At 34.5% G+C, this 144,179-nt stretch overlaps 10 protein-coding genes and 1 long non-coding RNA gene across 17 annotated transcripts; 1 reads left to right on the top strand and 10 right to left on the bottom strand.

Moving 5' to 3' along the window:
- Positions 1-29,629: 29,629 nt before the first annotated feature.
- Positions 29,630-30,547, bottom strand: LOC141692363 (blue copper protein-like). Its single transcript, XM_074497172.1, has 2 exons — positions 30,337-30,547; positions 29,630-30,254 (listed from the first exon to the last, which is right to left on the bottom strand). Exons 1-2 carry the CDS (start codon positions 30,500-30,502, stop codon positions 29,851-29,853), a joined length of 570 nt encoding a protein of 189 aa, XP_074353273.1. The 5' UTR covers positions 30,503-30,547; the 3' UTR covers positions 29,630-29,850.
- A 1,960-nt stretch (positions 30,548-32,507) lies between these two features.
- On the bottom strand, positions 32,508-35,241 carry LOC141693541 (uncharacterized). Its single transcript, XM_074498680.1, has 5 exons — positions 35,105-35,241; positions 33,540-33,860; positions 33,356-33,438; positions 33,152-33,233; positions 32,508-32,891 (listed from the first exon to the last, which is right to left on the bottom strand). Exons 1-5 carry the CDS (start codon positions 35,138-35,140, stop codon positions 32,838-32,840), a joined length of 576 nt encoding a protein of 191 aa, XP_074354781.1. The 5' UTR covers positions 35,141-35,241; the 3' UTR covers positions 32,508-32,837.
- A 4,106-nt stretch (positions 35,242-39,347) lies between these two features.
- On the bottom strand, positions 39,348-42,176 carry LOC141693693 (uncharacterized). Its single transcript, XM_074498847.1, has 4 exons — positions 41,799-42,176; positions 41,444-41,610; positions 40,420-40,619; positions 39,348-39,626 (listed from the first exon to the last, which is right to left on the bottom strand). The coding sequence occupies exons 1-4, from the start codon at positions 41,987-41,989 to the stop codon at positions 39,531-39,533; spliced, it is 654 nt and encodes a 217-aa protein (XP_074354948.1). The 5' UTR covers positions 41,990-42,176; the 3' UTR covers positions 39,348-39,530.
- Positions 42,177-43,270: 1,094 nt separating this feature from the next.
- LOC141693127 (purine permease 1-like) lies at positions 43,271-46,406 on the bottom strand. 2 transcript variants are annotated; one of them, XM_074498133.1, is made up of 3 exons: positions 45,888-46,406; positions 45,242-45,495; positions 43,271-44,197 (listed from the first exon to the last, which is right to left on the bottom strand). In XM_074498133.1, the coding sequence occupies exons 1-3, from the start codon at positions 46,297-46,299 to the stop codon at positions 43,847-43,849; spliced, it is 1,017 nt and encodes a 338-aa protein (XP_074354234.1). In that variant the 5' UTR covers positions 46,300-46,406; the 3' UTR covers positions 43,271-43,846. The 2 variants fall into 2 exon arrangements, with proteins under 2 accessions (XP_074354234.1, XP_074354233.1); XM_074498132.1 differs by having other exon boundaries at positions 43,272-44,197; positions 45,242-45,567.
- Positions 46,407-47,264: 858 nt separating this feature from the next.
- Positions 47,265-48,889, bottom strand: LOC141693557 (purine permease 3-like). 2 transcript variants are annotated; one of them, XM_074498698.1, is made up of 3 exons: positions 48,435-48,889; positions 47,998-48,323; positions 47,265-47,810 (listed from the first exon to the last, which is right to left on the bottom strand). In XM_074498698.1, exons 1-3 carry the CDS (start codon positions 48,838-48,840, stop codon positions 47,796-47,798), a joined length of 747 nt encoding a protein of 248 aa, XP_074354799.1. In that variant the 5' UTR covers positions 48,841-48,889; the 3' UTR covers positions 47,265-47,795. The 2 variants fall into 2 exon arrangements, with proteins under 2 accessions (XP_074354799.1, XP_074354798.1); XM_074498697.1 differs by lacking the exon at positions 47,265-47,810 and having other exon boundaries at positions 47,850-48,323.
- Positions 48,890-65,777: 16,888 nt separating this feature from the next.
- Positions 65,778-67,683, bottom strand: LOC141693588 (purine permease 1-like). Its single transcript, XM_074498731.1, has 3 exons — positions 67,278-67,683; positions 66,785-67,110; positions 65,778-66,324 (listed from the first exon to the last, which is right to left on the bottom strand). The coding sequence occupies exons 1-3, from the start codon at positions 67,681-67,683 to the stop codon at positions 65,968-65,970; spliced, it is 1,089 nt and encodes a 362-aa protein (XP_074354832.1). The 3' UTR covers positions 65,778-65,967.
- LOC141693589 (purine permease 1-like) lies at positions 67,536-71,158 on the bottom strand. 2 transcript variants are annotated; one of them, XM_074498733.1, is made up of 4 exons: positions 70,528-71,158; positions 69,823-70,148; positions 68,930-69,293; positions 67,536-67,673 (listed from the first exon to the last, which is right to left on the bottom strand). In XM_074498733.1, exons 1-3 carry the CDS (start codon positions 70,916-70,918, stop codon positions 68,946-68,948), a joined length of 1,065 nt encoding a protein of 354 aa, XP_074354834.1. In that variant the 5' UTR covers positions 70,919-71,158; the 3' UTR covers positions 67,536-67,673; positions 68,930-68,945. The 2 variants fall into 2 exon arrangements, with proteins under 2 accessions (XP_074354834.1, XP_074354833.1); XM_074498732.1 differs by lacking the exon at positions 67,536-67,673 and having other exon boundaries at positions 68,786-69,293.
- A 1,796-nt stretch (positions 71,159-72,954) lies between these two features.
- LOC141690151 (purine permease 1-like) lies at positions 72,955-77,334 on the bottom strand. The gene is made up of 3 exons (XM_074494812.1): positions 76,411-77,334; positions 75,073-75,398; positions 72,955-73,490 (listed from the first exon to the last, which is right to left on the bottom strand). Exons 1-3 carry the CDS (start codon positions 76,832-76,834, stop codon positions 73,140-73,142), a joined length of 1,101 nt encoding a protein of 366 aa, XP_074350913.1. The 5' UTR covers positions 76,835-77,334; the 3' UTR covers positions 72,955-73,139.
- A 116-nt stretch (positions 77,335-77,450) lies between these two features.
- On the bottom strand, positions 77,451-92,151 carry LOC141690150 (protein CHROMATIN REMODELING 24). Of its 2 annotated transcripts, none has more exons than XM_074494810.1 (29): positions 91,838-92,151; positions 91,392-91,505; positions 90,809-90,937; positions 90,201-90,260; positions 89,979-90,095; positions 89,111-89,170; positions 88,860-88,982; positions 88,631-88,687; positions 88,307-88,420; positions 86,843-87,744; positions 86,600-86,730; positions 86,421-86,475; positions 85,854-85,973; positions 85,371-85,478; positions 84,941-84,996; positions 84,750-84,840; positions 84,108-84,245; positions 83,944-84,021; positions 82,813-83,022; positions 82,484-82,555; positions 81,913-81,993; positions 81,725-81,840; positions 80,870-80,981; positions 80,448-80,516; positions 80,163-80,257; positions 79,269-79,394; positions 78,776-78,841; positions 78,537-78,669; positions 77,451-77,889 (listed from the first exon to the last, which is right to left on the bottom strand). In XM_074494810.1, the coding sequence occupies exons 1-29, from the start codon at positions 91,950-91,952 to the stop codon at positions 77,764-77,766; spliced, it is 3,774 nt and encodes a 1,257-aa protein (XP_074350911.1). In that variant the 5' UTR covers positions 91,953-92,151; the 3' UTR covers positions 77,451-77,763. The 2 variants fall into 2 exon arrangements, with proteins under 2 accessions (XP_074350911.1, XP_074350912.1); XM_074494811.1 differs by having other exon boundaries at positions 88,860-88,970.
- Positions 92,152-95,865: 3,714 nt separating this feature from the next.
- Positions 95,866-97,067, bottom strand: LOC141689424 (uncharacterized). The gene is made up of 5 exons (XM_074493704.1): positions 96,858-97,067; positions 96,626-96,694; positions 96,334-96,397; positions 96,178-96,253; positions 95,866-96,084 (listed from the first exon to the last, which is right to left on the bottom strand). The coding sequence occupies exons 1-5, from the start codon at positions 97,016-97,018 to the stop codon at positions 96,065-96,067; spliced, it is 390 nt and encodes a 129-aa protein (XP_074349805.1). The 5' UTR covers positions 97,019-97,067; the 3' UTR covers positions 95,866-96,064.
- Positions 97,068-102,837: 5,770 nt separating this feature from the next.
- LOC141693614 (uncharacterized) lies at positions 102,838-121,436 on the top strand. 3 transcript variants are annotated; one of them, XR_012563157.1, is made up of 5 exons: positions 102,838-103,246; positions 119,185-119,259; positions 119,930-119,998; positions 120,237-120,382; positions 121,144-121,436. It is a non-coding gene; the product is annotated as an uncharacterized LOC141693614 (long non-coding RNA). The 3 variants fall into 3 exon arrangements; XR_012563158.1 differs by lacking the exon at positions 119,930-119,998 and having other exon boundaries at positions 102,838-103,034; positions 103,141-103,246; positions 121,144-121,425; XR_012563156.1 differs by lacking the exon at positions 119,930-119,998 and having other exon boundaries at positions 121,144-121,422.
- The last annotated feature ends 22,743 nt before the right edge of the window (positions 121,437-144,179 follow it).

Below are 144,179 nucleotides of genomic sequence, written 5' to 3'. Positions count from 1 at the left end.
TATGTATGTCAGAATCAGGAGTGTACTCCATGAATCATGAATGGTGATTATGTTATCTCCTTAGAAGGATTTGATACGACATGTATGGACTCCGTATGGTTAGCTATTAAGACTTCATGGAAAATGAATGACTACAGTAGGTCAGTGATGGACCATAGTAAGGCAGCAATGATTCTGCGAGTATGGAGCTGATCACAACCGTGAGAGTTATATTGGAATGGGTGTTGAGATTGAGTACCACTAATCGGGTCGTGGTAGTGTATAAGTTATCATTGATAGACTAATTAAGTAGAGTATCTACCTAGTGAATAATTATTCTTTCTTATCAATAGAGAGTCGTATTATTATACGAGGAAGGTTGCGGTGCAAGCATAGAATTCTAGTAATGATGATGTCTAGAATGAGATCCCAGATTCGATTTTCGATGTCGAGGGAGTTTCAAAGGTGATTGTGTATAAGCTCGAGGAAGAGTGTGGGTCCATAGAATGATGGACGGGATAGCGAAAATATTTAGGCATGGGAAATACGAGGCTATAATGCTTAATGTTGATTTATATACGTATATGATTTGTTCTCCTATGACAAACCTCTATAGTTCAGAGGTAGGTTCCAAGCCAGATATTTTATGGCAGTATATTTTTTTCATATATACAATTCTCTTCAATTCGTTCTTTTCTCTTCTTTTCATTTCATGTAAGCTGAGAAGAACAACCCTTCCAGAAAGGGGAGGTATTGCCGAATGACTATCTATCTGTGTGATAGAAGCCTAGTAGGATACCAGCTATTGTTTAATTGCTTGTCAAGTACTAAAGGTTGGCCACCTTCTGTACTAACAATGCGATATAACAAGTGTTCATAATCATAGTGATCTCTCAATAAATTCTTTTACTTCTATATGAAGGATCAAGCTTTCGAAAATAGAAACAGCTGAAAAAGGAGTAATAAAGTTGTGGTAGTATTCGAAATGGAAACACATTCGTGATACTAAGGTTGGCATGGTTATTAAAAGGTTATAGAACGCTAACGAGCAAAAGTATAACCAGTATAATATTAGGAACGGAAGGTAGTAGTGATTACGAACTGGAAAAGAATGGGTATTGAGAAGCAAAAGCTCTAATGTTAAAGCTATAATGAGAGTCTGTGCAATAGACTTGAAAGAATTTGGAATGATCACTTAACACGGATTGAGTTTTCTTACGACAATAGATCGTATGTCAGGTATCGAGATGTCGTCTTATGAGATCCTTGAGGGAAGATAACGTCGATCTCCCTTATGTTAGAATGAAGTTGTAGAGCGCAAGATGCTCAGACCAGCAGTGGTCCAAAGGACCAAGGATTTAATAGATTTAATCAGAGGACGGCTGGTAGTAGCCCAAGATGGACATAAGAAGTATGTTGATTTGACACGTAAGGACAAAGAATAGGAAGTAGGGGACCTAGTGTTGTTATAGGTATTCCCTTGGAAAGGAAGGATGAGGTTCGGAAAGAAAGGGAAGCTAAGTCCACGAATTCTTGGACCCTTGGATATATTAAGACATATTGGGAAGATAGCATATGAGCTAGCCCTACCCCCGAATATGTAGCAAGTTCATAACGTGTTCCACGTATCAATGTTAAGAAAATGTAATTCGGATGCCAGATAAATAGGGGCATATGAGTGCATAGACATGCAACCAGACGTAACCTATATGGAGCAACCAGTAAGGGTTATAGATCGAAAAGGGACAAGTGCTTAGGAGAAGGGTTATCAAATTAGTCAGAGTTTGGTGGTAGAACCACAATGTGGGAAAATTTACTCGAGAGTTAGAAAGTGCAATGCTAAGAGAGTATCCCTATTCATTTTCTATTTGATTCCGGGACGGAATCCTTTTAAGGAGGGGAGACTGTAATAACCCCAATTTTTGGAAATTTTTGAAACCCTTATGAATAGTGTTTTTGCTGAATGAGAAAACTTTTCATGCCACACTATGTAGGGGTTCTGTTATGGATATTCTAAGATCGTATTAGTATTCCATAAAGTAAATAAGTGTATGTAAAGATCGTCAGAATCCAATTCCGAACACTTTGATTTTTCTCGAAAATCCACCAGATACCGAAAGAATTGAGTATAAGGTAACATGATTAAAGGGATTTAAATTCAAGGATTATAAGAGAGGATTATAAAAAGGAATATAATGTATTGAGAAAGGTTAAGGGAACCCAGGTAATAAGATCCCGGGTACGATTCCTCAAACGATCAACGAGAAAGAGAGTTAAGCGAACCGTAAAACAAATAAACGTCCAAGGGGCAAGCACATGCAAGTAACATGAGAAGGAAGCTTCTAATATAAGCTAAAACATGTGGTTAGAAGCAAGGTGACATCATCACACCACAAGAATGAGACATGTGGCAAAGTAGTGATGCAAGCAATGACATAAGCAAGTGAAAACAAGATATTTAGCCAATAATTAACCACAACCATGCATTCTTTGCACAAATATCAAGGCAAGAAAAGCAAGCAAAATCTCTCCCCCATTTTTTTCTTCTTCCATTCGGCCTTTTCAAGAAATAAAGAAATAGATTTTCAAAACTCAAGTTCTAGGCCATGGAAAATTACAAGGTTTGTTTCCTTGGATCCTATATTTCATAACTTAGTTATACCATGAGTTTAAGATCAAGATTCCATGGTTTGCATAGCTAATCCACTCATCAAAGATGATGATGAATAGTAGTGAATAGTAACTTACTTTGATTTTCTTGATTTTCATGAAAGCTTAAGGTTGATTAAGCATAGATCAAGGTTCCTAGAGGCTTGTTAGTGACTACCCACTCTCCAAGGAAGGTATAAACTCTTGAACCCTTAGTTTTAAGTTTGGTTTGTTTGGATGATAATAGTGCTTAGATGAATGGGTTTAGTTTGATGTTGATGGATGTTGGATTGTTGTTGAATTGGTGATGATTTGGTGTAGTTTAAACTTTGGAAATCGTTAGGTTATAGCCGTCGTAATGCCCGATTTTCTATAAACTGTTTTGTGATTAACTGTTGGACCCGAACACCCACTTCTATAAACTAACCACTTCCATGCTTAGATAGGTTATGTTTCAAGCTTCGTTTTGATATGTGGTTTGCTTGAATCCGATGTACGGTTTAGGAGAAACGACCATTTTACGTAACGGTGTTTCGCGAACGAACCTTTACCCCTCGCCTTACTTTGAAACCTTGGTTAAGGCCCTTAAATGACTAATTGGAGCATGAAACATTTATGTAGAGTGTGTTAGGCAGTTGATAAGACACTCGCGAAAGAATCGCCTTAAAACTCGTAATGGGTAAATTATTAAAAATGGTGGAGCCGAGGGTACTCGAGCGACTTAAGTAAATTGTTAAGCGCAAAACGAGCGTTAGAGTCTGAGTCGGTTAGAGTATAGATTTACAAGTGACTTTGGTTTAATTCCAACTTACTTGTTGCTTATAGGTTACCAGACTCGTCCCGAGCCATTCGTAACCCCCAGTCGCTCAGGCAAGTTTTCTACCCGTTATACTGTTGTTGTGATGTAAATATATGTATATGCATTATCTTGTGATATTGCATGATTGTTATTAGCAAATTTTGCGATATATTGGAGCATGCTAATATGGTATATATGCATGTCTGTTTCGTAATCTGGTTATCTATCTGTTGATTTCAATGCTTATAGTTGCATAATACCTATGCTAGAAATAAGCAAGTAGTTGCGTATACCCTTAGTATAGGGGATAAAAGGTGAACATATTTCTAAACCGGGAGTCGATGTTCCCGAGTATATTATATATATATATTTATATATTTATATATATGGATATAGTTTTTAAAACTATGGATCGAATAAGGTTTATTCGATACCTTTATTTTATTATTTGAATATTATTTGAATATTCATTCGAGGGCTTATGACTCAGTTTATTTTATTATTTGAATATTATTTTGAATATTCATTCGGGGACTTATGACTCCTTTTATTTATTTATCTGAATATTATTTGAATATTCATTTGAGGGCTTATGACTCCTTTTATTTATTTATCTGAATATTATTTGAATATTCATTCGAGGGCTTATGACTCTTTTATATTATTTATTGAATATTATTTGAATATTCATTTGAAGGCTTATGACTCAGTTTATATTATTTAATGAATATTCATTTGAATATTCATTTGAGGATCTATGACTCCGATTATTTGCTGAGGTATATTCTTTATTTTATTAAAGAATAAGGTGTTAATAATCAAACTTATTTTCGACTATTCAAATAAAGATAATACTTTCATATAAGTATATCTTTGGTTATTTAATACTCGTTTCAAGTATAAGTTTTAATACTTCTACTTCAATTATTTTTATAAAGATTATTCTTTATGGGAATATTATTAAATAATAATATTTAGTCATTTTCTAAATATTCTGGGGACTGATTTACTTCATTAAATCAGCCTTACTCCAAACACTCTTTAAAGTGTTTTCGAGTCTTCAAAATGATTTTTAAAGTCAGAGCGGATCCCAAAACTCATTTTTATATTTAAGATCTTCCTTTTTAAGGGGATTTAAATACTCGCTCAAAACCTGGGGAATCCGGCTCTGTGGTGTATTTTATATTCGCAACGAGGTTGCAGTTTTGGTAAATGAATTGATTACTTGCCCAACGTTCGGGAAGTAAGCCCCTCTCATTGAGTCGGCATAAGCGACAGGCCGGGGTACGGTCTATTATTGTGTAAGTGGCTGGGTGGCAGTCCATCAACGCGTGAGGGGCTGGGGTACGGTCTAGCGCGAGGTCCTAATGCGGCCAGGGTGATGACCGGTGAGGAATTCATCCATCTACAGTAGAAAAGGTTACTTATTGGTATCTTTGCCTGATCAGCGAGATATCGGGTTTATGCCAAAATTCTTTTCCTTTCCAAAATTCATTGGATGTTTCAAACTCTGTTCATACTTTGTATAACAGAGATTCCAGGAAATGTTTAAAGGGATATATATATGTGGAAATATATATATCGGGACTAAATAAAGTATCTCATAACTTTTTCATTCAATAATATTTCAAAGATTGAATCTATTCAAGTCTTATCTTGTGGTCTCATCAGTGGGATGAACTTTTGAAATTGATTATAACTTGAACGGTGGTAGTTCAAGTAGTATTTGGGAATGATATAAGTGTAGCGAAGTATTTGGTAACTTCATCTTTTAAACTTATATCTAATTAATAATTGTCTTATGAATGACAAAGATTTTCAGAAAAACGTTGAGACAAGGTTAGATATATGAGATCACCTTGCAACGATATTTTTTTATACAGTTATACAATGGGACTTTGTGTATATTATGCATGGAAGAGGACTTCCATTATTTTGAAAAGTATATATGTATATATACTGAATATTTTGCGACTTCATCGCATTAAGATATCAAACTTGGTTCATTTCTTTTGACCAAGATTTTCATGAGTATTATGAGTAGACTCATATACTATTAATCATTATACATATTATTTTGGTGGGCTTGCTGCTCACCCTTGCTTTCTTCTTTCATCACACAACAACAGATAGAAAAGATGAACAGAACCAAGCTCCCGATTCGCAAGCGATTAGGAGACGTTCCGCAGTTTTCTAGAAGCATTGATGCCGCCGTAGCTGAGGTAGGAACTACCAATAGGCTAGGCTTTCAACTTTTGATGGACCAGATTTATTTATATTTATGAATTATAATAATGGCAAAGAAATGTAAATTTATTCAGAAAACCTTTTAAGGTGTATTGGCAGATAATTATGGAATAAAATGACTTGTGGTTATTTTTGGATGTTCATCTCTGAGACTATAACGTGTGGTGTGTGTGTTTATTGTGGGGTCACAGTACAGAGTAGTTGAGTAATTATTAAGATTGGGTGTTATTAAGGGAAATGGAACTCGTGACGACCCGGATCCCCGACCCCGGATCTGGGGGTGTTACATCTATCATCCTGGTTATGGCTTCCCTGGTCCTCAGATCCAGGGTTCGCCCTAGTTCCAATCTTTCTTGGCGGCATGATTCTGATAATAAAAAAAATTATTGGGAAAATTCAACGTTAGGTCACAATCATATACAACATTGTGCCCTGCACGGCTCTTATAATGGGGAGAACGTATATCGCAATTCTATTATTTTAAGAAAGTTCTAATATGAAGTGCAGTAATAATAGTGATAAAAACAGTGATCCCGTCACTAATGAACTGAACCAAAGGAAACAAATATATACATAATGCGAGAAATACATAGTTTGATCTGGTCAAAAGTACAACAGTGCTATAGTCATCTGTCCCAAAAGTGATACACAAGAGTCTATCTGTCTAGTCAGAAAAAGGGATGCTATATACAAGTCAACTATCCCGGAAAATTGGCTCTTACTAAGACCTCGGCTAACTAGACAACTAGACTATTCCATCATCAATCCTGAATCACACACCGGAGTGGGTCAGCTCCCATACCCTTTCCATCGCACGACGGAAGATATAGTCGGCCTGCCGCCTGGAGATCCTATCATGCCTGTCCCCCTGGAGCGATCTGAGCCTCGCTCGGGATGTGAGCTCTATCCCCGTAAGCTCCCTCCTCAAGGATTGGGGTATAGAAATCCTAGTCTCATAAGCTCGGGTACGCCTACCCGCCCTCTCTGCATCCAACTCCCTCCTGGCCTCATCCAGTCGGGCCTCAGCAACAGCCACTCGGGTCCTCAGAACATCCTGAACATATCCATGAGCTAACGAAGACTGCCTGTGGGCAGGGTCAAGAGGTGGTGAATCCGGAGCCGCTGAGGGTGCCTCCTCGGTCTGCCTAGGCTCGGAAGTATGGGTCTCTGAGCTGTCATCCTCGGGAATCCAAGATAGTGGTGGAGGGGTAGGGGCTCTGACCACCGGAAGTGTGGGTAATGGGGTACCAGCATACACTACCATAGGTCCAACATGCTCCTCAGCTACTGGGACCTCATCCGGGTCCTCCTCATCTCGAATAGCAATAACCTCTGTCTCTGACTCCTCTGAGGGGTCCTCCTCATCTGAAATAGCAATGACCTCCGTCTCTGACTCCTCTGAGGGGTCCTCCTCATCCTCCTCCATCTCAGGCTCCTCCTGATCCTCAACATCTAGCAATGCCTCATCATGCTCACGCTCGAACATCTCAGGGTCCTCTATCTCAGGCGCCTACACATTAAACGAGCTAAGTTACTATCATGATACTTATAAGGGTTCCCGTAAGGGTTTTAACTGTCAGCACTACTTTAAGTAGTCCGACCATGAACTTGGCAAGAGTTCTTATTATCTTTGTGAGTTTGTTATTATATCGACGCATCATCTCTGAGGTTTATAACGCTTAGCTCTGATACCACTTCTGTAACACCCCCAGATCCGGGGTCGGGGATCCGGGTCGTCACGGTCTTTCTTTCCACCATATCACTTCACTTAATTAATAATAATAACCTTATGCTGTGACCCCACACTAACACACACCACAACCCGTTATAGTCTCAGAGATGAAATTAAAATAAGTACAAGTCTTTGAATCCACAATTTAAAAGTTATTACAACCCAAAATGATTACTTGATAAATTTACAGTTAATTGCCATTATCTGCCACAAGTTATAATTATACATAATTGATTCTCAAAAGTAGATGGTCTGATCTACAATAGATCTACCTCTGCAGCTATAGCAGCTACAACATCATCGGGAAGACGCGGGACGCTTCCCACGCCCTTGCGCTGGGTCTGCTGGAGTCTGGCCATCTTTCCTAACTGTTGTTGTGTGATGAAGAAATAAAGCAAGAGTGAGCCTTACAGCTTGCAAGATAATACATAGTGATAACAATAATATAAGTATCTAAATAGATACTTACTAGAATCTTTTATCATGCATAAGATAATTACTTACTAGATATAAGTAAAAACAAGGGATGAAGTTACCAAATACTTCACTATACTTATATCATTTAAAAAAAAGCTGCTTGAACTACCAATGTTCAAAGTATAATGAGCTTTCAACAGTTCATCAGATAGATGAGACTACAAGACAAGATTTGAATAGATTAAATCTTTGAAATTTTATTAAAGGAAATGAAGTCATGATATACTTCATTAAGTTCTGATATATATATATATATATATCCACATATACATCTTCTTTATACAATTTCCTGAAAACCTCTGTCATGTAAATTATGAACAGAATTGCAATATCCAATAAATTTGGAAAGGAAAAGAATTTGGCATAAACCAGATATCTTGCTGATCAGGCAAAGATACCCATAAGTAACCTTTTCTACTAGTAGATGGACGAATTCCCCACTGGTCATCACCCTGGTCGTAATAGGACCTTATGCTGGACTGCCACTCAGCCACTTATGCATTTGATGGACTCCCACTGAGCCACTTACACTATTATGGACGCCCACTGAGCCCATGTTGCTTATGCCGACTCAATAGATGGACTTACTTCCCGAACGTTGGGTAAGTAATCAATTCATTTACCAAAACTACAACCGTGTTGCGAATATAAAATACACCACAGAGCCGGATCCCTCAGGTTTTGAGCGAGTATTTAAATCCCCTTAAAAAGGAAAATCTTAAATATAAAAATGAGTTTTAGGATCCGCTCTAACTTTTAAAAATCATTTTGAAGACTCGAAAACACTTTATAGAGTGTTTGGAGTAAAGCTGATTTAATGAAGTAAATCAGTCCCCAGAATATTTAGAAAATGACTGAATATTATTATTTAAATAATATTCCCATAAAGAATAATCTTTATAAAAATAATTGAAGTAGAAGTATTAAAACTTATACTTGAAACGAGTATTAAATAACCAAAGATATACTTATATGAAAGTACTATCTTTATTTGAATAATCGAAAATAAGTTTGATTATTTACACCTTATTCTTTAATAAAATAAAGAACAAATCTCAGCCAATAATCGGAGTCATAGATCCTCAAATGAATATTCAAAAATATTCATTAAATAATATAAACTGAGTCATAAGCCCTCGAATGAATATTCAAATAATATTCAGATAATAAAATAAAAGGAGTCATAAGTCCTCGGAGGAATATTCAAGTAATATTCATTAAATAAAATAAAGTGAGTCATACATCCTCAATTAAATATTCAAATAATATTCATTTAATATAAAGGAGTCATACGCCTTCGAATAATATTCGAAATAATATTCAATAATAAAATAAAGTTAAAGTTATCGAATAAACCTTATTCGATTAATAGTTTTGAAAACTATGACCATATATATATATAAGTATATATATATATATATATTTATATCCATATATACAAAATCTACTCGGGATCCTCGACTCCTGGTTTTAGAAAATATTTTCACCTATGGGTCCCTGTACTAAGGGTATATGCAAATTACCGCTATCCTCTAGCATAGGTATTATCAACTGAATCAACAGATATATATGGAAAGAATACGAAACAGGCATGCATATATATATACCATAGCAGCATGCTTCAATATATTGCAACATTTGCTAATTAACCAACATGCATATATCGCAAGATAATGCAAATACATATATACATCACAACAACAGTTATAACTGGTAGAAAACTTGCCTGAGCGACTTGGGGTGATAAAAGGCTCGGGACGAGTCTGGTAACCTATAAACAACAAGTAAGTTGGAATTAAACCAAAGTCACTTGTAAATCTATACTTTAACTAACTTAGACTCTAACGCTTATTTTGCGCTCGCTTAAGTCACTCGGGTACCCTCGGCTCCACCATTTTTAATAATTTAACCTTTACGAGTTTTAAGGCGATTCCTTTGCGAGTGTCTTACCAACTGCCTAACACACTTACCATAAATGTTTCATGCATTAATTAACCCTTTTTGGTCTTTAACCTTTGTTTCAAAGTAAGGCGAGGGGAAAAGTTTCGTTCGCGAAACGCCGTTACATGAAATGGTCGTTTCTCCTAAACCGTGCATCGGAATCGAACGAACTACATATCAAAACGAAGCTCGTAACATGAGCTATCTAAACATGGCAATGGTCATAATCTAGCAGGGGGTTCTCGGGTCCTAATGTTATGCACAAAAATAGTCTAAAGAAAATCGGACGTTACGACGGCTATGTTTACGCGATTTCCCAATTTTAAACCATTCAAAACCAACTCAATTCAACCTCAAATCCAACATACAACCAACATCCATCCTTATCACATCATAACAACCCCAACCAATTCAAGTTTAACATTCATACTTATGCCTAAGCTTAACTTTAACCATACTTAAGTTCTTTTAATCAAAACAACAACATTTACCATTCCATTTCAATACCAATTCAATCCCAAACTCTAAATTACCAACATTAAGCTACAATATCACCCTACTAATCAAAATCATCTTATAATACATAGGAATCTAGGGTTTGGAGATGATATACCTTCCTTGAAGTGGTGGGAGGAGCTAGGAAGCCTTAAGAAGCTTTGAGAAGTCTTAGGAATGCTTGGATCTTCAAGGAAAACAAGAAAAATTTCAAGTTAAAAACTTGAAAACACTATTCATAGTCTTCTTCTTTGATTAAATGAAGAAGATGGAGAAGGAATTGATGGCTTAAACTCATGATATAGCCCTAACTAAGGATGAAGATGATTAGGGAATTAACTCACCAATTTAGGAAGCTTGGATCTTTGATTTTTGAATTTCCTTGCCTTTTGAATAGTAAAAAGCCGAGAGCTCTCAAGAACAAAGCCTTGGTTCTTTTTGATTTTGATGAAAAATGATTTTGCTTGGCTTGGTTGATTTGTTTTTGTGTTTGATTAAGTTAATTACCTTGTTGCCCTTGAATTTGTGTGGTTCTCATTCAACCACACCTCCTTCCTTCCCATGTCATGCTTGTGTCATCCTCATGATGTCATCCTCCCCTCCTTGTCCCCTTCTCATTGGTTGGGTGACATCATCCTCTCTAATCCCTTTGATTAACTTCCTAATTGTTTGCCTAATGACCGCTGATCTGTTATACGGTTCGCTTAACTTTCATTTTCGTTTATCATTTGAAGGATCATACCCGGGATCTTATTACTTAGGTTCCCTTAACCTTTCTCAATACATTATATTTCTTTTTATGATCCTCTATCATAATCCTTTAATTTAAATCCTTTTTATCCTGTTACCTTATACTCAATTCTTTCCGTATTTAGTGGATTTCCGGGAAAAATCAAAGTGTTCGGAATTGGATTCTGACGATCTTTACATACACTTATATACTACATAGAGTACTAATAATATCCCAAAATATCCATAACAGAACCCCTACATAGTGTGGCGTGAAAAGTTTTCTTATTCAGCTAAAACACTATTCATAAGGGTTACAAAAAGTTGAAAATTTTGGGGGTTATTACAACATGGATCTTCAAAACTCACTTAATTTTATATTAAAATTAAGACTGTTTTCTACAAAATTTATAGGCTCTTTATTGATAAAGAGCTTAGCTTCTTCTTGAGAGTGTTATAAGAAATTTGATCTGAATTGTTACAACTAACTTAAGGACCAGTGTTAAATTTATAATTCAGTTAACTGCTGGTTTACACAGTGTACAATAAGACATGCTATTAGCTTTTCTAAACTGTCACTTGTCATTTCTATTTACTAGAAAAGTAGATCTTCCAATTCTGGCTTAGCATATCTTTAGCATCCTGTGATAATTTTAATCTCCCTCTGTCAGTTAATCTTCACCATTGATCTTGCACATTCTTCAAGCTGCTTTTTGTAGACTTGTCAATCCAGCTGTTTGGATTATTTGTTGATTGTTAATCTTGAATATTGAACTGGTCTGTGATTTTGTACTTTGAGAGTTTTACTCGAGATCTTCAATAAGGCATGTAGAGATCTTGACATCTCGATAAGTATAATGACTTATTGAGATCTCTAATGTTCTAGTGAATTTGACTTATAGAGGTCTCTGAGTTCTCGAATGAACCTTTAGCTTGTCGAGATCTCTCAGCATCATGTCTTCACTTTATCTTATCGACAACTTAGAGTTCTCTAGTGAATTTTGACTTATCGATATCTCTGAGTTCTCTAGTAGACTTAGACTTATCGATAACTCAGATTTCTCTACTGAATGAAGACTTGTCGATAACTCTGAGTTCTCTAGTGAAGAAATGACTTATCGATATCTCCAATCTTCATGTCTTCTTGACTTATCGATATCTCACTGATTTCTCTAGTAGCTTTTCTGACTTCTCGATAAGTCATTTGGAGTTCTCGAATGACTTCTCTATAACATTAAATCTGTGACTTGTAGAGATCTTGACTTAGAGTATTTTTCCTAAAACAACTTTATTCAACTCCAAGCTTCTTCATAATTCTTCTGAGGCATGATCTTCTTGATCTTCTTCCAGATAGAATTCTTAAGCTTGATACTATCTACAGAAAAAGGCTTCAGTCTGCTCCTTTGGAATTTTTATGGACTTTAAATGTTACAAGTACAAAATACAAATTAAGATAATAATACAACTTACTTAGGGTTGACAAAATATCTTAGTCTTGTTTAGATACAGGTATGTCTTGCACAGCAATCTCTCCTAATTGGTGAGAAGATTGCTTAACACATATTCATGCCTGTTAACAAGGCTAACCCCAAGCTTAACAGATTATGAAAAGTCACAGTTCATTATTCTCCCTAGATCATATGTCCATTTGGCTATGCTTCACACTTTGACCAGGGCCACTAATGATATTGTTATCTTCAGTAATCTTTAACATCATCACCTAAATAATACAATCTCCCCCAACTTGTTCATTATGAAATTATGCACAAGTTCAGATTGATGATGTCAAAACTCTAGCTAAATGCAGAAGTCAATCTTCCCAGTGCATTTAGATTTACTCTTCTCTCCTCCTATCAAGAAGAGAGTATTATTGTCTGGCAACATCCAACAGCTGATTTTTTATTTAGATATATTCTCCCCCTTTTGAAATTATCTCGAGGTGGAAATAATCAGCTAGATGCACGTTGTTCAAGCTTTTGTCATTGTCCATTTAGAACAATATCTGTAGCTTCAAGCGTCAGTGATTTCAACAGGTAGAGTATGATACTTTACTTAGACCTGCGGAGAAAATTTTTCTGTAACAAAAGTCCTAAACTCTATGTTCTTTTAATAAGTAGTCTCACTACTTCTCACTGCAGTAGTCTCATGACTGTTAAGAGTCAGAGTTTCCTCACAAGGATTACTAAATCCAGACACTCATATACCTTTCCTTTTTCCAGGAAGGATCCTGCCTCTCTTATTTTCTGTTTTTCTCTCAATCTTTTCTCTCATCCTCACATGAAGGATCAAATGTTGTTTGACCTACAGAAATAAGCGGTGGCTTAGAAGAGTTGTCTGTGATCATATGATTAGGGGTGATCCATATAGGTTTAATCATACTCATGTCATCAGAAGAGTAGGTATGTATTTTATACCTTGTGAGATTCTGAGGAAGTAGCTGATTAATTTAACTTTAGTATGTAGCTGCATCTTTCATCAGTTTCAACTGTTCTCATAGTGTTCTCAGTGATTCTGCCTTGATCACCATTTTGAGGTAATGGTTCTTGTATGGCTGGAGATTCAAGAGTTGTTGTATGACTTTGACATCCAGGTTCTTGTGTACTCTACCCCACTGTCTGAATTCTGAGCTTCTGTTAACACTATTTATTGTGCAGTTCTGTCATATTTTTCAAGGGATTCTTCCTTGTCTTCTATACTATATGAAGTATAGGTTCTTGTGGAACATGGATCAGGGAATGATGTTGTTGCTATACCCCATTAAGACATAGGTTCTTGTGTGCATGATCCAGGAAGTGGAAATCCTTTGATAGTCTCATCTACATGTCCAAAAGTAATCTCCTTTACTCTCTTTTGACTTCGCCGTTGTAGGAACTTCTGAAAATTTTCCTTAGCAATTATTCCTTAAGTTTGACATAATAGAGTTGATGAGCTTCTTAGAAGACCAGTATTAGATGAAGTTCTGGTACTTTCGTTGGAGATGAATCAGAATATCTTGAGACAGTTCTGATTTAGTAAGCACAAGTATCCCCTTCATGAATTCTGAAATTTTTATATAAGCATGAGGATCTTGGCTTATTGCATCCTTCTTTTCTCAAACAACAAAACAAATGAGAGACATTTTGTGAGGTTTCTGTCCTTTTATAAAACAGGTTCCTTTTGAGAGTAACCTGAGTGGGATTATGTTTGAGTTTATGTTTAGGTTCCTGAGCCTGGGTGAACTGCAGTTTGGTTGTGAAAGGTGTATTAACTGCAGTTTAGCACAAATGCCTATTGAGTAATCCATAGATCTCAATAATCTTGTAAATAACAAGTTTCTTGCAATTATAGGCAAATTCAGAGAATTTTAGGCAAATTCAGAGAATTTTGAAAAAATATGATTTTCAAAGATGTCGACATTCAAAAGTTAGGAGATTTAAAAAAATAAATTAAGAGTGATTTTGTGTAATATTCCACTTTACTTATCCATTGATATGTCTGATGCATCAGTTCAAACCAAATGTGGTATCTCTGCTTCAAGTGATTTGTCTGAGTTTCCTGTTGTTGTCTTGAAGAGATTGTGTTTACCCTGTACTGCATTGAACATATATAACTTTATGATGTTTAGTTAGACATATACAGAGAGATTTTCGGTTGCATGCAGTATTACATAAAATATGATACTCAGATATATTGTAAATACATAGCAAACAAGACACAAACAGCTTTAAAATAGAGAAGGTGAAATATTTTCATTAATATAGAAATAGAGTACAGAAAGATTTAGATTTCAACAATTTAAACCCTAATCCTAACTACTCTAGTTTCTGCTTCAATCCTCCTTGCCCTGCATTGGTACGCTCTGGACATAGAGTGTGCAAGAATAATGATTCTCTCTTGCAGCTCCAGAGCAGCAAGGCGTTCCTGCCCAGCCACCAAAGCACGTCTCTCTTGCTCGAGAGAGACTTCTCCCTCGAAAAATAGAAATTTTATCTGATCATCCCAAGAGAGTTCGTCAAAAATTTCAAGGGGAACATCAAAAAGGCTTTAAATGATCCCTCTGATACGGACCCGAAGCCCAAAAGGGTCATAGTAGACCTGGTTATCAGCTAAATGAAGGGCAGGTAGATAACCGCCATTGTTAAGCTTGTAGAAAACAGGAGCAGCCATTGGAGAGATTTGAACAAGATGAGGGTTTGGAGTAAGAATGTTTGTTGAGAAAAAGAAATAGTGATGAATAATGAGGAAAGAAGGATTTGAATTTATAGAGAAAGGAAAGAAACTGAATAGACACTTGAGTTGCCCGGTGAATAAGTGTTTTAACCACACACACACTACGCGTATCTAGGCAGTTAAAAAAAGTGACTTAACTTTCTAGTTTAACTATTCCCCATGCAAGTACTCAAGAACACTTACACAAAAGGTTTAATTATTCCCCATGCAAGTACTCAAGAATACTTACACAAAAGGTAACCCTTCCTAGCAGCAAAAGTTATTCCACTAGCTCACTAATCAAATCAAATACTTCGTACTGAGAAAGATTTATTTTGAATAAATTCAAAAATGCATAATTAGCACACAGTCAAATAAATTCAACTATTATCAGTATTCTCAAAACATCACATATAATATACTAGTCTACTTACATTAGACTAACATATTCCATATTTGATCAAAAATTTGCACATAAGCACGTAAATGTGTCAATAAGTCTGAGTAATTACATACAAAGTATGTCAAAAGTATTTTGCTTAACATAATTTATGAATTAAATTATTCCAGTTTTCCATAATTTTTACTTCTTTTGATCTGTTATTTATTAACTTCATATATTTAATATATGAATTAATAAATATACAGTTTACTTAGAATTTTGAAAAATTCCAAGTTAAAATATGTATCGAGAAGACTGGGTATTTAAAAGAAAATAAATGACTCGTTGAGAACTCAAAAATAGATATTTGGAGTTTGTCTATCGAGAAGTCATTTTAAGAAATGAAGTACATATCGAGAAGTCATTTTAAATTATTCTTTTAGAGAACTCAAAATTGACTTATCGAGATGTCAAATAAATACCCATTTTGTCCAAAAAGTGGACTGAATTAATTCCAACTTTTATTCTAATAAATTCAAAATAAAAAAAAATTAGAATAAATTTTCCAAGAGTATATTACCAAAATAATTTAATAATTTAAATTATCTCAGTTCCGAGTTATTGATAAGCCAACAATTGTACTTGTAGAGAACTCTGCGAACTATTAGTACTAGAGAACTCTTCAAGGACTTATCGATAGGTCATTGTTAAGTCTATCGAGAAGTCACTCAAGAAGTCAGTAAATTGACTTATCGAGGACTCACTCGAGAAGTCCTAAAATGACAGTTCTCTATATACTTTTGGTTTTTGTAATTCTGCCTTGTGTTAATTTTACATATTAAGAATGTAAATTAATCAACTGAGCAGTTTACTTAGAATTTGAAAAATTCCAAGTTGTATTTGAATTTGAAAAACAAATATGCAAAGATTTCTGGAATATTTATAATTCATGTTTCAGTTAATTTCCAATTAAATCGAATTATTATTGATTTACTGGAGATTAATCTACTGCAAAACATTAGCTGAGTTCTTACCTTAGGATGAAGGATTAAGCATTCCAATTTCACCTACAAGTCTAGTGAAAATTGCTTCATCCAAAGGTTTAGTAAAAATGTCAGCCAATTATTTTTCTGTTAGTACAAAAATGAGCTCAATGGTACCATTTATAGCATGTTCTCTGATGAAATGATACCTCACATCAATGTGCTTTGTCCTAGAATGATTAATTGTATTAGCTACTATAGATATAGCACTAGTATTGTCACACATAATAGGGATTTTGTGTAACACTCGGCCATAATCCATGAACTGATTTCTAATCCAAAGCACTTGAGCACAACAACTTCCTGCAGCTATGTATTCAGCTTCAGCTGTAGAAGTTGATACATATTATTGTTTCTTATTATACCAAGATACAAATCTTTGTCCAAGAAATTGACAGATTCCACTAGTACTCTTTCTGTCAACCCTGCATCCAGCAAGATTTGCATCTGTGTAACCAACAACTTCAAAACCAGTTCCCTTAGGATACCATAATCCCAAGTTTGGAGCTCCCTTCAAGTATCTGAAAATGCTCTTTACAGCCATCAAATATGATTCTTTTGGATTATCTTGAAATCTTGCACATAGACATGTTGCAAACATGATGTCTGGTCTACTTGATGTTAAATAAAGCAATGATCCAATCATCCCTCTATAGCTTGAGATATCTATACTCTTGCCATTTTTATCTTCATCCAACTTTATTGTAGTAGACATAGGTGTAGACACAGGTGAACAATCAATCATTCCAAACTTTTTCAATAGATCCTTGACATATTTAGTTTGGCTGATAAAGATACCATCACTTCTTTGACTGACTTGAAGTCCAAGAAAGTAACTCAGTTCCCCCATCATACTCATTTCATATTCACTTTACATAAGCTTGGAGAATCTTTGGAAAAGCTTCTCATTAGTAGAACCAAATATGATATCATCCACATAAATCTGAACTAGGATCATATCTTCACCATATTTCTTGTAGAAGAGAGTCTTGTCTATGGTACCTCTAGTAAAACCATGCTTTAGTAGGAAATCTGATAGTGTGTCATACCAAGCTCTAGGTGCATGTTTTAGTTCATATAGAGCCTTGAGTAACTTGTATACAAAGTTTGGAAATTCTGGATCTTCAAAGCCAGATGGGTGTTGCACATAAACTTCTTCTTCTAGCTCACCATTTAGAAAGGCACTCTTGACGTCCATTTGATACACTTTAAAATTTGAATGTGCAGCAAATGCTAGAAAGATTCTTATTGCTTCAAGTCTTGCAACTGGAGCAAAAGTTTCATCATAATCAATTCCTTCTTCTTGTGAGTAGCCTTTTGCAACCATCCTTGCTTTGTTTCTGGTAACTATACCATTTTCATCCATTTTGTTCCTGAACACTCATTTTATTCCAATAATGCTTCTATTCTTTGGTACAGGAACTAACTTCCAGACTTTGCTTCTTTTAAACTGATTCAGCTCTTCCGGCATGGAAGATATCCAGTCAGGATCCAGTAGAGCTTCATCAATTTTCTTAGGTTTTACTTGAGATAGAAAACATGCATGTAGGCACTCATTAGCAATTGCACTTCTAGTCCTCACACCAGCAGTAGGATCACCAATAATTGCTTCTTTAATGTGACTTCTATCCCACTTCCTTGTATGAGTTTGTTGACTTGTGCCTTCATTATTTTCTTCATTATTGGTATGACTACTGGATCCTTCTTCTCTTTCTCCCCCTGATTTTCTACTCTCAAATTCAGGTATTTGAGATGAGTTTCCATTTTTATGATTTTCTTATTGAGTAGTCTCTTCATTTAATATCTGTTGTGCATCAACTTCATCTTCCCCATCAGAATCACTATCAATGTTGAGGTTTTCAAATGCCAGGGCTTCAGCTTCATTATCATCAAGGCATTTCAAGCCTGGATAGTTGTCATCATCAAAGGTCACATCTGTGCTCTCCATAATCTTCTTTTGATCAATCACATAAACTTTGTAGGCTGTTCTTTCCAGTGAATATCCCAGAAAAATTGCTTCAAAAACCTTTGAGTCAAATTTTCCCACATATTCAGAGTTGTCTTTCAAAATGTAACACTTGCTTCCAAACACATGAAGATGTTTTACAGTAGGCTTTCTTTTAGACATGATTGAGTAAGGTGACTTGCCATTTGCCTTGTTAATGAGATATTTGTTTTGAGTATAGCATGTAGTGTTAACAGCCTCTTCCCAGAAACTTGTTGGTAACTTGGCATCTTGCAGCATTGTCCTGGAAGCTTCAACCAATGTTCTGTTCTTTCTCTCAACTACTCCATTTTATTGAGGTGTTCTGTAAGCTGAGAATTCTTGAACAATGCCTTTGCCTTTGCAAAAATCACTCAGTGTAGCATTTTTGAATTATGTTCCATTGTCACTTCTCAATCTTTTCACATAATTATAATCTTCAGCCTGTTTTTCTATCTTCTTGATGTGCTCAACTATGATGTGTGCAGTTTCATATTTAGAGTACATGAACTCTACCCAAGTGTATCTTGAGAAATCATCCACCATCACAAGTGCATATTTGTTCCTTAAAATTGATAGGACATTCACTGGCCCAAATAAGTCCATGTAAATAAGTTGCAATGGTGCACTTATAGAATTCATAGTTTTTGACTTGTGACTAGATCTTTTCATTTTTCCTTTCCGACAAGCTTCACAAATTTCAACTTGAGAAAATTCCAGTTTGGGCATGTCTCTTACTAACTCCTTTTTGACTAAAGTGTTAATTTCCTTGAAATTCAGGTGAGACGACTTCTTATGCCATAGCTTGCTTTGTTCCTCTGATGCCTTGGTGTAGAAGCAGCAAATACCATCCTTATTTGTTGAGTCTAAGTCTGTAACAAATAAGCTTCATTTCCTTGCTCCTTTCAGAGTAACTTTACCAGTTCTCTTGCTGATAAAAGTGCATTCTTCTTTGTTGAATAAAACTTCGAAGCCTCTGTCTGCAAATTGGCTAACACTGAGAAGATTCACCTCAAGACCAGCTACTAGTGCTACATCATCAATGACAACATTTTCAGAAATAATCTTGCCATATCCCATTGTGAATCCTTTGTTATTGTCTCCAAAGGTCACCAATGGGTCAGCTTTCTCCTCAAACTATGATAGCAGGGCCTTATCACCTGTCTTATGTCTGGAACATCCATTGTCAATGATCCATATGACTTTCTTCACTTTGCCCTGCACACAATGAGATTCAGGTATGTTTAGTGACTCAAGCAGTGTTGGGTACTTTCTTCTTGTTAACTGATTTAGCAGAAGCAGAGTGAGTTATTTCAGATAAAATAGAGTTCAATGATTGTTGTGCATTTTCCCTTTCTGATGTAGACTCAATTTTTGTTTCTTTAAGGTCTACTCTCAGTTTGTGATAACTCTTCATCACTTTCAAGTTGCAAGGGATGCAGTCAAACTTATCACAGAATGAGTACGGGTCATTTAAATATGCTTCATTATATTTCTAAGCTCCTTTAGTTGGCTTGCTAACAACCTTTTTACAAAGGTGAGTTAGATGATTTACAGAGCCACATTTTTCACACTTCTTTCTAGGAGCATCTGCAACATAAGCAAGATTATTTCTTTTGTTTATCCCTATTTTCCCATTTCTATATTTCTTCTTCTTTCTTGCATCTTCAATCTTTATTTCTTTAACAGGAGTCTTGGTGTTTTGATTGTCCATGAGATTTTCTTCAGCCTTAGAGGATTGAGTTGAGTTTGCATTTTTCTTTTCATTATCCTCATCTGCAATTTCTTGCTTGATAATCAATTCTTCTTCACTGAAGTTTACTTCACAAGCCTTGAACACAGGTGACCCAACATTTTTCAGCATTGCTGGAACATTTTCATTCTCTGTTGTTTTTCCTTTGTCACTTATGTTTTTCTTTTTGTTGTTCAAGGCATCATAATCAAGACCAATAGCAATATTTGCACATGGTTTATTTTTCTCATGATATTGACCAACTAATTCAGATACATTCCTGAAGGAATTCAACTTTACTTCATTTTTCTCCAATTTTTCCCTTAGCACAGCCTCAATCTCATTTGCACACTTGAGCTTGTTCTTCAGATAGCCATTTTTTTGTTTTAAGGCTTCAAGCTCCACTATTAACAATTTAGTTCCTTGTTTTTCATTCTCAAGCTTCTCATTCATTTTTGTCAGTCTGCTCACTTCTTCATTTGCAGCCACCATGCTTGTATGAATGTGGAACATTTCTGTGCTCATCTTTTCAACAGTTTCCTTATATTGATTCACATTTAAATCAGTGGTGGTAAGAGTTGGTACCTATGATTTAGATGAGGATGATTTTCCTTGCTCTAAGGCCATAAGTGCATTATTTCCAAGTTCTTCATCTTCATCATTTTCAAAATCATCCCAACTTTTACCTTCTACAATATAAGCTTTATTTTGCTATTTCTTCAGAAGAGCTTCATACTTCGCTTCAAATTCAAGATAAGCTTTATCTTTCTTTGCCTTCTTAGATTTCCTGCATTCTGTAGGAAAGTGGCCCAATTCATCACAATTGAAATACCTTATATTAGATATGTCAATAGATCCAGTTTTGTAGCCATTCTTACTATCAGAATTGTACTTCCCTTTTTCTTTCCAGCTGTTGTCTTTATTAAAAGACTGTCCTTTACTCCTGAAGTATCTTGGCTTCTTTACTCTAATATTAGAGAATTTTCTAGCCAAATAGGCCATTAACTGATCTAGCTCATCCAGCTCTTCAAGTGTGTAGAACTCATCTTTTTCTAATTCCAGAATGACTTGTTCCTGTGAATCATTTGTTCTTTGCTCACTTATTGAGGCAACTGGAATTTGAGATCTTGACTCATCAGTCGATGTTTGGCTTTCATTGACAATTAAAGCACTTGAGCCATATACAACATGTCCTTGGCCAGATCTCAATGATTTTCTCTGAATTATTTCAAGTTCATATGTTTTCAGAATTCCATATAGAACTTCCAGTGTTATCCTACTTAAGTCTCTTCCTTCCCTGATTGCTGAGATTTTATGTTCCAAATGATCAGGAAGAGTAAGCAAGAACTTTAGGTTCACTTCTTCAGCTTCATAGTATTTGTCATGAAGTTGCAAGTAATTTATCAGTTTATTGAATCTTTCAAACACACCAGTAATGCTTTCATTTGGCTTTGGCATAAAACCTTCATACTGTGAAATTAGTATTCTTCTTTGGTTTGACATAACTTCCTCAGTTCCCTCACAGAGTATCTCAATATTTTCCCATATTTGCTTGGCAGAGTCACAGTTGACAATGTTGTTGTACATCACATTATCAAGTGACTCAATCAATATTAATTCCAAGCTGTTATCCAGGGAAACTTTCTCTTTTTCAGGGTCACTATACTCAGAGGGATCTTTTGGAGCATAATGAGCTGGGATAACCATGTCTCCATCTGTAGATTCCTCAACTCTAACCATAGGAATGAAGGGTCCATTCTTGAGGATCTGAATGTAGAGTGGATTGGCCATCCTGATAAACAACATCATTTTCTTTTTCCAAAGAGTGTAGTTAGCTTTGTCAAAGGTAGGGATTTGATGCTACTGATTTTCTGTATATTCATTCTTCCAAGATCTTGAATCTGTTTACTTTCATATTTAGCTCTGACACCACTTGTTAGGAAATAAATAACACACAAAGGGGGGGAATGTATTTTACTATTTTTGTGCTTTTCTTGAATGTTTATGGTTGATCAAAATAAATTAAATCTTGTAATGAAATGTGTTCATGCAGAAATTAAACTTGCATAAAATAAAGAACACGGATCTTCAAAATTCACTTAATTTTATATTAAAATTAAGACTATTTTGCTACAAATTTCTAGGCTCTTTATTGATAAAGAGCTTAGCTTCTTCTTGAGAGTGTTACAAGAAATTTGATCTGAATTGTTATAACTAACTTAAGGACCAGTGTTAACTTTATAATTCAGTTAACTGTTGATTTATACAATGTATAATAAGACATGCTATTAGCTTTTCTAAATTGTCACTTGTCATTTCTATTTATAAAAAAGTAGATCTTCCATTTCTGGATTAGCATATCTTTAGCATCTTGTGATAATTTTAATCTTCCTCTGTCAGTTAATCTTCACCATTGATCTTGCACATTCTTCAAGCTGCTTTTTGTAGACTTGTCAATCCAGCTGTTTGGATTGTTTGTTGATTGTTAATCTTGAATATTGAATTGGTCTGTGATTTTGTACTTTGAGAGTTTTACTCGAGATCTTCAATAAGGCATGTAGAGATCTTGACATCTCGATAAGTATAATGACTTATCGAGATCTCTAATGTTCTAGTGAATTTGACTTATAGAGGTCTTTGAGTTCTCGAATGAACCTTTAGCTTGTCGAGATCTCTCAGCATCATGTCTTCACTTTATCTTGTCGACAACTTAGAGTTCTCTAGTGAATTTTGACTTATCGATATCTCTGAGTACTCTAGCAGACTTAGACTTATCGATAACTCAGAGTTCTCTAATGAATGTAGACTTGTCGATAACTCTGAGTTCTCTGGTGAAGAAATGACTTGTCGATATCTCCAATCTTCATGTCTTCTTGACTTGTCGATATCTCACTGAGTTGTCTAGTAGCTTTTCTGACTTCTCGATAAGTCATTTGGAGTTCTCGAATGACTTCTCTATAACATTAAATCTGTGACTTGTAGAGATCTTCTTGACTTAGAGTATTTTTCCTAAAACAACTTTATTCAACTCCAAACTTCTTTATAATTCTTCTGAGGCGTGATCTTCTTGATCTTCTTCCAGATAGAATTCTTAGGCTTGATACTGTTTACAGAAAAAGGCTCAAGTCTGCTCCTTTGACATTTTTACAGACTTTAAATATTACAAGTACAAAATATAAATTAAGATAAAAATACAACTTACTTAGGATTGACAAAATATCTTAGTCTTGTTTATATACAGGTATGTCTTGCACAACAATCTCTCCCAATTGGTGAGAAAATTGTTTAACACACATTCATGCCTGTTAACAAGGCTAATCCCAAGATTAACAGATTATGAAAAGTAACAGTTTATTATTCTCCCTAGATCAGATATCCATTTGGCTATGCTTCACACTTTGACCAGGGCCACTAATGATATTGTTATCTTCGGTAATCTTTGACATCGTCACTTAAATAATACACATACTCAATAGAGGAAAAGTTTGTAATTTTGTAGATATCTTACACTCCCTCAAAATATATTATAATTGCAAAAATAACTACATTTCTTTTACAATTGTTTGTAGTTGAATGATCAATTATAATAATATTTTCTATAAATATTAGGATAAAATGTTGTTGGTCGAAATCATACAAAAACTATACAAAAATACCATCATTGATGAATTTTTGATGAATTTTCTATAAGAAGGATACACAAGATTAAGTCACTAAAGCCTAGATAGAAAATAAAATATATGTAGGTTGCATATTATAGAATGGTGAAAATAAAATATATTTGTAGGTTTTTCGGAAATTATAATATAAAAATATCAAATTTGGATTAAAAACAATTTTTAAAATGTGTTAACTTTATTGATTTATGATCTACCTTGGTTAGTTGTCCAAAAATAAAGTGAACTATAGATGAGAGCGGGGTTGTTCAAAAAATTCGAAATCTGAGACCAAGCCGGATCGGATCCGAAAAAGTACGGGTCGGCTCATCCCGAGATAGGGACCTTCAAAGAGTCTTTTATTTTATTTGAAAGTCCGACCCAACCTGAAACCTAAAAATTCATGTAAAAGTCCAGTTTTGAAAAAAAATGGATAGTAGGCCACATAAAAAGAAGCACTGTTCGGCCCCCATAAAAGTGTGAGCTTTTCGATAAAATTCTTTTTCTGCGTAAAATATTTGATAAATTTTCAAATATATATTGTATTATTAGAATTTAGAAGTTGAATACGAGATATTTTACTAGTTGTCAATTTGATACCCTGAATACTAATCGATATTTTTTAGTTGTCAATTTGATACTCTAAATATTAGAATTTAAGGTTAATAAATGAGATATTTAAATGTAATATTAAAAACATTATTTGTTTTAGTATCAAATTATTTCTCATAGTCTAAAATATTAGTTCTTTGACAAAAAATAGTAATTCATGATCACTAAAACACTCACTTTAACTTTACTTTAACAACTTAAACTTTCGGAAGAGCTGGTTACTTGACAATGTATCAGATCCCGGTCGGACTCGGATTCAAATTCTTGCTTTTAAGTGAGAGGGTGTTATATTAATATTATAAGATCCAGTAGAAATAATATCTTAAAATTTTAGATGATCTGGTTACTTAAACATGCATAATATTGTAACATTTATGTATTATTTGATCTATCTTTCATTTCCGAGTTTCACTGTTCAAGCAGCATATATTAGCATATATCACTACAGAAACAGGCTCAAAAGAGGGAAAATGTGCAATTTTGCAGTTATCTTCCGTCCCTCGAAATATAATACAATAGCAAAAATAATTATTACTGTCCCTTTTTGATTATATATATTTGAATGATAACTTTAATAATATTTTCAACAAATATGAGAATAAAAGGTTGTTCTTGAGTCTTACAGAAACTTTACATAAATACCATCAAAGAAGAATCTTTGATGATTTTTTTATAAGAAGGTTAAAAAAGATTAATGACTAAAAAAAATTCTTCTCTAGAATCAAGGTAAAATTTACAAAAATCTTACCCTCTTTTGGGTCTAATTTATGAGCGGGATACATTAACTAAAATTATTTTTTTATTGTTTTTAATTTAAGTTCGATCATTTGTATATATAGAAAAAAAAAATTGAATATACTTATGAAAACTTATACATGAAATAACTTGAAATAATTTACATTTTAATTCATATAAAATTTTACTAGAAAATCCATCAAAATCCACATGTTTTACAAATGAAAAAAAAAATTATGGACTTTTAAATACAGAATTTTTAAAATCCAAATTAAATACCCTAAAATTTTGATAGATTTTTTAAATCTGGATTGAATACACTCAGATTTTAATGAATTTTTTACAATCCAAATTGAATAACTCCATATTTTGAATGATTTTTCAAAATCTAAATTAAATACCCATATATATTAAAAATCCTTAAAATCTTATTTGAATACACCCCTCTAAAATGTCTAATCCTTAAAATGTCTAAACTCTTGGATTAGACATTTGAGTGGTTGGGAATGGTTGAGAGTGGTGTTCTTCGTTGTTAATTATAGCAGGATTAGAGTAGCCCATTGAATTTGGGATAGGAAGAGCAGGATAAGAGTAATTCATAGAATTTGAGAAAGAAAACGAATACTCATGATTCTTCTTTCGAAGGTTAAGCAATGATATAAAATATTGGGTGAAATATGATTAGAGTTGTGGGTTATAGTCCTTTTAATAATTGATTTTGACATCTCTCAAGAAATACAAAGATGCCATACAGTTGGAAAAAAATATTATTATTCTTTTTCAGGAATTTGAATTGATCCTTATCATATTTCTTAAAATCGTGTGGCCAAAAAGTGGTAAATATATCATTATCATATTTCTTAAAATCGTGAGGCCAAAAAGGGGTAAATATTCAATTCGTCTCGTAAAAGAGTTATACCAATATACGATTACAAATGAATATTTAAAACTAGAATCGAAACGTTAAACACAAATACAACGTCCATTTACCAATAGATATCAACGACAAAAATATTACGCGCGGATTTTAAATATTAAATTATTTTTATTGTAAAATCGGAAACATATTTAAACATTATGGTCTATAAAATTTAATTATTAATTTACTATTTCTCTTCATTGTTTTGCGTGCTTATATCATTATTTTTTGGTGCATTATTAGAGTAATATTATGAGATTTAGTTGGGAACTTCTTCTATCACCTTAAACTTTGAGATGAACTGTTTACTTAATAATCTATCACAGTTTAGGCGGACTCAAGTTCGACTCCTTACTTTTGAGTTAGGGGAATGTTAAAATAATATTATAAGATTCAGTTGGGGTATTTCATTAATATTCTTCAGATTTTAGGTGAGCAGATATCTAACAATATTCTAATGTTTGTGTGTTATTTGATCTGTCTTTTATTAATGTTTTCAATTGTTTTTAAATGACAACTGCTACAGAAACATACTCTATAGAGGAAAGGTTTGTAATTTTATAGATATCTTGCACCCTCGAAATATAATATAATTGTAAAAATAAGTACATTTCTTTTACAATTGTTTGTAGTTAATTGATCAGTTCTAATAATATTTTCTATAAATGTGAGGATAAAAGGTTGTTGATCGAAGTCATACGAAAACTATACAAAAATACCATCATCGATAAATTTTTTGTAAAAGGGATACAAAAGATTAATCTAAAAATTATATTTTAACCCGAGAACCAATGTAAAATTTACATAGATCTTACACTATCTTAGGTGTACTTTATAACCAGGATACATTAAGTAAATTTGTTTTTGTTTAAATTTTTCAAGTTAAGTGAGATAATTTGTTCATATATAAAAAAATACTTCGAATACGCTTATGGAAACCTGTATATAGAATAATTTGTAATAATTCATATTATAATTGATATTATCTTATAAATAGATAGCAGGACGTATTCAAGCAAAATCGCATCATGGCGTCATTATATTTCAAAATGAATTTCTCCGGGTATCTTAAATTTATGAACATTGTTTGTTTATACTCGGTAGAATATGGTCGATTTTATATTGTATAATATTTTATTTAAAAAGGCATGAGTTAAAAGAAATCCGACAAATTTTGCATGAGAGACTTGGACCATAAAAATAATGTGCATCTTCACGACATGTGATTTAGGATAAACGAGTTTATAATATTTTAAATACTGCAGGTAAATTAAATTAGGCAACTCTTAGAAAGTTGTTTCATATAATAGTTTCTTTTAAAACATATATGCTATAGTTTACAATTTAGCTTCTAGTTTAGATAGTTGTTTTCATTATTTGATTTACACATTTCTGAAATCGGTACTGAATTTTTAGTTATCGTGATTTTGCCCGTGCCTTCCAATAAGAAGGAAGATACTGCTAAGTACTTCTATTTTAAAGGCAAAATAACTAAGTCACTAGATAGAAAATATACTAATTAGTTTATACCTTTTTTATTTTTTATTGTCCTTGAATATGCACATTATATATAGCAAGTGAATTATAGATTCTGTTATAGTTGTATAATATAAATGGAGAATAATTAGTTGTAATCAAGTAAAATATAATAAAAAAATTAAAATGAGAATAAATTACAATGTTGCATGCTAAAAAGAAATATATTATCAATTTTATTACAATATCAAGTAATCGCTAAACTTTAAGTCTGAGCGACGTCAGTAGTATTTGTTTTTCATAATTCAATAATGACCGAGAATTAAACCCAACCGGAACAGGTGTTGCAGATTACCATTAAATTATTCCATCTTGCTCATATACACTAGTATCAAATTTTTATAAAAATTGTAGTACTAATAATCGAGAAATATCAAGAACAAGTTAAGTGTTTCATGGTCATGTATATTGTATGTATCATAGAGGATTCATGAATTTAAATATTATAATGCAAAATATCATAAAATTATGTGATATATATCAAATGTGATAACATATAAGCGATCAACAGAAAAGGGAATATGAAGCAATAAGCCAATTGAAAAGGGAAAATTGAAGTAAACGACATATAGTTACATACATATTCAAATCATAGAAATTGATTTATATAATTGACGAGTATTTTTAATTTGAAGGGAGCTAATTGATTTAGTTCTCCTCTCAATTAAAGATATTAAAGGCATGTTTGGCAGGTGTTATAAAATCACTGAAACAGATGGTTTGAATTTTATTAATAATACCGTATTATTCAAAGAAATTATATTTAAATTTCAAGTGTTCTTCGATTAAAATCAATCACTAAAGTTATTTAAACTATTGAAGGGAGATGAAATTGAAAGTGTAATTTATCGTACCTAATTATTTATTATATAAACGAGTATTAACATTTGAGGGGTGTATTTAGTCTAAGGGTGTGCATTCGGTTAAACGAAATCGAAATCGAATATTTTCCGTTAACCAATTTATATCATATATGGTTACCGAAAATGGAACCTATACATAATACCCAAATCTGGTGATCTAAACAAAGAGATATAAAATTGATTTTATAAATTAATTATAAGAAATTATAAATTAATATAATATAACAAAATAATTTAAATTTAATTTTTTTACTAAATCTAATAATAACATAATAATGCACGTCAATATATGAAAAACTGGTAAATTAGTTTGTAAAGTTAATTTTTCTATATAGTTGGGTGATGAAGTATAAATTAACAAATACACGAATGATTTTTTGTAAAAAAAATTAATCGAATTCGAGTCGAGTCCAGTTGGTTTTAAGTCAAACTCAAAAAAATTCGGCTCAACTCGAGTTGTTTTATCAAGCCGAAAAATACGTACAAATTCGAACTTTATAATGAGTTGGAGTCGAGTCGAGTCGAGTCGAGACTCATTTTATCGAGCCGAGTTCAAATCAGCTCGTCTTAGTTTACACCTATAATTGAGTTTAATTAATCGTGTTAAAAAATTCATGTAATAGACAATATGACTCTCTCTCTTTTTTCCGCCAGTTAAACATAGTCACATACCACCTTGCATTTGAACCCTCCCTAAAAGGAGCTCCTTTGGTACACAATTCAGGTTAATTTCTCCCTTTGAATTTTTCCCAGTAATGGCCATTTTTTGTGAAGTGCCATTATGGGCCTTAATTTCCATGTTTTTCCTTTGTTTTGGACTTTCAGTGCAGTACATTCTTCACACAATGTACCAATTCCAACATTTTTAAAAAAAATCGTACAGCTTCTGTTGGATCAAATGCTAAAAAACCCCAATCACTTGTTGCCGAACGAACGGAATACCTCTTTAATTTTCAAATTTTATTTATTACTTGCAATCTAGAATTATCCGATATAACGGTCCAACACATATATAACTCCAGATACTCAGTCATAATTCATAAATATAAGAAAACACCAGAGAAATAGAAAAAATAAAGGAGCTAGAGAGCCCTGTGGCACTGCCTCTCTCCTGGCCTGTCGAAAAATCGAGGTTTCAGCATGGCCACATTACTAGACTAGTAACTCAGAAATCAAAATAAGACAAGTACAAAGCAACATGTCTAGGATCGCAGAAACACTTCCTGATGAACTAGCTAAAACCGGAACATTGCCTGAGGTAGTTGTAGTTGGTGTTGGAAAAGTAGCACTAGTACCACCAGCTGTCGCGGGTGGTACTGAAGTACCAGCTGGCGCGGGAGTAGCTGATCCCGCGCCAGCTGCAACAGTCACGGCTAGTTTCATTCCACCACTACAATGACCAATTACACCGCAAATGAAGTAATGTTTGCCCGCAGTTTTCAGAGGGATAGTTGTCGATCCAGTGTTGTCAGTAGTAATTGAATTTCCAATAGTGCACGAACCGTAATCGCTTGAACTTACTTCATCCACAGTATGCCCAGTTCCATAGTTAAACACTGCACAAAAAAATATTAAACACATTATAGCCTGGTATTCGAGTTGAGTATACAAGAAAATGAATTAAAAATGTGAACTAACCGAGGCTATCGCCAACATTGAAAGTTTTGTCGCTAGCCCAAGTGCCATAATCGACACTGAGTGCCCAACCAGATGAGTCCCCTACAGTGTAATCTTTGCCGAAACTTGGCACAGCAGTTGATAGTATCAAGATTAAACACACAATTTCAGCAACAGAGCTTGCCATTGTGAAAAGTTTAAAGAGAGGAGATGGTTTACTATGATTTTGAACTGGAGGTTCCCTATATATAGTGATCAGAAGTAATAGAAAATTAAGGAAATCTTTGTAACTTAAAAAAGGTATTTTTACTGAAAAAAAATGAATGTCCTTTTCATTAAAGTGATCATGACAACATCTCCACATGTAGGACATCTGTTATCAAATAATACTCTTTCCGTCCCATTTCACGTGACGTTTTTTTTCTGGTCCATATCAGAATCATCTTTAATTTCTTGAAAAATGTGTTAGTCAAACCAAATCACATAAAATGGGACGGAGGGAGTAGCAACAAACAAATAAAGAAATCAATAATTTGAGAATAGGAAAGGTACTAAAACTGAAGTTCTGCCGTTTATTTAAAATCGAACTTTGATAACATGTTATGTGATCACGATAACTTCAAAGAATACGGAAAATACGGGGACCGGGCAACATGTAACAAAGTAAAGCACAGTACTACAAAGTTAGTAATCATACATAAACTAAAGGGCCAAATCACTACATGCAAAAAATGGAGCATCTACGGTCTACCTAACCTATCTTTAGGCCCCCATCACATGGGACTTCCCAGTATTGGTGCCAAGATATATTTTCCATGGTGATTCGGTTATTGGTTTGCAGGGAAGCTGTGTATGCGTTTGATTAGGTAACCTGCTACGCGTTGGGCTCTATAACATTGCTCCGAGCCTCGGAACAAGCCAATGTTTAAATTTATCATACAATAAATTCGTCTATACATTACAAGGTTTACGTTCTCAAAACTTATCATTCTTAAGGTTTACGTGCATCTCATCTATCACGGACCTTCAAAGGGGAACATATTACAAGAACTTAAAAAACAGGCCCTTACTCTCAAAAGCGAGAAAGTATTATACATAGTTCACCGTTTTCAAAACTTATCATTCTCAAGGTTTACGTACGTCTCATCCTCCGCACGTCTTTTAGGGGGAACATTTTACATTGGTTTTCGGAAGAACAAATTCTAAATTTTTTTATATGATTGAAGCAAAGCAACCTACAAACAATGTAGTCATTTGCTTTGATGATAAGAAAGCAGAACAAATTTGGTTACAAGAATTTGACATCCCAACTTATACAGTAACATGTAACAGAGTTGTTTACAAAACATCCCAACAAACAAAGTACCATTTCTATATAATCTGTCTAAAACTACATAATTATTGACCACCACATAATATGTTCAACACTCACCTTTGGCCTAGAGGATTAGGTAATCTTTCAAATTCACAAGAGATTTCAGCAAAACAAGAAGATACTATGATGTTTCTATTGACTTTTTCTTATGTTGCTTAAGTTTTAAGATTATACATCTGTCATAAAGATATCTCCCTTGAGAACATTTCTTCTTTTTTGCTAATTAATTATACACGCACACGCCAAGAGTCGAACTCTAACCTCCTGCAAGGACAAGAGCTCTCCTACTGCACCAACCATTTGTTGGTTAGATATGATTGTGGTAGTCTGCAGCTGATCTTTATCATGTGGCCTAGGCAATGCATATAATTGTAAAAAAGCTTACAGTTTGCATAAATGTTGGAATATTTGGCCTAAGTTTCTTAATTTCAGGGAAGAGGACTGTCAGCTTTCCCACAGTATAACTATAAATACTCGTGGTTGCTTAAGAACACAAAATAACTATAAAAAGTCGTGTTGATTAACACTTCTGACCATGATACATAACAAGCTCTTTATGAAAAATACGCTTCAACACTTCTGACCATGATACATAACAAGCTCTTTATGAAAAATACGCTTCAACGATACTCTAGGCATAAATCTGCAAATAAAGGAACCTTTTCCCAACCTTGATGCAGTAGACATGTATACTCCCAGAGAACATACGAAAAAATCTTACAATCAAATAATTACTACTTTCTAATTAATCGTTTAGAGGTTTCATATTTGAGGATGTTATGAAATTCAAAACTCAAAAGAAACTGTAGAGCGCATGTAGTATGAACCAATATTATAGGCGTTATGGAGCAACAGTTTACTAATCAGTATCTTGTAATTTTGTTGGAGATTATAACAAATCCAAGAACCCTCTTGGTTCATGGACGGCCTTTACTATTTCAAACAGTAAAGCATCTAGTTAACAGCAAAATGAAGTCTTATGTTTCTGCTTCCTAGCACAAATTTCCCTTGTGCAGCAACATGTATTCAATAGTGAACTACATGACAAATTATTAACTCGTGCTGATCAAGTTGTCAGCAGATCCAGGAGGCACATGTAATGACATCTAGCAAAATATACTCAGCTTTTTCAGCAGCAGTAAATCGCTTATAGGGGGCCTGGAAAGGTGCCATTCTCCCTTTGCTCATTCCACCTGTCTACCTGCGTCCAACATAACAAGATAACACCGGTTGCATAAGATTGGGGAATCAGATGACGTAAAATTATAAAAATGTGGAAGATGTAGATAGAAAGACACTTGCATTTGATTACGATAAGCTTAGATATTGGGAGATAAGACTAGATACATATCTAGGCGAGTTTGACACAAGTTTTCATAATAATCAAATTTTCAATAGACGAACAGGACTCACTATAGAAAGCCTTAAAAAAATTATTAAGAGTACAAAGAAATCACATACCCATTCGCCTGGGCAGAGCGAACGATAGTACTTAGCAAACTTATCACACTCTGGAGCACCTTCACCTTTTGCAGCGACACACCTGAAGTGAGAAGATAAAGGCAGACCAGAAAGATAGTAAATAGCCTGATAGAAAAATTTAACTTAACAAAGAACTGAGAACCAAGTACCTCAGTCCTCAGCAAGAAGGTAGAAAGGGCTCACCTATGATATTCAATGTATCTAGTGAAGCAATGCCTGCTTTGGTTTGTAGTAGGGAAACGGAAATCCGCTGGTGCTGTCTCAAGCTGGTAAGTCATAATTAACAACCAGAAGAGGTCAGATGATATTAAAGTAGAAGTGCTATGACAAAGTGGTAGAAGGGTCGAAACAAAATAAACTGGCCAACCTTAATTTCTGGAGTTTCTTCAACTTCTTGATCGCCTACATTATCTTCTTCAGTATTTTCACTGCTTTCTTCATTAGTGACAGCAGTGACACTTTCACCAGCTTCATTACTTTCTCCAGAGGTAGCATCAGGGGATCCGCTGCTTCCATCACTAGCAGCATCCACAGATTTGCTACTTTCAGTTTCAGGTGTAGCTGAGGATTCGTCAATTTCCGCAGCTACAACATCCTTTACAGCTTCAGTAGCAGAATCTAATACCGCAACTTCTTCCACTGGTTTAGTCGCGGTATTCAGCTTTTCATCTTTCTCAAGATGATATTGCTGAAAACACACACGCATAGACTGTGCTTTAATTTCAAATAATATAACTTGACCATAAACATCAACACTATGTAGCTTAACACATAAGTAGCGACAATAATATAATCCTTTATCTTATAAAATTAGGTGGTAGCTATCCTTGGGTTTTATTTTCGCTAATGATGTAAGGAATCTTTACAGTTGCTGGCTGTGTTTTATTAGTATTTAGCCCATTCAGAAATATTATGATCCTGATATTATATCATCAAATTTCAATATAAAAATAATTATCATTACCCTGGACCTATTTCTCCTTCCTTTATTACCTACGCAGTTTGTATGCAAACAAATCATACATTCCGACTGTCCAATCTAAAATGACATATCAAAGTGCTCTCAACAACTAACCTCAATAACCATACCCACAGGTTACAGCAAACCTAAATGGCAGGCTAAAAATTCTCTCAATACAAGGCTAGTGGTTAGTTCCAAAAACATTAACGGCACTCCAACCTAGGTCATAGCCACCAGAGCCAACAATAAAAGGGAGGGAGAAGAGGGCTTGATAGAGATCAAAGCAAACCCCATATAAAAGGTTAGTAGGTAGTATTTATCGATAGTAACCCCACATTCCACCAACTCTAAATCCTGTCGTTAAAATTCCATTATTTTTCAAACAAACAAGCATTCGAAGCTTTAGAAATCATGTACTAACACCGAAGTTTCAAAAACTAAATGTTAATCAAGAACAAGTTTTCATAAAACTACTACGAATTGTGGAACTAATATGCTCAATTTGGACAAAAAATAACGTTTCTCCGACTTTCTGTTACTTGTTTTAAAATACGCAGCAATCCTAAGCAATCATTTATCCTCCCAACTTTTAGTACTTCACGAGGTAACCCTCCCTTATCCTATTCAAAAAACACAATTACTGCTTTCAATAATCTCCCTTCCTAGCACAATGGCCCAACAATCTCCCCCTAAAATCGAGTTCAATTTCAAATCATCTCTCTAAAATAATAATTGGTATTTCACTTCAAACTAAAACTAAGAATCTAACTCAAATATATTTAATTAAGCACCTAACTTATATAAGTCAAATCCTAAAAAGAATAAACAAATTAAATTAGATGATAATAAAAGAGTCAAATCTAGTTCATTACAAAGTCAATCTGAAATGCAAGAAAAGAGAAAATAAATGGAATTAGACAAATTAAATGTAAGTAAAATATGTAAGTAAAGACATGATCGGAGAATAATACCTCGGAGAGAGATGGGGTTTTTTCTGTGTCGGCCATGTTTATGTTTTTGACAAAGCAACAGCTGTCTCAGACAATGGAATGTATCTAAGAAAATTAAGAGAGAAGAATTGGATCCAATTATGTTAAGGAGTTTTGAGTTTTGGGTCCAGCCCAAAATATTGGATGATCAGCCCAGTTTGAAAGCGTCCAGTATCTACGCAAAACTTGTCGGGGTGGCATGTGTTTGGACTGGACCCGGATACGGGTTCAAATACCAAATATTTATTTTTAAAATTTCTTGTTATTTAATATCATCAGTTACTTATTTTTATGCTGAAGGTGCTTGATAGTTACGGGGATGATCATCAGGTCATTCGGGGTCGGGAAGTGCTATACCCGCCCCTGATTTTCGAACTCAAAATCAATCTCCGAACCCGCCACATCTCCGAACTTTGTTTTGCAGAGTCCCTATTTATAGATAAAAACACCTCTAATAAAAGTAAGGCTTAGTAAAGTGCAGGTATAGACTGCTTCGAGGAATTCTTAAAGACATTAAAACTAAACTTTGTAATTCAAAATGGTTCCTTAAAAATACTTGAAAAGTATTGTACTTGAATAGCTTGGTAACCGATCAGCCTATATTAAAGGGAGTCTAAGTTGCTCACGGAGGTCTATAGTCAGCAAGAGGTATTTTTGGAGACAACGGTCGAAACAGTTACGGTTAATAGAGGGAGATCAAAACAACAGGTTCTTTCACGCATCAGCAAAAAGTAGACGAAATATCAATCGCATCGAGACCTTGATGAACAAAAATGGGGAAACTGTTGGTTAAGGAACATGATTGCAAGAAATGATGGTAGAGTATTTTAATGAGTTATTTGAGGCTTCTGGTACTGACTGGGGGGAGTGGTTAACTGTGTTGAGCCGAAGATCTCTAATTTTCAGAATAACCTATTGCTTGCTCCAGTGGAGGTGAACGAAGTGAAGAAAGCTCTTTTTAGTATGCACCCGGACAAATCTCACGGGACCGAACGAGATGAGTCTCGGTTTCTATCAGAAATACTGGAATATAGTCGATTCTGACATTGTTAGTATGGTCCAGAATTTCTTTGTTACAGGACAGTTCATGGACAATGTAGCAGAGACTAATATCGTGTTGATTCCAAAGAAGAAAAACCCCACGGTTATGACAGAACTACGCCCTATATCTTTATGCAACGTGAGATATAAAATAGTATTAAAAGTGATGGCTAACGGAATTAAGAATGTGCTTTATGATATTATCTCGGAGACTCAAAGTGCCTTTGTTCCTGGCAGGTTAGTAACGGATAATATTATGATTGCTCACGAAATTATGCATTACATGAAAAAAAATAAAGGGCAAGACAGGATGGATGGCGTTGAAACTTGAAATGAGTAAAGCGTACGATCGCGTGGAGTGAGATTTCTTAGAAGCGATGCTATCTAAACTCGGTTTCAATGTGAGAGTGGTGGGGTTATGTATGGAGTGTATATACTCTGCGGAATATCAGATTTGTCATGCAGGTCAACAGTTTGGTAATATAAAACCAAGGAGAGGGATACGCCAGGGCGATCCCTTGTCATCATATTTATTCCTAATTTACATGGAAATTTTTACAACACTGATAAGGAATTACGAAAGTAGGCATCTCATTAAGGGTATCCGGGTAGCTCGTGGTGCCCCCATAATATCCCACATATTTTTTGCTGACGACTCATATATTTTTTGCAAGGCAAGAAATGAGGAAGCCATTCAGGTTAATCATTTACTCAACGTCTTTGAAGGAGCCTCGGGCCAGAAGATAAATACAGATAAATCATCAGCTTTCTTTAGTAGGAATACCCCATCTGAAATGAGACGTAGAATCTACTCAATCTTGAGTTTTAATGAACCAAAAAAGGATGCTACTTATCTGGGACTGCCAAGCATAATGGGTCGTAATAAAACAGTTTTTTCTAGGCTATCTTAAAAATACAGTGAAAGACAGAATTGAGGGATGGGACAAAAGGACGATATTAAAAGGAAGAAAGGAGATATTGGTGAAGACAGTAGGACAATCAATGCCAAATCATGCCATGAGTATGTTTCTAATTCCTAAAAAGTTATGTTCAAATATTGAAAGCTTAATGTCGTAGTTCTGGTGGAGGGCAAATCCAAATAAAGAAACTGGTATAAGGTGGATGAGCTGGGAAAGAATGTGTCGAAGCAAAGTAGCAAGAGGGATGGGATTTAAACGCTTGTATGACTTCAACATATCACTACTTGGCACAAAGGGGTGGAAGCTTCTAACAGATAAAACTAGTTTGGCAAGTAAGCTTTTCAAGGCTAGGTATTTTCCTAATAATTTCTTTCTCACAGCTAAGATAGGAAACAATCCAAGCTATATATGGCGGAGCATTCTCGAATCTCAAGTACTATTGAAGAAATGTGCAGTTCGTAGAGTGGGAAACGTGAATAATGTTAGTATAAAGAATGATCCATGGATGAATTATATGAAAAATCCTTATATACAAACTGCTCATGAAGAAATAGAAGGAAAATCTATTGCAACTCTCATGATCTCTAATAAAAAGGAATGGGATATCGACATTATAAAGGACATATTCTCTGAAAGGGATGCGAATGAGATCCTTTCTATTCCACTGGACAACAACGACAAAGACGTATGGTTCTGGAATAAAGAGAAGTTGGGTAATTATAATGTCAAGAGTGCGTATAAAGTTTTGAGTGCAGACAGAGATCGACACTATGGAAATGGAAATGGGGAGGTGCGAAGTAGGAGATTGAGGATCCCTCCGAAAGTAAAAAATTTTATATGGAGCAATGGCAGATTGCTTGCCTCCAACGGAACAGCTCTGGGTTAGAAAAGTGAACGTGCATCCTTTTTGTTCAGTCTGCAACTTAGAACAGGAGACGGTGCTTCATACACTGATAACTTGTCCTTTTGCAGCACAATGTTGGAAACTCACAGGATACGGAATTCATAATCATCACAGCAGTACACTCATTCAGTGGCTAAAAATGGTAATATAGAGATGTACAAAACCAAATCTGAAGAAACTGATCATGATCTGCTGGACTCTATGGAGGAATCGGAATGACATTGTGTGAAATCAAAAGGGTCTGGAATCTGAGGAACTTGTAGAATCAGCATTTTTATATCTTAATCAATGGAGAATTTCTCAGGACGGGTCATTTGACACTTTTCTTGGATTTATGACCCAGTCAGATGGCAGAGAGCAATGACAGAGACCACCGGAAGGTACGGTTAAGATCAATACTGATGTTGCATTGTTTATAGATCCTAATAGGTACAGTTATTCCTTGATTGCTAGAGACCATGTAGGCGGTTTAATATAGACTAAGTTAGTATGCAAGCAAGGGGATATTGACTCAGTCTTACCAGAAGCCCTTGGTGTTAGGGAAACATTAAGTTGGCTGAAGAATAAGGAATGAACATCAGTTGAGGTGGAGACAGATAGCTTAGGTGCAGGCAGTACGTTGCTCATCTGTCAATTTATCTCATCTGTCAATTTATCATATTTGGGTAGGTTGATAGACGATTGCAGGAGGTTGTTAGATAATTTAAAAGAACGTAATGTTACGTTAAATTTTGTCAAACGTTCCGCGAACAAGGTATCTCACTTTATAGCGAGAAACTATAGTTTATTAGCTGAACGTGCTTGGTGTCAGGGAATATCTCGTCAAACTTTCTACATGTAATGATCGATGATTTGATTTGAATCAGTAATGCAATTTCAATTTGTGGCAAAAAAGATAACTCGGTAACTGATTTGGTTGTGCGTTATCATTTTGCTTTTTATCTTCGATCTTTTCTTAAATTTATCATAGATAAATCACTCGTCCGCAAGGGTTGACTCGGTTGGTTAAAGAGTGGATAATTATTTTCTTTGTCACAGGTTCGAATCTCTGGGGAGGGTAATTTATGATTATACCTGCTGAACCGGAGTATGTTACTTGAGTGCGATTTATTTTGATTCACTTGATTTGCAGATTATTACGTAAACCAGATTATTACGTAAATCCGCGGGGTTTTCCGGTACGTACCTAAAAGGGTAGCGGTTGCGGGTTTACTTCGGAAAAAAAAATTGTCATACTGTAAAGGTCAATGTTACAACTTTTTTTAATTCTCCCGTTTATATATTCTGCTTAGCAAAAGAAAAAATCAAATTTGAATTGGTTCTAAGATTAAATATTTTTTATACTAGAACGACCCATTCATTTTCAAAATCATCTCCAATTTATAAATTACATAATTACATATAAATTATATGCCATAAAGAAAAGAATTATATCAGAATATTCCAATTAAATAAAAAGAAAACAAGCTACAACTCCAGAAATAAAGTAGCCTTTCGTCTCACAAGAATGTCCTACTTCACACTACAAATAATAATTTTCTCCTCAATTTTTTAGATCTGTTTTGGAGCTTTTTATTTCCTTGGCCACTTCATTGCCCTCTTCAATCAAATCTTCGAATTTTTCTTCCATTTCTTGAACCTTCAAACATAATCCACACATTAAATTTTTATTAGTAATATTAAAATTGTAAAATATGTAACGCTAAATCCAAACTATGGCTCTACAATTAGTAAAAAAACAAATTATTCATATGAAATATGTTTTTGTGATATTTTTAACACCAAGTCCAGGATAAGATGGACATTTAGTACAACAAAAATCTAGATAAATTAGTAATTTTGTTATAATAATAATATAAAATCGGGGAAAGGATCTTTTTCCAACTTCTTTAGTTTAGTATAGCAAAATCTAAATAAATTAATAATCATGTTATAATAATAATATAAATGGTGGAAATGATCTCTTATTAACTTTTTTAGGTTTTAGAGCGACCAGTTTCTTTACTTACATACTATCTAAGCCGGCGAGAGATTCAAATTCGACTCACTGCCGATCCCAATAAATTCATAACCCAAATTTATATCGCAAAGATGACCAATATCAATATTCTCACAATTTATCCTAGCACGAAATTTAAATTTATGTCTTAAAAATGAACACCCTGTTGGAAATAATATAAGATCTTAAAAAATAATTTTTTTCTAATATTTTAGAGCTACTTGATTCTTGTCAAATTCAAATAATTTAAAATTTCCGTTGATCAGAACTTAATAAAGGAAATACATATTTCATCCCGGTTAATTACTAATCTCGATAAATTAATAAAATTTCCCGATCCCGAGATTACTAACCTACAGAGGCTATATACCGTACAAAACTTTGAAACGGAAATGAAGAAATGAAGGGGATGATCATGGTAGAATGAAATTACCTTATCAATCAACTGGTCAAGTCGATCAGCATCCCTGGCAATTTCCTCAGCAGCAAGTTCAACATTATGTAAAGCATTTTTGAGCTTTCCTTCTGGCAAGCTGGCCTCCATTTCTTCGACCATTTTGTCAACTTTCCCGGCCATATCCTCCACTGCTTCTGTTATATTTTCTGCTGTCTGTAATGTTCCTTTTAATTTTTCTACATTTTTCAAAATCAGTTTCGTATAATCAGTGAAATTATACGTCAAAATTAGTTATATTTATTCGATATTAAAATTATTTTCTTATTATTCTCGACTGGAACATCAATCCACTGCTTAAATACGAGCTTGAGGTGAAATTGAACCTCAGATCTTTAGGGGTAAGAACCTAAATTACCGGTTTCAATCAGCTTAGTTATCGTTAAATTCCGTTTTTATTTTCGGAAAATTAAGAAATGTTTTTTCTGTTAAAATGTTTTATTTTAGTTGTTATTTTACTTTTCTGCACACATTTCAAGATGCATCGACCGCATAGTTAAATTAATTTTTTTTATATTTTATATTTTTATAAATAAAAATTTAAGTTATTACTTTTATTCAGATTTAAAAAAAAATTATTTTAACTATGTGGTCAAAACACTTGTAAATGCGTAAAAAAGTTAAAATATAGAGGGAGTAGATAAAATGAGACAAATTATAAAAGGTACTACTCCCTCTTTTTTAATATATGACGTTTGACTTTCTGGAACACAGATTTAGCAGGTTTGACCATATAATTAAAATAATTTTTTTTTGAAATTTTTTTTTTGTGAATAAAAAATTTGATCTCATATTTTTATTCAGAAAAAAGAATTTCTCAAAAATAATAATTCTAACTATGTCGTGTCAAATATCTAGGTGACAACATTCTTTAAACTCTAGTCATAATCACACTCAAACCACCTAGGTACGCGCTTAAACACAAAATTAACTTAATACAAATCTGACATTAGGCCCATATAATCACAAAATAATGTCTAAACAATTGAGATTTGAATCTTACCCATCCACCCCAACAATGGGCCCCACTTGTTGGTCAAAAATGGCAGGCCAACAGTAACAACAGCTCCCATTAACCAGGCTTGCCATTGATCAGGAACACCAATTGAAGCTGGAAGAGAAGGTATGTCAACTTCTGGTGGAACTATACTGCTGTGCACAACCACATTCCTGTAAAAATACATAACACGTCATTCCAGAACAAATCTGGCCTCGTACCTCATTACAAGATGTCGAGGGTTCGAGAAAAAACCAAAAAATCATAACATAATCTCATTACCGGATGTCAAGGGTTCGAGAAAAAGTCAAAGCACATATTTTTAAACACATCATAACAGCATAACTGATCATATTCATACCTCCTTGATTTAGCTATAACTTTTGGCAGTCGATTGAAATCGCGACGATACGAGCATCGCTTGCCTGAGATTACAGATCCATGCAATCCGATCGGCTGATGACAAGTCGAATTTACGTAAACAATCCGAGATCTTGGCACCAAATTAACGTTTGTGCTAGCCAAAGTTGTAGAAACCAAAGAAGTTGCCATCTTTTTATGTGTTAATTTTCTGCAGGATAAAATTGCAAGAGCTTGAATTGGAGCTGGAAATGTTTGTATTATGAGGATGGAGGGAGAAAATTGAAGTGTTCTTTAAGAGTTGTTGAGATTGGAACAAGATTGCAGTTGAAAAATAATAGTCCGTACTTTATAAGGGGGAATGGATGGATATGTTACTTTGAAAAGAAAGAGTCCACTATTGATGTTTAATGTGTAAGGCGTGCTAGTTGTACATGCATTAAATTAAAATAATTATATTATGAAAATGAAAGTAGTTTTGTTTTCACCAAACTAGTTGGGAAGACTGGTAGATGAGATGAGACCAAGATCTTCCTGTGGTGTTTTCTTGAAATTTGCATTATATTACTCACGGTGTTTTTGTTTTTTAATATATGACTTTTGACTTTCTGACACACATGTTTAGGAGGTTTGACTATATAATTAAAATAATTTTTTTCAAAATTTTTATTTGATCTCATATTTTTATTTAAAAATAATAATTCTAACTATGTTGTCAACCCTCCTAAATATGTGCGCCAAAACGTCATATATTAAAAAACAGGGAGTAATATTTTAGCACTACCTGTCAATCGAAAGCTGATTTATGAGTCGAAAAGTTGTGGATAATCGAACTTGAGTCAGGATTGTGATATCTTAATAACCAGTTCATCAGAAAAAGGTTTTAACAAGATTTATATTATATTTTAACGTTGTCTAATAAAAAAATACTGAAAACTGAAACAGTTTTAGTTATTCTCGAGTAAAAAGAGGTCGAGAATTTTGAATATGGGTGTTCGCCTGGGCATATATTTGTGTAAATTTTTGCATTTGAATTTTTCTGATAGTATATTAATGAAAAGAAAAGATTATGGTTTTTTCATTGTAGTGTTATTGTGTGATGCATGTAGTTATTATACTTCTCAGATCAAAATGCATGCAAATGACTTGTTATTATGCTTCATAAATCATAATGTGAAAGCTAAAGCTTGTCTCCGTTGGGTCAAAAATAAAACAAATACAAATTTTTTTTTAATGAGAATTATAATGGCAAGGGATTCTGCTACTGATCAGAACACAAATCTCACGTATGCACGAGAGCATCTCCGATGACGCAGGAGTGCCAATTTTAACATGTAATCAAAATATTATTTTTAATGTTTTCTTTTTTAAAATTAATTTTGACACTTTGTTTTCGCAAAACATTCCAATGATTAGTTTTCCGGGATGCCAACATCACAAACTTAACAAAATAAATGTAAAATAAAATATATCAGAGATATTATTATTTATTTATTAATGGGATCACAAAGATAATCATAAAAAAAGTTGGTACTCCATGTTAACTCACTAGGCATCCAATGACATCTCAACAATCTCAACAATCGAATGTAGTGCTAAGAAAAGTGTCAAACCACATCATGCCACGTGACGTTGACACCCTCTTGACATCCATCATTGAATTTTATATTCATTCCTCATAGTGAGTCATGATGAACTGCCATTATATTCACCACTCACATTCAGAAGAAAAAGGCTGAGACTCAGTTGCACTGAACTTGGCTTCAACAGGCAGACGTTTCTAGCTCTTGTCTTCATTTCTGACACTTCGTCCGAGGTTGATGTGGCCTTAGTCGAAATCAATTTATAAGACCCTACTCTACATCTACCCTGCAACTTCATATATTTTTATATCAGAGATTTGAACATTTTGGGCCCTTAATATGAGGAGCCTTAGACACAAGTCTTGTCCGTCTATAGCCAAGACAAGCCGGGGACTCCACGGGCAAGTTCTCAATCTATTACACAAGGTACACAAACAGTACTGTACATGCTAGCTAGATAGTACAGTCATGGAACTGCAATCTGATTCGTAGGCAGTTCCATATTAGCTCGACGTTTCTTCTCTAATTTTTTGTTGAGTTTTATTTCGCCATAGAAGTAAGAAACAAATCCCCAGAGAGAAAGAATGAGAGCAACTCCTTTTTCTGCTTGAAATTTTTCTCGGTAAACAATAACAGCTAAAACCTCTGTAACCGGAAGTAAAACTGCTATAATGATACCCGATAACAACGATGATGAGCAGAATATAACTCCTACCGCTCCTAAATAGAAAAATTGCCAGATCAATCCACTACAGACTAAAACTACATAGTACTTTATTTCTCCTAGTTCAAAATTTCTTGCTTCTCTTGGTATTGCCTGCGAACATTTAGACATTAAATTAGTAAATTTATTTGCTGATCACAAAACAAACACTGTTAGAAGTTAAAGTTTGCGCTCCAGACTTAAAATAGACCTTCGAGTTTGGTCAGTTATAAATTTTATTCATTCGAATTCCATAAGAGATCGTGAACATCTTACTGAGTTTTAGTTCAAATTCTGCTCGACATAAGTTTTGATTATTTTTGTTTGCGGATAAATTTGTCTGTTGTTTCGATATTTTCATGCTGGTAACGAGATGCATAGCACAGTATACGGGTAGTGGTGGTCCGTTTCTTGATCTCGATTAGTTGTACTCTGAGACTAAACATATGCCTGGTGTTTGCAGAAAAATCGAATCCTACCTCTCGTAAGAAATGTAAGGCTGATAATTGTTGGGACAAAAATCGAACCCAACCCCCAGTACATATCTAAATAATAAAAGTCAGTATGTCTAAGTCAGAAATAATAGTTGTTTCTTGTGTGTCATAGTCACAATTCTAACGTTCAAGCTGCGTTTGTGGACTATTCTCCTTTATTCTGTTGAATGGCTTGGTACCAAAAGGAAAAAATCTACCACAAAAATACAAGGATACAGATTTCTCAGTAATTTCGCAGAAAGAATATGAGGTGAAGGAAATCAGATTGATACAGCAGTCCCCGGGTCACAGGTAGTACAGTTAAACCTCGATGAAGTAATAATCGATAAAGTAATAACCTCGCTAAAATAATATTTTTCTCCGGTCCCAACATAAAGGACAGACACAGTGTATTTTTACTCCCGGTAAAGTAATAAACTCGCTAAAGTAATATTTTTTCTTGGTCCCGACCCTATTACTTTAAAGAGACTTAACTGTAATCAGTGGTATATAAACCCCTCTTACGCGATAACCTTTCTAAAGTGATCATTTTTTCCGGTACCAAGAATATCACTTTAGCCGGGTTCTACTTAGTATTAGCATCAAATAACATCAATTGCAGATACATAACTACAGAAGCACTGATCAAGCATTAAAAAAGTAACAGAGTTGAGAAAAAACATACCTGGAAATCATGGTTGATAAGCATTCCTACTATGCAAAACAGAGTGGCGAAAACACACATAACCATTTGAAATTCCATCACTAACTGATAATCAATAACTTGCTTTGCCTTCTGATATGTAAATTCGACCAATGGCAATATGAATCCATACAAAGCCGCGGCACCAAGTGTCATTACAAATCCTAAAACATACTCTCTTTTCGACTCTCCATCCGGTCTGTCACTGCTCGTGTGTAGAGCTAGTACTCCTGATCCTATTGTCAGCAAAACAATAGCATTGATCGAAAATGAACTGAATTTTTGCTTCACAAGTAAATACGCAAAACCTGCAGTGAAATTATTTGAATAAGGTCATAAGTTCTAATTCTTACTCTTGTTCCCTTATTTAAACTCAAAAAGTAAAATATGTCCTTCTCGTGTGTGCACATGGACACACTCTACGGATACTACAAATTGTAATGCACGTGATGAGCACATTCTAATCACTAACTTCCACTCGTTGTTTATTGGTGAGAATTTTTGTGCATACAGGGTCCATCATTATTAATGAGACTAAAACCAATCAATATATGTCACTGAAGTTGTTAACGTATACAGTGTACCCACGAGCACAGACTAGAAAAACCAAAAAAAGTAAGCAAATTACCTGCAGTAAAGGCAAGCTGTGATGCGATAATTAGCGCAACTGTGGAGACAGGCAATCTCGCTACACCATACGCATAAATATAGTCATCAACACCAGTGAGAATACCAATGAAAGCAGAGGCTAGAAACAAGCGCGGCCTAATGTTGAAAAGCTTCGTCGTGCAGTCACCAATAATAGCGCGACGGAAGCAGAAAATGCCTACGAAAATCACGAAAATGAATGGCCAGCCTGCAGTTAACAGACAGCTCGAAAGCCAGACTCTTTTGCCACCGTGAATGAAGTAGAGACGCGTGACTAATGGACCACCGCAGTGCCCGATTGACAGGACTATGCAGTTTATTAACAATAAAATGTTCTTCATAGAAGGGCTAAGCTTTATGGTTTCATGAGTTTCGGATTCAATGTTCACCATGATTTTGTGTGAGTCCGGATCTTCTATCCCTTCCCGTGTTTTTTAGTTGTACGTGTTTGTGGTGTGAGACTGTGAGTTATTGTTAGAGGGCGTATAGATATAAAGACTTGTGCTAGTGCAATCATGTAAGATGATAATGAAGCCAAAGTAAATTTACCATTTGAAAACCGGTCTAAAGTAAAATTAAATTTTATACTTTTTTGCTATTAATTTTTTTAAAAATATATAAAAGTGTCCGCTCAAAATTTGAAAATATAAAGAAATATTCTCAAGATTTGTCTTATGTCCCCATAAATTAAAATTTCTTTTCTCTTGTCTATTTATTTTTTTCATTTATAAATTTGCATCCAAAATGGATGCATGTAATATTATTGTGATAAGATGCCGTCACATATTTAAGGGTGTATTTAATTAGATTTTACATGATTTTTTTGGATTTCAAAATTTTGTGATAATTTAGATAAAGAAAAATCCTTGAAAATTCGGATATTCGAAAGAGAATTTAAACAATACTTTAAAATCTGACGGCATCCAATTCATATTTTAAAATGTTCGGATCATTGAATCCGGATTTTAAATAATCTTCTAAAATCTTGATGTATTCCATATGGATCTACTCGGTTGTGCCTCCAAAATTTGAGTAATCATCCGAATACTCATTTTCAGCATATGAGGACTCGATCGAGTCCTCGCTCAAATCTGAATCAGTACACCTCTGATTTCCGAGTACTCGCCTGAATCGTCGATCGAGTACTCGCTCAAATCTGAATCAGTACACCTCCGATTTCCGAGTACTCACCTGAATCCTCGTCCGGGTTGACCAATTTTTAGAACACTCAAGAAGTAATAACCATTGAAGTCGAGCATTTTTTTTATTTTTTTTGTAACAGAGACTACACAACTGAAATCTGATACTATCCCCTATTATATCACAAGCCATTCTAAGATATAACTATCCCCTACTACATTGCACATACAGAACTACTACATTCCTGCTAAATGTGCTATTCTGTTTCATTATTTTTGTTCTGTTACTTTTCGTCGTAAAAGATAACAGCCGAAACTTCTATGACCGGAAGCAAACGGCTACAATGATGCCATATAACAAAGACGATCCACAGAATATAAAACAAAATGAAGACTAGAAAATGACTTGCCAAATAAATAAGCAAGAAAACGACCTGAGTTTTAATTTTTCTGCACTAAAATGACCCGTACATTAATCTTTCTCTCTCGATCATCTAACTTTAAACACGGTGTAAAGGGGTGATAATCAAACGCACTAGACCAAGGTACAGGAAGAGAACTTGGACCAATGCTTTAAGCTCAGTGCAACTTTTGCTGATTGGAAAGGATTGGCTCAGAACAGAGAGCTGCTGGAGTGTGTTGTAGTGCTGCAACATTCGTCTGACCTCATTATCGATAATTTGTCTTAATTCAATTTATATCTGTAAATGTTTAGTTAGCCACTAATCTTGAATTAACCTTGATTACATCTAATATTGCAAGCCCTGTAAGAAATATATAACGTGCTTAGAGTTAGTCGTACTACAACTAGCTCGATTATTAGTATTCATGAGAATCTTATATTAACTCAAATTTGCAGGACATTAGTACTGTATTATGTACTCAAACATTCAATCTTGTTTGCTAACTTATGTTTGAGCTGCTTACGAGATTGTTAAAAGATAAGAATACCTTGAAATCATTGTTGATGAGCATCCCCACAGTGCCAAACAAAGTAGCAAACAGATTTGTGTAGAATTGAATCTCCATCACCAGCGGAAAATCAATAATTTGATTAGCATTCTGATATGTCAACTCAATCAATGGCAATATAAATCCCCACAAGGCCGATGCTGCAAGGGTCATAATGAACCCCGTCAAGTACTCACTTTTGGACTCTCCTTCTGGCCTGTCGCTGCTCGTATGCAATGGCAGTACTCCAGATCCAATAGTCAGTAAAACAACAGCATTGATCGAAAATGGACTGAATTTTTGCTTGACAAGTAGAAATGCAAAACCTGCAATAGAAGATTTAGTAATTGGCTAGTGGCAAATACTATTGACTTCACTCAACAGCCTAAGCTAGCACCTTACAATATTTAGAAGTGTTTATATTAATAAATGTGTACCTGCAGTGAAGGCAAGTTGTGATGCAACTACTAGTACTGATGTGGACACTGGCAATTTCGATATGCCATAAGCATAGAGGTAATTACCAGCACCAACGAGTATACCAAGGACAATCGAGGCCAGGATCAAGCGTGGTTTCATGTTAAAGAGCTTGGCACTGGAGTCACCCGTGGGGGCACGACGACAGTACAAGGCAACGATTAGTATTACGAGAATAAATGGCCAGCCAGCACTTTGAAGACAACGCGATAGCCAGACTCTGTTTCCACCGTGGATGAAGTAGAGGCGCATGACTAGAGGAGTACCAGAGTTTCCTATAGCAAAGACTATGCAGCTTAAAACAAGTAGAGCCTTTCTCACAGAGGGGCTTGGATCATGAGGTGAAACCTGAGTACCTGTTTCCATTTCCAAAAATTCCAAAGATTATTTTTCTAGTTGCTTTCGTTTCTCTGTAGGCGAGCAAGACTTACCTCCAATATCCGAGGCTTCCCCAAATTTTTGGATTTATATGCAAGTATGTTGAATATCTATGTTAGGGCCCCGGAAACTGAATTTGACTTGGGCTCCCTAAAATTGAGGGCTATTTTTGTGTTGTGTAATTTTGTAATTTAGTTGAAACTCGTTACTAATTTGATGATCTGACGTATTAACAACCAAAAATTTAACTACTATTTCAAGTATTTTTACTTCCTTGTTTAGTGAAAGTCCCAGAGTTCTCGTCCCATGCACCAAAATTAATAATCCAAACACTAAGTCAGTAAAGCGTGATGTTCCGATTCCCATTAACTGGACTCGTTATTCATGAAACACTGCTCTGGAGGCCGTCATTGGACCTGAGTAGTTCTGACAACCTATAAAAACAACTCTATTTTTTGGCCCAATTTTAATATCTGGCCCACAATGTAAGTCGGCTCCAATCCTGCTGGACCGGTGTTAGATATTATGAGGATTGAGGCGAAATGAAATATGAGGCCTGGTTCAAGAAAATATTTTTGAATTTAAATTAATTCAATAAAATTTATTTTATATTTATAATGAAATTGTTAGATATATTTGAGATGTCATGTCTAATCTGATTTGTGTTTAGTTTTCAGAACTTAACAACATGACTTATCAGGACTTACTGAAATCAGAACTTACTGAAGTCAGAACTTAATATCAGAACTTAAGGTGTCAGAAGATATATTTCAGGACTTAAGTGTGGGAAGACTTCAGATAAGGAATATGGCTGATTTACAGGAGAAGATCTGGACTAAAACAAAAGAAGATATGCATGAAGAGTTAGAGGACTAGAAGACTTGTAGAAGATATCTGATTGATATATTTTAGGAGACAGAATTATATTCCATATCAATTGGATGATATCTTGTAACTGTGTACTATATAAACACAGCTTAGGGTTTACACTATATGTGTTATCATTCACGAGAAATAATATACATTGTAACCTAGCAGCTCTTAGTGATATTGTTCATCACTGAGAGAGAACAACAGTTCTATTGTAACAGAGTTTATTTGAATATACTTGATCTTTGTTACATACTTGTGTTGAAATCGATTTGATTGTATAAACACTATATTCAACCCCCTTCTATAGTGTTGTGTGACCTAACAAGTGGTATCAGAGCCTTTCTGATAACACATATACAATAAGATCCAAACAATCAATCATGTCTGAAGAAACACAAACTCCAACTAAACCCACCAAAACTCAAGATACTCAAAACACTCAAACCCACAGTCGATATGAGACTATTAGGGTTCCCATACTGAGACATATGAGTATCCCATATGGAAAGTGAAGATGGCTATGTTTCTGGAAGCCACAGATCCAGAATACCTTGATAGAATTAATGATGGACCACATAAGCCTACCAAGCTCTCTGTTGTAGTTGCTGATTAACCAGCAAAGACCATACCAAAGGAGAAAAGTGAGTACACAGCTGAAGACATCTCATCTATTGCCAAAGATGTAAGGGTAAGGCATCTGTTGCATAGTGCAATTGATAATGTCATGTCAAACAGGGTAATTGGATGCAAGACTTCAAAGGAGATATGGGATACTTTGGAGACAAGATGCCAGGAAACTGATCCAATCAAAAATAACAGGAGGACTATACTCACTCAAGAGTATGAGCACTTTGACTCAAAAGCTGATGAGTCATTAACTGATTTATATGACAGGTTTGTCAAACTCTTGAATGATCTGTCACTGGTGGACAAGGAATATGATCTTGAAGATTCAAATCTAAAATTCCTTTTAGCTCTTCCTGAAAATTGGGATTTGAAGTCTACTACCATAAGAGACAACTATGACCTTACTGAAACTACTCTTGATGAAATTATGGTATGCTCAAGATTATGAACTTGAGATGGATCAAAGGAGCAAGAGGCATAGAAGAAAGTCAAGGACAGTTGCTCTTAAAGTTGAGGAGGGGTCTTCTAAAGTTGTTGCCTCAAAGAATGGCAAAGGAAAGGCTCTCATCATAAAGTCTGATTCAGAGTCATCATATTCTGATGATGATGATTCAGAAACTGAAAGTTTATCTGAAGTTGATGTTGATGCAGAGATGATGCAACTGTGTGCTCTTATGGTGAAGGATATCACAAAGATAGCCTACAAGAAATTCAGAAAGGGGAAAAAAATTTCCAGGAAAGCTGGAAGTTCTAATAAGAAAGGGTTCAGAAAGTCTGAAGGCAAAGGAGGAAAGTCTAACAGAGGAGATAACTCAAATGTCAAATGCTACAATTGTGGTGAAAGAGGCCACATATCTACTGAATGCAAGAAAGGAAAAAGTGATAAAGGCAAGGCACTTGTCACAAAGAAGAAAAGTTGGACAGACACTTCAGATTCTGAAGATGAGGTGAACTATGCCTTGATGGAAAATGCTGATAGCAGTACTGACACTGCTGAATTGAAGGTACCTCAAACAACCTTTGCTTTTCATACTGATGATATTACTGAGTTGAGATTATACCTTAAAACCATGTTCATTAGTTTTAGAGATCAGACTTTAACATGTGAAAGATTAACATCTGAAAGTCTTGCTCTTAAAAACAGAAATGACTATTTAGAAAAAAGAGTTAGTTATGTTCCATCAAACTCAAAAAGAAAGAGATGATGCTTTGTATGTTAGAGATGAAGTGCTAAAACTGAATAAATCTCTTAAATCTGAATTAGAAAAGGAAAGAGAAATCATCAAAACTTGGACTAACTCTGGTAGAACAACTCAGAATATACTAAGTAGTGGAAACTGGAAAGAGGGCTTAGGTTATGGAGATGATAAAAGTGAGAAAGAAATTTTGTAAATTAAGCCGATTACTGTTAAACAGACTGTTAAGCCAAAGGTAAATCCTGTTAAGTTTGTAGCAAAAACTGTTAAGTCTGATTCTGAAAAGATGAAAGATTCTAAGATAAAAGTCAAAGAAAAGTCAACTTCTGACAAATTAAAACAGGATAAACCAGCTGAAGTTAACATAGGCTGAATGACAAAGAAGCAGTTTAAGCATAAGCTGAAAGAGATTAGAAATATGAACAAGGTAAAGGAAGCTAGGAAAAATAGGAATGGAAAGGAAGGTGTGAATAAAAGCAATAATTATATGCTTGTTCCTAATGCTCCTAGAAAGAAATGCTATAAATGTGGAAACTCTAACCATCTTGCTTCTTTTTGCAGGAAAAATAAAGATATAAACTCTTTACCTCCTAGATCAGGAGTTAAGAGTCAGTCTGTTAGGTTTAAACCACAAAATCCTTATTTTCATTGTGATAGTTTATGGCATTCCATTTATACTTGTAAGGAATATCATAGTTTGTACTATGATTATTATCAAATAAAACCTTCTTTGAAGAAAGTTAGTGTAATTCCTTCTAGTGTAAATTCTGATACAAAGTCTGATATAAAGTCTGATAAACAGCATGTTAGCATAAACTTTGAAATTAAATCCGATGCAAATGCTAACAAACTTAAAAAGGCCAAAGGATCCAAGCAAGTTTGGGTCCTTAAAACTAACCAATAATGGTCTTTGTGATTGCAGGGCAACAGGAAAAGCATCCTAGTTCTGGACAGTGGATGTTCAGGACATATGACTGGAAATAAAGCCCTGTTATCAGACTTTGTGGAGAAAGCTAGCCCAGGAGTTTCTTATGGAGATGGCAACATGGAAAAGACTCTGGGATATGGAAATATCAATCTTGGGAATGTCATCATTGAAACAATAGCTCTTGTCTCAGGACTCAAACACAATCTGCTAAGTATGAGTCAAATATGTGACAGAGGTTATCATGTGGATTTCTTTGAAGAACACTGTGAAGTTGTAAGTAATTCTACAGGCAAAGTGGTTCTGAAAGGTTACAGACATGGTAACATATATGAAGCCAGACTTTCAACAAATTCTGATGGTTCTGCAATCTGTCTGTTGAGTAGAGCATCAATTGAAGAAAGCTGGAATTGGCACAAGAGACTCTCTCATTTAAATTTCAACAACATAAATGATCTAGTAAAGAAAGATCTTGTGAGAGGATTGCTAAAATCAGTATTTGCTCCTGATGGCCTTTGTGATTCATGTCAAAAGACAAAACAAAGAAAATCTTCATTCAAGAGCAAAACTAAATCCTCAATTCTTGAGCCTTATCACTTACTGCATGTTGATCTATTTGGTCCATTCAATGTCATGTCCATTGCAAAGAAGAAATATGTTATGGTTATAGTGGATGAGTTCACAAGATACACTTGGGTGTATTTCTTGCACAAGAAGAATGAAACTGCATCTACTCTAACTGATCATTTCAGACAGCTGGATAAATTAGTCAAAGATTCTGTTAAAATAATAAGAAGTGATAATGGCACTGAGTTCAAGAATTCAATCATGGAAGAGTTCTGCAAAGAGCATGGAATAAAGCAGGAATTTTCTGCACCCGGAACTCCACAGCAAAATGGAGTTGTAGAAAGAAAGAATAAGACTCTCATTGAAGCTGCACGAACTATGCTTGATGAAGCAAAGCTGCCAACCTACTTTTGGGCCGAAGCTGTGCAGACTGCTTATTTTACACAGAATGCTACACTCATAAACAAGCATGGAAAAACACCATATGAGATGGTGAAGAAAAAGAAGCCAAATCTGAAATATTTTCATGTATTTGGATGTAAGTGTTTTGTTCTTAAGACTCATCCTGAACAGCTGTCAAAATTTGATCTAAAAGCTGATGAAGGAATTTTTGTTGGATATCCACTTTCCACAAAAGCCTTCAGAGTCTACAATTTAAGAACAAGGGTTGTCATGGAATCTATCAATGTATCTTTTGATGATAAAAAGATTATTGGGCTTGAAGATTTCAATGATCATGATCAGCTGAGATTCGAAAATGAAGATTTAAATTTTGATGGCTTAAATCCTGATCCTGTAAGTTCTGACGGGTTAAATTCTGATGTCATTGAAACTGTGGTAACTACTCCAAGGGAAAATGCACATGTTCAGGGGGAGCAAGATGAAGATCCTACCACAACTCAAGTTATGATTCATCAAGTTCTGATGAACCAAATTCTGATAATTCTGGAAACTTTGATTCTTCAAATCCTGAAAGATCCAACTCAAATTCTGAAGTCTCGGAGAGCATAACTACAGGGGGAGCATCAGAAATGCTGATGGAGACAGCATAGATCATGGGGGAGGATCCAGTTCTAGATAACAACTTCCATCTGCAAGGAAGTGGACTAATGCACATACACCTGACTTAATAATTGGAGATCCTGAAGCAGGTGTCAGAACTAGAACTGCAACATCAAATGAATGTCTCTATCATTCCTTTATATCTCAGACTGAACCAAAGAAAGTGGAAGAAGCTCTTCAAGATGCTGATTGGGTGCAAGCAATGCAGGAAGAGTTAAATGAATTTGAAAGAAATAAAGTCTGGACCCTAGTGCCAAGACCAAAGAACAGATCCATTGTTGGCACAAAATGGGTGTTCAAAAACAAAACTGACAGTGATGGCATAATTACAAGAAATAAAGCAAGGCTGGTTGCTAAAGGTTACTCTCAACATGAGGGTATTGACTATGATGAAACATTTGCTCCAGTTGCTAGATTGGAAGCCATAAGAATCTTTTTGGCTTATGCTGCTCACAAAAAGTTTAAAGTCTTTCAAATGGATGTGAAAAGTGCTTTTCTGAATGGAGAATTGGAAGAAGAGGTATATGTTGAAGAACCTCCAGGATTTGTAGATCCGAAATTTCCTAATCATCTCTACAGACTTGATAAAGCACTTTATGGCCTTAAGCAAGCTCTAAGAGCATTGTATGAGACTTTAGCTCAATTTCTTCTGGAAAGTGGATTTAACAGAGGCACAATTGATAAAACACTGTTCTACCTCAATCATGGAAAGACCTTACTTTTGGTACAGATATATGTTGATGATATCATCTTTGGTTCTACAAATGCCAAACTCTGTGAAAGGTTTGCAAAGCTAATACAGTCAAGATATCAAATGAGTATGATGGGAGAACTTAGCTATTTTCTGGGACGTCAAGTCAAGCAAAATGAAGAAGGTACTTTCATAAATCAATCCAAGTACACCAGAAATTTACTCAAGAAATTTGGAATGCAAGACTGTTTAACTGCATCCACTCCCATGGCCACTGCAACCAAGTTAGATAAAGATATTGGATCATCAGTAGATATTACGAACTACAGAGGTATGATTGGCTCTTTACTCTATTTAACTACAAGTAGACCTGATATCATGTATGCTACCTGTCTTTGTGCAAGATTTTAGGATGATCCAAGAGAACCTCATCTAATAGTTGTGAAAATAATTTTCAAGTACCTCAAGGGTACAGCTGATCTAGGATTGTGGTATCCTAGGGAATCAGATTTTAAGCTAATAGGTTACTCAGATGAAGATTTTGCAGGATGCAAAATAGACAGGAAAAGCACTAGTGGAAGCTGCCAATTTCTTGGAGGCAGATTGGTTTCTTGGTTTAGAAAGAAACAGAAATCAATTTCCACATCAACTGCAGAAGCAGAATATATTATTACAGGAAGCTGTTGTGCACAGATTCTTTGGATGAAGAATCAGTTACTGGACTATGGGTTAGAATTTTCTAAAATACCCATTTACTGTGATAATCAAAGTGTTATTGCTATGACAGGTAATCCAGTTCAACACTCAATGACAAAGCACATCAACATTAGGTACCATTTCATAAGGGAACATGTGATGGAAGGTACAATGGAATTGCATTTTGTTCCAACAGATCAACAACTAGCAGATATCTTCACAAAACCACTATGTGAAGCTACTTTTACAAGACTGGTAAATGAACTTGGAATGGTTTCAAGTTCTTTCTCAAAATCTACTTAGTCTTTATTCTCATGCATCAGACTTTATGATTAGTGTTTACATATTGTCTTATCTTTATGTAATCTGTTCTTAAACTGTAATATATTAAATATTGATTGTTATCTGATGTGATTCTATATACTCTGATAGTGTTTTGAATGTTCTGTGACTATTTAATCCAATGAGGACTATTGTGTTAGATGTTGACCTAGTAGTCTTTAACCAACTAGAAATCCAATATTTGAATTAGTTATTTATGTGGAATCAATTACACAAGCAAATTCTGATTTTGAGCTTAGTCAAATTTACTTTGTGTATCTTATTACTAAGTCACAAACTAGATTTTTGTTTCTTATCTGTCAAATTCTGATGTCATTAAATCTTAAGGATGAACAACATGCTCTATGAGCCTCACTTATCTGAAGAAAAGAAAAGAAAAGAAATTGAAGTCAGGTACTCCTTTGAGATCTAGAGTAAATATGTGAAAGGGAAGACCCAACTGTATTGCTGGTATTAAGTTATATGCATTAGAAAAGCAAATAATTTTTTCTTGGTGACTTTTCACATTCTCTGATTACTGGAGAAATACTCTGATAATAGCATAAATTCTGATAGCAGTTGTGACTCACTTACACTGAGAAGCCACTGTAAAAAGAATGTCAAAAGATGCATAAAATGAGCACAAATAGTTGAGGTGGAATCTTGCATAAATTTATTCTATAGTAGACTTCAAAATTAAAGACAGATTTTAAGCACTTTTCTTAGTTATGCCTTATTTCTAAGATATACTGAAGTTTATCAGACTTTAATCTTTATCTGATCATTTACAAATGCACACACTCTCACTCCATATGAATGATGAAAATTACTATGGTGATCAAGTTGTTTCTGACAAACAGTTAAGTATTATTTGCATAAATTCTGAGGACAAGTTCTGATGATTAAACTCTGAAGAAACAAGTCAGTATTTGTATGAAAAATCACAGAAACAGGCATTCACTTTTTGAGTACAGAAGCCATATTCTGATGACCGTTAAATTCTGATAATAGTCAAGTTCCGATGCAAATCCTGATGGAAACTCTGATGCTTATGTGGCATTATTTATTTACTTGACTTATTTGTGGTTTTACTGTAACGGTCATATTTTATCAGAAAATAATTAAGTGAGATAAAAATAGTCATAATCATTTGGTTAGTGAGAAACGTGTTTGCCTTGACAACTGCATGTGCACAATAATTACTGCTTATTTCTCGTGCCCACTAACTACTGCTTTAACTATTTACTGGCTGATAGGTGTAAAGTGTTTGTTTTACTTCCAAAAAGAGTTGTTGAGTGGCGAGAGTATATATATGGGAGTTAAAAGATTTTACAATCTTTTACCTACTTTTCTTATTCTCTAATCTCTTTTATTCTCTCTCTCTAATATTCTCTGAAGCTATTTTCTTACAGACATTTTATCAAACACCTTCTATACACACAACTTTCTCACTTATTTCTCACAGAAATGGCACCAAAGGACATCATTTTCAATGGAGCCAAGTTTGTTCCCAACAACTACATGGCAATTCTTAGCAAGGACGAAACTCCATCGGATCTTCACTTCGTTCAGGACTTACTTGCTAACAGTGAGATTGGGTATGCATTGACCCAACCAGAAGCATTCTCAGGAACTCAAGTACTGGAGTTTTGGAGGAGTGGTATTTATGATGATGGTGGTGCAAATGGGTCCCCAAGCATCATATTTACAACAGGGGAAGATGAATACTTGGTTACAATGTCAACTGTTCGACAAGCTTTACATCTTCCAGAAAACTGTGTTTACAGTTCAACAATTGAGGAGCCAGCTCTTCAACAGATGATGGCAAACCTTGGTTATGAAAAATCTTTGTCCAAGCTGGGACAATTGAAGAGGCCCCACATAAGGAGGGAGTGGAGTTTCTTTTTCGACTGCATCACCAAGGCCTTTGCAAACAAGTGCTCCAACTTTGATGCAATTCCAATCCTTAGTCAGCAAATCGGGTATGCTCTCATTAATCAAACAACTCATTTTGATTATGCTAGTGTTGTGCTAGGATTTATTGGGGATAGGATGCAAGAGGACAGAAATACTGTATATTTTGCTAGATTTTGCCAATTTATTTACAGTTTTTGTAGTTCTGATAAGCCCCAACTAGCTAGTGAGTTGATTGAACCCTTTAAACTTGCTAAAAGGGCTTTCACTGACTTATTATCTACTGATAATAAGAAGACTGTACTAAGACCCCTCCAAATTCCTCAATTAGTCAAACAGGTCTTAGTAAACTCTGATCCAACACCTATACTGCCATATATCCTGGTGTACAACCATCCCAACCTCCATCAGCACCTACAACCACTACACAAACAGCTCAAACTTCTCAACCACAACCACAACCTACCATCAGAACATATTTCAAACCAGCAAAATCTCAACTTCAACAATCTGCTGCAACATTAAGATCTAAACCTTCAAGAGCAAAATCAGTTCCTAAATCTCCACTAAGGAGAAGAAGGATGATACTAAGGGATGAGTCTGATGTAGAAGAGGAGCAAGTCCAGACTCATGCCTCAGAACATGTGACAGTTGAAGCTGAAGGGTCAACCCATTAGAAAAAGACTGAAGCTGAGGGTTCTGATATTTTGAAGAGGAAAAGAACTATAAGTTCTGATGCTACTCAAGTAACTCCTACACCATCCAGGAGATCAAAGAAACAGAGAGCAGGCAGGCATTTGGCACAACCTCATTCTGAGGATACTCAAGAAGCTGAGGAAGGGGATCAGGAATCTCTGATCTCATCAGAACCTGTTGTAATTGAAGGTTTGCCATCCCCACCTCAAGCTAAAGATACTGTTCCAGAAACAGTGATTACACCTCCTGTCTCTCCAATTAAAGAAATAATAGTTGAAGATTCAAGATTAAGTCCTGAAATTGACATCCACAGGCTGAACATTCCAACTGTTCTCTATCTGGAAGCTCCAACTACAGCTCAGCCATCTACTGTTAATTCTCCAATCTTACAGGCTGAGTTACCATCTACACCAATTCTATATCTGGAAACTGAAGATCAGAATTTAGATGAAGCTGCTACAGCATCTCCTTCAGTTACACAAACTCTAGTGTTATCAGAAGATGAGGAGATGTTAGCAAGTTCTGGAGACAGTGCTCCTGGTAAATGCTCCCATTCTTGGAAATGATGCATTGATTCAAAAGTTTGTTGAAAAAGAAGCTTATGTTCCTTGGGAAGAAACTCACAGAGGAGTTGAGTGGACCAAGAAGTGGAATGAATCTGATTTCATTCCAAGCTCTAAGTACCAAATCTCTTCAAGGTCTACACTCTCAAACTCATGAAAAAGTTGACAAAGTCACTGCTTTAAGTACCAAATCTCTTCAAGGTCTACACTCTCAAACTCATGAAAAAGTTGACAAACTTCGGGAAAAAGCTGAAAAGCTGGTTATGGAGATCAAGCTAGATAAAAAGAGGTTTATCAGACCTATACATGAGAAAGTTGAAGCTATTGAGAAGGTTCAAGAAAAGCAACAGGCCCAAATTACTGAGGTCCTGCAGAATCAAGCCTCTCAACAAGCTCAACTGAATGAAATTCAATCTTCAGTAGAACTTCTTCTCTCTCTCCTACTACCAGATGATGCCAAAAAGGGGGAGAAGATAGTTAAGTCCAAATACTCACCTACTCAAATACTGAAGAAGAAAGATGATAAAGGTGATGACCAGGGAAACCCTAGCAAGGGCAAGGGTCAAGGTCAAGGAAAATCTTCACAGAAAGTAATTTCTGATGCTAGAAAATATTCTATACAGAAGAAGACAAGTTCTGAAGCTGTAGATGCTCAAAATCTGATATCAAGTTCTGATGTCATGATTCAGTCAGAATTTAAAGACTCTCAAAAGTTTTTAAAAACTCTGAAGCTAAAGGGAAAACAAACTATAGTCTATTACAAAGATCCTAAAATTCAGACACTTGATGAAGAAATTGCTAGAAGATTATTTCTCAAACATAATCCTGGAATGGATTTAGAGACTTTAAAGGAGGAAAAAGCTAGATTTGCAGCTGAGAAGACAAATCTTAAGTCTAAGGCTTCTGATGCAATGAAACCTCCAAGGCCTAAGGCAAAAGGCATTGTGATCAAGGAAAGCTCCAAGACTTCAAAGCCTAAGACAAGATCACAAGTTGAAACTGATCCCAAAGATAAGGGGAAAGGAAAAATTGATGAACCAACAAAGTCGCAGGAGATGAAGATTCCTCAAATCCTAATAAAACTTGTATGCAAACTGGTTCAAGTATTTGATGATGCTGCTGTAGTAGATGAAACTGTTCAAACTCTGAAAAGAAGGAAGATAACTGAAGAATCTAAAACAACCTCTGATACAGCTCAAGTTATTCAGAATAAAGAACAGCAAGCTACAGAAGAAACAGCAAATCTTGATCAAGTCATCAAGACATCAACCTCTGACAATGCTCAAGTTAATTTGAACAAGATGACAATTGCTGATAAGAAGAAGCTGTTATGGAAGAAAGCTACTCCAGTTGAACCAAAGTCCAATCTAATGATTAATCAACTTACAATGTTTGGGTTGAGAGCCAAGCAAGCTAGAGATAGGGCTGGATTGGGTCCTAATGAAGAGAAGATACAAACAGGAGTAGAAGTTACTCTAAGAGATCCTTTCATGTTGACAGACAAACCATATGAACAAATCAAACAAAAGCACCTTGACAAAGTATTGTCTGCTCAAATTGTGATGGATGCTCATGATAAAGATGATCTAAAAGAGAAATTGATCGTATTTCTCAATGATGGAAGAACTTACAAACTAGCTGATACTGATGTACTAAAGAAGTCTGTCGGAGAGCTTCAACATATCCATTATCTTCTGGAAGTAAAATCTGATGTAACAAGAAGATGGTCAGATTATATTCTGAAAGCTATAAGAGATCTTCACAGAATCTCTGGTAAAAAAGTTTCTGAATACACTCCAATGATTACTGAAGATGATGAAAGAGAAATTCCTATGAGGAAGAACTCTGTTGAAGTGGAAGTTTTTCTGAAAGGAAAGTGCTTATGTTATAATGAAGACTCTTCACATCCTAGAGTTATCAGACTTGGTGATGGACTTGAAAGAACATCAATTCAAGCTCTCAAAATAGCCATTTATCAAATTGGTGACAATAAAAATGAAGAACTGATGCAGGTCAAAGCACAGTTAGTTGAAGTTCTGAGAAAAACTGAAGATAAGCTGGTAAGAGACTTTACAAGGAATCACTTTGGGTTCAGATTGATCCAGTGATATTGGTAAAGCTGCATGTACTGTAAGTTGTAGTTAGTTGTCTAATTAAACTCTCATTGCATTTGTACTTAAATGTTTTTGACATCATCAAATATATTAACTTGTATATTTTTCATAATTTACAAGTTGGGGGAGATTGTTAGATATATTTGAGATGTCATGTCTAATCTGATTTGTGTTTAGTTTTCAGAACTTAACAACAGGACTTATCAGGACTTACTGAAATCAGAACTTACTGAAGTCAGAACTTAATACCAGAACTTAAGGTGTCAGAAGATATATATCAGGACTTAAGTGTGGGAAGACTTCAGATAAGGAATGTGGCTGATTTACAGGAGAAGATCTGGACTAAAACAAAAGAAGATATGCATGAAGAGTTAGAGGACTAGAAGACTTGTAGAAGATATTTGATTGATATATTTTAGGAGACAGAATTATATTCCATATCAATTAGATAATATCTTGTAACTGTGTACTATATAAACACAGCTTAGGGTTTACACTATATATGTTATCATTCACGAGAAAGAATATACATTGTAACCTAGTAGCTCTTAGTGATATTGTTCATCACTGAGAGAGAACAACAGTTCTATTGTAACATAGTTTATTTGAATATACTTGATCTTTGTTACATACTTGTGTTGAAATTGATTTGATTGTATAAACACTATATTCAACCCCCTTCTATAGTGTTGTGTGACCTAACATATATATATAGGGTCCCTATCCACAGCCATAGTTGGATAGGGACCCCTTACAACCAACAAATCAGGACCGTTGAAGCGGTAAACGGAAGGTTGGGATCCGCTACTGCCGCTATGTTTCATTGCGGCAGTGGCCCGCATACTCCATTTCCTTTTTTGCCCTTTTTCTATATTAATTCATTTATCAATACTTTTTTATCTACATAAATATTAAGATATTATTCTTAATATTTATGATTAAAGATTGTATATTAAAAAATACTATAAAATATTTTTATAATATTATTAAATATTATAATTAATATTTTAAAAGTATTGAAACATTAAAATGAAATTAATATATTCAAATATTTAATAATAAATATTAAAATAATAAATAAAAATATTTTGATATTCAAATATTTTAATTATTCAATATTTTTAATAATAAATGAAAATATTTGAATATTTGAAAATATTAATAATGTTAAATATTTTATTGAAAATATTTGAAATATTAATGAATTTTAATTTAATTTTTTCAATGTTGTTAATGTTAGTACTTGTTGGCATTATTAATAATCCCAAAAAAAGAAGTGACTCCAAAAAACAAATTTGAAAAAAAATATTTTTGAATTTTTTTATTCAAAGTTGGGCAGAAAGTTTTCTGTAAAACAGAAAAAGTATTATATGAAAAATAAAACATTTATAAGTACAGTGACCAATCTGCAAAACTCTGGAAAGGTGCCAAACTAGTATTTAATATTAATATTTTTAAATATTCATATTTTATATCATTATTTTGAATTATTATATGATGAGTATGATTTATTATTAAATTAGTATTTAATATTAAAATCTTAAGATATTCATATTTAATATTATAAAAATATTTAATATTTAAAAACTACAGAAAAAATAAAATAAAAAGAATAATTTAAAGTATTAAACAGTTATTAATATTAATAAATTAAATGAGCTATATTATAATATTTTAATATATTACATTTACTTATATTTTAATGTTAACATATTTTAAAAAATTAATTACTGTTGAATATTAATATTATTTTTATACTTTTAATAAATAATATTAATATTTCTTATTAAAAAATATTAATGTTATTTTTGAATAAAGTAATTAAGCTATATATTAATATTGAATATTAATAATTATTACATATTATTAAAAAAATTAAGTGGAATATTAATATTAGCTATTTATAATAGTAAGTTATATTTAATTATAAAAAGAGTGGCATTTAAAGCTAAAAGGGGTATTAAAAGGTAAAGAGAGAGGCAGTTGGGGCATTAAAATCTGTGGGTCGGCCCAACAATGAAACATTGCAGAAGCCGCAATGTTCCCTATGCATGGGCCACCTGCCGCAATATATCATTGCGGTGGTCCAGGCCCGCATTAGAACATTGTCTCCTGCCGCAATGAAACATTGCGGTCGGTTGGCTGCCACTCACGTCCAACCCACGTTGGCTCCTGATTGGACCTTATATATATAGGGAGATGGTCAAATAGAAAACAACTTAATTCTAAAAACTAGAAAGCAATGACAACCACTAATTTTATAGCTTGAATTGAATCTCAACCACACAAATTTTATCCAACCCCTTCTCTCTTCTCCCTTCAGTTCCAACTGTTACCTCTCACGTACATCTCTACGTATATATTTTTGTGTCTGTTTTTAATTTAATTTTTTCTATTAATCGACAATCTTTTTTTAAAACCCGACTTCACTATATTTTTTTTCATCTCCCAACGATTAATTTGCATACCATACTTGTTATATTTCGACGATAAATCACAATTTATACTTAACATAATCACTAAACCGGAATTACTTTCTTAATTTTATTGATTCTCGTAAGCATAATTAGTGATTTATCGTCTTTCTCCTGTACCACACCTTTCTTCTAGTGTCTCATCTCTCTCCCCCATCATACACCATTAATCTCCTACTATACGTTTTTACCTTTTACACACAAACTACTAGTTTAATGAATAACATGTGTAATATAGTAAATTTTTTATCTTTTTCACTGTCCTCTTCTTCTACTTATTCATTTTTGATTTCTTGTTTGGTTCTTTCTCTTGAAATTGATCTTGACTTTCTTGTATTTCAGTTTCTTCAAATTCCATTTTCTCTTCAACATCTTTTGAATAGTGTGTTTTGTCTGTTTACAAAATTTAATAATTCAAGATCTAGAAATTACTATCTAAAATTTAAATTGGAACTTAATTTAAAGTTGTTAATTTTTTAGGGTTCACCAATTCAATTAATAGGTTTTAAAAACATTTAGCTCTTTCTAATAATAAGAAATTAGTTGATAAATATTTCATCTATTTAGGGTTTAGGATGTAGGGTTTAGCCCTAGAGCCTAAACCCTAACTTAGTCTAAGATTTAGGGCCTTTAGGCCCTAAACCCTAGAAACCAGACCATATAAATAGTGATTTATATGTACAATATATTGATTACTATGTGTAATTTGGTGATTAATATGTACATTTTAGTGATTGTCGTCATACGATTTAGTGATTGAAGAGTATATCAGTATGAATACCATACTCACAGCAACGCTTTGTCTCCCCCTTTTTAATTTCTTTTTCTGCTCTCGGACCTTTTTCTGTGTTTTTTTCATTTATTTATTTGGGCTTAATAAAACCATAGCCCACATAAGTGGACCAGGCCCAATAAAGTTCAATATCTCTCTGTTCCTTTTATATTATTAGTTAAATTAGCTAAATTTTAGTGATTCTCGAAAGTATAATTAGTGATTTATCGCCAAAATATAGCACATATGGTATTTATACTGATCGTTGAAGGATGTACAAAAATACAGTGAAGTCAAAGTTTTAAAAAAAAACTTGTTGAATGACAGAAAAATTAATTTAAAAATGGAGGGAATTAGGTGCATTATATAATGTAAAAGTTATGTGTGGGGTTGTGTATTTATGCATAATACCGTGACTACGATTATTGATAAAGTAGTGTATTGGACTAACAAAGATGGACACTGAATGCTCAGATAAATTTTAATAGGCTGGGCCTTACTTTCTAATTTTTATTTTAAGGTAGTTTTTATTTGAACAACCTTTATATATATATATATATATATATTACTAACTCCGTACCCCTCATTTCTTTTTTTACATTTTTTTCACAACACACAGTTTAAGGCAATTATATAGTTTTGGAATTCATTTTTAATTTTTTTTTATATATAAAAATGTGAACATTATATTTTTATTTAGAAGAAAAAAAATTAAAAAATAATTATGCAACTATATTTAATAAGAGTATCAAAGTACGTGACGAGTCTCGTCCCCCGATATAAAGAATTGATTGAGAGCCGGGAGTAGTAAATAAACTTTTGGGAACTTTAAAAATTGGAGGCCTTAGCGAGACCTTACGCGACCCGCCTAACTGACCTATGACCGGCCCTGAATCCTGACACGGAACCAGAATCTGCATCTTATTTGATGATAGGATTAAAATCAAACTACTCCTAATACCGGGAAGAAATGATTACTGTTGAATTTAAACACTTTAATTGTAACTAGATCATACAATAGATTGGTTAACAATGCTTACCTAACAAAATCAAATAAATTATCAAAACATGATGCTGCAATCCACTTGATATTCTTAGATTAATCTTTTTAGTTGCATCTCACGTTACCTCGTGCCGGAACAAAATTTTAGGGCAGTGCGAAATTTTAAAATTGGACTCTGAATTTATATTTTAATATAAATTTAAAATAGTTATTTTTCGGTTTATAAAAGGAATTATTAAAATAAATTGTAAACAAAAAATATATTTTAACCATTCACTTAAAAAAGAAGTTTTTTCGTATATTTTATAACAAATCTTCTAAAACAATTTCAATATTCACTTTATCCAAAAATGCACTTTCGATCAAGTGTATTTAGCCTTTTTTGCGACATTGTTGTTTATAAATATATATAAACTATTAATATAGCCCTCTCTACATCACCTGGTTAATTAAGACAGCCCTCTACATCACCTAGTTAATTAAGACAGCCTGCACAATGTACTATATGTAAATGTTGACTGTATATAACATAACCATGTTTAGTTGGCCACTAATCTTATATTAACATTGATGATTACATCTAACATCACAAAAGTATAATCACAGTAATATACATGCTAGCTAAAATATGCTTATTTGGCCGTGATTCAGAGGCACTTCCATTTCAGCTGAACGGCTCTCTGTCGTCTTCTGGCTGTGTTTAATTTCTCCGTAAAAGAAAGAAACAAATCCCCAGAGAGAAAGAACAAGAGCAACTGCTTTCTCTGCTTGAAACTTCTCTTTGTAGAGAATAATAGCTAAAACTTCTGTAACAGGAAGTAAAACTGCAATAATGATGCCAGATAACAAAGATGAGCCACAAAATATAATTCCTCCTAATCCTATAGCGAAAAGCTGAGATATCATTGCAGTGCACATTAGTATTGTGTAGTACTTTGTCACTCCTAGATCAAAGTTTCTTGCTTCTCTTGGTATTACCTGAAAAAAAGAGAAATGAAATCGACAATTTCATTTTCTCGTAACAACGAACATAATAGTAATTTAGTTCAATTCATTTTTTAAAAGGCTTAGAGACCTTTTAAATCTCAAATTTTGCACCAATATAAACATCTGTAGTTCATTAGCAAACCTTTTTGCCCCTCAGTACTGAAAACGTAACATTTTACTCTTAGACCAGCCGGTTTTCACCCGGTTTTTTCCCGGTCCCAGGGTGAAAAAACACATTCAAACCTGAGGGCTAAAAAGGTACGCTTTTAAACTTCAGGGTTTTATGAGTACACTGGTGCAAACTTTGAGGCCGAAAAGGTCAGTAAGCCTTTCTAAAAATATAGGATTATAGAACATGTACGAGTAGCTCGATTACTAGCTAATTTCACAGTTTCTATCTTGTTTGCCAAGTTATGTTTGAGCATACAAGATTGCTAAACGATAAACGTACCTTGAAATCATTGTTGATGAACATACCGACAGTGCTGAACAAAGTAGCAAACAAATTTATGTACAATTGAATCTCCATCACCAGCGGAAAATCAATGACCTGCTTTGCTTTCTGATACGAGAACTCAATCAATGGCAATATAAATCCCCACAAGGCCGATGCTGCAAGAGTCATAACGAACCCTAGGGCGTACTCTCTTTTAGACACTCCTTCTGGCCTGTCACTGTTAGTATGCAATGCTAGTACTCCAGATCCAATTGTCAGCAAAACAACAGCATTGATCGAAAACGGGTTGAATTTTTGCTTGACAAGTAAAAATGCAAAACCTGCAACAGAAGGATTTTAATAGCAGGCTACTGTCAGATTAATACTATCAACTTTCTTCTCTCTGACAAAGTCGTGATTCGATTCTTTACAACTCCCAAGTGGCAGAAATGGAGCCTGAGCTTGCACCTTACAACATCAAAAAAGTGTTCAATTAAAAAATGTGTACCTGAAGTAAATGCAAGTTGTGATGCAACTACTAGTACTGATGTGGACACTGGCAATTTCGATATGCCATAAACATAGAGGTAATTGCCAACACCAGTGAGAATACCAAGGACAATCGAGGCGAGGATCAAGCGTGGTTTTATGTTAAAGAGCTTGGCAGTAGTGTCACCCGTGGTGGCACGACGATAGTACAAGGTAAGGATTAGAACCACGAGAATAAAAGGCCAGCCAGCGCCTAGGAGAAAACTCGATAACCAGAGTCTGCTGCCACCATGGATGAAGTAGAGGCGTGTGATTAGCGGAATACCAGTGTTTCCTATAGCAAAGACTATGCAGCTCAATACAAGTAGAGCTTTTCTCAGAGAGGGGCTTTGATCACGAGGTGAAACCTGAGTACCTGTTTCCATGTCCAAAAATTCCAAAAAAAAAATAATCTTTGTTTAGACCTGTTTAGACTAAGTGTGTAAACTAATTAAGGTGATCATAGTACTTGAGGCCAGGACTTTAGATTGCGGTGCCAGCCCAGTAGCCCTCTCCAGGATTAGTCGAGGGTTGTGAAAGGGACACCGATTAACTAAAAATTATATTAATTCAGCGTTTAGTTGTTTAATAAAAAACGACGATAACTTAATATCGAATTAAGAAGTGCTGTTGTTAAAATCAAGTCATTAGTATTACTGTTATTGGCATTTTGAAGGGTGGGCTGAAGCGTTGAATGTTGTTAAGTAGTGTATGTATTATAGTACTACAAGTGCAATTAAACAAGTCATTACTGCATTGTTGATTACGTTAATCAAGAGTGATCGGCAGGCGGCACTATTAATTAGTCCAAATTAAGATAGGATTTCAAATTATAGCAATGGTGAGCAGTGGAAAACAGTTGCAGGGTCATTTTTTGATGGTCACCTTTACTGTATTATATAACAAGGATCTCGGAGACTTTTATGGACATGTTTGTTACTGCCTCTGTCTCGTTCAATTGTATACAGTTTTTTTTTATTGTTTTATTTTTAAAATTTTCTTTTTCTGTAATAAACTTCAAATATCAAATTTTTATTCAGAAGAAAAGATAAATTAAAATAATATATACAGATATGTTATAAAGGAGCGTTAAAATGCGTGTCGGTTCCCGGGTATATACTTCCTAGGGGGACAGAGGGAGTAAAAGTTTTTGACAGAACTTGAGAATGTAAGAAAATTCAAACAGAGAAAAGGACTGGTAAAATGTTAAAACACTTTAATTTTCTTAAGTACTTTGACAAAATATGATTTTGTATAACTGTAGCAGACCCCAGACAAAATAAAAGGTTAGAAAGTCCTCCGGATATATTAACCTGCTCATCTCGTACGCCCATTTATGAGCTACGACACTATGTTTAATAATCAGCTCATCTAAAACCTTAAAACCGAGTCTTGAGTGAAGCAAATATGTGTAGAACTATAGTATGATTTTTTCAGTTGGCCAAATTAGAACTTAAGATACATTACCTAAAGAGTACAGGCAAACGATACTGGAAGCCCTGTTTTAACTCAGGAGATTTTTCAATTATCACAATGTTTTAAGAATCGAATTCAGAACCTAAGACGATAAGAGATATGCAAGTACAAAGCTCTTGTCTGTACTAGAAATAGAGTGATAACATAGATACATACCAGCTAAACAATGTACTTATTTATCGATAATCTGATTAAGTGGAAGTTCCGTGATAGTTGGGCAGTTCTCGGTTTTCTGGCTGTGCTTAATTTCTCCGTAGAAGTAAGAAACAAACCCCCAGAGAGAAAGAACAAGAGCAACTCCTTTCTCTGCTGTAAATCTTTCTTGAAAAAAAAGTACAGCTAAAACTTCTGTAACCGGAAGTAAGACTGCTAAGATGATGCCAGATAACAAAGACGAGGCACAAAATATAACTCCTCCTGCTCCTAATATGAAAAACTGCGAGAGCATTGCAGTACTAACTAATATCAAGTAGTACTTTCTTTCTCCTAGATCGAAGTTTCTTGCTTCTCTTGATATTGCCTGAAAAAAAATTATATTTACATTGTCAATAAATTATTTAAAGCTTGTGAACATTTAAAAGAGGTGCGATTTGACACTAAATTATTGATATTTGAGAGGGCACTGGTCCTCAGCCAGCGATGGTTGGCAAACTATCTGTCCGCAGATAGTAAAACCCCTAAAACCAAAAAAGTAAGATGGAGTGACGTGATCCTCTGCATTCACATCAATTTCTTGTGTTAAACATATTCGAGGAAATTTTTAGAAGAACCATCAATTGACAGAGTAAAACCCTAAAACCAAAAAAATAAGATAGAGTGACGTGATCCTCTGCATTCACATCAATTTCCCGTGTTAAACATATCAGCGGAAATTTTTAGCAGAACTATCGATTGCCAGAGTCCGGGATCCATTTGGTAGTTAGTTAACTCTTCCTCAAACTTATATTCTATCAAGCATGTTCACGAAGTTAATTAATATGTTCGACCTGCTCACGAGTTCTAGCAGTTTACGAATTAGTTTAGGAAATAGGGAAAAGAAATAAACATACATTGAAATCATTGTTGATGAGCATCCCCACAGTGCACAAAAGAGTAGCAGAAAAACACAAAACCATTTGAATCTCCATCACCAACGGATAATCAATAACCTGCTTCGCCTTCTGATATGTCATTTCCATCAATGGCAATATAAATCCGAATAAAGCAGCAGCTCCAAGCGTCATAATGAACCCAAGAACGTACTCTCCTTTCGACTCTCCTTCTGGCTTGTCACTGTTCGTATGCAGTGCTAGTACTCCAGATCCAATACTAAGCAAAACAACAGCATTCACCGAAAATGAATTGAATTTTTGCTTGACAAGTAAATATGCAAAACCTGCAGTTAAAATATTCTGTGATAGTCTTCTAGCATATCATATATCAAAAAAGTGTAAACCGCAAAAAATTCTAGGAATTCCAAAATTTGTCATAAAAAATTCTCAAATTAACACGTGTCGGAGGATCATTGTTCAGTTTCAATATGAAAGCGCGCCACGTATCATTTTGGAACAAATATATTTTGGGGAAAATTTTGGGATAACTAGCACTACTCTTTTCAAAATCGCAATTTGCAAACATGTTTTATTTTCGTCTTTAAAAACAATGGCTACTCGCCAAAAAATGGTGGCTAGTATCTGACATCAAATTGTGAACTTAAAAAACCGGTAAAGTTCAGCCAACATTTTATAATTTACTCCATATAACATTACACAAACCTGCGGTGAACACAAGCTGAGATGCAATCACCAGTGCAGCCGTGGACACAGGCAGTCTAGCTACTCCATACGCGTAGAGGTAGTTATCAGCACCAGTGAGAATACCAAGGACAGTCGACGCGATGATCAAGCGTGGTTTCATGTTAAAGACCTTGGCAGTGAAGTTACCCGTGGTGGCGCGACAGTAGTAGAAAGTAACAATGAGAACAATGAGAATGAAAGGCCAGCCGGCAGTTAAAAGCCAGCTTGATAGCCAGATTCTTTTGCCACCATTGATGAAGTAAAGGCGCATCATTAGTGGGCAACCACAGTTTCCTATAGAGAGGAGTATGCAGTTTACTATGAGTAGAGTTTTTTTCATAGAGGGGCTTACATGAGTATCTGATTCCATGTTCAGTTTCTGAGACCCTGGGTGTGTTTAAGGTATCACCTAATTAATTCCCTGAATGTCGGGGATTCGAACTTTGTCGAAGACAAGATGTGTGTGGGAGTATGATCTGAGTTTTATGGAAGGAATGATGATTGGAGTTTTAGTGAAAGCATGTTTATGTGTAAGTGTTAGCGGTGAAGTCATTGTACGTGTGGGCATTTTGCTTACCAATCATGTTTTACATTTTCGAAAATTCATGCAAAACTTGACCAAAAAAATCATGCAATCAAATCAAGTCATTTTTACGGTACTATAAACATCATTTTAATCACAAACATTGCACATATAATTTAAACAAGAAAGTTACCGGAAAAATTATAATTAATTTAAATGTCAGGTAAAGATACTTCTTTTATCTATACTAAATTATAATAATCAAAACGGCCGGAGGTATGTTAAGGAATCGGTTACTGTAAAACCTGAAGATGTTAGATAATGACATTTTCCCGGATCTTATATTCTAACATTCCCCCTCACTCGAGAGCCCATTAATGGATCGAAGAGTAGATCACGGGTGCTCATTTTTTGAGCATTAATTTGTCATTCGTGCCACGATAAATTGTGAAAATATTTGGGATGGCAAGGATCGAACTTGAGTTTTACGCCAGCCTAATCTCTGATACCGTATTAAGGAACTAGTTACTTTAAAACCTAAATGACCATTTCCAGGATCTTATATTCTAACCTACACTTTGATTTTTCTAATATGAGAACCGTTAGATTTAATTTTAAAGTCGCTTATACTTTCGGGAGTTCAGAGATATTTTTTTTATCTAATTGAATAGCAAGGACAGCACAAAGCATGGAGACGGGAAATCGAATAAGGAGGCCTTTTGAATCATATTTTAATCCGCCACCGGACTAGAAATTCGATGAATTGCACGGATCATGGATAAGGAGGCCGTTTAAATCTTATCATCTTCATTCCCGTTAACCGACTTGAATTTCACTATCCAAACAGACACTAAGCTTTCAGTCTTCACCACAATCTAGGATTACCACACAGACGTGCTATAGATAATTACGTCTGGGAATGTTATTGCATTATTAGTTAGTAATAATTTAGATTTAGATGACAATATTGACCATAATTACATTGGTAGGTCCATTGTGGTTGGGTTTACTAATCACCGGCAACGGACATTTCGACAAGGAACCCATCGGCTTTTAGTCCTGAGTCCTGACATATACCTAATCCGGTAGATATATATTTACTAGTCATGTCTCAAAGAACGACTCGTGAAATTAAATAAATTCTATTGTACCAAGATTTTCATTTATAGGGGACCGTATAATATTTTGGGGAGACTGATCCCAGTTACTTCAAAATCAAAATATTTCAAAATTTGATATTAAAATTTTTATGATTTTGGACGGTTAAAATTCAAAATAACACTAATTTATCTCAAAACGCGTGATTTAACATATTTATCATATAGGGTGGTACTCCCTCCGTCCCTTTCAATTGTTTACAATTTTTAGAGAATGTCCGACACGCATTTTACGGTACATATAAAGTATAGTTCTACATTTTTTTTATAATTTTGTTTTTCTGAATAAAAATTAAAACATTCAACTTTTATTCAGAAAAAGAAAATTATAAATATAAGTTACATAACTATATCTTTTATGCACCTTAAAATGCGTGTCGGACACTTACTCATAAATGTAAACAATTGGAAGGGACTGAGGGAGTAATACCTAACAATCATGTGTCAGATAAGGCATATCTAACATACTGTTCCAGAACTCTTAGATCAATATTTTAAGGGTCCAGATGCAAGGAAATTTTTTTAGCATTCCGCCCGCGGAGAGGGAAAAAGCCCTTCTGCGAAATGCTAAAAAAAATTCTTTAAATCTGATCCCTTGAAATATAGATCTGACGCCCCCCGAGTAGTATGTTAGAAAAAACTTATCTAACACACGATTGTCGGGGAACAGGACCCTTATCATACATTGTCTACAATGCAAAACTGGATACATAATGCAATCCCTAATTTATCTCTAGACATGAGATTTAACATATTGCACAAAATAACACTATACGGAGTACAAGAATATGTGTCGTTTACATTTCAGATGTTTTATAAGTTAAAAACTTATAAATGTATATTCTTTAAACTTATAAGTTACTTATTGTATATCACAATTCACAGCAGTAGTGAGACAGTAGCAGATGCACTTACGGAACCACAATTTGATTCACCGGCAGTTCCATTTCAGCTGCGTGATTCTTTTCGGCTTTCTTGCTCTGTTTTATTTCGCCGTAAAAATAAGAAACAAATCCCCAGAGAGAAAGAACAAGGGCAACTCCTTTCTCTGCTTGAAACTTTTCTTTGTAAAAAATGACAGCTAAAACTTCTATAACCGGAAGTAAAACGGATATTATGATGCCAGATAACAAAGATGATGCACAGAATATAACTCCTCCAGCTCCGATAAAGAATAACTGCCAAATTATTCCGCTACAAACCAGTATTACGTAGTACTTTGTTTCTCCTAGATCAAAGTTTCTTGCTTCTCTTGGTATTGCCTGCAGATTGATCAGAAATTTAGTGTTCAAATCATCGACTTGATTTGATTTTCAGTGATAATTTTACTGAGTTCAACTCGACGAATTTTACGTCGTTTGAATGGTCTCAATCAACAAAGATCAAATCAAACGTTGGTCCATTGTTTCCATGGTTGATTGTGTTTGTGTGCACCACCACACCCACTCTTTCCTTATTTACTTTTTCCCATCTGCGTGTAATAGACCGCTTCATTTGGACTCGAACCCGAAACATGAAAGGACACGATATCGGGCCTTACACCTTCAAATCTATGTATTTAATTAACGGGAGATGGTCAGTGCGATCGGCCGTTGTCTATGTAAATGGCCCCACACATTCGCACCAAAATTCTACTGTATTAGTGCTGGAGAGCAAAGCTATATATTATAAATTGCTGGATAACCTTTTCCTAAGGTTTGGTATCCATATTTTGGTTCGGATATAATTTTTAACTTTAATTTGACCCAGTGAACTATCCATTTTTAGGGTTGGTATCCATATTATGTTTATAAAAGATCCATATATTTATTATGACCCATTTTAATAATAGAAATTTTGCAATACAATTTTAAATATGAATTATGTTATTTATGGTAAGTTTTTAATACAAATTTGAAATAAACTTTAAATTTTGACAAATCTATTTATAGAAATAATTTCATAAAATATATAGCATAAAAATAACTTATATAACGAAAATAATTCTTAAATAAATTTATTATAATATGCAGATGCAATACACATATTATATACATATTATATAGATAACTTAATCTTTCAAAATTATATTATTCAATTTTAATTATAAATTTATTTATTTATTTTGTTAAATAATTTTTGAAATAACCGTGTACAAAGTACGGGCTATAAACTAGTATATTGTACATTATGCTTCACAAATTGTAAAATTATTAAATGTCAATATACACGCTTGTCGTCAAATGTCAGAGATAATTGTAGTTTATCGACTCTAAAAATATGCGATGACTTTTAAAATTTAATGTATTAATTTTATTTCAATGAGCTCAAAATATTAAATTTATATATACATTTCGATCAAAATAGGTTTAAAATACTAAAATTTATACCCGATTTTAGTTTAAGTGCCGGCTACGCCCCGTAGCCCTGCTAGAATGCATGCAATTTGCGAAGCTAAAGAATCATTTAACTGAGGGGTCGTTTGGTTGGAGATATTCTGATATCAGGTATGGGTTTCGTTCATTCTAACCCCATACCTGATGTTTGGTTCAGAATTTTTTTTTTCTCCAAATTCATTGGGTATGGAAAATCAATTTTATTTATAATATTTCAAGTTTATTTAAGCAATCAAATGTAAATGTTTAATACAAAAATAATTTAATGAACTAAAATTTATTAAAATAATATTTAAATTAATTTAAATTAATAACTTAAAAAATATTTTAAATCTAAAATATTCATTCCAGCAATCAACGAAACACATGATATCATCAACCCTATACAACCTTAACGCGATTTCTGATTTCAAACTCATACCACTTCTTAAACCAAACAAACCCTAAAGGGTTTAGGGTCAATGCATACCTTGAAATCGTTGTTAATGAGCATCCCAACGGTGCTAAAAAGAGTGGCAAACAAACACATAACCATCTGAATCTCCATCACCAATGGAAAATCAACAACCTGCTTTGCTTTCTGATATACCAACTCGATTAATGGCAATATTAATCCGTACAAGGCTGCTGCTCCGAGTGTCATCACGAACCCTATAATGTACTCTCTTTTCGATTCTCCATCTGGCCTGTCGCTGTTAGTATGCAGGGCTAGTACTCCGGATCCAATGCTCAGCAAAACAACAGCATTGATTGAATACGAATTGAATTTTTGCTTCACAAGTAAATACGCAAAACCTGGAAAGAAAGGATTCAGTGATAAACTGGTGGCAAATAGGGATGACAATTTGTACCGAACCGATGGATACCCGATCGTACCGATCTGATCGGGTTTTCCCGAACCCGAATATTTCGGGTTTCGGTTCGGGTTTGGGTATGATTTTTAAACCCAAACTCTTTTTGGGTCAGGTTTAGGTTTAAGGCATATCGTTTTGAACCCGACCCGAAAATCCGAAACTCATTTCGTTCCGACCTGAACCCAAACCCGAACCGAAACCCTTGTTAATATATAAATAATATTTTATATCTTAAAAGTATTAAAATAATATATGATATCATATATTACTAATATTAGTAGTAAAATGATTATACTTTGTACAAACTATTACGTTAAAGTCTAATATTAGTGGACTACTGTCGGTAAACATGTTACCAGTAGTAGGGTTTGATACAAGTATACTCTAGGTCAAGAGTTTTGCATTTTTTAACCGATCAATTGCCTACTCTGAATCCTCTAATTCAACCCAAAAATTTCAATATCGTTAAATCTATAAGCCCTTTACTCGAATAAGATCATATTAATCCTTCAATAAAATTTTTGAAAATTAAACTATAATTTGGAAGAGATCTACAAATCCGAACCCGAATAAAACCCGATCGGTTCGGATTCGAGTTTGATAATTCGGGTTTTTTTTGGATTTGGTAAAAACAATCGGGTTCGGGTTTGATTTTGGTTTTTACAAAACCCGTTTCGACCGACCCGATTGCTATCCTAGTGGCAAATGTTATCATTTTTACCTTCCAGAAGACCATAACAAAGTCATAAGTTCAAATTCTCGCTTTAATACCGGTATACGTAAATAACTAATTCAAAGAGTTATTCACCAAACAGTGTTTTTTTAAAACAGCTAAATTTAATCCACTAGTCTAATGACTTAATCGGCTAGTCAATCTGCTAACCACTAATTGCCAAAAAGCACTATAATTAAACTGGGAAGTAAGAGGAAATATCAAAATGTAAATGCAAAACCTGCTGTGAATGCAAGTTGTGATGCAATCAGTAGGCTTGATGTGGACACCGGTAGTTTTGCTACGCCATATGAATAGAGGTAATTATCAACACCAGTGAGAACACCAACAACAGCTGAGGCGAGGATCAGGCGTGGTTTCATGTTAAAGAGCTTGGTGGTGGAGTTACCCGTGGTGGCGCGACGATGATAGAAGATGGGGATGAGAACAATGAGAATGAATGGCCAGCCAGCAGTTAAGAGCCAACTTGATAGCCAGATTCTTTCGCCACCGTGGATGAAATAGAGGCGCATGATAAGCGGACCACCGCAGTTTCCTATGGCAAGGACCATGCAGCTTATTAGAAGTAGGGTTTTTCTCATATAAGGGCTAAGTGTTTGTGTTTCATGAGGTAATACATCAGTGTTAGCTCCCATGTTCACCATGATTTCCCTCTACATACAAATTCTCTAGTTCTACAAGTTCATGCATCTATAGTATAAGCTAAGAGAGAATGTGATGATTTCCATTCTGTGGTGACTAATGTTACATGTATAGTACAAGACTCGATCATCATCAATGAAAGTGGAGTCATTTGAATGGTTTGTGAATAATCTGAATCAAGATCACGAGTCAGAATCAAGTAAAGAAAAGATCATGATTCACCACCTCAACCACTCTCGTGTCCTTATTTACTCTCTCCTATCTACCAACAATAGACTGGTAATAGCACCACGTTTTGGGCATTGTCAAATTGAACATATGTAGTGTGCGCTTCTCGATAGGCTTGCCTTTACAATTATGGCAACCAGCACTAGTATCTGATCTGCCACCAGAATTATGGCAGAACTCCCCTCACAAACACTTGGTCACTTGCATACCCTTTGCAGCAACACATGGCAAATCAAGAAAAAACCTCTTAATTAGATTATAGAGTTAGTAACATAAAAAACAACGGTTTTACTTGCAAAACCAAAAACAAAACCAGGCATATGACCACGAGGCCTACAAATAAGAAAAAGATAAGTGGGGATGAGAAAACTAAAAAGTGAACATCTATGGTTATGTAAAAACAAACTTGTTATATAGCTCGGAACAATCTGGACCAACTGTTATTTGAGCTTTCCATTGTACTTCAATATTAACAAAATATTAATACTGAATTGTGTTTTCATGCTCAAAACAGTAAATGGACGAAAAATTTACATCTGCTAGTCAATATTAAGTTAGAAATACGACTGCACCGGTAGAGTCCACTTCTACATGCAATCGTCAAGAATTGGAGGATCCACCAATTGTTTTGTCGAGATGAGATTGTTGGATGGACAGGCAAAATTCAGGCGTAAGTTGATGAAAAAATAATTACCCTGATATGTCAATCCAAATTTATAATACCATTTTTACTTTTTGCCTCCAAGCTAATATTCTCAAGTTCCGAATGCAATTCAGCAATTTGCTTTCTTATTTTGTCTCCCTTGTCAGGTAGGTTAGAAATCATAACCTGCAGGAAAAAATACAAATATTTCAGGGACACACGAATATCTGTCAAAGGGTATAAAATCAAGAAAACCAGAAAATAAAGGATTTGTTCAACTGGATGTTGCATTCACTGGTGAAAAGTGAAGTAACATGTATCATTTATTTAACTTTTATTTTACAAATGTAGTATAACATGCTATTTTGAGGGTAAAGACATTGTTATCCCAGGGATAAGAACATGGCTAATGCAATGAACGTCGAACGGGCCCAATAAGGCAATGGATATTGAATTTAACTTGGCATAACTTAAATTCCATGCAAAAGATATTTACTTCTGGATTAACACGAAAAAAACAGCACAAAAGGAAGGGAAAAAAAGCCTAGTAAAAGAAATGAACTAGCCCAGCTTTTGCCGTTGTCAGGTGTTAGCTGTTCTTTTCGTTCTTATGTATATACAGAAGAATTCTTTAGTAAGGACTTTAGAGAAGAAGTTCAGGCATAAATAATTTTAGAAACTGAACACTAGCACACCTAAATTAATGAACTCCGGAACATGTGGGCATTTGCAAATCAGTTTTTTAAAAAAAAAAAAAAATTGAAAAGCGAGTGGCCATTTGCAAATCAGTTCATAATTTTTAACCAACACAATTTCATTGTGAAAAGATATACCTTATTTGCAAAAACTTGAGATAGCCGCTTGATCCTGTCTTTAATATCCCTTTCACTAGGTGAACATGAATAGTTTGATGAAGGAACTTTTGAGTGCAATTTGACATCTTTTGGGTTGAAAGCATACTTGGCACTGTTCAAATAAAATTACAAAATTCATAAAAGGTATTGTAATAGGCCCTTTTAAAATACAATATAATAGTAAAAGGGAGTACAAATACTATCACTTTATGCTTTACCCATCAGTATCACGTTCAATTGAAGAGAGGGAACCTGAGCTGCCCACAAATCTATTAGGCTTTTCCCTGCACATCACCAAACAATTATGTTAGAGACAATATTTTTTATTTTTCCTCAGTTAAATTTCCCACATATGTTTCACACTGCAAATAAGACAAGAAATTTATTAATTCCAAAAAATCCGACATACTTTTCAATCTCCATTAATATGCAATCAGTTATCTCCAACAATGAATACACTTTTAATATCTAAAACACAAATGTTTAAAGGATCTATCAAGTTCAAGGTTTACTGTAAAAATTTCTCACTTCAGGGACATCTCTTAAAGAAAAGAAAGGATTAGCACTGGGATAGAGCAATAGAAGGAGTAACTAATGGAATAAACAAATAAATGTTAAACAAGTTCTTCACAAATAATCCAAAAAGTCACGCGTGCACATAATCTTCAATACACCTACTGCTGTTAGCATGTGTGCAATGAATAATTTCACCTTGCAATTTCCTCATCTTGCACAGCTTCTACAGGCGCTGTCTTTGAGAAAAGTAAACTGTGATGGCTAACCCCGGCTATACCAAGTGACTCCACGAACTTTAAATGCTTTTCCAGTGATTTCTCCCTGTAGTTTCAATATACATGAAATAAAAAGATCATGATTACTATTTTCAGGCAAATACTTGAATAATCTCAATGCAGACGAACAAACCTTCGGAATTTTAATCTCAAAAAAGTAAAATGTGCCCAAAAAACTAATACAATAAAAAAAATGAACACAACACCATAAATTCAGGACAGTTAACACCATAAAATATGTTTTAACACCAAAGTTACATGATCTGACCAATGCTTAAAGTTAGGAGGATGCCTGGATACAGGGACTTCTTTTGTTTGCAAATACAGTAATTTACTTTCGTGAAACACACACACACACAGACACACACACACACATATATATATATGTGTGTGTGTGTGTATGATACAGGGGGTCAGTTTGCATCACAACATAAAACTAATTCTATAAATATGATACATACAGAATTTCTTCATTTTTGCCTTCTAATACTCAGTTATACATATTGTTTGGCATCTAATATGAATGAAGACGGGGGACTGTGTGTGTCTACTCTTTCAGTTCAGTAGTGTAAGTATCTCCGGTTAATATTTCACTTGCCCCAAAATACCAGGAGTACATTGTCACGAAATAAGTACCAAAATCAAAAAGCTCACATTTTCTCAATGGCATTGTAGACTGTCAAGGTCTTTGTTAACTAACATACCGACATAAATAAAGACAAGTTTCAGATGCTATGCTACTATGCACAGATGACTCGTGTAAAACAATAATGACCAAAAAGAGCCACATGAATCTTATGAAAAAAGCCATTACATTTTGAGCTGACCATCGTGCTCTTCATGCAACTGCTGTTGAGTGAGAGAAACATCAAAACCTTGTTTAGGAATACTGAACAGCTCCCTAAGATCCTGAAAAAAAAAAAGAATGTTTATACATAAACAGAGTGAAAGTTAGAAACAAATGGGAAAATATAGGCATGTGATCTATAATTTTACTAACAAAAAAATGAACTTATATATGCATGTGCAAGTGTATGTGTGTACATACAGAGTTTTAAGTAAACACTGAGAAAGATGATTTGGACCCTTAGTTAAGTACCTGTTGACTGAAATATCGAATTTGTTCTTTGTGCTCAGTTGCACTTTTAAACAGCCCCCCTTTAAATACCTATAAAAAGATATAGCCAAACATGATTACAATTACATGATAATAATAATTCAATACTATTGCACTTATTGCCAAAAAAATTGAATGACTATTGGCATTATTGGTTGCTAGCCCCGTTAAACAGCAAGGTTTTTGAGCCACACAAGATAGAAATTACTGGTACCCCGCAAGAGTAGAAACTACCATATAAATTTCTTACACACAGAAATGGCCCTTAGGGAGAACCCCCATCCTCACCACAATCCATAATAAAAAATAGAAAAATAGCATGCAGTTTATTGACATATTATGGCAACACAAGAATAAAAGTCACCATAGAAGTTAAGCCAAGAATGGACATCTGATAAAGGTACCTGCTTTCTGTATATCTTTTCTTCAACAGTTCCACAAGTCATCAATCTGTACACTAGAACATCCTTCTTCTGTCCAATACGATATGCACGATCAACACTTTGGTTATCAGTGCTGCAAAAGATAAGAAAATAAACAACTTTAAATATGTCTAACTTATTCGCCTCCTACAATCACCAGTCTAGGAAGTCGGAAATAGTATAAAAGAAGGCAATAAAGATGTTAAAGGTCCTGCAAAGTGAGATATCTTTTGGTACATTACATCCGTTGCTTTAAGAGCATCAAAAAAATGTCGTATTCTCTGGTTGAAAATACAATTTTAAATCAAACGAAATCGCATGTATACTTGTAATAAAAGACTTAAAACTTAATGTTATAACTTTAAGGGAACTCTTTGAATTCCAATATTCTTTAATCGAAGCTACCAGCATCACATCTATTTTCAGACGATGAGAGCACACTTTTGGAGTTTCAGTCATCGTGGTATTTTTCGAGTTATTTAATTTGATAATAAATCCCAGCATGTCGCAAGATTATCATACAGAAGTTGTGATGTGAAGCATACTTTTATATATACACACACACATACATACATATGAAGAACCATACAATTTTACTTTATAAATGTAAACTAGTACTTAAGTTACTCCTACTAAAACCCAAAAGGTAAATATTGTATTTGAGTTTTTTTATCTACAAAAATTTGTTATGCAAAGAATGTAGCGCATATGCTTATAAAATCAGTTTACAAACATTAAAGAATAACTGAAACTTGCAATCAGACTCAAAAAGCCAATTATGTCCAAAACTAGATCTGACTTTAAACTGTAATTAGTAAAAAAATTGTGAACATTCACCTGGGATTCCAAGCTGGATCAACTACTATGACACGGTCTGCTTTTGTGAGTGTGAGTCCTAACCCACCAACTTGAGAAGTCAATAAAAATATGGGAGCTCCACCTGCTTGAAAATCCTGTTTTGATGCAAGTTTATTTCAGTACAATAAAATCTTGAAATATCTAAATATTTAATTCAGAACACTCACATCAACAATCTTGAGTCTGTCATTAGCTTTGGTAGTGCCATCAATGCGCAAAAAATTGTAGCCATTGGATAATAAGGAATCCTATAAAATATTAGATCAATCAGAGATACTTGAAATTCTACCAACACTCAACTTTGATTCCAAGCTAGATCAACGACTAAGACACTAATGCAATAGCCATAGCACCCATGATTAAATTTTTATGACAAAAAAATCTAATTAAAACAGTCTACTCACATACTACTAAAATATAAATTTGGAATAAAATATTTCAGCCAAAGATCATATTACGACAACCGAGCAACAAATAAGGCACTATAAGGAACATATCCATTAGCCATTAGCAAGCATCATGCTTTACATTGAAAACCATGTGTTAGGGATTTAGGAATAAAAAGCATGATTCTACTACTAGGTGAATACTGAATATGCAAGCCAATGCTTATCCGTGAGCTTATGTGTAGCCAAAACAAGCTAATATATATACTCATATCTCTGCTGACAGCGCGCATATGCATTTTGTGCATTCGGTAAACAACGTTTCTAGAAATCAATTATTTAGCAAACTGACCTGAATTAAATCAAGCATCTTTCGAGTCTGAGAAAAGATGAGAACATTATGACCTCTTGGGATTAAACTTGGCTGCAACACAACATTAGAGATATAACAATATTAATCATATTAGAAAATAGTAATCACAATTATGCCAAATAAATTTTGTGAGTGCTTGTTTTATAATTAGTAGTTGTAACATTTTTTGCAACTTAAAAAATGACCAAATGAAAAGATTATATATTACTTGTAGTTTACTAGCGTGAATACCTCACTCCCACTAAGAATTAGGTTTTACATGTTAATGGCAAAATTCTACATATCTATGTAAAATGTAGAAGTCTTACCAGTAAAGATAATATAAAGGAAATTTTGCAAGACACGTAGTCATGTTTCTCTGCAAAATCGAGCCTTTCAGTCACATCTGCAATGTGCATTGCTAATTTTTCAGCCACGCCATGCTCTTCCGGGTTTAGCATTGAATCCATCCCTTCTAAAACATCTTCAGCAGCTCTTTTCGTCAAAAGCAATGGATGATCACATATTTTCTTCAGGATCTACTTGAGAAAAAAAAGGATATTATGACATGCATACATATATAAAGGAAATCTTTCTATCAATTAACTGAGCATATATACTAGCACAATTACAAGAAAATAGAAATGCTTGAATGTTATATAATCAATTTTCTGTTACCTTCAACATTCCTAACTTAAAGAAAACAACCAACAAAGGCTTAAACATATAGAAGACGCTAAATTTTACAACAAAGTAACACAAAATAAAAAAACAATATTAATATTATTTCCTCATTAAGTTTTCCACGAACTCCGTACTTGTTACTTCCTGTAGAAATTTGTCTGATGGGACGGCAATTCAACACCGTAAATATTTTACTCTCATTATTGTCTAATCTCATTTTGATTTTCTTTTCCTCTCATTACAAAGTTTTTTTTCGTATTCAATTACTTGTTTATTCCCTGTGTTTTGCATTCGTCACCTGCACCCATTTATTTTTCCTTTCTTGCTCTAGAAACATCACTATGATGTCATAGTATGACACATTCTTACAGTTTTCCTACCACACAAACCTATCAATATATCTCTTGGATAAATGGCAACATAACATCTGGTCCCTGTTATAATAAGTGCAAGCAAGGAAATAAGTAGGATGGCAATTGTAATCTAAGCAATCACGACTTCTCTCCTTAATCTCGCTACATTCCTTACGCGCTTAAAAAATTTCTATGATCCGACGCTCCGTTCTCAACTCTGCTCCGTAATAAAAACAACTATGGCGAGCTCTAACCATAGGCACATCCATTTTGATAGTGAATGGCTCTTTTAGAAGTCATGATATGCCTATTAGCAATATCGTGTATATTCGCACATACTCAAACACATAAGTAAATATGTAAGAACTAAATACTGTACTTATCAATATAGATATCACTCAATCTGTGCAATATCAATCTTACCGTTAGTGCAGCTAATGGAGAACCATCAAAGGCAGAAATGACCAGCTCAGTCTTTAAAAAGGCTTCATAGAGTTGTCTCTGCACGATGCAATACACATACTTGTAAGATATATGTCATCACCCTTTCAAAAAAATTTATATATGTACAGCCAAAGACTACATACCTGGCAGGTAGTTAATCGTAACCACACAATAACTTCATGCTTTTGGGAAAGACTAGCCGTGTTTGTGCCATCATCATCACAAAACACCTCGCTCTTCAAGCGACGCAAGAAATAAGGTTGAATGCGTTCTCTCAACTCCTGTCATAACAAGAGTACAATAATGAGCAATGACAGACTATTATGCTACTATGGATCAAGCTTTAACAAGATGCCGTAAACCAGATGTGAAACTTAACAGGACAAAATTAATGGTTATTAGGCAATTCAAATGAATCTTATTTTCACTTTAAATAGTACATTCAACTATTGACACGTGTAACAGCGAACTATGATTAACAAATCCCAAGATATTGTAAAAGAAAAGATGCAACAAAACATAAGATATATTGTCACTACTTTTGAGTTTCTATAGTATGTGCAAGCAGTGTCTAATGTGTATATATAGAACTTAGCAACGAAAAACATGTGTTTATATCACAAAATCATACAATTACATGTCGCAGACTAGGAGAATTGACAGGTAATGTTAGACTTAACTAAACATGCACACCAAGAAAACAGAAGCAAAATAAACAGTCAGTACATATGCACTGTAAAAATAAGCATTCTAAATACATATAATGATGACCATATTAATGTCACCTTTGCAACAGCCGAACCAACACGCTTATCCCTATCAGAAGCGTTTTTCTCGTTTCCACGAAGAATGGCATTTTCATATTTTTCTTTAAACCTAAGACAGAATATTTTATCATCATTTTATGTTCTAAATGAAACAGAATATATATATATGTATGTATATATATATATATATATTAGAGATATAGCAATACCATTTCTTATCACCAAGAATCTCAGGACAACAAAAGCTGAACAAGGCCCACAATTCCTACATATATTTTAATACAAGAAAGGATTAAAACCATTACTTGCTAGAAGAAAGTTATAAATTGTGTTTCTCTGTTCCAGAAATGCCTTCTTTACTGTGTTTGTGAAATACAAAGATTTAACTTCAGACATGGGTTTATTACAATGTCAAAGTAATTAAGTCGAAAGAAACCTTGTGATATTAATCTTTACTTCAAATATAATTCAAATAAAACCACATCAATTTTTGTACAAATATTTTAAAAGTTGACTACACTTAAATTTAACTGGGAATAGAAATTTAACTGTGAAACAGAGTAACCGCTACAAAAGATAAGATTAATTGCTACAAATTTAGCAAAAAAAAGGTTAACTGCTGTAACATACAGTCAGTACCTTGAGGTGATTTTGTATAGGTGTGCCACTTATAATTATACGATGAGCAGCTGGTATCTCAAGCAAACTTTTGGCCCTTTGGGTACTAGGATTCTTTATGAGATGACCCTGCAAATGGTTATGCCAACAAAAAGAATATGTCAACAATTGACCACTTCAGTCACTATTCTTTAACATTGAATATACCTAGTCGAACAATTGCATGAAAGACAAGTGTTACGTAACCGCTATTAAAAAAACTGTTGCAGTTATCAAGTTGAGGGGAGAATGTTACTTAATCAAAATAGTGATCTGAACTACTAACTCCGGTACATTAACACTTTAGTCACTATTCATTAACCTTGAATATATCACATTAAACAATCAACAAAGCATATTTTTAGTTCTAGTAGGACGATGTAGCATAATACATGAAATGCAACATCTATTTCAAGCAGGTCCCATAAATGTTAACAGATCCATAAACCAATAATCCATACATACCTCATCAAGTATCATATAATCCCAGGTATCTTCATTCTCATCGTCATAGAAATGGTCTCCTCGTAAAGATTTGGCATTGTTCCGGACAATATCATAAGTTGTTAAAAGGATACCTTTGTCCTAAAAGGAGGCAAAGATAATAAAAACATTAAATTATAAAATGAAGCACACCTAAAACACTGGATATGCAGTTGATTTCATAACTATACTGTTTAAATAAAGCAAGACATCAAACACAGGTATGCTAAGAACAGAATACTCTGGAATGCTAAATTGACATACTCATTACATTCCGTTTATAGTGGGAACATGAAGGAGGTAAAAGTGCTTTAAAAACCCTTTCAGTTTTAGGAACATGGGATATTACGGAACCATGAAAAGATTATTGTTTTTAGAAAAAGACCAAAAACGATTTTGGTGCAAATGCTGTACCCTTTGGTAATATATCAAACTCAGCCAATCAAAATTTTGAATAAATACAAGAGGACCTGCTAAGAAGACACTTTAAGCAGTAAATTTGCATTCAGTAATTAGTAGCAAGCATCAAGATTCAAGTACAAGGGTAACCTGAAAAACAGATTGAAGTTCATATTGCCGGGCTTTTGCACATGTCCCATAATATCTGGAAAAAATATAATCAGTATTGCTGTTTGTATACTTTTATATGATGACAAGGTTATTAGCATACTACACTCATATAAGGAATAACAAAACAACAAAAAATAAAAGCATTCTTGATTTCTTACTCTCTTGTCTTATGAGAAAGATCAACAGCTGAAAGTTCCTTGATCCAGTGTGGTAAAAGTGTTTTAGGAGCAACAACTAGAACCCTTTTTATAAGACGCGAGTGGAATAACCCAGCTAAGAAGCCACAAATCTGAGATGAAGTACAGTAACAAATCATTTATAATCCCAAGAGTCATCAACAAATATTAGTATTAATCAAAAGTAGAAGCTTGGGAGCAATGGAGCAATACTATAATATCTACCTGCATTGTCTTCCCTAGACCCATATCATCACCCAATATGCCACCTTTACCTTGGCAATGAAGTGACCAGAGCCACTTCAATCCATCACGCTGATGGGGATACAACATTTTTGCAATTTTACCATTTAATCTGAACTTAGAAATAGGACCATTCAAAACAATAGAATCCTCATTTACAGTATTAGTTGCCCCAGCCTTGTCCAAAGTGTTAAACTTGTCAGTATCATCAGGCTCCCGCTTTACCATGCTTGGCTGTGTATTTAAATTTTTTAAAAAGTTGTGATTACTAATAACTACGCAATCATCATCGTTGTCTTTTTTTCTATGAGCGCGTTTTAAATTATCAGATTGTCTTGCACGCGATGTGTGATTATCCATGTCCCTAATTCCAATCTTCTTATTAACTCCAGCATAATTCTTGGTGTTGTTTACCAGCATACCACCAACTCCCTTGATATCAGGTTCATCCTCATACAAATTTGCTTGGTTAATATTATGTCCACTAAAACCACCAAAGGCATCAGATCTAGCTGAAAAGGAAGGACCAGCATTCGTATCCAATTCCTTTTCGTTGTAAAATTCAGTTCCCTTGCTCATATGTGAAACTGAAAAACCCTCGGCCCGCCCAATTTTCTTAGAAATTGGTCTCTTCTCCATTGAGAGAACCTCAAATTTAGCACTTAAATCATTCAGAATATCCACAATTTCGTTACCATTTCCCTCAGCAGTATCTATGTCTTTTTTCGGTGGAGGAGGTGATTTAAAATCTGCTACAACTAAATTGTCTGGTTCACTATCCAAAAAAGTCGCATTGTCATCTCCGTCACAGTCATTGCTTGATGAAACTGTTTTGCAGAGTCGACGCCTACCTTCTAGCTTAACCTTCAAAGGCTTCTTCTCTTCTGCATATATTCACCAATCCATTCATTAAACCCAAATGACACTACAATTATAACTTCCAGTTCAGTTGGCAAGAACCACAAAAGTATAACATGACACACCCCTCTATTATATACTCCCTCAGTCCCTTCCAATTGTTTACATTTCTGAGGAAGTGTCCGACACGCATTTTAAGGTGCATAAAAAGTATAGTTATGTAACTTATTTTTACAATTTTCTTTTTCTGAATAAAAGTTGAATGTTTTAGTTTTTATTCAGAAAAATAAAATTGTAAAAAAAAATTGCAGAACTATATTTTATATGCACCTTAAAATACGAGTCGGACACTCTCTAAAAAATGTAAACAATTGAAAGGGACGGAGGGAGTATGATATAATGTCGTTTATGCTAATTTATGTCTTAGCTTCAAAAGATTGCACTGCCTTATCACGTATTATTATTATTTGTATGTTGTCTGTTTCTTACCTCACACTTTACAGGTATGAGCAAGTCCAGGTAACTTAGAAAACTACAAACATGTGGTTCTGTATGTGTGCACAAGTGTTTATCGGTGTAAAAGATTACCAGGTTGAGGAACAAACTCTTGGAACCCATCCTTGTCAACTTTGTCAAGGGAAGGCATGTATTCACCATCAGTTGAGGAACCACTGACGTCAGTACCAACCTCTGATTCTATTTCTGCAACTATCTTCAATTAGACAATTCCAAAATCGGAATGACATGTAAAATGTACATAAATTTTACTTCATAAAACATAAACAGAGATTTATAACATTGATTCTGCTGGTGTTTTATGATAGTAACTATTTTCTACAAGGGCAATCAGTACATGTACTCTGGATCTAAGCCATTTGAGACAAGGAAAATTTTATATAACTAATAATATACCCGAATCCATGTGTGAGTAGCCTCCTTGATGCTCCAGCTTTGAGGGATTTTCTGCAACTACATATGGTGGTTGTTCAGTTCATAAAAGAATACATGATTTGAAGATCTATCCTTCTTATTTCTAAAATTAGAAATACCAAACATGAACAAATAAGGAGAAACTATATCTTCCAAAGCCCATACATGAGAGAGAGAGAGAGAGAGAGAAAGTGAGAGAGAGAGAGCATACATGAAGGGGCAGGAGAGTGACAGTCAAAGTCATCAATTATGGAGAAACGAGGGGCATGGTCTTTTTTTGTATTGCTTGATGACAAAGCTTTGCTAAGATTCATCTTTGAATCTGCATCAACTTCTGGTATAAGACATCAATCAAAATACAAACAGACAGATTCTATAAAAAAAACAAGAGTGGAAATAGAATGATCAGTCAAAAACAAAGAGATGAACTGCATTAAAATGAAAGAAGAAACAATAATGTACCCGAAGATTTGTTGGCAAATTGGCCGCAGCCCCTTTCACTTTCAACTGTTGATGGATTTCCTGCAACTCTCAATGGTAGTATTTAAGCTTAGGCATGAAAGATGTAAATCCAAATTACATGATGTGAAGTGGAACCTAATTCCAAAAGACTACTAGAATTCAAAAAACTTCACTTTATTATAATAAAAATACATGTACGCAACAGCTAATATCGTTCTAAACTATAGAGAGAATATGAGATGATATCAATTTCATAGCACATCTATCATCTCAAATCAGAATTAAAAAAACCTCCAAAATGAGACATTACATTAACTGAAAAAAGGTGATGTACATTCATGGTTATCACGGCGCCAAGTCGAGCCTCGAAGCCCGAGTACCTTCGAGAAGACTAGTCGACAAGTCGCTCGACTAGTCGTAAAAAGTCGACAAAGTGTTTATTGTACATATACTTACTAAACATGTGAATCCCCTAATTTAAATCAAAAGTAATAGAATAGTAAGCTCAAATAAGCATAGTTACTGCATAATAACATGCATATTCCAAATATCAAACACGTGCAAGCAAATAAAGACATAAGTATGTTGAATTTCAAGCAAAGTTATCTATCTAAATATCATTTACATTTTCTTATCTTTCTAATGCGTTGCATGGGTTTGATTGAGTCCTGCACACCACAATTGCCCCAAATCAGGCATCGAACCCAATTACCTCGACAACAACTAGTCGTTGATAAGTCGGGCTTCGAGGCTGCGCCCGAGTACCTTCGTGTTGACTAGTCATCGAGTAGTCATCTTCGGGATAACAATGAGTACATTAAACACACACACACAGAGAGAGAGAGAGAGAGAGAGAGAGAGAGATTACCAGGAGAGAGTGGTAGAGAATCGAAATCAACAGTCACGGAGAAATGAGAAGTTTCTTCTTTCTGGGTATCACTTGATGTCAAAGCTTTGCTGAGACTCAATTTTAAATCGTCTTCTTCTGTAAATCAAGTCATTAATGAAAACATTAACAAAAAAGTGAAGAAAACAAACAGATCAACCATAAAATCATAACTGCATTAAACGAAAAAACACAATGATCTACCAAAAGAGTTGTTTGCATCACTCCAGCACTCCACTTGATGCTCAACAACTGGTGGATTTTCTGCAACCATCACAGTGGTAGTTGTAATTAGTAATCTTTAATAGAAAATCAATAACAACACTATCCATATAAACTCTTCTAAATTCCGAAATTTAATCAATACTCAATATAGAACTATTAATGGAAATTAATTCTCCAAGATATAATACATGAAATCAGCTATAAATGTGAGAAATCCTAGAACTAGTGAGATGATATCCAATTCATAGTATTTTATTATTATATAAAACCTATACACCCGCTAAGGTAAATATACCTGAATGAATACATTATACAAACCTCCACACACATATACATGTTTTTTCTTATTTAAAAATAATTCAAAGTCATATTTATTAATAGAAATCATTTCACTAAATATGCACAGCTAAAATTTGCTAAAACTGTACAAAATCATCACAGAGAATAATATTAACTTTGCAGCCTAGTACTATAAACCTTATATGATTAAAAATCCTTTACATTGAACCATAGGGAATACATTATACACTCTACACTCTTGCGCAGTACAAACACACAAGACATGTATATATAGATAAAGAGCATACGTGATTGAGGAGGTGGGGGAGAAGGAGAACCGAAATCAGCAATGCCGGAGAACGTAGGAGCATCATCATTTACAGTAACACTTGATGAGATAGCTTTGGTAGAATTCATCTTTGTTTCCTCTTTCCCTCCTATTACAATTCAAACATTACTTTATACATATATAATTATATATTACACAACCAATGTATCAAATCATACATATTAATGAAAATAGCAAAAGACTGTAACATATGTTAACGAATATGATGTGCTAAAGTTTCATACTAAATGCAGCTTTCACTGAAACAAATTATAAACCCGAAATGGAAGATATAGTCTTAGAATTGGAACCAATACACTATACAGATAAAAAAAATACATGTTCTACAATTCCACTTCATGATTATATATGAACATTCATTTCGCCTAAAATGCTTATATAAAATCATCTAGAAGTATACTAATCCTCAGTCACAAAATGTTATTCACTTAACAGTATAATTATACTTCATCGAAACAGACTCACCAGATGTTATTCACTTAACAGTATAAACAGATTATATACATTAATACAACACACATGTAGCTAGAGAGAGAGAGTACCAGACTTAGGAGGAGAAGGAGAATCGAAAGCGAAAGTAGGAGCATCGTCATCATCTAAATTAAGACTCGACGAAAATGCCTTACTGAGATTCACCTTAGCTTCGTCTTCATCACCTATTTAAAATCAAACATCAATTCAATCACAATACAATAACACAGCTATCAAATCAAACACAAAACACAGGGAAAATATAATATCAATGACCCAATAAACATCAATCATCACAATAAATGAATCTCTCTCACACACAGCGCGCGGGCGAGAGAGAGAGAGAGAGAGAGATTTAAACATCAATCATGACAATAAATGAATCTCTCCCACAGAGTGAGAGAGAGAGAGAGAGATTTAAACATCAATCAAGACAATAAATGAATTAAACATCAATCATGACGATAAATGAATCTCTCTCACAGAGAGATAGAGAGAGAGAGGTGAGGTGAATTACTTGAGAAATGAACAGGAGGCTTAGATTGAGGAGCAGAGGAGAGGTCAAAGAGAAGACGATTGTGACGCTGATTGAGACTCATCGGCTCTTTCGCCGCTGTTCTCTTCTCCGCCATTGAAAGGCTCGATTGAGATTTCAAAACCCTAATTTCAATTAAAACGGTTTGATTTTCCGCCTATGAGCGGAATGGAACTTATAATTCAAATTTTGTGTATCGGCTCTGTCTACGCCGTTCTTTCCTTTACAATGCTCGGCAGCTGTGCTGCCCGGGTTTCGTGAATATCGGATTTAACATTTGAATTTTGAATATTAGGGCTCCCCCACTGGGGAATAAATGCCCAACTTTCGTAATTTGAGTTAATAATATCCAAATTGTCACTTTCGGAGAAAAATACCTAAAATGTCACCTCATAACCGAATATCGTCTTCCGTTTTTTAATACATGCAAAACGGAACATCGTCTTCCGTTTTTAATTTTTAAATTTTAAAAAAAATATATAAACGCTACATCGTGTAACGTTTTGCCTCTTATTTTTTTTATAATGTAGCAACGTGACTTCACTCACGTTTTGTGTTTTTCTGTTTTATTTTCTTCTTTTAAGCTTTTTTTGGTATATTATTTAGAGGTCCGGAAACATCATTTAATGTTATATTTTTCAATATTTATTTTTATTTAATATTTTTAGAATTTATAAATGATACTATAATTTAACAATTTTTAACATTTAGGTTTCACCAATCTCGTTTTGGGTTTTAGAAACATTTTTAAAAAAATTAATAAATGTTACACCGTTTTAGGGTTTAGGGTTTAGGGCCTTTATTTAGGGCCTAAAGGCCCTAAACCCTAGGAACCGGTAATATTAATTTTAAATTAAATAATTTTAAAATTTAAGGATGTAACTTAATTTAATAATTTCAATATTTTTTTATTTAATATTTTTAGAATTTATAAATGATATCATAATTTAACAATTTTTAACATTTAGGGTTCATCAATCTCCTTTTGGGTTTTAGAAACATTTAAAAAGAAATTAATAAATATTACACCGATTTAGGTTTTAGGGTTAATGGCTAAAGGCCCTAAACCCTAGGAACCAGAACTATTAATTTTAAATTAAATAATTATAAAATTTAAGAATGTAACTTAATTTAATAATTTTTAACATTTTAGGGTTTAACGATCCCCTTTTGAGTTTTAGAAAATAATTTAAAATATTTTTTTAATAATTTATGATTTAATAATTTACAAGATATAGTGTTTTGTTTTTAAAAAAAATAAAGGAAAAACGTTACTTTATATGACGTTTTGCTACCAAAACGCTGCTTTATCTAACGTTTTGCTCATATAAAAAAAAATCAAAGTGGTAAAACGGAACACGAAGTTCCATTTTCCAAATAAATATAATATTACATATATATTTAGAGTAAAATAATAATTTACAAATAAAAAACATCACATGTAAAAGTATTAATTAAATAAATAATTTGTAAAAATAAATCAAATTTCAAAATTTTGAATTGGTTAAATATTTTTCAAAGATTAATCTAGAACTTTTCAGAGTTTAGTAGTTTTTAAAGTACATGGGTTGTAAAATAAATCAAAAAAATAAAAGAAAATATATAAAGTTTAATAAAATATTAGAAAATACTGCAAAACAGTAACCGGGCGCAGTTTGGTGGCCATGCTCACTTTTTAGGTACTCCCTCCTTCCCGTTCGATTCTACACGTTTACTATTTACACGTATTTCGAAACTTGTATAAAGTATGGTTTGATAATATTTTTTTTAATTTTTTTTTTAAATAAAAGTATAAACATGAAACTTTTATTCAAAAAAAATTTTAAAAATATAATGTGGAGTTATGTTTTAAATGATCATTGAAATGCGTGTCGAAAAGTAACGTATAAATAAAATTCAATGGGACAGAGGTAATAATCATATAATGCTATTTTTTGAATTTTTTGCATGCCCAAGTAACTTTGAGCATGCATTGGAGTATGCATTGGAGTTGCTCTTATGACCAATGAAAATAGTCAACACAATTGTAGATGGTCAAGGGATTGTTAAATATATCAAGTTATGTATCAAATATTTTTTATTAATAAATTTATGTGAATACTGATATTCATTTTTATTAATTACACTATAATCAATTAATTAAATCATAATAGATATCATATGGATCTATTTTGTGAACCAATTTGGTACCTTTAATATTTTCAATATTATACATTTTTTCTTGAAAATTTATTTAGGCCGATGGCCGTTTGTGGAGCTTGCTTATGATTTATGATTGTTCAACTAAATGGTTATGCAAGAAATTAAAAGAAATATTCTAAGTATTTGCTAAAATATAAAAGTCTAAAGATTTTATTGAAATCATCCAACTCCTACTCGTTGTACTATTCACTACGTGCACTTATATAAAGGCTTTCTACGCTTAAAGATTTTATTATAAATTTTTTAACCTCGATCGATTCGTTGCATTGATCAGTTTTGAACAATCATGGCCTCAACTGAAAGTTCTGATTTCATTGAAGCTGACACCATCTATCGCCAACACGAAAACATCCTGGATTTGATCCCCATTGTACAAAATCGAGAGTTTTCGATATCCATCCAACCAGCAAAGTCCTTAAAATCATTCATTTTGTTTCGACATGGCTGCGATGAGAAATATGTTTCTTTTGTCATCATGGGAACTTTGAGAGCTCTGGAGTTCATTCATACACGTGCAAATCTTGTGCATGGAAGCATTAACTTGAGTAATGTTTTCTTGGACAGAGATTGTAAGGTGAAGCTCGAGTTGCCTACGAGGAAAAATTGTGTGGTTGAGGAGCAGAGGACTGATATTCGGATGGTTGGAGAGCTGGCTTTGGATTTGGTTTATGGAAAACATGGTAAGAAATTTAGGGTTGTGTGCTTTTCCGGGAACATGAAGAAGAAGAAGAAGCTTCTGTCGGGATTGGCTGTCAGGGATTTCGTGAAGTTTTGCTTGAATCCATTGCGCGTGCCAACACTAAGGGAGGTGATGAATCACGAGCTCTTTAAAGAGTTTGGTGAGTTTGATCAGTATCAGGAGGAGTTGAAGAAACTGCTGCAGAAGAAATTGTGTAAAATATAAAAGCCTCAGTTTGTAGTTCAGTTAAGTCAGGATTTTATTTTGAGTGTTTGATTCTTAGTCTTTTATTGTCGTAGCGTTTCTGGGTATGACATTGATCATATTCCAAAGTTGTGATAGTGTCAGAGATCAGAAGAAACTTGTTTTTATGTTTTCCAGTTGTTGTTGCTTAATGTGATGTACATATATATTGATAATGTTTTAATGATGAATAGAAATTTGTGTTCAAAGTTTGTGTTTGATAAAGTTATGTGGTCTCTTCTGTGTAATCGATATCTTGTAGTACCTTGTATCTTATAGGAATCATAACTGGTAATCGATATCTTGTAGTACCTTACATCTTATAGGAATCATAACTGCAAGCAGAGCCTCAGGTTGTTTGATAAACGCGTAGCTTAATTGTATCTAGCTAACAGCTTAGGTTGTCTGATTTATACTGAGATGTGGATGAATGATTGATGCTTTGAGATTCCTCGAGGATGCTCTGAGCCTGACATGTATTTTTTCGTTGGATGGTTATTGTTTAATGAGGCATGATAACCCAGACCGTGTAATGCTCATCACTGTGATTTTAGCACAAGTTGTGCTAAGTTATTGAATCTGAGCTCTGAGGGATGGGGGTAGTGTTCATGATATCTTCATTAAGATTTGATCGCGGTTATGATAGGTTATGCCTCACGAGGGGGCTGCAAAAGAGGCCTCGAGAGGGGGCTGCAAAAGACGCGTATCCTCTAAGCTCCCATTGCATCAATATGTTGATGATCAGAAACATACTCTGCATGATCAGAGTTTAGAAGCTCCCATTTGACAAGGTTTATGGAGTTACTATACTATGTCAAGTTACTGACTTCCTAAAACCTCATAGTTCTGGTATGAAATATTACTTGGATCGTATGTTCTCTTAAAAAGACAATATCAAGTATGAAAGAACAGATAATTGATAATATAATCTGACTGTCTTGTAGATCAGCTACAGGATATAGATAACTAGTAGACTATAACAACAGAACAAAGCCTTATTGCAGCACCAAATTCAGATCCTTCATAGTCGATAGCATGTCAAGAAATCTCCTTGGCACTTTGGCAGTATCGTTCCTCGACGAGGACTATCCTTTAACATACTCATCTGCAGAAGAATGGGACATGAACGCGTAAGAGGATTGATTATATCAACTAGTCAATTGTATACTATTCGACATAAAAGAACAGGAAATCGCACCTGATTGAAGTGACCTAGAAGACAAAGCTTTGCGACTAGCAACATTGACGCGATTACCAGTTCCTTGTGCACGCCTCTGTAAAAACAATGGATATCAGAACAACTAATAAAACTAAAACAAGGAGAAAATTAGCAGCAAGCGAGTAATGGACAAACCTGGCCTCTTGCATCATTGGTGACAGTGGTATCCTGAAGAATTTTCCCGCAAAAAGCACAACATCTGAGGAAAAACAAATCAATTAAGTCAAGTTATGTTATGTTATGACAACCAGGGACGGATCCAGGAATTTTCGTTTAGAGGGACATGGGGCAAAAAACGTAAAATTTGATTTTTTTTCCCCCGGTGCCCCTTACTAGATCCTCCCCTGATGACAACCAAAAACACTGGGAATGAATCTCAAAGAAACAAACAGCAATCACAGAAGAAGTACAGGAGAAGAACCCTTACACTATGCCATCGTCGAATCGTTGTCCTTTAACAAGCCATGCGCAATGATCACACCACAACTCTATTCCCCTGTTACCAAATCAAAGCCAATACAGAAAAAAGGTCATACAGAGTCCAGCAGTGTTGCATAATTGAGCATTATCGCGTAAAATTTCAGTAACTGCTAATCTTCTTGTTTATATGTTAGGCATAAATATTTAAATTAATGTGTCTTATAAATTAAATAACATACTTGCACGATGAAACATCGTTCGAGTGTTGTCTTGAACTCGAGGAGGCACACGAGGAAGTATCGTTCGAGTGTTGTCTTGAACTCGAGGAGGCACACGAGGAAGCGTTGTTCGAGTGTTGTCGTGAATTCGAGGAGGCAGAGGATGCCATTATCACTTGCATTGGAAAGCAGAGGTCTCCAAACAATATATGTTACAGAAAACAATAGACGTGCATCAAAAAATAGTAAATAGACAAAGACAACTGCAGAGGAAATATATTTATAGGTATGATTAATGATTATCAAACACAAATCATACTAAGTTTGGTATTTGCACGTAATACAATAATGTATGCATGAACAAGTTTTGTATTTGAGTAGGCTCCAAGGCTCCAGCTGAGGACCCTGTCCTTCAAATAGAAGTCAAACTTGCCATATCGCACTTTTCGTTGGCTAAAAGAGCTGTTCGCGAACCGAGCCGTTCGCGAACAAGCTCGAGCTCGGCTCGTTAAGGGCTCGAGCTCGAGCTCGAACACAAAAATGTGTTCGTTAAGAAAACGAGCTCGAGCCGAGCTTTTGCCATGTTCGGCTCGAGCTCGGCTCGAGCTCGGCTCGGCTCGATTCGGCTCGAAAAAAAAATTAAAAAAAAAATTATTTTTTATATATTTAATTATTATGAATTTTATTCAGATTTTTTATAAATATTTTTAAATTATTGAACTATACGAATGTCAAAATATATATTTTAGTAATTTGAAAAAATTCAGATATTAAAAATTAATTTTTTAATTTGATATTTTAATAATTAACAAGTGATTTGACTATTACTTGTAACTAGTATTTATTTCCTGATCGGTGTTTCGATTTTTTGAAATTATTTATAAATGATCCAACCGTACGGATGTCAAGATCTATATATTTAAGTGATATAATAAAAAATTTAGAAAAAAAATAAATATATTTGGTTTGCTATTTTAACGGTAAACTAGTAGTTTGATTAGTACTTCTCCCATATTAATGTTTCGATTTTTTAAAAAATATTTATGAATGATCCAGCCGTACGGATGTTAATATCTATATTATTTAGTAATATGACAAAATTTTTAGAAAAAATAAATATATTTGATTTGTTATTTTCACAGTCAACAGTTGTTTTGACCTTTACTTGTAACTATTGTTTAGTCTCATATTAATGTTTCAATTTTTAAAAAATATTTATGAATGATCCAACCGTACGGATGTTAATATCTATATATTTTAGTGACATGATAAAAAATTTAGAAAAAAATAAATTTATTTTGTTTATTATTTTGACAATCGACCAATTGTTTGAATAGTTGTTAGAACTAGTGTTTAGTCTCATATTAATGTTTCAATTTTTTTAAAAATATTTATGAATGATCCAACCGTACGGATGTTAAGATCTATATATTTTAGTGACATGACAAAAGTTTTAGAAAAAAATAAATGCATTTGGTTTGTTATTTTAACAGTCAACCGGTGTTTTGACCTTTACTTGTAACTAGTGTTTAGTCTCGTATTAATGTTCTGATTTTTTTAAAAATATTTATAGATGATCCAACCGTACAGATGTTAATATCTATATATTTTAGTGACATGATAAAAAATTTAGAAAAAAATAAATTTATTTTGTTTGTTATTTTGACAATCAACCACTTGTTTGAACAATACTTGTAACTAGTATTTAGTCTCGTATTCATATTTTGATTTTTTTAAAAATATTTATAGATGATCCAACTGTACGGATGTTAAGATCTATATATTTTAGTGACATGACAAAAGTTTTAGAAAAAAATAAATGTATTTGATTTGTTATTTTAACAGTCAACCGGTGTTTTGACTTGTACTTGTAATTAGTGTTTAGTATCGTATTAATGTTTCGATTTTTTAAAAAATATTTATGAATGATCCAATCGTACGGATGTTAAGATCAATATTTTTTAGTGATATGACAAAATTTTTAGAAAAAAATAAAAGTATTTGGTTTGTTATTTTAACAGTCAACCGGTGTTTTGACCAGAATTTTTTAATTAAGCTCGGCTCGGCTCGGCTCGGCTCGGCTCGACTCGGCTCGTTTTGATGGAGAAAGCTCGTGTTCGGCTCGGTTCGACTCGACTCGATTTTGTTCGATAAAAGCTCGTGTTCGGCTCGTTCGTTAACGAGCTCGAGCTCGAACACAGGTTTTTGTTCGTTAAGAAAGCTCGGCTCGGCTCGGCTCGTCAGAAAAAAAATTAAAGCTCGGCTCGGTTCGATCAAAACTCGACTCGGCTCGGTTCGTGAACAGCTCTACTAAAAACACACATTTTATGTATGTTTTTATGAATAATCTCCAAGGGTCCAAGTCAAGGCTTTATGGAATACTATATTGATTTTAATAATCTCATTTATAAAAATATACATATATATCACAAAATTATTGTAAACGGCAAAAACAATGGTTTTTATTTCAAATTAAACACTTTGGGCCCGTTTTGATAATGAAATTTAAACTCGAGGAGAATGAGAATGAGAATCAGATTTTAATATAAAAGTACTATATAAGAATAGACCTTCATTCTTATTTCTTGTTAATGAAGTTGAAATCTCACGAATGATTCAGACGATCCTTTTATTTATACCGATCCTTTTATTTATACTGTTTCTGATTGCAAAATAAAGTACTTACATACAGTGTTTTAAAAGTCGGTGATTAATCAGATTAATCGGCGATTAATCACTATTCGGTAGAAAAATAAACTAATTAAACAAAAATAGGGTCAAAATTATTTTTTACGAAAATCGGTCAAAAATCGGATTAATCAGTCAAAAATCGGATTAATCAGTCAAAAATCGGCCTTAGTGGTAAAAAATTAAAAAATTTATAGAAAAAATTAAAAATATAAAAAATATAAGCTTTTAAAAAGTTTAAGAAAAATATTATTCTAGTATACATAATTACTATTTTTAATGGTAATTAATAATGATTTTTTCTAATTTTTTTCTCAATTTGACCTTAGTTCATAAGTTAGATTTTAAAAATTATATTTACTTTAATAATATAACATTTTTTAAATTTATTTGTATAAATATATATAATAAATAGATATGCATAATTAAAATAATAAAATAGTTACATATATCTCTTCTATATATAATAGGAGAACAATTGTATAATTTCCTGAGATTAAAAAATCTCATTAAAAAGACTAAATTACCCATGTTTTTAATAATTATATAAAAGATGTAATTTGTGTGAATCGAACTCAAGTTATTTCATTCAACTATATGTAAGTGTGCTAAATGAATGTTTTATTTAACTTTAAAGATACTTACTTGAATTCCGCAAAAAAACATAGTTAGTTGAATATTTGTACAGTTAATTTTAAAGAATTGAATTCCAGATATAAAATTAGGCATAGTACATAAATGGATTATTATTTTATTTATTAATCATTTTTTAGTTTGAAAATATATCTCATATATTTTTAACATATTTTTTATTATAAAAAGTAATTAAAATGTACATATATAATTTTAAAAAAAATATTGAAAATAGAATCGCTTATATATAAATAATTTATATTGGTATTACTTATTTAGATAAGTTCGAATTATAATGAGTCAATGCATTTTAGAACTTGACCCATTGTTCAAAAAATATTCGAAATTTGACTACATGACCCGGCCGAAAAACATCGTCACATTCTACGTTTAGTAAATTTAAATTACAAACTCGGCGAGAATATCTTACCAATAATGTGAATTTTTTTAATATTTTATGTTAATATAAATTTATGTGTTTTAGGTCTTTATAGGATCAAGTCAATTGATTATTTATATTAAAATTACTAACTTCACCGGTAACGTATTATTATTTTTGGAATTTGTCCCGATTTTAAGAATATTTGAAATTTGAAATGAGATCTCACGAGATTTGTTAAAACTACGATGATATATTAAATCGATTTATTTTTCATTTTTTACATTAAAAAAAACTAGCTTTTTAAAAAGAATTCTTTTAGATAGCAATATTCATTGATAAAGATAATATTGTACAAATATTTTGAATTATTTTAATATTTTGAATTATTCAAATAAAAGTTATATCTATACTGTATTGTAGCATTTGATTCAATTCATTTTATATTATTTAAGGAAAAAAAACAAATATTGTTCAATAATTTGAAGGAATTAACAAGGTCAACTGATATTTATAAAACTTTATCGAACTGAAATTTTTTAATTTTTGGGGAATAGTATAAAATGTTATCAAATTATTATATGAAGAAATATTAAAGTCGTAATTAAAGAAACTTAAAAACAGTTTAAATAATGATATAATTACAATTTTTCTTTCGAATTCTTGATAAAAATCATGAATATCAATAATAAGTCTTAAAAAATATATAATTTATTTTTAAGTTACAACCATGATTGATACTCGGTTGCGTAAAAAATAGATTTGGATTTTTTGTCGGTGATAATGTGAATACCATATATAAATTATAACAATTTATTTATTACATAATTTTAATTTTTGAATAATTATAAATGCATGTTATTTAAGTAATCAATTGTCTCACTATATGTTAATAATAAGTATACATGTACATAAATCAGATATTTAGCATACAAATAATTGAAATCATCATAATTTACTAAGAGATAATTTACTAAGATATGTAACATACAATAATTTACATGCTAACACACACATGCATATAACTTAATCTTGCTTTCTTAATAATAGTGTAAATAAAAAACTAACATTTTCCCATACATACATACGTTGAATTTCAAAAACTAATATTTTTTATTAAAATCAACTTTACTATTGTCAATAATGTAAATTTTACATTATTGTATATTATGATTGCAAGTCATTCTGACTTCGACTATGAATTTTTTATCTTTTTAAATTGAGTAAGTTAATTGTAAATTAGTTGTGAACTCAACAATAATATAGAGCAGTACATATAGTTTATTCAAATAAAATTCAAGATTTTGGTCAACTCTGTATTCAACATATATGTTATTTTTTTAGTTTTTTATTTGTAAACATACTAACGACATTCTACAGATTAAGTTTATTCGTTTCGTTTTAAACGTACACTTACTACCCTGTTTATTTTCATTCATTAAATATAAAATAACGTGTAAGTATAATATAATAATAGTTGAAGGGATATTCACTCATAAAAGTGAGGAAGCATTCGAAACTCCTAATGTTATAGAGGGGACATGGAGCTTGTTGGAGAGAAATTTTATCTCCATTTCTTCAAAATTTGACTCAAGAACCTGTATAAGGTTATTGTTGGAATTGCTATACAAACATTATAATGGCATGATGCATAAAAAAACTCTAGAAAATGACCCGTGCCTCGCACGGGGTATTATGCTATTAATATTTGTATATAAAAATACTATTAAATTAGTTCCGATTAATTCTCGATTACCCGATTAATCCCGGTAGAGTGCCTTCCCCGACTAAAGAACATAAAAAAAATATTATTTGAAAAATGAACTTGAAATTCTTTTGAAAAATAGAAAACTTTAATGTGGGTGTTTCTTGCATCCTTGCTTTTTCAGAGATGCTGATCTAATTTTATTTTTTTTGCTAATTGATCATGATCTAATTTTAATTTTAAGATCTAAATATTGATAAATATGTTTTTTTTTCTTTTTCTAATTTCGTTAATCAGTAAATTGTGCCTGCTCTGATAAGGTTATTTATCATAATATCAGATCCTAGCCCATCTAGCTATAACTCCAGTTTCTGATGGCACATCACAAACCAGCTATGAAGATGAACTTGTAAGCTAAATCATAAAAGTGAAAGGCCTGTTGGAATCATCTGGATTTTTTTGCCATCTATATATCTATCTATATATATCTATATAAAGTAGAATCACGGGAGTCCTACGTGGCGCTGTCAAAGATATCTATTTTGCTTTTGCTCTTTTCTTAAGCCTTAGCCGTTTTATTCATCAAGATTTCACGGGAGTCCTACGTGGCGCTGTCAAAGATATCTATTTTGCTTTTGCTGTTTTCTTAAGCCTTATCCGTTTTATTCATCAAGATTTCTTATACCCGTCCGTATGGTGTCATTTCTGCTTCCGCAACTGGGAATATCAACAAGCAATCATTTATATTAACTTAGCCTTTTTATCTTCTTTCTTCCAATTTCGTCCCATACGTGTACACAATTATTTAGCCCACATTTTTCTTTCTACCAACGACGGTATATGCATCTATATCTATATATTTATACATATTGATCCTGGCCTCTTTTTATAATTTCCAGGACTCGATTACTCTAGATTATGCGGTAATGTCAGGGAGTACGACTGAGTTGCATCATCGGTGTCCAGTTCCAATTAAGATTTCATCGAATCGTACTTGTGTTTCTGGTAAGTTCATATTTCTTGTATCTATTTTCGCACACCTGATTTATGAGGTCTCAAGTGCACCTCACATGTTCGATAAAAGTTCAGGAAAGAAAATATAATTTCTTATGTTTTGATATGGATAGGTGCTTATTATTTCTTCCCGGCATTGGCAGAGTAACATATGGTTCTAAACTGCATTCTAAGGGTTACTTACTTTTATATTTCTAATTGGGCCAACAGTGGCACCAATTTCTTTTGGATGCTCATATTTTTTGCTTTACAAATGCTAAAAGATTCAATTTATCTGTTCAAGTTTTTCAATTAAATTTCTAGAAGTTAGTGATGTAAAAGCTTCAAATTCTTTAACCAAGGATCAGTTTGACTATTCAATTATTTGTTCAGGTTTTTCGATTGATATTTAGGAGTCAGTGATGTAGAAGCTTCAAAGTCTTTAAGCACAAATTATTTTGGTGTTTAAGAAACTTCGACTATCATGGCCTTTTTTGAAAATAGGATTAAATTTGTGTAGTTCTCTTTGGATAAAATTGGTAGGAGATTTCTCTGTTATAAGGCTAATATCTCTTTAGTGGCAGTTTTTTTTGTAATGTGGATTGTTGATGGTCAGAGTCTCTACTTATTTGCATCACCATGGCTATGACAAGAAGGTTTCATGGTATCATAACGAGATACTACAATTTGGTTTAGAATATTTGTACGCTATACCGTTTTTTACTTTTTTAAAAAAAATAGTACTTCTCGTGATGTAAAAGGATTGTAAGATGTTGGCTAAAAGATTTACGGGAATGTAGTTATTTAAAAGGATGATTAACTACAATTGATCATGATTGTATATGAATTAACAATATCAACCGTGTTGGAGATAGAACACTTCATTTAGCACGTCGGTATAACACTTCATTCAGCACTGCATCTCTTTTCTTATAATTTTTCATATATAGATGTGTAAGCCATAAATCCATATAATTGTCTTTTAATTTGGCTATCAATATATTGAAAATTGATTATAATTTGTTATACTTGATCAATTCATATGATTTTATAGAGTTTATATGAATATTTTTGGCTATGTTGTCGACTAGAATGTTATGTGTGTAATGGTTAGGCAATAAGGATGTAACGCATCCCACATATTGTTGGACAAACTTAGTATTTTAGACTAAGTTGTGAATCATTTTGAGACTCTATATGAGTGAGACACATTATGTGTTAGTGGTGTGTATTTATTGGAACGTATTCTCCTCTTCGAGGGGATTCCAACGCATATTTACACGCTCAAAATGAGTAAAAGGTGAATGATAACTGATGTTCCAAAGTTTTACCTTTTAATATGAAAAGTGGTTTTGTACCACATCGAGAGTAGCACAAACCTATTCCTTAGTTTTTCTTATAAATACCATGTACCACATCGAAAAGAAAAACAAGTCATTTCAAGCCTCTCTTTATAAATAGAGTCTTAGGGCATCAGTTTTATTAAGTCAAGGGAATAAGAGTCATCTCTTTCATTCTCGGTCTCTTTAGTCTTAAATTTTTCCAATATTACGGTGATAGTTCTCGGGCTTAGTTCAAGTTCGCTGAGAGTATATTCGATCTATCGATTATACTGGTATCTCGTTTTATCCTGGGAGGCTATCGACTCGCACATACGGTGAGAGGCGAAATAGCTTTAAGGAGACAGTTTCAACTGGACTCGAGGATCTCCATTTGGTTATATCCTTTCTTTCTCTGTTTGATTTCGTTTACTCACGCACACAATTATTTGATTTATATGTATTAATCACAGATTGTATTCACAATCTTAAAGCTATTATATTTTATACATCTGTGACTGATACATCTGTATCTGCTTGTTTTGTTGAGTAACAGATCGATGGAGAACCAAACTGTGAACGATCCGATGAACATGACGGATGATCCCAACGCACAGATCACTGGATCTGATGGGGTTCACCAGCAGCCGATTAACCCTAACGCACGGATCGTATGATCTGATGGGGGTCAAACGCCTGTTGGACATGTGCCTTCGGGACATGTGCCTGTGGGACACACTGTCATTGGACAGATTAGGGTTCCTCTTGGACAGATATCGGCAGGATTCACTCCTCCGATCATACCTGCGGTGCCTACTGGTGTGCATACACCTGTAGTACAGATGCACGTACCATCTGTTCCACCTGTGGTGCCTGTCGCACCTGTTATGCCAACTGTGCCTGCTGCACATGCTGAAAAACCTGAGAAGTTCAATGGAACGAACTTCAAACGTTGGCAACAAAAGATGCACTTTTATCTGACCACGTTGCATATGGATTGCTTCCTTAAGGAAGAACCACCGTTGCTCACTGCTGAGAGTAACATGCAGACTGTGTATGCTGCTGATGCTTGGAAGCACTCCGACTACATCTGTCGAAACTATGTGTTAAATTGTTTGTCTGACTCGTTGTATAACGTATACAGCGTGAAGCCAACAACTAAGGTCTTATAGGAGTCACTTGACCATAAGTATAAAACCGAGGACGCTGGGGCAAAGAAGTGGATTGTTGGCCGCTTTCTTGATTATAAGATGGCAGACTCTAAGACTGTGGTCAGTCAAGTGCAGGAACTGCAGGTGATCATTCATGACATTCATGACATTCATGTTGAGGGAATGGTCATAAGTGAGTCTTTCCAAGTTGCTGTTGTTATTGAAAATCTTCCACCTGGATGGAAAGATTTCAATAACTACCTTAAGCACAAGCGAAGGGAGATATCTATAGAGGATTTTATTGTTAGACTTCATATTGAAGAAGACAACAGAGGGTCCGAGAAGAAATTTAATGTTGCCACTGAGAAGGCAAACATGGTGGAGCATGCTCAAAGCTCCAAGCCCAAGAAGACTAATTCTAGTAAAGGGGCAAAGCTGGCACCCAAAGGAGGGATTTCGAAGTCGAAATTTCAGGGGAAGTGCTACAACTGTGATAAAGTTGGTCATAGGTCTTCTGATTGCAAGAAGCCCAAGAAGCCCAACAAGAAGAAAGAAGCAAACATGGTAGAGAATATCTCCAAGGAGATGGGTGACATAGACCTCTGTGCTACGGTCTCTGAAGTGAACCTGGTCGGTTCTAATCCACGTGAATGGTGGATTGATACTGGTGCTACTAGGCATGTTTGCTCAGACAAGGCAATTTTATCTAGCCTCAAAGCTTCCGATGCTGGTGAGAAGCTCTACATGGGGAATTCAGCAACTTCTACCATTGAGGGTGAAGGCACGGTGATCCTGAAGATGACCCTTGGGAAGAATCTGACTTTGAAGAATGTACTTTATGTGCCTGATATTCGCAAGAACCTTGTGTCTGGTTCTCTGTTGAGTAAGCATGGCTTTCGCATTGTAATAGAGTCAGATAAAGTTATTTTGTCTAAGAGTGGTATGTTTGTAGGAAAGGGTTATTTAACCGATGGGCTTTTTAAGCTCAATGTAATGTCCATTAAGGACGATAATGAAATGAAGAATTCTTCTGCTTACTTACTTGAGTCTCCTAATTTATGGCATGCTAGATTAGGACATGTAAATTATGACACTTTACGACGTTTAAGTGCAAAAGAATACATACCTAAACTTACTATCGATTCAAAACATAAGTGTGAGACTTGTGTTGAGGCAAAATTAACGAGATCATCATTTAAACGTGTGGAAAGGAACACCAAAGTGCTAGACCTAATACATAGCGACATATGTGATTTAAAATTCGCTCCAACAAGAGGAGGAAACAAGTATTTTATTACATTCATTGATGATTGTACAAAATACTGCTATGTATATTTGTTGAAAAGCAAAGACGAAGCTATAGATAAATTTAAAATCTATAAGGAAGAAGTTGAGACATAACAGACTGAGAAAATCAAAACGATACGAAGTGATCGTGGAGGTGAATATGTTGAACCATTTGGAGAATTCTGTTCACAACATGGTATAATCCATGAGGTCACTGCACCATACTCCCCTCAGTCAAATGGTGTGGCTGAAAGGAAGAATCACACTCTGAAAGAAATGATGAATGCGATGTTGTTAAGCTCTGGGCTTCCACAATCGATGTGGGGAGAAGCCATCTTAAGCGCAAATAATATTTTAAATATTACGATGCGCAAGAATAAGGATGTAAGTCCTTATGAAATGTGGAAGAAAAATAAACCAAGTTACCAACACCTGAAAGTGTGGGGGTGCCTTGCAAATGTACTGATCCCTACACGGAAGAAGGTGAAGATAGGTCCTAAGACTGTGGATTGTATCTTCATCGGATATCCTCCACACAGTACTGCATATCGGTTTCTTGTTCATGAATCCAAGATTCCTGATATTCAAAAGAATACCATTATGGAATCAAGGAATGCCTCATTCTTTGAGACGATGGTTCCCTGTATTCCAGGAAACCAACAACCTACGACGTCTAAACGATCTCATGAGTCTGTAGATGATGATCATGAGAGTGACGAAAGTGAAGACGAAAATGTGGGGGTAGTGAGAAGGAGCAAAAGATAACGAACGGAGAAATCCTATGGGTCTGATTTTATGACCTATTTGCTCGAAGAAGGTGACCCAAAAACCTATAAGGAGGCGGTTACTGAAAGGAATATGTCCTAAGTCCAATCAGGAATTAGGATTTAGGAATAACTTTTATGTAATCTGTTTTGATTTCATTGATATTAATAAAGACTTGTTTTGTTTTTATTACGGGCTTTATCTATTTAAGTGTTTAAATAAGATATACCATAGTTTAGAGTAAAGCTTTTTATGGATTATGATGAGATCATAATAGTGAGACCTAAAAAGATGATAACTCTAAACTTAAATTGTTCCTGATCATAGGATTACTAACTGGTAATTAATAATCCGCAAAGATCGGTACATACTATGCTTGCTTCATTATGAAGGATGTCTGTTCTCATAGACATTTGTGTGGTGACACTATAGCTAGTATGTAGGTGCTTATTATGGAATAAGTTCACTGAACATGACTCGCCCAGCTGAACAACTGATGGAGTTCACTCTCGTGTCAGCAGTTGTTCGCTTAGTGATAGTTGTACAAGTATCCTTAGACTTGAGGTCATCATAGTCATCTTGTGTACACTGAACTATGCTTTGGTTTAGTTCTTAGTCTCCAGGGACAATTATTAGGGCTCTTCTGGGTATAGGAATTTGTACACGAAGATAGTGTATGATCAATAAAGGATCTACCCCTTCCAGTGAAGGAGGCGAATGTTCAAGGCTGATCCACTTATGCTAGTTCAGGAATCTCTGGCCAGAGTAAATGAAATTCAAAGGAGTTTCTGATTTGCATAGAACTACGCATAGTAAATGGTAAGCAAAGTGATTGAATTAGATAGGCTTGACACGAGATCCATGCCTTGTATTTAATCGGGACATTGTAGGGTAGGAGGAGTTTATTGTACGGTAACTATTCACTGACAGGTTCTTGGTATTCTAAGCAGTGAATTCATATTATCCGGATAGTCGCGATATGTTGAGAAGCATCACTCACGATGTAGAATAAATGTGATTAATTAATTAATCATATTTAATAAATTAGAGAATTTATATAAATAATGATAAAATAGTTTTATTATTATTTATTTCTACTACCGGCTTAATATTGAACCTACAGGGTCACACCATAAAAAGAGAATGATTTATTGGTGGAGGAATTAATTAATAATGGCTAATAATTATTTATTTGTGAAATAAATAATTATTTGGCAAATTTAATAATTGATTAAATGAGATTTAATTGATTATAAATTAATTAAGAAAAGTTCTTAATATTATTAATTAAGGATTTAATTTTTGGAAATTAAATCAAGAGAGAGAATTATTTCTAAAATATTTAGAAAAAGGATTAATGATTAAAAGGTGTTTTAATTATTAATGAGAATAATAAATGGGATAATAATAATAATAATATTTATGGGAAAATTTCAGCTGAAAATTTTGCCTATAAATACACTATTATAGACCCTAATTTTATTCCAACCCACATCAAACCCGAAAACCCAAAAAGTTTGGAAAACCCAATTCTCTCCACCTTCTTCCTCCTCCTTAACATCGTTTTCTTGGTGGATACCGGTGGAGTGCTTCACACTTGAGGAGCAACTGCTAAGGATCTCTGATCGTTATCTCTGAATTATTTTAAAAGGTTAGATTCGATCCCTCGAATTTTTATTCACGATTTATATGCTTTTATATGGATTTTATATGTGTAAAAGTGTTTTTCCATGCCCCCGCTGCATTTAAAATCCAACAATGGCATCAGAGCATAGGTTGTATGCATATAGATCTGTGGTAAAAATTTCAGAATTTTATGTGCTTGTATGAATTAATTATGATTTTTACAAGTTATATCATGGATTAATTTTGTCTGATGAGAAATCGTTTCTCAGAATTATTTTGAATGTTGATCTGGGTTCTACAAGTGTTGTAGATCGTCTGGGTATTTTTTTCATAATTTTAGGATGTATAGATTTTTTATTATGAATTTTTGAAGTTCTTACAATTAAATTCATTATTAAATAATCATATATATATATATATATAAATTATTAAAGTATGTATATAAAGTATATATACATCTTCTTGTACTGTCTGTGTTGTACTGCTGCGTGAAAAGAAGAAGCAGAAAGGACTGAGTTGGCAGGCACGGCAACCGAGAAGGAAAAGTCGGCGGCAGTTGCAAAAGTTGAAATAAAAAAAATATATACGAGTGTAACGCATTCTGGGAATGCGTTACACACCTGTGACGCATTCACGGAATGCGTTACACCCTTAAATGGCTTAAAAGGTGTGTAACGCATCACCGGAATGCGTTACAGTGCTTGTAACGCGTTCCTGTAATGCGTTACAGCCCGTCTGTTAATTTTAAAATTAATTTTCTGGGAGTTTCGTAACTCCGTTTTAGGCGTGCAATATACTGTTGGATTCGTTTTTCCGAGACGGATCTAATGGAGTGATCAATTTTAGTTTATATAAAAGTTTTGAACTGTTTATATTTCCATGAAGTGTTTTAAATCTGTTTTTGATTGTTTTAATTGATTTTAAATGCTTCATGTGATACATAGAGATGTATAATGCTTAGACTAATATGCTAGATGATGTAACATGCCTACCTTGATGTTTATTCATGTTGATATATGTGATATATGCTTAGTTTATCATGCGATGATAGATTTAGGTGAACTTAAATAAACATAAGGCGTTTGTTAGACAACCTAGTATAGTGAAATTGTTTAATAACGATTAACAATATTATGAATACAATCATGAGATTCTTGTGTTTGTGAAACACGTAATTGAATATGAATTTTCGATATGAGAGAAAGGATGATTCTGTCAACAATAGATTTCTATCTGTAAGAAAGGGTTATTAAGTGACGCCTCTTGACAATGCTCCACCCGATCTGGGAATCATCTGATTATTGATTATTGATTTGAAATATTTAATTTAAAAGGAAGAATCTCTTTATAATATGATTATGATTGTAACGTAACATAATCCCTCTAAAATTAAATAATATCAAGTAGTAATTGGCCAATGATACAACGGGCTTGTGTCGGTCATAGCCTTCCAACATGGTAGAAAGTAGTTCTTATTTTTGAATCATTGTCGTTTCGTGCCACAGTCGAGGGCTTTGATTTCGAAATAAGAAATACTTGTCTATTACATAGAGATGTGTACATTGAATAAGAATCTAAAGGTCGTTACGTGCCACAGCCGTGGGCCTTTGGGGACTGATTCAATTGTACGGAATGTTGGGTTAGACTTGACTTAGAATATTGAGTTTGTCGTGCCACAGCCGTGACTCAATTATTCAAGAGGCTAAAGTTTGATTAGGGAATAACATAAGATGTAATTGACAAGAGTTGTCTGCCTATTGAACATTACATGGCGTTTCGTGCCACAGCCGGGGCTGTGTAATGAAATGTAGGATCCCTATTCCCACTAGCATTATGAATGCTTAATTTTTCACGTAGAGGGTTGAATAAATTAGATAAACTAGTGGGAGCCACTTATGAATAAAGACCCGATTCATATAGTGTTTTAAAATGAAATCGAATATTTGCTAAGTGTTGTTATGTGTTTATCATTTACAGATTTACTTTGTACGTTATGTCTTCTGCACTATCACTCAGGAGCATACTAGATGCTCACAAATTGACTGGTCCTAATTATGCTGACTGGCTTCGAAACTTGAGAATTGTTCTCAGGATTGAGAAGCTGGAATACGTGATTGACTCACCTAAGCCTACTGAACCTGCTAGTGATGCACATAATGATGAACATGTTATGTATCGTAAGTGGATAGATGATGCAAATGTTGCTCAATGCATCATGCTAGCTTCCATGAACATTGAGCTACAGAAGCAACATGAGCATATGGATGCTCGCACTATCCTCATACATCTACAAGAGTTGTATGATGTGGCGGGGAGGACAGCTCGATATGAGATATCGAAGGAGCTGTTCGGTTGTAGGATGTCTGAGGGATCATCTGTGAATGACCATGTACTTAAGATGATCAATTTGATTGAACGTCTTGGACAACTTGTTTTGCCATGGATGGGGAGCTGAGCCAAGACTTGGTCTTGCAATCGCTTCCGAGTTCGTTCTCGCAGTTTGTTGTGAACTTTCACATGAATAAGTTGGATGTCAGCCTGCCTGAACTCCACAACATGTTGAAGACTGCGGAATCGAATTTTCCCCCTAAGAAGAGTTCTGTTCTTCTAATTGGTGAAGGTTCCAATCCTAAGAAAAGGAAGAGGAACTCTTCCAAGAAGAAGAAAGTAGGTGAGAAAATGCCGGTTCCACCAAAAGCTCAAGACCCCAAGAGCAAAGTTGTTTGCTTTCACTGTAACAAGGTGGGGCACTGGAAGAGGAACTGCAAGGTTTACCTTGCAAAATTGAAGAAGAAGAAGAAGGGTAGTGAGACTACCGCTTCTGATTCAGGTATGTTCATGATAGAAGTGAATATGTCATTTCTACTTGGGTATTAGATACCGCCTGTGGTTCTCATATCTGCAATTTGTTGCAGGGGCCAAGGAGAAGTAGGACTCTTGAGGAAGAGGAGGTGATTCTACTGATGGGAAATGGAGCAAGAGTTGCTGCTGAAGATGTATAATCATTTCATTTACATAGGCCTACGGGCAAGACTATTGTTTGAAATAATTGTTATTTTGTTCCCTCGATTGTGAGGAATATTATTCCCATGTTAGACTTGGATGGATTTTCATTTATTATTGAGAATAATGAATGTTCTATTCTTAGAGATAATATTCTTTATGGACGTGGTAATTTAAATAATGGTCTGTATATATGTGACATAATTTACTTCAAATTGAACAAACTAATAAAAGAAAAGGGATGATGAAAATCTCACTTCATAGTGGCACTGCAGTCTCCATTTAGTAGACATGGAGAGATGACTGCAAATTTGCTAGGAATGGTACACACAGATGTATGTGGACCAATGTCTAAGCAAGCCATGGGTGGATTTTCATACTTCATTACTTTCATAGATGATAGATCTAGATTCGGATATGTGTTTGATGAAACACAAGTCTGAGGCCTTTGAAAAGTTCAAAGAATATAAGTATGAAGTGGAGAAACAAACCAAACATAGTATTATAATTCTTCGATAAGATCGAGGTAGTGAATACTTTAATGGAGTGTTTCTAGATTATCTCAAAGTAAATGGTATAGTCTCCCAGTGGACTCCTCCAGATTGGTATCTGAAAGGAGAAATCGAACTTTGTTAGACATAGTTCGGTTCATGATGAGCTATGCAAATCTTCCAGTATTCCTATGGGGTTATGCATTGGAAACCTCAGCATATTTACTGAACAAGGTGCTTTCCAAAATCTGTTCCTCAAACTTCGTATGAGATATGGAAAGAAAGGAAACCGAGTCTTAAACACATTAAGATTTGGGGATGTCCAGCTTATGTCAAGTAAGTTGACCCAGATAAGCTGGAATATCGATCCGTAAAATGTAGTTTTGTGGGATATCCTAAAGAGACTTTAGGGTATTACTTTTGCACCGATCATCGGGTGTTTGTCTCCAGACATGCTACCTTCTTGGAAAAGGAGTTTATCCTTGAAGGGAACAGTGGGAGCAAAATTGAACTTGATGAAGTTTAAGAAGCACAAACTACTACGGATCAAGTGGAAACACCTGTTCTGACTGAACAACCTTTTATGGAACAGCCCATTCGTAGGTCAGGGAGAGTGTCTCGCCAACCTGAGAGGTAATATGGCCTTGTCATTGAGAATGACAATGAGTTGTCAATCATTTGATGATGACGACCCTGTGACCTATAATGAGGCTATGAGTAGTGTTGACTCAGAGAAATGGCATAGTACCATGAAATCCAGAATGGAATCTATGTATATGGTATACAAAAGATAGATTATAGCAGATGGCCAGGTGGAGACCTATAAGGCCAGGCTTGTGGCAAAAGAATTCAAACAAAGGCAATGGATTGACTTTGATGAAGTCTTTTACCTGTAGCCCTGTTAAAATCAGTTCGGATTTTGCTTGCGATTGCTGCTTACTACGACTATGTGTTCTGGCATATAGCCAGATGGTTTTCTTTCCAAGGGAAATGAAAACCTAGTGTGTAAGCTACTGCGAACCATATGTGGTTTAAAGCAAGCTTCTCGTAGATGGAACATTCGTTTTGATGAGACAATCAAAGAGTTTGATTTTATCAAAAACGTAGATGAACCATGCGTCTACAAAAGGGTTAGTGGGAGCGCGGTAACATTTCTTATATTGTATTAAAATAGAGTTGACACACATAACAACATAGCAGACCCACTCACAAAACTACTTTTTGAAAGTCACTTTGATCGTCATAAAGATGAGATGGGTATTAGATACCAGAGTGATTGGCTTTAGTACAAGTGGGAGATTGAAAGGAATATGTCCTAAGTCCAATCAGGAATTAGGATTTAGGAATAACTTTTATGTAATCTGTTTTGATTTTATTGATATTAATAAAGACTTATTTTGTTTTTATTACGGGCTTTATCTATTTAAGTGTTTAAATAAGATATACCATAGTTTAGAGTAAAGCTTTTTATGGATTATGATGAGATCATAATAGTGAGACCTAAAAAGATGATAACTCTAAACTTAAATTGTTCCTGATCATAGGATTACTAACTGGTAATTAATAATCCGCAAAGATCGGTACATACTATGCTTGCTTCATTATGAAGGATGTCTGTTCTCATAGACATTTGTGTGGTGACACTATAGCTAGTATGTAGGTGCTTATTATGGAATAAGTTCACTGAACATGACTCGCCCAGCTGAACAACTGATGGAGTTCACTCACGTGTCAGCAGTTGTTCGCTTAGTGATAGTTGTACAAGTATCCTTAGACTTGAGGTCATCATAGTCATCTTGTGTAATCTGAACTATGCTTTGGTTTAGTTCTTAGTCTCCAGAGACAATTATTAGGGCTCTTCTGGGTATAGGAATTTGTACACGAAGATAGTGTATGATCAATAAAGGATCTACCCCTTCCAGTGAAGGAGGCGAATGTTCAAGGCTGATCCACTTATGCTAGTTCAGGAATCTCTGGCCAGAGTAAATGAAATTAGAAAGGAGTTTCTGATTTGCATAGAACTACGTATAGTAAATGGTAAGCAAAGTGATTGAATTAGATAGGCTTGACACGAGATCCATGCCTTGTATTTAATCGGGACATTGTAGGGTAGAAGGAGTTTATTGTACGGTAACTATTCACTGACAGGTTCTTGATATTATAAGCAGTGAATTCATATTATCCGGATAGTCGCGATATGTTGAGAAGCATCACTCGCGATGTAGAATAAATATGATTAATTAATTAATCATATTTAATAAATTAGAGAATTTATATAAATAATGATAAAATAGTTTTATTATTATTTATTTCTACTACCGGCTTAATATTGAACCTACAGGGTCACACCATAAAAAGAGAATGATTTATTGGTGGAAGAATTAATTAATAATGGCTAATAATTATTTATTTGTGAAATAAATAATTATTTGGTAAATTTAATAATTGATTAAATGAGATTTAATTGATTATAAATTAATTAAGAAAAGTTCTTAATATTATTAATTAAGGATTTAATTTTTGGAAATTAAATCAAGAGAGAGAATTATTTTTAAAGTGTTTAGAAAAAGGATTAATGATTAAAAGGTGTTTTAATTATTAATGAGAATAATAAATGGGATAATAATAATAATATTTATGGGAAAATTTCAGCTGAAAATTTTGCCTATAAATACACTATTATAGACCCTAATTTTATTCCAACCCACATCAAACCCGAAAACCCAAAAAGTTTGGAAAACTCAATTCTCTCCACCTTCTTCCTCCTCCTTAACATCGTTTTCTTGGTGGATACCGGTGGAGTGCTTCACACTTGAGGAGCAACTGCTAAGGATCTCTGATCGTTGTCTCCGAATTATTTTAAAAGGTTAGATTCGATCCCTCGAATTTTTATTCACGATTTATATGCTTTTATATGGATTTTATATGTGTAAAAGTGTTTTTCCACGCCCCCGCTGCGTTTAAAATCCAACAGTTACCTCACCTGATGGACCTATGTGGAAAGAGGCCATCAAGAATGAAGTTGATTCAATTATGCAGAATCATACTTGGGAACTAGTGGACTTGCCAACTGGTTGCAAACCATTAGGTAGCAAGTGGGTTTTCAAGAAGAAATTGAAAACCGATGGCACTATTGATAAGTATAAGGCCAGACTTGTGATTAAAGGATACAAGCAACAAAAAGGCCTTGATTATTTTGATATATATTCTCCTGTAACGAGAATAACGTCCATAAGGATGATGTTTGCTATTGCTGCAATGCGTAATCTAACCGTACATCAAATGGATGTGAAAACAGCCTTCCTAAATGGGGACATAGATGAGGAAATCTATATGGAACAACCCGAAGGGTTTGTTGTCCCAGGACAAGAAAGGAAAGTTTGTAGATTGGTGAAATCATTGTATGGTTTGAAGCAAGCACCTATGAAATGGCATGAAAAATTTGACGAGGTCGTGCTGGCTAATGGCTTCAAAATCAATGAATGTGATAGTTGTGCCTATTACAAGGATAACGAGAGTGGCTATGTCATGATGACGCTATATGTAGATGATCTACTTATTGTCGGAAGCAATGATAAAGTGATCAAAAATACCAAGGACATGTTGAAATCAAGATTCGACATAAAAGACATGGGACTAGCAAATGTAATTCTGGGAATTCAAATTTCTAGAACATCAGAGGGTCTCGCATTAAGTCAACCATATTATGTTGACAAGATCCTTGAGAAGTTTCTTAAAGATGACTTTATGAAAGCTAGGACACATGTGGATATGACTTTGCACCTATCCAAGAACAAAGGTGTAGTTGTTTCCCAATTGGAATACTCGAGGATAATTGGTAGTCTGATGTACCTCATGAGCTGTACAAGACCAGACATTGCATACTCAATTAGCAAGTTGAGTAGGTTTACGAGTAATCCGGGAGCTGATCACTGGAAAGCAATCATAAGGGTACTAAGGTACTTGAGGGGAACTCGATACTATGGACTGCACTATGGCAGATACCCAACAGTATTAAAAGGATATACTGACGCAAATTGGATATCTAGCAAGAAAGCACTTAAGTCTACGAGCGGCTATGTGTTTACATTAGCTAGAGCGGCAATATCATGGAAATCCTCAAAACAAACGGTGATAACTCATTCCACGATGGAAGCTGAGTTTGTGGCACTAGATAAATGCGCCGAAGAGGCTGAATATCTACGTCAGTTTCTGGAGGATATTCCAAGATGGCCAAAGCCTGTAATTGTAATAGGGATTCATTGTGATAGTCAATCCGCTATTGGCAGAGCACAGAGCACGATGTATAATGGAAAGTCTCGTTATATATGATGACGACACAGTTCCATTAGACAATTGATCTCAACCGAAATTATCACCATTGACTATATACCATCAAAAGATAATATCGCGGATCCACTAACCAAAGGGTTATCAAAAGAAGTGGTTGAGAAACATCGAGAGGGATGGGCCTTAAGCCTATTGCCTAATGGCATCATGGTGGACACCCAACCATTGCTGACTGGAGATCCCAAGAACTTGGTTCAATGGGACAACTAAATCATGATGACCAAATCACTGTGGGGGTAACCCCTGGCCTGTTCCTATGATGAGGAAACAGTGAGACCCGTAAGGTACGAGGTTAAGCTTTGAGCTTTTAATGATCTTTGACGAATACATGGAGTTCAGGAGTGAACGCATGGAATTCAGTTAAGTAAACGCGGATTACTCTATAAGATAAAGATCACTTATGTGGGAGAGAAGTGGGGCCGCTTCAAAGGAGAATTACGAGGCATAATTCTTTAAAAACTCCTGCAGAACCAGGACGAAGTTCCATGGCCAAAATGGACATAATCATGAGAACTGAATGAGTCAGGAAAGATATAGTGATGAGTATGTCATCGTTTACACAAACGGTCGAACAGTTCAAGGACATCGCGTCATACTGTCTACCAGTAAAGTCGATATACTTATTCGAGCGAAGGTTCAAGGAGCATTCTCTACCTATCGTATGCTATATCTGATCGCCGGAACTATCACCAAGTCAAGCTCCGCATCTGTCTGTCTATGTGGTGCGTGCTACTGGACCATCATTCTCATTTGTGGGGGATTGTTGGACAAACTTAGTATTTTAGACTAAGTTGTGAATCATTTTGAGACTCTATATGAGTGAGACACATTATGTGTTAGTGGTGTGTATTTATTGGAACGTATTATCCTCTTCGAGGGGATTCCAACGCATATTTACACGCTTAAAATGAGTAAAAGGTGAATGATAACTAATGTTCCAAAGTTTTACCTTTTAATATGAAAAGTGGTTTTGTACCACATCGAGAGTAGCGCAAACCTATTCCTTAGTTTTTCTTATAAATACCATGTACCACATCGAAAAGAAAAACAAGTCATTTCAAGACTCTCTTTATAAATAGAGTCTTAGGGCATCAGTTTTATTAAGTCAAGGGAATAAGAGTCATCTCTTTCATTCTCGGTCTCTTTAGTCTTAAATTTTTTCAATATTCCGGTGATAGTTCTCGGGCTTAGTTCAAGTTCGCTGAGAGTATATTCGATCTATCGATTATACTGGTATCTCGTTTTATCCTGGGAGGCTATCGACTCGCACATACGGTGAGAGGCGAAATAGCTTTAAGGAGATAGTTTCAACTGGACTCGAGGATCTCCATTTGGTTATATCCTTTCTTTCTCTGTTTAATTTCATTTACTCACGCACACATTTATTTGATTTATATGTATTAATTGCAGATTGTATTCACACATATAACCTGCATAAGAATAAAATGTCAATAGCTGAATTTTTATTCTTTTTTCATGTATTTTTTTTTAATTTAATACCATTCTTAAGTGTATTTTTTGTGCTTCTGGGAGTTTAAAAGTATAAGGGGATTCACCAAAATTCTGAATCTTCCTAAGAATCAGCGGGTTGATTGAGTGATTGTCACTCTCAATCCTATTCTGAAATTTAATTACACTGCTAAAAGAATAAAGCCCCATACCAAGTGCTTTAGGAATGTACAATGTGCTAATATCTTGTCAAGTTTCATTTCATTATGAGAGTAAAAGCCCACCCGAATGACCAAAAAGAAAATGGATTGTTAAAAAATGTAGCAAAAGTCCATTATTGACAAGAAAGCTGAGGCCATGCATGGTATGAAAATGATTTGTCATTTAATCACATGATTTCATATTTTAATGTAAGAAATGTGTAAATTAGTATCAGTTTTCTTCATTGTTTCGAAGAAAAGTTTTTTGCTTTTGATCATCAGGAGGAAATAATGTTGTATATGCTATAGGTCTCGAAGTCGGCCCGGCTTGATTGAACAACCTGGACCAGGACAACTCAATCTGTGTATTCTATCTGGATGGAGGTATTCTTTTTTAGTATGTAAATTAATTTTTATCCTAAATTTAGACATGAAAAAATTAGTTACATCTTATTCTGTCACAACTCATTTTTTATAATAGTTTTTCTTATTGATATCTTCTTTCTTACCATAAAGAAACAGAGGTTGGATAAATTGCTAGGATAAGATGGTGATGGTTTTGGTAAATAATCTATTACTATTGTTGTTTTCCAATTATTTATATTCATTATTTTGTTCATATCAGCAAAGAAAGGAATATAATATGTAGAATGTGTGAAATATTTCATATTTAAACACCTTTAAAATGTCTTCCTAAGTCTAATAACAGTCTTAATATGGTTTTCCTTCTTGCCAATGCTACTTTTGTTATTTTAGTTTATCCGATAATTGTATGCCCACGAAATTCACTGATGCATTGTTTAGATCTTCTATAAAATTATTTAGCTAAATACTTCTTTTCGTTGCTAATAAGTCATGCGGATATTATAATAGAAGTATTCAGCTAAATACTTTCTTTTGTTGCTAATAGTTTATGCATATATTTTAATTATAGATCAGAGGAACTGTGATTTAGTTATTAAAGTTAAAACACACAAAATTAAGGATCTTGCATGTTTTAACTCTTGCTTATCTTATAAAGTGTCTTTAACGATCAAGTTACAACTTTGATTAGGTATTGGGAGGAGACAAGTAAGAAACTGGAACCAGATTTCGAGTTATTATATATGTATATAGGTTTCAGGTTTGAATAAATTTTTATTGCACCTCTTTTTTATAAGGAGTCGTTAAAGATATTGTATTTGCAAGTTGTTCCCATGAACTGGTAGTGGTGGTTCCCGAGCCAAATTGGTGGTTTGAGTAATTTAATTACAAGTCATGATGGTTAAACTTAATTACATTATCTTATAATGATTCATGTTCCAGCTCAAAGTTTATCTAATATATGCATTATATTCTTTTTGATATTTTTGATGTTTCAGGTTATTTGTTGCTAATTAACCAAAAAAATGAGGATCTGACACATGAGCAAAAGGAAGAAGTGATCAACTTGTGACTGCTGAGGAATGAGTATGTGGAGGTGCTCTGATTTAGGAAAATAGAGAATTTCCTGAGCAAGTTCGCAAAGGTAAATATGTACATATTACGTGGTATTAATTTCAAGACAGAAAACATGAACATAAATTTTTTTCTATCGGGCCTACCAATGACATTGTTCAGTTGTATGGTCACCATATATACGCTTATTTTAATTATATTTTTTGATAATTGTCTTACCACAATCCACTATTTTGAGTATATTTTGATAGTTACAATTCATCATTTTCATGGAACTGATAGTATGATTCAAGCAGCAGCAAGCAACTGCTGGTTATGCGTCTTTTCTATAGTTGAAGTGAATGGTTTATTTTCTTATTTTAGTATATCAACACTCTTTCTGCAAGTAAAAAATTAAGGGGTCATGAATGGTTCACGTTTGTTTGTGAACATTGAGATTTAATATATCGCCTTCCTCCTTTATAAGAAGTGTATGTTTACTTAGACCAAGTAATAAAAGAATTTAGCATCTCTAAATTAGGCATTGTTCTGTTTTGGGTTTAATTTAGTTTCAGCCTTCTGAGTGCACTTGACTAAATTGCTATTATAGTCGAGAGAACATGATTGGGCCTTAATGTATTCTCTTAGACACAACTGACATAGAGTAATCTAACTGGAATCTCTATTATATTAGGAATACACCAAGGATGACCATTTTTAGTGGTTCAGGCATTTAACACACTAATCTCTCCTTTAAAAATAAATATGTTTTGTGTTTCTACCAACTGTTGTTGTCTTATAAATTTATATTATTAGTAAAATGACATTATAACTAATTTTATGTCTTTGCAGGATCATGTAGAAGATGGTAGATAGTGATGCAAGCATGTCATGTTAGACTCTTGATTTTGTGTATTATTCAAGTTTAGAGGGAAAGAACTATCCCAGATTATACCGAGTAGGTTTCAATGCTTTTATTGCAGTTGATGTGGAGAAAGACTTGCACATAACTCATAAGTGATTAAATAGTTCAAACAAAGTACATCAATAATGAATGAGATATATATCAGAAGACGGAATGGTTACAACCTCTATTTTATTTTATTTTTTTGGTATTTTAGGTAGACAAATGACCAAATGAGTTGATGGCCTCTATGCTACCACTATGTCCCTCTAACTTGTGTCCCTCTAACTTGTAGCTGATCATCTTAAATCCTTTTAATTTCTCGATTGAAAATTTTCATTTTTATGTGTTTGGATTCATTAGTTTGATAAGCTTGACAGTCTTAATTTGATTAATTTATAAAACTACACATATTTTATTAAAACTATTTTTAGTTTAGCTGTTCTTAGTTTTCTTAAAAGAGCTTTCAGAAATATTTTAATTTTTTTATTGTACATTTCATTTATTTTTGGAAATTTCATGTTTGTGTATAAGAAAAATCTATAATTACAACTATTTAAATATTAAAATGTATTATATCTCACAAAGGTTTTTAAATTTATATTTTAAGAAGAGATTAAATAACCGCGTGAAGGGCGGTTTTTTCACCTAGTTTCTTTATATACAGGATGCACTTGTTCAGAGAATAATTTCTTTTCTGCATTGCCTCGTATATATCTCTGGCAGCACTTTTGCGATTTTCGGGTCTGCAGTATGCATTTGATCCAGTTTTCAGCTATTTTTTCTTGCAATTTTCCTTTTGCCCAGGGAATTTTTCTTGCATTGCCTCGAATATCTGGAGGCACTGAACCACTATTCTGTTCATCTTAAATTGCATCACAGTTTGCATGCACTTCTCACTTATCATCACTTATTTCATATTGTTAAATTAACCGTTCTCCTCAAACCTAGTGACAGAGTTTAAGTTATTGAAGATTCTGTGGCCACCATTCTTCACAACCAACAATCTCAAACAAATCTACTTATGCAGCTGGCAAAAGCACAGGGCTTGACCCCTCTCCTTGATGATAACAAAAAGGGGGAGAGTAAAAGGGAAGGGGAAGGAGAGCCATCTACAAAAATCCAAATATCCAAAGTGCTAGTTCCTGCCACCACTACTTCTCCAATCATTCAAATCAAAGGAAAGCCTGATGGAATTGATTTAATCCAGCTAGCAGCAGCTGAAATTCAAGTGAAAGAGCAAAGGAGGAGAATTGATGAAAGGATGCAACAGCTGTTTGGTTCAACACAAGATAAATCAATATATGTGAAACATAGCACAAAGGTTGAACCAATCAATATGGAGCACAAGCCAGAAAGGAGAAATAAGGTTGGAGAGACTTCTTTCAAGAATATAAAACCTATGGTTCTCAAGCCCAACACCAGATCCAGCAAGGACTCCACAAAGAACCCTCTAGACTTTGCTCAGATGAAAGAAGTGGACTTTCCTCTTCCAAAGCCTGATGAAGACAAAGTTTTGGGTACAAGCATCATAAAACACAGGGAGACCATGGATGAGGCAGTAAGGAGAAACATGGCTATTATCTTTAGAGAGGGAAAAAGCATATGTGTGATGCAAGGACATCCCAAATTCTCAATAGCCAAGAGGGAAGAAATCAAAAGGTTAAAGAAAGAAGCTGAAAAACTCAAGGCTGACAAAAGAGCACAAGCAAAGCTTGAACAAAAGCTAAAGTCAAGTCTAGTTGAAAATGAGAAAGGAATTGAAGTCAGGGGTGAAGACAAGATTGCAAACTTAGATGAGGTTTTTGGGAGTATATTTGGTGAAAGCATGGAGGAAAAAGAGGAATGGCAGAAGGGAAACAGAAGAAAGGCCAGGGCACATAGAAGGAGTGAAGGCAACACTGAAGAAACTAAATCTCTACCTTCCATACCTGAACCCTTTGTTGCTGATCCTACTATAAACATCCATGGTGAACCAATCATCCCAAAAGAGGAACCTATTGATTGGGACACCATCAATTTGCCTACCTTTTTAACCACTCTTCCACTACCAAAGAAACAGAAAAGAAAATCCAAATCTACACCTCCCCTAAACTCTAAGAAATTCACTCAAAAACATAAACCTAACCCTAAGCCACCCATTTCTAAAGATGATTATGTTCACATCTGTGACATAAAAGAAATTTCAGACATTGAACTCTATCTGGATGAGCTGGAGGATGTAAGGGGAATTGCTGCTTACAGACAGCTACCAGAGAGATTGGTGTTCAGATACAAAGGATCTGGGGAAAGAACATGGCCTCTCTACAGGATTCTGAATGAAGGCTACTCTACCTTGATCAGAGTCTTTTCAGCCATACAAAAGGATTCTGGCTTTACCAGGACTGCCAAGACTGAAATTCTCAACAAGATTGCCAACATAAGGAAAACTTGGAGGGAGCCCAATGCTTTGCCCAGAACTTTACTCATTCAAGAAAGGGGAACTACAATTCACAAATCACCTCATTGGTTGATGGAATTCAGAGATGATAAAGGAGTCAGAAGATTTTTCAGACTTGAAGACCAACTCAAGATTGCCAGCAATGAAACTCTCAAAGAAATGCAATCTAAGTTGGATATCAGTGATGAAGATGAAGCTGAATTCTTCAGACAACTCCAACTCCAAATTGAGGAAAATGACAAAGGGCTAGGAAAGAAAACCAGGGATCAAAGAAGAAAAAGATGATTTGCTCAGGCTAGAGGAGCACCCTTGGAAATACTGTAAATCTTCAATTACCTTCTAGTACATACACTTTTGCAGCACTTTTAAATTTCTACTTAGTTTCAGTTCATATATTTGTTAAGTGTTTTGTTATCATCAAGTTAACCTTGAATTTATGTCTACAATTCTTATAGACATAAATAGGGGGAGATTGTTAGGAATATATGTGCATTAGTTTGATGATATGTTTAACAAAACACTTAAGTAGAAATCTAGTGTTTTTAGCCTCAACGGATAAGACCACTTTTGGCTATCCGTTGATGGTGTAGCTTTACTTAGAAATAAGTCTAGTGTTGTAGCACATTTCAGTCTCTGAATTTGAGATATAATTCTTAAATGTTGAGGAAAATTATAAGTCATGTTGACTACTAAAGGATATGCAGATAGGAAGGCCAATTGTAAATATTTCATGCCTTGTAATTTTGTATAAATGAAATGGTGTCAACGGATAACTTAAAGACCTTCAACGGATGAGAAACAAAGCTTCAACGGATGTCTCTAAAGCTTCAACGGATAACATCCTTCAACGGATGAGTGCATCAACGGATAGAGCTTCAACTGCTAACACATCAACGGATAAAGCCATCAACGGATGAAGGCTTCAACGGATGTTCTGTTAAATAGCAGTTGACAAGTGGTAGTTGTACCTACAAACAGAGGCACATGGGTTGACAGAGACAACTGAGATGTGGTAGCCTATTTCAGGAACATCAGAAAAAGCAGCCGTTCTACTCTAGTATAAAGAGGCAATAGTCAACAATGCACTGGAGTAAAATGGAGAAGAAACAAGTGGAGAACTTATTTTATTATTGTACTTTTTATCTTTGTCTTCACTTGTAAACTTGGTGTTATATAAACCAAGTAGCAGCTAGTAATTAGAATAAGAATTTTTCCAGAGCTGTTTAGAAAAATCTTGAGAAAAATTATCTAGTTTGTACTAGGATGCAGCTGTGATCAATTTTTTGAATCACAGATTTTCTGAAATACCATCTCTGGTGGAACAACAAATCCACCAGAAAAGTTTTTAAGGTCTGTTGTGTTCTGTACTTTTGTGTTTGAATATATATCTGTCTGTATTAGCTTAAAGCAATTCACACACTTGTTTATCTTAAACACACAGCCTTTGAAACTGCTCAAAACTTGAAAAAGTTTTGAGATTTACATTCAACCCCCCTTCTGTAAATCTCATTGTTAGTTCACTAGGAATAACAATTGGTATCAGAGTGGGCTTTTGACACACAAAGAGTTTAAAGTTCTTGGAAACTAACAAAGATGAGTAAGAAGGATATTGGAGTAAAAATCCCAGTTCTTGACAAAGACAATTATCACCATTGGAAGGTGAAAATGCACCTTCATCTACTCTCCCAAGATGAAGGTTATGTAAACTGCATTGAGAATGATCCTCACATTCCCCACAAAGTAGCCACAGTTGCTACAGCCACAATTGTTGTTGGTCAATCCATTCCAAAACCTAGAGCAGAATGGACAATGGAAGACACAGAAGAAGTCCACAAGGATAAGAAGGCTATGAACATTTTGTTTAATGATCTTGACAAGGATATGTTTGATAATGTGATAAATTGCACAACTGCCAAAGAGGTTTGGGACACAGTTCAGCTACTGTGTGAAGGTACAGAACAAGTAAAAGAAAACAAAATGCAGCTTCTCATTCAACAGTATGAGTATTTTCATTTTGAAGAAAATGAATCTTTAAATGACACATTCAATAGATTCCAAAAGCTGTTGAATGGACTGAAGCTGTATGGTAGAGTGTACCAGGTGAAGGATTCAAATCTTAAATTTTTAAGATCCTTGCCAAAGGAATGGAAACCCATGACTGTCTCCTTGAGAAACTCTCAAGATTATAAGGACTTCACTCTTGAAATATTATATGGAATCTTGAAGACTTATGAACTAGAGCTGGAACAGGATGAGGTATTGGAGAAGGGAAGAAAGAAAGGAGGTTCAGTTGCCTTGGTAGCTGAAAATGAGAAAGAATGCAGACAAGAAACTGTGAGATCAACATTAAACTCGAAAGATGGCACAAGCAAATCAGAATCAAGCAAGGGGAAGGAGCAAGTTGCTGAGAATGAAGACAACTCCAGCCAAGATGACTCTGATGGTATTGATGAGCATCTTGCATTTCTGTCCAGATATATGCAAAGATGAAATTTAAGAAAAACACTAGAGCCACTAAACCTCATAAGAACATGGTGGACAAATCCAAGTTCAAGTGTTTCAATTGTGGTATAAGTGGACACTTTGCAAGTGAGTGCAGAAAGCCAACTACTGAAAAGAAGAAATTTGACCAAGTAGATTACAAAAAGAAATATTTTGATCTGCTCAAGCAAAAGGAGAAGGCTTTCATTACTCAAGAAAAAGACTGGGCAGCTGATGGAGAAGAAGAGGATGAAGATGTGGAATATGTCAACTTGGCTCTCATGGCTGATTCTGAGGAAAATGAAGTTAGTTCATCAAGCAACCAGGTAATCACTACTGATTTAACACAGCTTACTAAAGAAGAGTGCAATGATGCTTTTAATGACATGTCTACTGAATTGTATCACTTGCGTGTGTCTCTTAAATCTCTTGCTAAAGAAAATAGTAGGATTAAAGAGAACAATCTATTTTTAAGTAATAGAAATGCTGTGTTAGAAGATAAGTTGATTGACCTAGAGAAAACTAAGCTACATTGTATATCTGTTGAAAATGAACTAGCTGAATCTGTTAAGAAAGTAGAAATACTTTCTAATTAATTAGAGAGAGAGCAAGAGGTGATTAAAGTCTGGAAGACATCTAGGGATGTTAGTGCTCAAATTGTCAAGGTCCAAGGAATTGAATCATTTTGTGAGACTGCCTGGGATAAAAACAAAAAGAAAATGGAATTAATTGATGGGCTGTCAACGGATGTGGAATCAACGGATGATGAAAATTATCCGTTGAAGGAAGAAAAGGAGCATCCGTTGAAGGTTCCTCAATTAAAACAGGCAGATGTTTCTAACAGTGAAAAACTAAAGAAACTTAACAAAAAGTTTGGTTCAACTTCCAAGAACTTTGTCAAAGAAGAAGCAAGCACATCCAAAGATTTCAGTAAGGTGAATATAGGACACATGACCTTAGAACAGTTAAAGAATAGGCTCAAAGTGGTTGAGGATAAAAATGAAACTAAAAGGAAATCTAATAGAAATGGGAAGGTAGGGGTTAACAAACATAACAATTACACACCTGATAAGTATGCTCCTAGAAAAAGCTGTGTGCATTGTAATAGTGTTAATCATCTATCTGCTAATTACAAATCTATTAAGAAAACTCCCATACCTGTACCCTCTTCCATGCCTAATATGTCTGCATCACCTCTGCATGCTATGCCTGTTATGTCTCAACAGAATCCTTATGCACATTTTGCAAACATGCCATATTTTAACAATCCTTATCTTGCTGCATTTAGTATGCCTCAAATGCCATACAATATGCCTATGTGGAATAACATGTTTGCACAATCTATGCCTTATCAAATTCCAAATGTGCTAAATGATTCTGTGACTAACCCTACACCTCAACCAACTACATCTAAGATCAAGGTTGACTCAAAGTTACCTAAGTCTAAAGATGCAGGAGGAATGAAGTCTAGGAGAAAGGCTAACATGAATGGACCCAAGGAAACTTGGGTACCAAAATCAACTTGATTGATTTTATGGTGTGCAGGGAAACAGAAGAAATCTATGGTACTTGGACAGTGGCTGTTCAAGACACATGACAGGAGATTTCTCCCTGCTCACAGAGTTTAAGGAGAGAGCTGGCCCTAGCATAACCTTTGGAGATGACAGCAAAGGGTTTACTATGGGATATGGCTTGATTTCAACAAGGAATGTCATCATTGATGAAGTTGCATTAGTTGATGGTCTCAAGCACAACTTACTGAGCATCAGTCAACTATGTGATAGAGGGAATACAATTTCCTTCAATTCTGAAGCTTGTGTTGTCACCAGTAAGAAAGACAACAAAGTGGTTCTAACTGGAGTTAGAAAAGGAAATGTGTACTTAGCTGACTTCAACTCTACTGATGCAGAATCTATTACTTGTCTCTTCAGCAAAGCAAGTCCAGTTGAAAGTTGGCTATGGCACAAGAAGCTATCCCATTTGAATTTCAAGACAATGAATGATCTAGTCAAAAAGGACTTAGTTAGAGGAATTCCTCTTGTTGAATTCTCAAGGGATGGTTTGTGTGATGCTTGTCAGAAAGGCAAACAAAGGAAAGCATCGTTCAAAAAGAAACTTGAAACAACAATTGATGAACCATTACAGCTGCTACATATGGATTTGTTTGGACCAGTCAATGTATTGTCAATTGCAAGAAAAAGATATTGCTTAGTGATTGTAGATGATTTCTCAAAGTTTTCATGGGTCTATTTTCTTGGATCAAAGGATGAAGCAAGTGAAATCATTATCAATCACATCAGGCAAGTCAATAATCATCCTGACTTGAAGGTTAGGAATATCAGGAGTGACAATGGAACTGAGTTCAAGAATTTGACAATGAGGCTGTTATGTGAAGAAAATGGAATCATGCATGAGTTCTCAGCTCCAAGAACACCTCAGCAAAATGGGGTAGTTGAAAGAAAGAACAGATCTTTAATTGAGGCTGCTAGAACAATGCTTGAAGAATCAAAGTTACCAACATATTTCTGGGCTGAAGCTGTTAATTGTGCCTGCTACACTCAGAATATTTCTTTGATCAATCAAGCTAAAGGCATGACTCCTTATCAATTGTTCAAGAGAAGAAAACCAACTCTAAACTTTCTTCATGTCTTTGGATGTAAATGCTTTATACTGAGAAATCAATCTGACCATAAAGGGAAGTTTGATGCAAAGGCTGATGAAGGGATATTTGTTGGTTACTCAGCTGGAAAATCTTATAGGGTCTACAATCTAAGAACCAACATTGTTATGGTATCTGTGCATGTTGTGTTTGATGATAAAAAGATTGATGGACTAACAGATGAGGGACACCATGAGAGACTCAAATTTGACAATATTGAGATATATTGTGATGATAGTGAAGAGGAGACTGATGGAGATGACACTTCAAAAGGGATTCAAAACATGCCCTTGGATAATGCACAAAATTCTGCATCCGTTGATAGAGGCAATGCAGTATCCGTTGAAAGACATAGTGCATCATCCGTTGAAGTACAAAATGAAGCATCCGTTGATCATAGTTCATCAACGGATAATCGATTTACATCATCAGTTGATAAAACTCCAAGTTCCCTGCAAAGGACCAACAACTCAGGGGGAGTTTTAACTAATCAACACTCTGTCTCACATCATGACAATACTGAGGCCACCTCATCTAGAGTATATCTTCCACCTCAAAGGAAATGGACCAAGAATCATCCCTTTGAACTGATCATTGGTGATGCATCATCTAAAGTGCAAACAAGAAAAGCTACTCAAGATGAATGTCTGTATAGTAGTTTTCTATCTCAGGAGGAACCTAAGAAAGTGGAAGAAGCTTTATTGGATCCAGATTGGATATTAGCTATGTAGGAAGAGCTGAACCAATTTGAGAGAAACAGAGTTTGGAAGCTGGTACCCAAACCAAAGAACAAGAGTCCTATTGACACAAAATGGGTATTCAGAAACAAGATGGATGAAAATGGCATTGTCATAAGGAATAAAGCCAGATTGGTTGCTAAAGGCTACTCTCAACAAGAGGGAATAGATTTTGATGAGACATATGCTCCTGTTGCAAGACTTGAAGCCATCAGAATTTTTCTAGCCTATGCAGCCCATGCCAATTTCAAAGTCTATCAAATGGATGTCAAGAGTGCATTTCTAAATGGGAAATTGGAGGAAGAAGTTTATGTAAGTCAACCTCCAGGGTTTGAAGATCCAAATTTTCCAGACTATGTGTATTATCTGTTGAAAGCACTCTATGGATTGAAGCAAGCACCTAGAGCCTGGTATGAAACCTTATCAAAATTCCTTTTGGAGAATCACTTTACTAGAGGTATTGTTGATAAAACTCTCTTCTTTAGGAATGTTAATGGCTCTAGTATACTTGTTCAAATTTATGTAGATGACATAATATTTGGATCTACAGATGATAAGCTTTGTAAAAAGTTTGCTAAGCTAATGCAAAGTAATTATGAAATGAGCCTGATGGGAGAACTAACCTATTTTCTTGGTTTACAAGTTAAACAAGTTAGTGATGGAATTTTCATTAGTCAAACTAAATATATTTATGATCTTTTAAAGAAGTTTGACTTAATAGAATGTTCATCTGCAAAAACTCCCATGGCCACTGCCACCAAACTTGAATTAAATAAGACTAAAAGGTCTGTGGACATTACAAGTTATAGAGGCATGGTTGGTTCACTTTTATATTTAACTGCCAGTAGACCAGATATAATGTTTTCTACATGTCTCTGTGCTAGATTTCAAGCTGACCCTAAAGAATCTCACTTAGTAGCTATTAAAAGAATTTTCAGATATCTCAAGGGGACTCCAAATCTAGGAATTTGGTACCCTAGAGAGTCTGGTTTCGATCTAATTGGCTACTCAGATGCAGACTATGCAGGTTGCAAAATAGACAGGAAAAGTACAACAGACTCCTGCCAATTCCTGGGAAACAAGCTTGTATCGTGGTTTAGCAAAAAGCAAAATTCAGTCTCTACTTCTACAGCTGAGGCTGAATACATTGCTGCTGGAAGTTGCTGCTCTCAAGTGTTATGGATGAGGAATCAACTCCTTGATTATGGACTACATGTTGATAGAATTCCTATTTTTTGTGACAACACAAGTGCCATAGCCATAACAGAGAATCCTGTGCAGCACTCAAGGACCAAGCACATTGATATCAAGTACCACTTCATTAGGGAACATGTGATGAAAAGTACAGTGGAACTTCATTTTGTTCCAAGTGAACAACAAATTGCAGACATATTTACCAAGCCACTTGATGAATCAACATTCACAAGATTGGTAAGTGAGCTAGGTATGCTTAATTACTCTTAAAATTCATGTCCTTATTGCAATTTGAATTGAAGCCTGAAATGTATTAGCTGCAAGAACAAATTTGATTTTTAACATAGATTATTCCATCAACGGATATTCCCTATCCGTTGAAAGTCAAAATTGTTCTATCAACGGATGTTCATTATCCGTTGAAAGTCATATACATTTCTGGAATTTTTATCCGTCAACGGATAAAACTGAAGTGCTCTTCAACGGATGACAGTTTATCTTATCCGTTAAAATATCACATCAGTCGATTCAAGTATTTCACAGCCGTTGATTCTATTGTCTTAACCGTTGATACTCATACATACAACTGTATGTATTTGTTTTAAAGGTAGTTTTTAGAATACTTACAGTTTATTCTTAAACGGCTGAAATTCACTTACACATATTTATTGTTTAATCTCTTATTTATATTTTTTTCAATTTGAGAAAGTATATAAGCCCTTCTGATTTTTCATTTTTACTTTACGCTTTCTTGAAATTTCAAAGCTTTTACCATTTTCTCTCTGCAAAACCTTCAAGTTATTCTCTGCAATTTCTACTCACAACAATGGCACCAGTAGTAAAGATTATGTCTCAATCTGGGTTCATCTATGAGAAGAACAATTTCATAGCTTTGGTAGAAAAGAATGAAGCCCACTCAGATTATCACAAAATGATGGACTTATCAAAAACTATAAACTTAGCTATGCAATGCTGGAAGCCCCAACGATTTACTGTGAAGTAGTTGAGGAGATTTGGACAACTGCTGAGTTCAACTCCATAGATATGACAATCTCCTTCACTCTCAAAGGTAAAGATCACTGTGTTAACTGTGATGACTTACTAGCATGTTTTAAATTACCTGAGAACAATGCCATGACACCACACACTGATAATGATGTATCCAGCATGTTAGATTCCATAGGTTATTCTCTTAACTCTGCTAGTTTAGGGAGTATTAAAAGAAAAGGCCTTAGGAAAGAATGGAGTTTTCTTGGGGATGCCTTTATCAAGGTTTTCTCTGGGAAAATTAGCAATTTTGATGCCATAACTTCATCTCTGGTTAATATGCTCTATATGTTTGTTTCTGATAGGTATTTTAATTGTAGCAACTATGTTATGCTATAATTGGGTACTAGATTAGGTAACAAAGCTAATAGACCTAATAACATCTATTATGCTAGATTCTTTATGTTATTGGCTAACCATGTTGCTGAAGGTTTGGTCATTACGAATGAGAATAATAAACTCAAGTGCTGGGCACAAGAGAAAAGAGTTCTTGCAGATTTATTGAGAATGAATCTCAACAGTAGTGTGCCATTGGTATATTTACCAATCATGAATGCACCTCAGGTAGGTGAGGTAATTGCTTCTACAACTCCTACTTCTTTCAACCCCTCTATTTCTTTATCTTCTAGTGTGGCCATGGAATCTGTGACAATGCCCCAACAGATTCCTACCAAGGTCACCAAAACTAAACTTTCAAAATCAAAGACAAAGAAAACCACCTCTGTTGTTTCTCAAAAGACAACAGTTGTAACACCTACCATTAACCCTGAGGGGAGTGAACAGGGTGTGAGTGGTGAGGGGAGGGGTGAACATCAAAGAAACCCCCAGGATAAGGAAGGAGAGAAAAGTGCTTCCCAAGCTAGCCAAGCCACAGTTTCTCAAAAAGCTGTGGTGGTTGAAAAGGTTACTAGCATATCCCTAGCTGCATCCTCCCAAAAGGATGTAACTATTGAAAATAGTTCCCAACCAGGAACACACAAACGAGGGAGGGACACTAAAGCCAAACACTCACCAACAAAAGCCTTTATTAGAAGAAAGAGAGCTAGAACCCAATCTTCTACACAGGGTGCACACACTGCACAGATACATCCATCTGTATCTATGCCTTCTCAAACTCAGTTTGATGTGGCTCCAACAAATGTGGAGTCACAGCCCCATTCTCTCACAATTAACACACATCAATCACCACACACTTCTTCACCATCTCTAGATGTGGATATGTTATTCCCATCAATTCCTGATTCTCCCTCTTTACAACTCAGGGAGGAGCCCCACTCAAATACAGGTGATCATCATCTTTTAGATGATTTGTTGGATCACCCGCAAATTCTTTCAGATGTAATTGAAGGATCTGTGTCACCAAAACTCATATCAATCTACACAGATTCAATAGTTATATCACTTTCAATTTCTACTTCTTTTCCTTCTTCAACGGATATCACTCATCCGTTGACAAGTGGTTGTTCTTCAACGGATAAGCTTAACAGCAGTTATCCGTTGATACCATCAGTTTCACCTTCAACGGCTATTCCTCATCCGTTGATAGTCTCTACACACACAACTGAAACAATTCCAAGTGTAGAAGACTTGATTACTGTACAATCACTTCTAGGACTGAGGGAAGGGAGTGACAATTTGAGTGAGAGGCTGGGTTGCTCCCAGGCAAAAGGAGAGATTGAGAGCTCAAATATGCATGCTATTTCTTCCAGCATGGCAAAAGAAAGTGAGAGGAGTACCACCTTAGTAGGTGAAGGTGAGGGAGTGAGTTGTGTGAGCCAGGGGGAGCCCCTGATGCAAGAACATAGAGAAAATGAGAGAAAGGCAGGTACAGCAGATATAAGGATGGATCCAGCCATTGCTAGTGAGTCAATGATTGTGAATGATGCTGAAAAGGAAAGACAATTTCAGCAACATTACAAAGCTGTAATTGATAACATTTCCTTGGATGCTGACACTTTTACTCATCCTGTTTCAGCCTATCAAGTATTGGCTGCACAGGGCAATGTGGAGGCAGAAAAGACACTACATCTAGTACATACAACAACATCTCTTCAAAGGGACAAAACTGCTATTAACAAGATGCCTTCAACAGCTGGTGAGTCATTTGAAGAATTTGGAGTAAATTCTGATGATGATGACTTTGTTTCTTCTGATGGAAGCATGAACTTAGGGGGAGATGAAGACCCTAGTTCTATTCCAAATCTACCTGAATGGGCCTTCACAAAGGAGTCTACAACAGGGCAATTCAATGTCTCCTTAGTCAAACAAATCAGTACTATCAAACAGGCCATTCAGAAAACTTCTCATGCTGGTACAAAGGCTATCCTTACAGCTCACTTGGACTCACTGCATCTCATGAAGTTGCAGCAAGTAAGACAGAATCTGAGTGTGGATGAACTCAGAAAGGATATTGCTGACTTGAAATCCTACAATTCTGAAAAATTGGATTCAGTCATGCCCTTTGGTACAATGCAGGACATTTTGTTGAGATTGAAAAAGGAATCACATACTGAAAAGAGGCTGGCCAAATTGGAAGACAGAGTTCAAGTTATTGAAGATTCTGTGGCCACCATTCTTCACAACCAACAATCTCAAACAAATCTACTTATGCAGCTGGCAAAAGCACAGGGCTTGACCCCTCTCCTTGATGATAACAAAAAGGGGGAGAGTAAAAGGGAAGGGGAAGGAGAGCCATCTACAAAAATCTAAATATCCAAAGTGCTAGTTCCTGCCATCACTACTTCTCCAATCATTCAAATCAAAGGAAAGCCTGATGGAATTGATTTAATCCAGCTAGCAGCAGCTGAAATTCAAGTGAAAGAGCAAAGGAGGAGAATTGATGAAAGGATGCAACAGCTGTTTGGTTCAACACAAGATAAATCAATATCTGTGAAACATAGCACAAAGGTTGAACCAATCAATATGGAGCACAAGCCAGAAAGGAGAAATAAGGTTGGAGAGACTTCTTTCAAGAATCTAAAACCTATGGTTCTCAAGCCCAACACCAGATCCAGCAAGGACTCCACAAAGAACCCTCTAGACTTTGCTCAGATGAAAGAAGTGGACTTTCCTCTTCCAAAGCCTGATGAAGACAAAGTTTTGGGTACAAGCATCATAAAACACAAGGAGACCATGGATGAGGCAGTAAGGAGAAACATGGCTATTATCTTTAGAGAGGGAAAAAGCATATGTGTGATGCAAGGACATCCCAAATTCTCAATAGCCAAGAGGGAAGAAACCAAAAGGTTAAAGAAAGAAGCTGAAAAACTCAAGGCTGACAAAAGAGCACAAGCAAAGCTTGAACAAAAGCTAAAGTCAAGTCTAGTTGAAAATGAGAAAGGAATTGAAGTTAGGGGTGAAGACAAGATTGCAAACTTAGATGAGGTTTTTGGGAGTATATTTGGTGAAAGCATGGAGGAAAAAGAGGAATGGCAGAAGGGAAACAGAAGAAAGGCCAAGGCACATAGAAGGAGTGAAGGAAACACTGAAGAAACTAAATCTCTACCTTCCATACCTGAACCCTTTGTTGCTGATCCTACTATAAACATCCATGGTGAACCAATCATCCCAAAAGAGGAACCTATTGATTGGGACACCATCAATTTGCCTACCTTTTTAACCACTCTTCCACTACCAAAGAAACAGAAAAGAAAATCCAAATCTATACCTCCCCTAAACTCTAAGAAATTCACTCAAAAACATAAACCTAACCCTAAGCCACCCATTTCTAAAGATGATTATGTTCACATCTGTGACATAAAAGAAATTTCAGACATTGAACTCTATATGGATGAGCTGGAGGATGTAAGGGGAATTGCTGCTTACAGACAGCTACCAGAGAGATTGGTGTTCAGATACAAAGGAGCTGGGGAAAGAACATGGCCTCTCTACAGGATTCTGAATGAAGGCTACTCTACCTTGATCAGAGTCTTTTCAGCCATACAAAAGGATTCTGGCTTTACCAGGACTGCCAAGACTGAAATTCTCAACAAGATTGCCAACATAAGGAAAACTTGGAGGGAGCCCAATGCTTTGCCCAGAACCTTACTCATTCAAGAAAGGGGAACTACAATTCACAAATCACCTCATTGGTTGATGGAATTCAGAGATGATAAAGGAGTCAGAAGATTTTTCAGACTTGAAGACCAACTCAAGATTGCCAGCAATGAAACTCTCAAAGAAATGCAATCTAAGTTGGATATCAGTGATGAAGATGAAGTTGAATTCTTCAGACAACTCCAACTCCAAATTGAGGAAAATGACAAAGGGCTAGGAAAGAAAACCAGGGATCAAAGAAGAAAAAGATGATTTGCTCAGGCTAGAGGAGCACCCTTGGAAACACTGTAAATCTTCAATTACCTTCTAGTACATACACTTTTGCAGCACTTTTAAATTTCTACTTAGTTTCAGTTCATATATTTGTTAAGTGTTTTGTTATCATCAAGTTAACCTTGAATTTATGTCTACAATTCTTATAGACATAAATAGGGGGAGATTGTTAGGAATATATGTGTATTAGTTTGATGATATGTTTAACAAAACACTTAAGTAGAAATCTAGTGTTTGTAGCCTCAACGGATAAGACCACTTTTGGCTATCCGTTGATGGTGTAGCTTTACTTAGAAATAAGTCTAGTGTTGTAGCACATTTCAGTCTCTGAATTTGAGATATAATTCTTAAATGTTGAGGAAAATTATAAGTCATGTTGACTACTAAAGGATATGCAGATAGGAAGGCCAATTGTAAATATTTCATGCCTTGTAATTTTGTATAAATGAAATGGTGTCAACGGATAACTTAAAGACCTTCAACGGATGAGAAACAAAGCTTCAACGGATGTCTCTAAAGCTTCAACGGATAACATCCTTCAACGGATGAGTGCATCAACGGATAGAGCTTCAACTGCTAACACATCAACGGATAAAGCCATCAACGGATGAAGGCTTCAACGGATGTTCTGTTAAATAGCAGTTGACAAGTGGTAGTTGTACCTACAAACAAAGGCACATGGGTTGACAGAGACAACTGAGATGTGGTAGCCTATTTCAGGAACATCAGAAAAAGCAGCCGTTCTACTCTAGTATAAAGAGGCAATAGTCAACAATGCACTGGAGTAAAATGGAGAAGAAACAAGTGGAGAACTTATTTTATTATTGTACTTTTTATCTTTGTCTTCACTTGTAAACTTGGTGTTATATAAACCAAGTAGCAGCTAGTAATTAGAATAAGAATTTTTCCAGAGCTGTTTAGAAAAATCTTGAGAAAAATTGTCTAGTTTGTACTAGGATGCAGCTGTGATCAATTTCTTGAATCACAGATTTTCTGAAATACCATCTCTGGTGGAACAACAAATCCACCAGAAAAGTTTTTAAGGTCTGTTGTGTTCTGTACTTTTGTGCTTGAATATATATCTGTCTGTATTAGCTTAAAGCAATTTACACACTTGTTTATCTTAAACACACAGCCTTTGAAACTGCTCAAAACTTGAAAAAGTTTTGAGATTTACATTCAACCCCCCTTCTGTAAATCTCATTGTTAGTTCACTAGGAATAACACATTGTGTCCAAGTTACACAGTTGAACAGAAGTACATATATGAAGTCTAGTTAAGGTTTGGAGGATAAAAAGGTTTTGATTATGTCAAGTTAGTGCATGATGTATGTGTCTAACAGAGATTCCATAAACAGGAGGACATAAAATCACAATTTTATCAAGTTAGAACCATGGTAAACAAACATAAAACCATAATTTTGGATGGAACGAAATCAAGAAATTATACATGACAAATTATACATAAAACTGAACGACATTATCATAACTTAGAAACATAATCAGTTATATATACTCAGAATGCTGACAATCAAAAACACAAAACTAGAGGAACTCCCTTAAGTCCTGAACAACATTATCATAACTTAGGAACATAATCAGTTATATATATAATCAGGATGCTGACCGCTAAGGTTTCTCACAATCAAACACTCAAAACTACGAGAAACTCCCTAAACGATATTATCATAACTTAGGAACATAATTAGTTATATATACTCAGATTCTTATTGCTAAAGTTTCTCGCAATCAAACGCTCAAAACTCCTAGAACCTCCTTTTCTCCGGAGATTATATTCTTAAGAAAGAACATTAATTCCCGACAAAAAAAACACTGAAAACTAAAATCATAATTAACTCAACTAAAAGCCAAGACTATGATATTTTACATAATTTCTTCTGAAGCCGTTTCTTCAACTTCTCCTGGTACTGATCAAATCCCTCCAAAAACTCATGATTCATCACCTCCCTTAACGTTGGCGTCCGCGATGGATTCAAACAAAACTTCACAAAATCTTCAACCTCGAATATATTCTCACCCTTCTTATTCTTCTTCTTAGAACCAGAAAAGCATCCAAAATTGAACCTAAAACCTGCAGATGTCCCATAAAACAAACTCGAAGCCAATTCTCCAACCATCCGAATATCGTTCTTTTGTTCCTTAATCTCGCAATTTTTCCTTAAAGGCAACTTAAGCTTCACCTTACAGTCCTTGTCCAGAAACACATTATTCAAATTTATGTTCCCATGCACGAGATTTTCACGTCCATGTATGTACTCCAGTGCTTTCAAAACTCCCATAATTATAAAAGCAATATAATTTTCGTCGCAGCCATGTCGAAACAAGGAGAATGATTTCAAGGACTTTGCAGGCTGCATCGATGTCGAAAACTCGTGATTTCGAACAACAGGTATCAAGTCGAGGATGTTTTCATGAATGTGATAGATGGTGTCAAGAATTTCAGGGGCCTCCATTGCTTGTAGTTGAAGAAATTGTGAGACTACAAAGATTTTGTATTATCCCGGGCTCTCTTTATATACAAGTAATTGTTAAGAACTCAAATTCTCAGAAAACGTTTTGAATTCGGATACTATAAATACATGAACAAATTTATAATTGAGTTGGGAGAAAGAGGGATTAAATTCGGATACTATGATAATTAATATTCATATTTTGGTGAAAAAAATTTCCATTCATAAATATCTATTCCTAATGCTTATACGAATTTAAACTTTATTCATAATTAATCTTGTTGCAATTTATGGTAATTCAAATACTCAATTTAAAAGTTTCTTTATATAATCATAAATATTTTTGATAACTCATAACTTACATCAAATAATAAAATTACTTAAATACATACTAATTTAAAATTTCGATAAATTATTTACAATGTTATTTTACAATAAAAACTCAAATGACATTATTTGTAAAATTCACTAACAACAAAATATATTTATGATTATACCTTCTGAGTCAGAGTATGTCGTTTAAATGTGATTTACATTATACACAGAGTAAAAAACACAACCAAAAATCCAATAATTTATTAGATTAGTATTTTGGTTCAAAATGCTACTTTTGTTTTGATAAGCATATGCGGTTGGGATAGTTCGAAAAAATTTGAAACCCGAAATCCGATCGAAAAAACCCCGAAAATCCCGATTCGGAAAAAAGCTTGGCCGGCTCGCGGGTCTTAAATGGGCCTCCTTTTTCTCGAAAATCCGGCCCGACCCGAATTCCGAAAAATCCGGATGAAAGCCTGGATTTAACAAAGCCCGGATAAAAGTTTAGATCTAAAAATGCCCGGATAAAAGCCCATTTCGGCCCGGATAAAAAACCGGGCATTTGGAAAAGTCCGATTAAAAAACTGAATTTTTTTATAAAATTTGAAAATATACAATACTTTTTTGTAATTTTTTAAAAATTATATTATAATATTAAAAGCAATTAAGTTATATGTGATTATTTATCGATTTATTTCGTTAAAGTTTTCTATTTTTTTTAAAAAAATAAAAGGTTTACATAATTGTAACCAAATTTTATTATTATAAATTGGAAATGATGTCCTATTTAAACTTATAATTTTAAATTATATTATGTGACTATACATAATGTATGAATTAGTGCAGTTTAATGCATTAAAAATAAATACCGAGCAATAACAACTAACAAGTTTGTGTTTGACACTAAAAGCTAGCTGACCATACAGATTTTGTACAATTTAAATTGTTGTACATAATTATATTATTACAATTATATGTATTATATTAAAAAATAATTATTTATTTCGGTGTTTAAACTACTCTCTTTGATATATCAAAATATTATTTTTTCCGGTATTTAAACTACTCATAGTTCGAGTTATAAAATATAAAATAATATTTAATATATAAATAAAAAACTCGGATATAGGTCAGTTCGGCCCAATCCGGCCCGAACCCGCATGCCTAAAACGGATAAAATATTTGTTAGGAAGTCCAGTCCGGTCCGATTTTAAAAAAATCTGGTTCAATCTATTACCCAAAAAACTGGATTTTTTAATGTCCGGATAAAGGCCGGCTCAATGAATTTTTTGTGCATCTGTGTGAGGCGGTAGTCTAGACTCTAGATAATGCCCAAAATAACTAAAATTCAACTACTGTATGCCCAAGATAACGGATGTCAGGTGATGTGCCCTTTTTACCCATATAAATTCGCATCCAACTAAGGCGTGTACTTGGGTGAATGATAGCAGTCAATAAAAGTCTTAGTACACACAATCCATAATAGCAGGTTCAATCCAATGCTATCTTTGGTGCTATTGCTATATTATAGCACCAAATGCAAAAAAAAACTCAATTTGAAAGGGATGCTATAATTAGATGCAAATATGAATATATGATATATTGCTATATTATGCATATATGTATACTTAGAACCAGTGATGCATATATGTATCATTGCCACATCATCTATTACTACAAATGGAGGGGAAAAGTTATATAATTATTGTCTTGTACATCTTAAAATATAAAAATAATATTAAATTAAATAAAAGTTAAAAGATTTATGAAAATTTGAAACTACTTATACAACTAGTATTGGAGAGCAAGTTTTATTTTAGAATCAAAATACACTTTTTGATATTATATTATAGCAATAGCTATAACTATTTTGCATTTAGCATTGAACTTGCTATAAGGCGATAACCCATCTTCGTTCACCCTCTCTCAGTATACTATACGCATTACGCAGCCATAACTTTTCTATCCATTCTATTGCACTCTGAATCGTACACATAAATATACACATCTAAGGCAAAACCAATAGTGATCCAAAAATCCAAATTTGAGATAGATTATCTCAAATTTCATTCCAACAGTGATCCAAATGGTGATGATGCAAATTTGAATCAATGAACAGTTGAATCACTACTGTTCACTGATCCAAATTTGGATTACTCGATTTAATATAAAATAATGATTTTGTTATTTGTAGTTTATGATATTTTAAATTAATTTTTAATTTTTTAATTATATAATTAATAACAGAATATAATTAATAGTTAACAAAATTTATTTTTAAACTAAAACTTAAAAAATGCGAAGACATAATTTTATTAAAATTTAAATAGAAGTACATTGAAGAGTCAAAAGTGCCGGATACAGAAGTTGAGACTATTCCGATCGATCAAAATACTCGATTCCGAAAATTCCTAGACCGCTTTAGAAAAATAAAAAATAAAGAGGCACATATTGCACTTAGAAATGTATTAATTGAGCATTTGTAGGAAGAATATACTAATTCGGAAAATTAGTGTGTATCGATAATATTTTGTATGTTAATTATTACAATTAATGTGTTTTTCGCGAATTAAGTGCACAAATATAATATTTTTATGTGTATTAATTTTTTTTTAATTTAACTAATTTATGAAATGTTATATAAATTATTAATAATGATTAAACGATAAATTTAAGATAAAATTGTTTAATATGATATTTATATATTATTATATGTAAAAAATAATTTAGATCAAATTTTGGATCACACTGTTGAAGTTGGTCAGAAATTTGGATCAGTATTTGAATCAATTAGTGATTCAAATTTGAATTTTTGGATCATAATTATTGAAGATTTAGATTTTTCATCACAACGGTTGTAGATGGCCTACCATTCTCAATTATACACCTTTACCATCCTCATCTTCAAACACAAACACGCACCTGTAAATTTGATAATACATGTTATTGTATATTTCTCTACGAAACTAGCAGTGTCTTACTGATTTTTGTTCAAAAGTTTCATTATCGATTTCAGGATTTTGTTTCTTTTGTTCTTAAAGGTAAGAATTAGAAAAGTTAAAAATTGTGACTTTTTGCATGTATTAGCATCATAAGCAGGGGTTTGAGAATTTGTAGTTGGTGTAGAACTCGAGGAAGATCTAGTAAGGGGTACTGGGGACACGTATCTCCCATGAAATCAAATTTTATATTTTTTCATCGTTCAAAAATTTGAAAATATAAGAAAATGTCCTTTCAAAAATATAAAAATATTTTCTAAAAAATTTACCCAATGTCCCCCTAAAACAAAATTCCAAAATCAGCCCATGGCGTAGGTTCTTTGACTTGTATCAATGAGAAATTGAGGTGTTGGCCGGAAGTGAGTTGCGATGATACAGAATGGATACGCAACAGCTCTATGCATGTTTAGCATTTCGCATTACAGAGAATGGGTGCAGTTGGAAACCCGTAAACAAATCTTACCATGCGTGGGTTGCAGACGTCAGCATTTCGATCCCCGGTACTCGCATTCAGTTTTGCAGAATTTTGTTATTTTCAACTTTCACCATCCATTTTTACTCTTCATTGATTTTATCTTTTCTTTTTTTTCTTTATTCTAAACTTCTCACTTTTCAAATATACTCTATAACAATTAAAGTCTAAGAGCCGATTTGAGGCCCCGCATGGATGACACCTATCTTAGCCTACATAAAAGAAGGATCACTCCCGGACGAAAAGAATGAGGCAAGAAGAATAAAATACAAGTCAGCCCGCTATGTGATATATGATTGGGTTTCATACAGAAGAGGGTTCAGTGTGCCCCTCATCAAGTGCATAGATGGGGAGGAGTGCGATTATATCCTTAGGGAAATACACGAAGACATCTGTGGCAATCACTCGGGGGTAGCTCTCTTGCTCATAAAATCCTCCGTCAAGGTTACTATTGGCCAACGTTGAAAAAAGATGTCTTTGAATTCTCCCGGGCCTGTGATAAGTGTCAGCGATATGCCAATTACTACAACAGCCCCGTGGCTCCCCTCACATCCCTCATGAACCATTGACCCTTCGCTATGTGGGGAATTGATCTGATTGGAGAACTCCCGAAGGCCAAGGGAGGAGTCAAGTATGTGGTTGTTGCGGTAGACTATTTAACTAAGTGGGAAGAGGCCGAGCCTCCAGCCACTATCACGGCAAAAAAGCTCAAGGAATTTGTGCACATGACTATTGTGTGTAGCTATGGCATCCCTTACAAGTTGATATCTGACAACGGGAAACAGTTCGATAGCAAGGAAACGCGAGAATTTTGTGAGCAGCTGGGGATTCAGAAGAGTTTTAGTGCAGTTTGTCGCCCACAAAGCAACGGGCAGACGGAGGCTATTAATAAAATCATTAAGCACACCTTGAAGGCAAAGCTTGAAGAGAAGAAAGGGACATGGCCGGAGGAGCTCGCCCAGGCCCTGTGGTCTTACAACACGACTCCACGAACTACAACTGGAGAGACCCCTTTCTCTTTGGTGTATGGGTGTGAAGCTATGGTGCCCGTTGAGGTAGGGGCATGTTCTTTTTCGAGAGACAACTATGACTCAGAGGCAAATGAGGTCAACCATCGGCTCTATTTGGACATGATCGAAGAAACTCGGGAAGATGCTCAGATCAAGATAGCAGCATATTAGCAGAGGACATCTAGGCACTACAACAGTAAGGTTCGAGCCTGGACTTTCAAGGTGGGAGATTTGGTTCTGCGCCGGGTCATGCCAAACACCAAGGTGGTGAGTCACAGAGTCTTTGGGAAAAATTGGGAAGGCCCCTACAAGATAAAATCAGTGCTCTGGGAGGGAACCTACCACCTCAATGATATGCAAGACAGGTTGATCCCGAGAGCCTGGAACGCGGAACACCTCCGCAAGTATTATCAGTAATATTATTTCTTCTCAAACTTAGTATTATCTTAAAATATTCCTAAGTCTCGGGGGGTAGTGCCATATATGTGCCTCCCTGAGACAAGCATGTACTCCTTTCACTTTCCATTATCTATGAATAAACGATTGATATCTATTTGTGCCCTTGATATTTTAACTCCTGTTAATAGATTAAAATACCCAGCAGGGGAGCCCATCCTTGGGAGCCCATGCGAGAACAAAACAGTTGTTTTATTAACATGTTAAAATCATAAGTAAAGCTGGGCCCCGACCCGCTTCATAACAAGTCTATGAAACGAGTTGGGCCCCGGCCCACTTCGGAAAATAATAAGCACAAAGCAAATTAAAGATGAAGATAGGGAGAGGTGACCACAAACTAACTCAAAAGTTAAGGATAGCCGCGATGCGAGCCCA

This window comes from Apium graveolens, chromosome 10, assembly GCF_009905375.1.
Source record: "Apium graveolens cultivar Ventura chromosome 10, ASM990537v1, whole genome shotgun sequence".
Taxonomy (NCBI): Eukaryota; Viridiplantae; Streptophyta; class Magnoliopsida; order Apiales; family Apiaceae; genus Apium; species Apium graveolens.
The sequence above is the reverse complement of the archived record's forward strand: the minus strand, read 5'-3'. Positions and strand labels throughout refer to the sequence as shown.

Excerpts from the sequence above, each read along its gene's own strand:
- LOC141692363 (XM_074497172.1), bottom strand. The coding sequence starts at position 30,502 with ATGGCAAGCTCTGTTGCTGAAATTGTGTGTTTAATCTTGATACTATCA. Across the intron at positions 30,255-30,336 it reads CAATGTTGGCGATAGCCTCG|TGTTTAACTATGGAACTGGG; the intron begins GTTAGTTCACAT and ends TTTTTTGTGCAG.
- LOC141693589 (XM_074498733.1), bottom strand. The coding sequence starts at position 70,918 with ATGGAATCAGATACTCATGTAAGCCCCTCTATGAAAAAAACTCTACTC. Across the intron at positions 70,149-70,527 it reads TCAGCTTGTGTTCACCGCAG|GTTTTGCATATTTACTTGTC; the intron begins GTTTGTGTAATG and ends TTTTAACTGCAG. Across the intron at positions 69,294-69,822 it reads TCATCAACAATGATTTCAAT|GCAATATCAAGAGAAGCAAG; the intron begins GTATGTTTATTT and ends ATTTTTTTTCAG.
- LOC141693588 (XM_074498731.1), bottom strand. The coding sequence starts at position 67,683 with ATGGAAACAGGTACTCAGGTTTCACCTCGTGATCAAAGCCCCTCTCTG. Across the intron at positions 67,111-67,277 it reads ACAACTTGCATTTACTTCAG|GTTTTGCATTTTTACTTGTC; the intron begins GTACACATTTTT and ends CTTCTGTTGCAG. Across the intron at positions 66,325-66,784 it reads TCATCAACAATGATTTCAAG|GTAATACCAAGAGAAGCAAG; the intron begins GTACGTTTATCG and ends TCTTTTTTTCAG.
- LOC141693127 (XM_074498132.1), bottom strand. The coding sequence starts at position 46,299 with ATGGTGAACATTGAATCCGAAACTCATGAAACCATAAAGCTTAGCCCT. Across the intron at positions 45,568-45,887 it reads ACAGCTTGCCTTTACTGCAG|GTTTTGCGTATTTACTTGTG; the intron begins GTAATTTGCTTA and ends ATTTCACTGCAG. Across the intron at positions 44,198-45,241 it reads TTATCAACCATGATTTCCAG|GCAATACCAAGAGAAGCAAG; the intron begins GTATGTTTTTTC and ends AAATGTTCGCAG.
- LOC141689424 (XM_074493704.1), bottom strand. The coding sequence starts at position 97,018 with ATGCAAGTGATAATGGCATCCTCTGCCTCCTCGAATTCACGACAACAC. Across the intron at positions 96,398-96,625 it reads CGATTCGACGATGGCATAGT|ATGTTGTGCTTTTTGCGGGA; the intron begins GTAAGGGTTCTT and ends GTTTTTCCTCAG. Across the intron at positions 96,085-96,177 it reads TTCTAGGTCACTTCAATCAG|ATGAGTATGTTAAAGGATAG; the intron begins GTGCGATTTCCT and ends ATTCTTCTGCAG.
- LOC141693541 (XM_074498680.1), bottom strand. The coding sequence starts at position 35,140 with ATGGCCGACACAGAAAAAACCCCATCTCTCTCCGAG. Across the intron at positions 33,861-35,104 it reads AAACCCCATCTCTCTCCGAG|CAATATCATCTTGAGAAAGA; the intron begins GTATTATTCTCC and ends GTGTGTTTTCAG. Across the intron at positions 33,439-33,539 it reads AAGAAACTCCAGAAATTAAG|CTTGAGACAGCACCAGCGGA; the intron begins GTTGGCCAGTTT and ends ATGACTTACCAG.
- LOC141690150 (XM_074494810.1), bottom strand. The coding sequence starts at position 91,952 with ATGGCGGAGAAGAGAACAGCGGCGAAAGAGCCGATGAGTCTCAATCAG. Across the intron at positions 88,421-88,630 it reads CTACTCACACATGGATTCGG|AAATAGAATCAGAGGTTGGT; the intron begins GTATATTATTAG and ends AGATAGTTGCAG. Across the intron at positions 79,395-80,162 it reads CACGATGGTCAGCTCAAAAT|GGAGAAATCACTGGAAAAGC; the intron begins GTAATGGCTTTT and ends TTGAAACTACAG.
- LOC141690151 (XM_074494812.1), bottom strand. The coding sequence starts at position 76,834 with ATGGTGAACATGGGAGCTAACACTGATGTATTACCTCATGAAACACAA. Across the intron at positions 75,399-76,410 it reads ACAACTTGCATTCACAGCAG|GTTTTGCGTATTTACTTGTG; the intron begins GTTTTGCATTTA and ends CTTTCTTTCCAG. Across the intron at positions 73,491-75,072 it reads TCATTAACAACGATTTCAAG|GCAATACCAAGAGAAGCAAG; the intron begins GTATGCATTGAC and ends ATCAATCTGCAG.
- LOC141693557 (XM_074498697.1), bottom strand. The coding sequence starts at position 48,840 with ATGGAAACAGGTACTCAGGTTTCACCTCATGATCCAAGCCCCTCTGTG. Across the intron at positions 48,324-48,434 it reads ACAACTTGCCTTCACTGCAG|GTTTTGCATTTCTACTTGTC; the intron begins GTACACATTTAT and ends CTTCTATTGCAG.
- LOC141693693 (XM_074498847.1), bottom strand. The coding sequence starts at position 41,989 with ATGGCAACTTCTTTGGTTTCTACAACTTTGGCTAGCACAAACGTTAAT. Across the intron at positions 41,611-41,798 it reads GTTATAGCTAAATCAAGGAG|GAATGTGGTTGTGCACAGCA; the intron begins GTATGAATATGA and ends GTATTTTTACAG. Across the intron at positions 40,620-41,443 it reads CCCATTGTTGGGGTGGATGG|AAAAATTAAAAGGAACATTA; the intron begins GTAAGATTCAAA and ends TGAAAAATGTAG.